Source organism: Staurois parvus, unplaced genomic scaffold (assembly GCF_062004578.1).
Source record: "Staurois parvus isolate SC_StPar_1 unplaced genomic scaffold, SC_StPar_1.0 ptg000790l, whole genome shotgun sequence".
Lineage (NCBI taxonomy): Eukaryota > Metazoa > Chordata > Amphibia > Anura > Ranidae > Staurois > Staurois parvus.
The window spans coordinates 239,796-383,974 of NW_028318586.1; the positions used below are offsets into that span (position 1 = coordinate 239,796).

The following is a 144,179-nucleotide window of genomic DNA, read 5'->3' on the forward strand; positions in this document are numbered from 1 at the left end:
TGTCCTTTATTCCTGATTTGTGTCTATAGTTTGCGGAGTGAGGTTCAATCATTCTGATGGAAATCCTCTCCATTGGAAGGTGTTTTTCATCACATCCAATCTCTCCTGTTTTCTCCTGAGATCTGTGACCAGACCATCTACAAGAAGATGAAGAGTCCCACACCGGAATCAGCCCATTCTTCATATTTGATTCTGCATTTCACCCCATTAGGATTGCTCACAAGGATAGAGTAGCCCAAACACAACTCAATGTGCTATACAGACGAGGAAAACGAGGGCGACCAGCCTAGTACAATACTAAAAATCACAGCTTTATTGTATCCAAGGAAATATATACTCACAGACCACTGCCATAGCCGGATCATCTCCACATCACCAGAGGACCCTCAAATGGCTGACCTGTTTGGAGGAGCGGTCTCCTCTTCCTCAGACTACTCTATGTGTAGAAGCCCATTATGGTGGAACGTGTTCAGGGAGTGAGGTTCGGGAGGAGACTATATGTATGCAGTTACTTCATCATCAACAATAAAATATGAAGAATGAGCTGATTGCAGAGTGTGAGAGGAGAGGAGATGGGCTACAGGTGCTGTCATCTGATTGGTCCGTGGTCATTAGGAGGTGCAGGTTGGAGCAGTGCCATGGATTTGGGTTCTTACTATACAGTCTACACTCTTCATCTGTGATCTAGGAATCCCTCATACAATGTCTTCAGATGGAAACTTTGATATCTACAAATGGAGTATATCTGCAATATTCTCACAAATAAATCCCTCTTCACAATATCATCGTCTTGTATTTATCTTCACATAGATATACATTTCTGTATCACTACAGTGTGAACTAAGCTTTGTAGATGAGGATCTCTCATGTCACCTCCAGGTCCAGCCATGGCCCCAGGCAGACAATAATGTCAATAGTTTGTTATACTGTGTGAGAAAGATGGAAGCCTCGGGACATTGCTGCTGAGTTATGGAGGATTTTATATGCTGATTGCCATCATATGGATTAGATTGGATAACCCAGGTCTGTAACTTCCCCACAAAGGATATATAAAGGGCAAATATGACAAGAGAACAGTCAGAATGCTGACCAAGGCCGGGGTCACACTACCAGACGATTCTCAGGGCTGCAGTTCCTCTGAGTTCCACAAGGTGGGGATCTCACTTCTACCAAGACAGGAAGTATCTATGGAAGACAGACAGGAAGTGATGTCAGGTACAGACAGGAAGTAGAGAGGAGATGTTGGTGGAAGTGGCAGCAGAGGAGGTAATAAGATTTTATTTCCTATTTACACCCAGTAACCCCCGTCATGCCTGTCCTCTTCCTCCATAGTCATGTCCGTCCTCTTCCTCCATAATCATGTCCATCCTCTTCCTCCATAGTCACTGTGACGTCTTTTATCTGCAGCAGATGATGATACACACATATAGTGTGGGAACCCAGATTAACCCCTTCAGGGGCAGAACATTCCCCCACTTCCGGGAGCCGGAACATTTTTTTTACTATGGGGGGGACTCCTCCGCTCTCAGAATACACAGATCAGCACTGAAGCTATTGGCTGCAGCCGCTGGGGGAGTGGCTTTTATCCGGCAGTGGCCACACATGGATGGAAATGTGAGCGATCCCTGCTGAACCAGCTGAATTTCCATGGATCTATGGTCACCTTCAGTGACTTCCTCCCCTCCCCCTCATCTCCTTCATGATGGAAGTCATGCTGAGATCATCTCCCATTGGCTGAGCAATATTCTCATTTGTCTCTCAGCTCCTTCTTGCTATTCCTCGTCCTGCCTGTTGTTTCCTTGGATTGATTTTCTGTGTAGTGACCCCGGCTTGGTCTCTTGGATGCGCTCGTCTGTTGCTTGCCCTGACCTTTCTCCTGATTCCTGGATCTCCTCCTCATCTCTCCTCCATATCCTCTTACACAGCTTTTCTCCACACCTGCAGTGACCCTGGGGGGAGGAAACTTGGCACCAGCACGCCGCCAAATCCATCCCCACCATTAGGGGCTCTGGAGACAATTGTCTGCTATTTACACTCCGTTCCTCCGCACGTCACCTGATCACATGACAGCTTACTTCCACAGATTCCGGACAGATTTCTGGATGGTAAAGGTCAAAGGTCACTCTTCAGTTTAGGAGAGGTAGGACGCACCCAGGAACTAGGATTTGGTTTGTATGGAAGCCGCATATAGAGGACCCCTCAAATCTCCCCATCCAAATGTCCCTCCATCCAGAGTCTATATGTCCTATGACATCACACTGACCTCACAGCTCCTCCCCCCAATGTTCCTCCATCCAGAGTCAGAGAATCCTATGACATCACACTGACCTCACAGCTCCTCCTCCCAATGTCCCTCCATCCAGAGTCTATATGTCCTATGACATCACACTGACCTCACAGCTCCTCCTCCCAATGTCCCTCCAACCGGAGTCAGAGAATCCTATGACATCACACTGACCTCACAGCTCCTCCTCCCAATGTCCCTCCATCTTTTTCCCTGATGCTCTTAGGATGTGGGGCCCGTTGGTATCCTCACATGTAAAGTGGGACTGTTGGTCCTGCGTTGTATGTAATGACATCAGAATGCTGCAACAAGCCTATACCCTGCGTAGTGTGGGGGTCCTGTGGGGGGGAATTATACCTCAGCCTGAAGTGGGGCTTTAATAAAATGGAGACCTGAATGGAGAGGTGAGGAGGATTCTGGGAATATCATTTGATGTGACTATTTGTGTTCAGATGTAGAGTTTTCCTCCTGTGAAGTCTGGAGATCATATGACATCACATTGCCTCCACCTCCCTCCCTGATAGAAGAGAGAAAGAAGAAGAAGATTCTAGAAGTCACCAGAGAAATCACTGAGCTGCTGACAGGAGAGGTGAGCGGTGCCGGGAATTCTGGGACATTCTCCAGTAACAGACAAGGGATGTGTCTGGATGGTGACTGTATCATTGTGTGTGTCAGGTTCCTATAAGGTGTCAGGGTGTCACTGTCTATTTCTCCATGGAGGAGTGGGAGTATTTAGAAGGACACAAGGATCTCTACAAGGACGTCATGATGGACAATCAGCCGCCCCTCACATCACCGGGTAAGAGGAGACTTTATTGTAAAGGAGAGAGCAGTACGGAGGATCCACCTAGATCCCCCATCATCTGATAAACACATAGAAACAATGGATTCAGTCAGTGTGTGTGTTTCCTACAGATGGATCCAGTCATGGGAACCCACCAGAGAGATGTCCCCGTCCTCTGTATTCCCGGGATTCCACACAGGAAGGTCACACCATCCCTCACCATCATCAGGTAGATGATGACAATTATTGGTAGTTGTGATTTATACACAGCATGTTTGTTACAATGAATGTTTTATTATATCTTTCAGAGTGGAATCCTCGGGGATGAGAATATTGATGTTAAAGAAGAGTATAAAGAGGAGGATGAGGAGTATGGAGTGATGGAGGAGTTTTCAGAAGGACACAAGGATATGATGGAGCCACCTAATACCAGGAACCCACCAGAGAGATGTCCCCGTCCTCTGTATTCCCGGGATTCCACACAGGAAGGTCACACCATCCCTCACCATTGCAAGGTTGGTGGGATGGAGCATCTAGAACATGGACTTGTAGAGACAATGTGTGGATTGTTCTATGTGAGCTTTTTTTTACAGATGATATTTTCTGTCATTTCCTTGATTTAGAGTGGAGATCCAATCAATATAGAATTTGAGGTGAAAGCAGAAGAAGAAGAGGCGTATGTGAGGGATGATCAGCAGTCTATGGAGGAGGATGGAATAACGGGGACATTTATAGAGGAGGACACTCCTACAGAGATCAGCACAGGTGGGTCATGAACACTAAATCCATTCCTCCACCCATACTGCTCACTGATTGGTCCAGAGTAGGGCGGGGACTGGGTGATATCAGCCTGTAATCCCCTGGTCACTTTCCTGAGCTGTGTTCCCCGTCCTGTATTCCTGGATTTCTCTCGGATAATCTTCCTTCTCTGTGCTGCAGACACAATTTATGTATCTAGACTGGATTTATGGAGGTTCTGGGGTTCAGCTGGCAGAAAAATGTTCATTTTCACCATAGACGTTACTAGACCTAGGCACCTGGGGTGTGTGCTTTTGATCTTCTTCCCCATACCCGGGTCTAGTAAGATCTCTGACAGAACAATTCTCCCAGGGTTCCTTGCTCTGTGGTCTGCTGGCTGTGCCGGGTGGAGGGATATGTCTGTAGTGTCTCAGACCCAAGTCACTGAGTGCAGTCTCAGGAGATGGGAGGCAGCGGTGTGGGATCTCTGCAACTTGTCTACAGTAAATGTTTAAACTTCCACTGATTACTGAATACCAATATTATGAGCCCTGACCCTTACACTGTATAATTTATATTGTACATTACATACTCCTGACCTCTGCACTATATACTCTATGTTGTACATTACATACTGCTGGCTTCTGCTATCTTCTTCCAACTACTATATATAAACATAGGAAAACATTGGGAAAATAGTGATGAGTGATAGAGGGGGTGGGGACCCTCGTCCTATAATCCCCTCATCACTGTCCCTCCTATAAAAGACAGTTCTGGTTGTTTCCTCACTCTCTGACTAAGGTCCATGAATAAAGAAATGACCTGGTAGGAGATCAGAGGAGACATTTCCTAGTTCCCTTGAGGGTGGAATTGTAAGCTCCTCAGAGACCAAGCTGCCTGATGTGGGCGGAGTCCTGGTTTGGGGGAACCAATCAGCTCCTGTCTAGTAATCCTCTTTGTCTTTGCATTTTAGTCCATGGCCGGGAGATGAGGAAAACCTCCGAGGATTGTCTCACTTTGTCTCCAGACTGGAAAGTAGAAGATGAGGACATCACACAGTATAGTCCAGGAGAAAACCCGGCTCCCTCCAATGTCCATCCGGCACCACCCAGTGTAGATGGACCATCGGATTCCTCGTATCCTGAGGAACCTCAGACTGTGCGGGACCGGGCCGGCCTTCCAACAGGGAAGAGCTTCTCCTGTACTGAGTGCGGGAAGAGTTTCTGTTTTAAATTCAAACTTACTTTGCATAAAAGATCTCACACGGGGGAGAAGCCGTATTCCTGTCCTGAGTGCGGGAAATGTTTTGTAGAAATGTCTGATCTTGTCATACATCAGAGATCTCACACGGGGGAGAAGCCATATTCCTGTCCTGAGTGTTGGAAATCTTTTTCAGTGAAGTCTAATCTTTATAAACATCAGAGATTGCACACGGGGGAGAAGCCGTTTTCCTGTCCTGAGTGTGGGAAATGTTTTTCACAGAAGTCCTATCTTTACACACATCAGAGATCTCACACGGGGGAGAAGCCATATTCCTGTCCTGAGTGCAGGAAATGTTTTTCAGACAATTCCCATCTTTACAGACATCAGAGGCTGCACACGGGGGAGAAGCCGCATTTCTGTCCTGAGTGTGGGAAATCTTTTTCAGTGAAGTCACATCTTTATACACATCAAATTTCTCACACGGGGGAGAAGGCATATTCTTGTCCTGAGTGCGGGAAATGTTTTTCAGGGAAGTCCCATCTTGACACACATCAGAGACTGCACACGGGGGAGAAGCCTTATTCCTGTTCTGAATGCGGGAAATGTTTTTCTGATAAGTCCAATCTTTACAAACATCAGAGATTGCACATGGGGGAGAAGCCGTATATCTGCCCTGAGTGCTGGAAATGTTTTTCAGTGAAGTCCAATCTTAAGAGACATCAGAGATCTCACGCAAGGGAGAAGCCACTTTCCTTTCCTGAGTGAGGGAAATGTTCCTCACTGAAGTCCTGTCTTCCTGTACATCAGGGGTCCCACACAACCCTGGAGGTGTATTAGTACCTTGAGTGCGGGAAATGTCTTCTAGATAAATGTTGCTGGACATCCCAGCTCTCATGTGGGGAAAAAGCACACCCTGATATACACCTCAGATATACTCCATGGCTGATCTTCATCATGGAAGAAACAGTTCATAAGGAGATCAGAGGTCCCCAAAGACATGGATGAAGTGTGGGACCGGGTTGGCCATTGATGGCAGGAGAAGAATAAAAATGGAGTCCTGACCTGTGATTGGCTGAGTACATTTTGTGGTGGGAGATTTCACAAACAATTAAAGGTCTATTTTTAAACAAATTATTGGACAAATATGAGTAGCATGTGTCCAGCTGTGACGAATATCGGTTGTATTGTATTCATCCAGTGATGACATTACGTATCATAGGAATTCGCTCATCTAGAAACTGAAAGCAGTTATTTTTTTTAAATCATTATAAACAATTTGACCAACTCAGTAAACAGTCTAATAGCATTTGTGATTTACCCCCATTCCCAGAGATGGAAGATACACGGCCATCACCGGGGGAATTGCTGGGAAAATCTGTTATGAAGAGACCCCTAAATGTCAGGAGACTTTGATTTAAGGAGTGGAAGTACACTATATTGCCCCAAGTATTGGACCCGCCCTCCCAATCATGTGATTCAGGTGTTCCAATCCCCTCCATGGACACAGGTGTATACAATCAATCCCCTAGGCATCCAGACTGCTTCTACAAACATTGGTGAAAGAATGGGTCGCTCTCAGGAGCTCAGTGACTCCAAGCGTGGTCCCGTGATAGGTGGTCACCTGTGCAATAAGTCCATCCGTGACATTTCCTGGCTACTAAATATTCCACGCTCAACTGTTAGTGGGATTATAACAAAGTGGAAGCCACTGGGAACAACAGCCACTCAGCCGCCAAGTGGTAGGCCACGTCACATGACAGGGCGGGGTCAGCGCATGCTGAAGCGCACAGTGCGCAGAAGTCGCCAACTGTCTGCAGAGTCAATAGCTAAAGACCTCCAAACTTGGTGTGTCCTTCAGATGAGCACAACAACAGTTGGGTTACCATGGCTGAGCAGCTGCATCCAAGCCTTCCATCACCAAGTGCAATGCAAAGCATCAGATGCTGAACTCTAGAGCAGAGGAGACGTGTTCTCTGGAGTGACCAATCACGCTTCTCTGTCTGGCAATCCGATGGACATGTCTGAGTTTGGCGGTTGCCAGGAGAACGGTACTTTCCTGACTGCATTGTGCCAAGTGTAAAGTTTGGTGGAGGGGGGATTATGGTGTAGGGTTGTTTTTCAGGGGTTGGCTTGGCCCCCTAGTTCCAGTGAAGGGAACTCTTAAGGCGTCAGCATACCAAGACATTTTGGATAATTTTATGCTCCCAACTTTGTGGGAAGAGTTTGGGAATGGCCCCTTCCTGTTCCAACATGACTGCGCACCAGTGCACAAAGCAAGGTCCATAAAGACATGGAGGAGCAAGTTTGGGGTGGAGGAACTTGACTGGCCTGCACAGAGTCCTGACCTCAACCCCATAGAACACCTTTGGGATGAATTAGAGCGGAGACTGCGAGCCAGGCCTCCTCCCCCGACATCAGTGCCTGACCTGACAAATATGCTTCTGGAAGAATGGTCCAACCTTCCCATAGACACCCTCCTAAACCTTGTGGACGGCCTTCCCAGAAGAGTTGAAGCTGTTATAGCTGCAAAGGGTGGGGCCAACTCAATATTGAACCCTACGGACTAAGACTGGGAGGCCATTAAAGTTCATGTGTGTGGAAAGGGCGGGGCCAACTCAATATTGAACCCTACAGACTAAGACTGGGGGGCCATTAAAGGTCATGTGTGTGGAAAGGGTGGGGCCAACTCAATATTGAACCCTACGGAATAAGACTGGGAGGCCATTAAAGTTCATGTGTGTGGAAAGGGTGGGGCCAACTCAATATTGAACCCTACGGACTAAGACTGGGAGGCCATTAAAGTTCATGTGTGTGGAAAGGGTGGGGCCAACTCAATATTGAACCCTACGGACTAAGACTGGGAGGCCATTAAAGTTCATGTGTGTGGAAAGGCTGGCAGACCAATACTTTTGGCAATATAGTGTATGTAGCAGCTGAATGATTAGACCTCCTAGCAATGTCATTCCTAGGCTGCAGCTAGGGGGAGCTCTCCTGTTTAGAGCAGGGTTGGGTCATTCATTCTCTCAAGAGGCCACAAGAGAATCTGGGACGGTTGTGGAGGACAAACTGAATTCTGCTGAATAGTCATTTTGGACCCGGGAAGGACTGCAAGTATGTAAACATATATAAAACAAACACCTGGCACTGGGAATAATAGGCACCATTGCTCATGAGATTGGTCTCATTCAGTTGGGCTTTTTTGGGGGTGGTAAAAATGGGCAGCTGAGCCAGTTTTTCTGCCCTCGAACAGTAAAATAACAGCCGGATGAAGCTATTAACAGGCTGTGGCTGTAGCATTATTAACTTGGGGTGCAGAGTCTGACAAGCAGCACCACTTGTCAAGCTCCACTGAGCCACCACTACGTACAATACACATAATTACAATGTGGTAGTGTGTCGTAGGGTGAAATCAGGTGGTGGGGGGCAGTATAACACGTCCTCATTCCCTGTCAGATGTCCTCTGAAAAGCCCTGTGATAGGAAGGAGAGAGCCTGAGATACAGGGGGGACTTCTTGGGATCCTGGCCTGGAGTGAAGGACAGGTGAACATCTCCCGGGGTTTGAAGAGTGGAGGCGCTAACACAAGAAGGACTTGGCTGGGTAGTGGTGGGAGAGCGTTGGGATGTCTCCTAGGCAATGTTCTCCCACCAGAACTGAGCCTCTCCTCTGTAACCATCAGCTCCTCCGGCTCTCTCCTTCCAGTTCTTGCAGCTCTCCATACGGACATGTAGATATGAAGTCACAAATCCTAAAGTGCGAGTGTGCAACTCCATGTCCAATATTGACCTCTCCATCTTCTCCAAAGCATGTGCTGAAAGTCCCCGGGTGTAAAGAAAACACGGCACTCCGGCCCCAGCAGTGTGAAAACTCCACCTTTTATGTCCTCACCAGACAGCCAAGATACAAAACCATCTAGAATCACTGATGCCGCGTCTCTGTTTAAACTCCTCAGTGTTCCTCAATATTCCAGCCCCAGGACGCAATGGTCTCCTAAACATCTAGAATCGCTGATGCCGCGTCTCCGTTTACACTCCTCAATGTTCCTCAATATTCCAGCCCCAGGACACAATGGTCTCCCAAACATCTAGAATCGCTGATGCTGCATCTCCGTTTACACTCCTCTGTGTTCCTCAATATCACAGCCCCAGGACATAATGGTCTCCTAAACATCTAGAATGGCTGATGCTGCATCTCCATTTACACTCCTCAGTGTTCCTCAATATTCCAGCCCCAGGACGCAATGGTCTCCTAAACATCTAGAATGGATGATGCGTCTACGTTTACACTCCTCAGTGTTCCTCGATATTCCAGCCCCAGGACGCGATGGTCTCCTAAACATCTAGAATGGCTGATGCCGCGTCTCCGTTTACACTCCTCAGTGTTCCTCAATATTCCAGCCCCAGGACACAATGGTCTCCTAAACAACAAACCAACAAAACAGCTCAGAGATGATATATATTGTGCAGTATGTTATTAATAAAACCTCCAATATACAATATAGCCACATGGTAAAACAAACAGTCTGGACTTACTAAGATGGCCACAGATCTGAGTCCTGGAAATGGTGGTGTGTCTTTACCACATAAGGCCATACCAATGCATTTCATGTGCACACGTCTTCAGGGGATACGTCAATGGCCGATGTCAATAATAGAGAGAAAACATCAGCGCCATTTAGTGGAAGGTCAAATAGCTGACTAAATAAATACCTATGGATGCCATTTTACTTTGGATAGCCAACATAAAGGCAAACCAGCCTTTATGTTGTGAAACAGGTGCCGAACAATTGGGCCTTGGGTATTGGTGGTGCCCTAAATCAAAAGAAATTGTTGGAAGCTAGCAAAATCAGGATTCAGAAATTGGATAGGCAGCGTAGGCAGTCTTCAAGGGATCCCAGATCCCTAACAAATGTAATCAATTACATCAGCATCAGAGGCAAGATAGATTCATGTTGATAAATGTCAGCTGGTCAATGGAGTCTGTGGACAGACGCACTCTTTTATCCCTCACAACCTCCATCAGCACTGAATGTCCTTTCGGAAAGCACGCTGGATGCAGGACAGGCCAGTAGCTTGATGGCATATTGAGAAAGTTCTGGCCAATGATCCATCAAGACCCAGTAACCCAGTGAATGCTCAGTTGGAAAGGTCTCCAAGTCTGTTCTTGCCCCTAGATAATCCTGCACCATATGATGCAGACGCTGGCAGTGTGCTGCGGCTGGGGGAACAGGACTGACCATTTCTTTTCCCTCACTGGCACCCCCTCTCTCTAGGCTCACGTCACTCCTTTCCTCATCCTGGGAACCAACATCACAGCATTCAGATTGCTGCACAGCCTCCAGCAGCATGGGACTGACACTATGATCAAGTCATTCTGGTGACTCCTCCATGCATGATGGTGGGGCTACGGAAGGAGCAGCTGTGGTGGACAAGGAGCCGGAGGAATAGGCTGCTCTGGCTGCTGCAAGGAAGGAAAAATAGTATGAGTATGGGTGATAGAAGATGAGGAGGATGAGGATGGCTGAGTTATCCCCTCTACCACCTCTTCTGCATGTTGTGGCTCAATAACACGGCCAGCACCAGAAAAAAGGACAAGTGTGGCCTGCCTGCACCATGTCCACCACCACCACTTTTCACTGTGGCTGCTTACCCTCTTAGCTGTCTGTGAGCATCTGCCTCACCTTTTGTCTCATGATGGGGATTTTTATCACTCTATTATTATTATTATTAATAATTTATTTTATTTTTTTATAGAAAATAGGGGCAACATTGTTTTGGCCATAGCAGTAAAAAAATAAAAGTAAATAAAAAAGTGAACCACTGCTGATGCAGAAGGAGAAACATCTGTGATGTAGAAGGGGAGAACAGCAATTCTGCCCTAAATGGTTTTAGTGCCAAAAAAAATTTAATAAAAAAAAAACATTAAAAAAAAATGGAAACTACTGTTGACACAGAAAGAGGAACACCTGCAACACAAAAGGGAACAGGGATACAGCAACAGAACCTGATGCTGACAAAAAAAAATACACATAGAATAAAAAAATATGGGAACAGCATTAATGCAGAAATGTAAAAACACCACAAACTGCTCACCTACCTAACTCCACCAACACACTACACAAGACTTCTGTGTAAGCGGCCTTATATAGTGAGGGGTGTGGACTTAGCCCCTGAGTCACCAAGACTTTGGCCGATCATGGATCTTCCTGTGAACTCAGCTGTGATCGACCAAAGCATTGCACCGGACCTGTGGTCAGGTGCACTGCTCTTGCCAATCACAAAGCACTAATTGCATTGTGGGGTGCGTGGGTGAACTTCCCGCTGAACACCCTTACCGTTCTAGTGTTCAGCGAACGCTCGGACAGCCAATGTTCAAGTCAAACTTACGTTCAACTTGAACACGTAGTCCATCCCTACTCTCTCCTGCTAGAGCGGGACTCCAGAGGAGGCCACTGACCACACTGGACTCCAGAGGAGGCCACTGACCGCACTGATGGAACTCCTATGGCCTATCAACACAGCAGCAGTAGAAAAGGTGGTACAAGCTGGCATAGAGCAACTTAGGAAGGAGATGGGAGAACAGGCAAACCGGATCTCAGAAACAGAGACCCGCATAGAGACGCTGGAGGAGGATCTCCAGCATGTCACAGCAGCTGATCAGATGTCCCAGGTGGAGGACCTAGAAAACCGGTCCCAGAGGAACAATTTACAGATCATTGGCCTCCCAGAATATAAAAGCAAGCTCACTACTGGACCTCTGTGCTGTCCGCATACCCGAGGCTTTAGGCTTACGTAACAATTGTGTGGTGGAACGAGCTCATAGACTGGGCTCTTCATCTGAATCCCGCAAAATTCCTCGTCACATCAAATACCTGAATTATGTGGACAAATCACTCATCCAGCATTTCAGGAAACAACTAAACTGTGGGGTCTTGTGAGCTACTATGGAAACAAAAATAAAATGGTGTTGCGCTAATATCAATAGTGCTAAGGACACAATAACTGGAAGAGTGGGGAGACAGAAAAAAATAACCCCAAAACAAAGGTGAGAAGTATAAAGGCCTGAATCCAGACCAAATTAGGTGCAATATGAACTGTGACAAAGACAACATGAGGAATAATCAGCAAGTGAACATAAATAATACATACAAATGTAAAGGCCTGAACCCGGACCAAACTAAGTGCACTATAGATTGTGATGAAATACAACATGAACAATAGTCACCAAGTGAACATAAATAATGTGTTAAGCATAATAGGACTAACACGTCCTAAATAAATGCACAAAAACCACTCCGTTCATCCATCCCAGGGAAAGAGGGATTGTCCCATCCATTTACCACTTAGCCCCAATAAATGGACACAAGTCTTTTATGACCTCATTTAATGGTTTGGTCATACACACCAGGTGAGAGCACAACCGGTCAAGGTGTACAAACATTTTTATATGATTGGTGAACTACACAGCTAATAATTTTGTATCTTAGCTCTGGAAGAAGTGTCAAAGTCAAGGATTTAATAAGGACATGTTTGTAGCAATAATATAATTGCAGAGATATTGTTATGCACATTTGTGAAGCTGGACTGCTATTTATATAGTTATACTTTTTACAATTGGTAGTGGAGCGCAAAACTATTTCTGATTTCATTTCAGGAAACAACGCTCCGTACAACTCAATGGTTACGAGCTCCTCATTTTAGCGGACTATTCCATGGAAGTTTCCAGTAAATGTTGCGAGTTTCAGAACGTATGCTTCACTCTAATCCAAAAGGGGATAAGATTCACCCTGGCTTCCTCAGCGTCTGCAGACCCCTGACAGTGACCAACCAGTCTTTAAAACACCAATGAAAGTAGAAGATTTTCTTCAGTTATTGCCTAAATCCTAAATCCATGTGAGGAGTCTCAACCACGTTCTCTGGTCTCCATCTCCTAGGTCCAGGGAGCAGAGCAGCAAAGACCCTCCTAAGAGGCCCCGTTGTTCTAACAACTTTGCTCCATCAAGAGCTCACTGATTTGATTCATGGGTCTCCCCAAAGGATCATCATCTCCATTTGTGGATAAGTATTTGGACTTTACTTACCACGCCACTTCTTTTGACTCCTTCACTCTTTTCTGGTTTGCCTGGTGCAATATGGGGTGACAAGTACCCATAAGATCTCAATGGGGAAAACTCTCCTGCTGGATCTCTATACTGATATGGACGGTGTAACGTGTTAGGAATGTAAGGATGTCCCATCATTTGATGGAAATGAAAATGATCAACCTACAGAGGACTGAATTCAAAGACACCCCAAAAATCAAAGTGAAAAAATGATGCAGCAGGCTACACCTTTTTACTGAAATGTCATTGCAGCAACTCAAAATGGTCATCAGTAGTTTGTATGGTCCCCACATGCTTGTATACATGCCTGACAATGTTGGGGCAAGCTCTTAATGAGACTATAGATGGTGTCCTGGGGGATTTCCTTCCAGATCTGGAGGCATCACTGAGCTCCTGGACAGTCTGAGGTGCAACCTGGCGGCATCAGATGGACCAAAACATTATGTCCCAGAGGGGTTCTATTGGATTTAGGTCAAGCTATCACGGGGGCCATTCAATGGTATCAATTCCTTCATCCTCCAGGAACTGCCTGCATACTCTCCCCACATGAGGCTGGGATTGTTGTACACCAGAAGGAATCCAGGACCCACTGCACCAGTGTAGGGTTTGACAATGGGTCCAAGGATTTCATCCCGATGTCTAATAGCAGTCAGGGTGCCATTGTCTAACCTATAGAGGTCTGTACATCTCTCCATGGATATGCCTCCCCAGACCATCACTGACCCACCACCAAAACGGTCATGCTGAACGATGTTACAGGCAGCATAACATTCTCCATGGCTTCTCCAGACCCTTTCATGTCTGTCATGTGTGCTCATGGTGAGCCTGCTCACCATTAGAATTCATCTCTGAGTGTAACGATGATATGGGACGTATGGCTACCGTGGTCTTGCAGATCTCGAATAAGGATCTCCAACTCACCAATGTCTATGCCCCCAACTCCCCTGGCAGACCCTTCTGTAATGCTGCAGCTTATTGGATATTGCATAATCCCAGTATACATCAGATAGATGGAGGAGACTAACACAGTAGTAAATGATAGAGAGGACAGGTCAACACAAGGCCCACACATTGCAAAGGTGTCTACTGACTCTTCTCATTAGCACAGGTGATTTCTGCCATGGGATTATTAGACCCCTGGTGATTGGCGCACCCCACAGACAGGGAGTTTACTTTCTATTCATATTCTCACAATACATTTGCCAGGCTAGACTATCTTGAAGCGCTTCCCTTTTCCCTCATGTCCATCATACAGCCATACACGACTTGATTATATCAGACCATAGCCCCACCTCTATTTCTTTGGCAGACCCTCGAACCACAGGCCCCTCCAAATATCTGGAGATTTCCTTCCTATCTGACATGTAAGGTGGACTTCATACACGCTGGTAGCGATGCTTGGCTAGAGTACACCACCACTAATGAATCCCATCAATGTGACCCACACTAGTTCTGGGAAGCTGCCAAGCCTTTTATTAGGGGAAGGATGTTTCCTCATATAAAACATTGACAAAGCAGAATACCTCTGAGCACAGAAAGCATTGGCATGAAGCCAAACACCTCTTTGATCTTTGGGTAGAGAATTACAAACATATAAATTGTTCCTCTGCTGATTCACAATTGTGTAAATATGGTGATAAGGTGGGTAAGCAAAGGGTCTTTCCAACCAACTCCTGTATCCTCCCTAAAGGATACTTCTGCTACCCTTGTCTCCTCCTCAGAAGAAACCAATAAAATACTGGAAGATATTTGTGCCGCTCTATATCTAGATCCAAGACCTTGAGGTGACCACAAAATCCCTAGACTCACTTCATTTACTCACTATTGGCCCCTCCCACCTGCAATCTGTAAATGTCCCTATTTATTAAAGGAAGAGTCTGAGGTGATTAAAGGCTTACCTAGTGGGAAATCACCTGGTCCTGATGGCTACACACCAGCATTTTATATGATGGACTCTCTTCATCCCTCAGCTACTGACAGTATATAACGAGGTTTGGGAGGGGGGCCCACACATTCTTATGGGTCACCAAGACTATGAAATTGATTTACAATAAGGGCAAGTACCCAACTGAATCGGGGTCTTACCGAACTATATCCATCCTAAATGTGGACACTAAAATACTCTCTGAAATAGTCACATCCCTCTTGGCTGCAATATTACCCTCCCTTATCCATACTGCCCAGGTTGGCTTTATTAACCCCTTCACGCTGGCGCCTCCTGGCCCTTTAGGAGTTTCAGAAGCCGGGAGACAGGGCGGGGTTTAGGGGTTATGTGACCACCATGATGATCGCGCCATGGCGGTCACATGATCGGGAAAGGTCCCGATTGAAAGAGGAGACTGGGACCTTTCCGTGAGTACCGGACATGTGTGCTGGGACTGGGCAAAGCGTGCGCTCTCGGCACATATGTCCTTTTTTAATAGAATGCAAATGTACAGCCGCTCAGCATTTAGGCCCAGATGCCGGAAGGCCACACATTTGCGTTTGGACGGCGTGAAGAGGTTAATGGTAGATCAGTGGCTTCCAACATTCAGAAAGTTATTGCAGTGCTGGAACAAGGCAAGGTACACCCGTCTGAGGATCGAGCTATTATTACATTGGATGCTGGAAAAGTCTTGGATAATGTCAGCTATCATTGGCTTGCTCTGGTTCTTCTGATGGCTTTTCAGCAGTATGGATTCTGCACCTTCACCCAGGGTGGTAGCTGCAGGTCTCATATCAGGTGAAATATTGCTGCACGAAGGGTACTCACCAGGATTTCCCCATTTCACCTCTTCTTTTCAACCTTGCCCTGGAACCTTTCTCCCGTTACCTTTCCTCCAGAGCCCCAATACATGGGATTCAGACAGGTCAAGAAGAACTCTGTGTAGTCCTATTTGCTGATGATATTCTTATTTTTTATGGCGGATCCTGTGGCAGATATTCACATTCTCTATCAGGTCTTCACAAGCTGCCTACAGTGCTCTGGCCTTCCAATCAATTCTGCTAAGAGTGGAATACTTTCCTTATCTCAAACCAACACCCTTCCCTGGGCCCAGCAGTCTCTCTTCCAGGTAGCAAATGTTCAGATCACATTTTTAGGCATTACGATAGGGAAGGAGCCATCCTCGGTCTATCATTACTACCCTCCACTGATATCTAAAATAGGAAATGAGATGGAAACATGGATGTACCTTCTCCTATCGCTTTTTGGGGGATGCCACCTGTTCAAAACAATTCTGTTACTGCTTAAACAGGGGGAGCAAAAAAAAAAAAAAAAGGATGGAGCAAACTTTCCCAATATTCCATTGTATCACCTTGCCTGTTTATTGTGTATAGGGACAGATTGGATACTTCAGGCTTCCTCATACACCAATTATGATTTGGAGTTGGCAGTGGTGCAACCATATGACTTAGCTGCTCTCCTGCATTGCAAAATACAATTGTTCCCCACAAGTATTCAACACAACCTTCTGATACGGGATCTGATTCTTACATGGAGGGACATACAGAGCAAACTGGGCCTGTCACCCCATGTCTCCCAATATTTGCCCATAAGAGGCAATAAAAAGTTTTCGGAAGCTGTTCAATATGAGGCTTTCAACATTTGGAGTTCTAAGGGGCTCTCCTGCGTTGCCTCCATGTATGACGCATATTTGAACCATCAAGAACTTTGAAATCTTTCCCAACCCTTGCATCAACTTATGCCCTGCCAAGCCATCCCTCTCTCTACTACCTACACCTCTCAGGTTGTATAAACTGGTGCTGCCCAGCCAAGCAACAATGTTTTCAAACTTCCATATCGGATCGCTTCTACAGGAATGGAAATACTCCATATCTGACATCTATCGACCTTTACACTCTCTCTTTACTAAACTGCTACATCCCACATCTGTGAAATCTTGGAGGAAGGTCATACCGGGAGAGAACCTGGTGGGCAACATACTGGAAGGATAGAACAAAGTGCAAAGGCTTGTGGTGAATGAATCCTGGAGAGTCTCAATGTAAGCTCTTCCTTAGGGCCTTCTTCCTATTTCTATCCACCAAGAACTCTCCACAAATTCACTATATAGTGAGCACCCGCCCTCTCTCTTCCACCGATTTCAGGAATGGCCCCGCATCTCAACCTTTTGGGAACAAGTGTTAGCCTACATCTCAGGAGTTTGTGGCTGCTCACTCCCCATGGACCCAGTTCTTCTACAACTCTCCATTCAGCTCAGAAAACCCACATCCACAAATCCTGCAGGAGCTTGCAGTGGATATTATTATGTTTCCTGGTGGCCCACAGGGCTATTCCTAAGAAATGGACTATCGTCTTGTCCCCACCATCACAGACACTGAAAAAGATCTACGTCTTCTGATTTACAGAGAGAAGTTAGACATGGAGCTCAACAACCAAGCCTCAGTCAAACATTTCCATAATAGATGGGACACTTTTATTGCAGCAACACTTACATCCTTGGAGCAATCCTCTATGTTGTCTTCTTTTACTTCTATGGATGGGTTTGTCAAGGTGGTTACATTGTAGAGATCAGACAGCCGTGTATGGAACACGCATTGAGGACACGCATACATAACAGGTGTTACTTGCTCCCCATCTGGCCGTGTATATCTTGGTTTTCTGGTTCATGACGTTGTCATTCTTTTGCTCTCCTGATGTGTCTGTGCGCACTCATGGCCGAACCTTACTTCCTTGGCTTTATCATGACATCTAGGAACATTATGACATTCTGCTCCTCTCACTTATTGGAGTTGGGAACAAAGTCTCAGGAGAGAGTCCATCCATGTTTTCTGATCAGGTATCACACCCGGTCACACCTCCAGGTCAGTTCCTGCCAGAAGATTCCTTCCTCTTTCTTTACTGGAGAGATTATAATTATTTCATTGGTTACTGTGATTTATCTTTTATTCAGAAGTCATGGCAAGAAGTATGAGGTGCTCGTCTCCTCTTTCACCCCAGACATATTGCTTCTTTGTATATCTCTTTAGAAAACTCAATATGGAATGTTTGAAAAAAAATGTACTCAGCCAATGAAAGGTCAGGACTCCATTTTTATTCTTCTCCTATCAACCCGATCCCACACTTCATCCATGTCTTTGGGGGCCTCTCATCTCCTTATCAACTGTTTCTTCCATGATGAAGATCAGCCATGGAGTATATCTGAGGTGTATATCAGGGTGTGCTTCTTCCCCACATGAGAGCTGGGATGTCCAGCAACATTCATCTAGAAGACATTTCCCGCACTCAAGGCACTAATACACCTCCAGGGTTGTGTGTGACCCCTGATGTACAGGAAGACAGGACTTCAGTGAGGAACATTTCCCTCAATCAGGAAAGGAAAGTGACTTCAGCCCTGTTTGACATCTCTGATGTTTATATAGATGGGGCTTCTGTGAAAAACATTACCTTCACTCAGGACAGGAAAGTAGCTTCTCCCCCGTGTGAGTTCTCTGATGTCTGTAAAGATCGGACTTCTGCAAAAAACATTTCCCGCACTCAGAACAAGAATATGGCTTTTCTCCTGTATGAAATCTCTGATGTGTGTTAAGGCCGGATCTCCCTGAAAAACATTTCCCGCACTCAGGACAGGAATACGGCTTCTGTCCAGTGTGCAATCTCTGATGTGTGTAAAGATGGGACATCTGAGAAAAACATTTCCCGCACTCAGAACAGGAATAAGGCTTCTCCCCCGTGTGAGATCTCTGATGTATGTAAAGATGGGGCTTCTGTGAAAAACATTTCCCACACTGAGGGCAGGAATGTGGCTTGTCCCCAGTGTGCAATTTCTTATGTCTGTAAAGATTAGACTTATCTGAAAAACATTTCCCACACTCAGTACAGGAGAAGCTCTTCCCTGTTGGAAGGCCGGCCCGGTCCCGCACAGTCTGAGGTTCCTCAGGATACGAGGAATCCGATGGTCCATCTACACTGGGTGGTGCCGGATGGACATTGGAGGGAGCCGGGTTTTCTCCTGGACTATACTGTGTGATGTCCTCATCTTCTACTTTCCAGTCTGGAGACAAAGTGAGACAATCCTCGGAGGTTTTCCTCATCTCCCGGCCATGGACTAAAATACAAAGATAAAGAGGATTACTAGACAGGAGCTGATTGGTTTCCCCAAACCAGGACTCCGCCCACATCAGGCAGCTTGGTCTCTGAGGAGCTTACAATTCCACCCTCAAGGGAACTAGGAAATGGCTCCTCTGATCTCCTACCAGGTCATTTCTTTATTCATGGACCTTAGTCAGAGAGTGAGGAAACAACCAGAACTGTCTTTTATAGGAGGGACAGTGATGAGGGGATTATAGGACGAGGGTCCCCAACCCCTCTATCACTCATCGCCATCTTCCCAACACAAGAAGTACTGCACTTCCTTATTTACTCCATGATTTAGTCATGAAGAACAGCGGGGCTGAGCCCCACCAGAGGTCAGAGAGTGAGGATGGGGGGAGAACAACCAAGATGAAGACTGGACTGATTCTGAAGACCACCATCATTGGGGTATTGACTCCTCCCTCATTATCACTTTCTGTTTAAGGGTCCAAAGGGTCCACATGAAGACACGTTTCTCAAACACTAATACACAAATGTAAAGGCTTAATAACACCTAGGTTCAGGGGGGATAGGTAGGAACAGACAGGAGGCAAAACCCGATGCTGGATCAATGTGAAGGAAAGCATGACAAGTATGGGTGGAGGAATGGATTTAGTGTTCATGACCCACCTGTGCTGATCTCTGTAGGAGTGTCCTCCTCTATAAATGTCCCCGTTATTCCATCCTCCTCCATAGACTGCTGATCATCCCTCACATACGCCTCTTCTTCTTCTTTAACCTCAACTTTGATGTCTATCAGATCTTCACTCTGAACCAAGAAAATGAGAGAAAATATCATCTGTAAATATAAGGTCACATAAAAGAACTCCACACATTGTCTCCATGAATCCATGTTCTAGATGCTCCATCCCACCAACCTTGTAATAGTGAGGGATGGTGTGACCTTCCTGTGTGGAATCCCGGGAATACAGAGGACGGGGACATCTCTCTGGTGGGTTCCTGGTATTAGGTGGCTCCATCATATCCTTGTGTCCTTCTGAAAACTCCTCCATCACTCCATACTCCTCATCCTCCTCTTTATACTCTTCTTTAACATCAATATTATCATCCCCGAGGATTCCACTCTGAAAGATATAATAAAACATTCATTGTAACAAACATGCTGTGTATAAATCACAACTACCAATAATTGTCATCATCTACCTGATGATGGTGAGGGATGGTGTGACCTTCCTGTGTGGAATCCCAGGAATACAGAGGACGGGGACATCTCTCTGGTGGGTTCCTGTAGCTGGATGACTCCACCATGGTGTCCTGGTACAGATCTTTGTGTTCTCTTAGAAGCTCTGACTCCTCAATCCCCCCATCCTCATCCTCCTCCTCTTTTATCTCTTCTTTATCCTCAACTTTAGGATCTCTCAGGTTTCCACTCTGAATATATAATAAAAATGCCATCAATGGTAACAATGCAGATAATGTACAGATCCTAATGATACTATCAGTGATTGTTCCTCATCTACCTGATGATGGTGAGGGATGGTGTGACCTTCCTGTGTGGAATCCCGGGAATACAGAGGACGGGGACATCTCTCTGGTGGGTTCCCATGACTGGATCCATCTGTAGGAAACACACACACTGACTGAATCCATTGTTTCTATGTGTTTATCAGATGATGGGGGATCTAGGTGGATCCTCCGTACTGCTCTCTCCTTTACAATAAAGTCTCCTCTTACCCGGTGATGTGAGGGGCGGCTGATTGTCCATCATGACGTCCTTGTAGAGATCCTTGTGTCCTTCTAAATACTCCCACTCCTCCATGGAGAAATAGACAGTGACACCCTGACACCTTATAGGAACCTGACACACACAATGATACAGTCACCATCCAGACACATCCCTTGTCTGTTACTGGAGAATGTCCCAGAATTCCCGGCACCGCTCACCTCTCCTGTCAGCAGCTCAGTGATCTCTCTGGTGACTTCTAGAATCTTCTTCTTCTTTCTCTCTTCTATCAGGGAGGGAGGTGGAGGCAATGTGATGTCATATGATCTCCAGACTTCACAGGAGGAAAACTCTACATCTGAACACAAATAGTCACATCAAATGATATTCCCAGAATCCTCCTCACCTCTCCATTCAGGTCTCCATTTTATTAAAGCCCCACTTCAGGCTGAGGTATAATTCCCCCCCACAGGACCCCCACACTACGCAGGGTATAGGCTTGTTGCAGCATTCTGATGTCATCACATACAACGCAGGACCAACAGTCCCACTTTACATGTGAGGATACCAAGGGACCCCACATCCTAAGAGCATCAGAAAAAAGCCAGATGGAGGGACATTAGGAGGAGGAGCTGTGAGGTCAGTGTGATGTCATAGGATTCTCTGACTCTGGATGGAGGGACATCGGGAGGAGGAGCTGTGAGGTCAGTGTGATGTCATAGGATTCTCTGACTCTGGATGGAGGGATATTGGGAGGAGGAGCTGTGAGGTCAGTGTGATGTCATAGGATTCTCTGACTCTGGATGGAGGGACATTGGGAGGAGGAGCTGTGAGGTCAGTGTGATGTCATAGGACATATAGACTCTGGATGGAGGGACATTTGGATGGGGAGATTTGAGGGGTCCTCTATATGAGGCTCCCATACAAACCAAATCCTTGTTCCTGGGTGCGTCCTACCTCTCCTAAACTGAAGAGTGACCTTTGACCTTTACCATCCAGAAATCTGTCCGGAATCTGTGGAAGTAAGCTGTCATGTGATCAGGTGACGTGCGGAGGAACGGAGTGTAAATAGCAGACAATTGTCTCCAGAGCCCCTAATGGTGGGGATGGATTTGGCGGCGTGCTGGTGCCAAGTTTCCTCCCCCCAGGGTCACTGCAGGTGTGGAGAAAAGCTGTGTAAGAGGATATGGAGGAGAGATGAGGAGGAGATCCTGGAATCAGGAGAAAGGTCAGGGCAAGCAACAGACGAGCGCATCCAAGAGACCAAGCCGGGGTCACTACACAGAAAATCAATCCAAGGAAACAACAGGCAGGACGAGGAATAGCAAGAAGGAGCTGAGAGACAAATGAGAATATTGCTCAGCCAATGGGAGATGATCTCAGCATGACTTCCATCATGAAGGAGATGAGGGGGAGGGGAGGAAGTCACTGAAGGTGACCATAGATCCATGGAAATTCAGCTGGTTCAGCAGGGATCGCTCACATTTCCATCCATGTGTGGCCACTGCCGGATAAAAGCCCTTCCCCCAGCAGCTGCAGCCAATAGCTTCAGTGCTGATCTGTGTATTCTAAGAGCGGAGGAGTCCCCCCATTGTCAGAATACAAGAGTGCAGCGGGGAGGATTCCCCCATCCACCTCCAATGTGTGGATGGGGGAATCGCTTCTATTTCCTTCCATGACCTTTTTGTCTCCCAGTCCCTTAACCTACTAGCAATTACAGAAACCTGGCTCCAAGCAGCAGATTCTGCTTCCCCCGCAGCACTTCCCTATGGAGGCCTCCTCTGGACCCACTCACCCAGACCCAGTGGTCGGAAAGGTGGTGGGGTTGGTTTGCTTCTGTCCCCACTGAGCACCTTTCAAGTCCCCCCTAACCCTCCCTCTCTATCCTTCTCTTCTTCCCAGACTCACTGCATCCGGCTGTTTTCTCCCATTTTTCTGAGGATTGCAGTGATCTATCGGCCTCCTGGACCCGTGTCCCGCTTTCTTGATGATTTCTCCGCCTGGCTACCCTACTTTCTCTCCTCTGAGCTACCCGCTATCATTCTCTGAGATTTTACCATCCCCATTAATGTCAACAACCCGGCTGCATCCCAACTCTTCAACATAACCTCATCTTTTGCATTAGCACAATGTATACCGTCCTCCACTCACTCTGATGGGAATACATTACACCTTGTTTTCTCCCATCTTTGCACTCCCTACAACCTCACAAACACCCCCTTTCCTCTCTCTGATCACAATCTCATCACCTTCACAGTCTCCTCGTCTTCAAACACCTATCCCTCCAAGCAGCAAACAATTACCTGCAGAAACCTTCACAACTTGAACCCGGCTCCTTTCCACTCTGCAACTGACCAACTCTATGACAGAATCTCTCCCCTGTCCTGCCCTGACCTGACCACTGCTGTCTACAACAGTTCACTATCATCTACACTGGACTCACTTGGTCCTCTAACAACACGAAGCATCAGGCCCCGACCATTACATCCGTGGCAGACTGACCACACCAGAAATCTTAAACGACATAGTCGTGCGCTGGAGCGATTGTGGCGTAAAACCAAATCTCAACAAGCATTCACCAGATATAAATCTGTTTTCTTTACATACAATTCCTCCCTCCATGCTGCCAAACAAGACGACTTTGTCACTCTCATCAATAGCTTGTCATCCAGTCCTCGTCGTCTCTTCTCTACTTTTAACTCTCTACTTTCTCCACCTCCACCCAGCACCTCACTTACTGCTCATAAGATTGCAAATAATTTCAAAAACAAGATTGATGCAATTCGTAGGGGCATCTCCACTGCACAGACATCCATCCCACTTAGCATACCTTATACTAAACCTCCCTCAACACTTTCCTCTTCTGACCTCGCTACTACCGAAGAGGTCACTAAGGTTTTCTCAGAAGCCCATCTCACTACCTGCCCCCTGGATCCTGTCCCCTCACAACTACTACGGTCACCCTCTTCTTCCATCCTATGCTCCCTCACTCACATCTTCAATCTTTCCCTCTCTATTGGTGCCTTCCCCTCCCCTCTAAAGCATGCGCACATCACTCCCATACTTAACAAGCCCTCCCTGGACCCCACCAACCTGAATTAGTTAAGACCCATCTCCCTGCTGCCATTTACCTCTAAACTCCTAGAACGCTTAGTCTACAATTGCCTGAGCTCCCACCTCACTGACAACAACAACCTTCTTGACACCTCCTCCCTTGGTTACTTGATAACCTCCCATGGCTTTAAGTACCATCTCTATGCTGATGACACACAAATCTATCTTTCTACTCCTCACCTCACCCCTTCAGTCTCCTCCTCACCTCACCCCTTCAGTCTCCTCTCCCTTTACTAACCTACTAAGTGACATATCGGCATGGATGTCACTCCACTTCCTCAAACTCAATCTTTCCAAAATGGAGTTCATACTATTCCCTCCAGCCCGTGCCCCCTCCCCTGACTTCTCCATCAAGATCAATAATACAACCATCAGTCCCTCCCCTCATGCCAGGGTACTAGGTGTAATCCTAGGCTCCCATCTGTCCTTTCAGCCCCAAATCAAATCACTGTCCAAATCTTGTAGACTTCACCTCCACAACACCTCCAAGATACGCCCGTTCCTAACCTCAGAAACTACTAAGCAACTTATTCCCTCCCATGTTATCTCTCACCTTGACTATTGTAACTCCCTCCTCATTGTCCAACCTCATCGCAGGCTATCCCCTCTTCAGTCTATCATGAATGCTGCTGCCAGACTCATCCACCTTACTAACCGTCCTGTATCAGCCACCCCTCTCTGCCAATCCCTCCACTGGCCTCCATTCAGTGTCCTCCACCCCTCTCTGCCAATCCCTCCACTGGCCTCCACTCAGTGTCCTCCACCCCTCTCTGCCAATCTCTCCACTGCCTCCACTCAGTGTCCTCCACCCCTCTCTGCCAATCCCTCCACTGGTCTCCACTCAGTGTCCTCCACCCCTCTCTGCCAATCCCTCCACTGGCCTCCACTCAGTGTCCTCCACCCCTCTCTGCCAATCTCTCCACTGCCTCCACTCAGTGTCCTCCACCCCTCTCTGCCAATCCCTCCACTGGTCTCCACTCAGTGTCCTCCACCCCTCTCTGCCAATCCCTCCACTGGTCTCCACTCAGTGTCCTCCACCCCTCTCTGCCAATCCCTCCACTGGCCTCCATCCCTCTCTGCCAATCCCTCCACTGGTCTCCACTCAGTGTCCTCCACCCCTCTCTGCCAATCCCTCCACTGGCCTCCATTCAGTGTCCTCCACCCCTCTCTGCCAATCCCTCCACTGGCCTCCACTCAGTGTCCTCCATCCTGCTCTGCCAATCCCTCCACTGGCCTCCATTCAGTGTCCTCCACCCCTCTCTGCCAATCCCTCCACTGGCCCCCACTCAGTGTCCTCCACCCCTCTCTGCCAATCCCTCCACTGGCCTCCATTCAGTGTTCTCCATCCCTCTCTACCAATCCCTCCACTGGCTTCCCATTGCCCAACGGATAAAATTCAAAACACGAACAATAATGTATAAAGCCATTTATAACTCCGCCCCAAATTACATCACTGATCTCGTCTCTAAATATCACCCAATCCGTACTCTTTGCTCCTCACAAGACCTCTAGCTCCCTTGTCTCCTCCTCCCATGCTCATCTCCAGAGCTTCTCCCATCCTCTGGAACTCTCTACCCCAATTTATCACCTACTCTGCTCACTTTTAGGTGATCTCTGAAAACCGATCTCTTCAGGGAAGCCTATCCTGCCCTCAGCTAATAATGAAATCTTCTACTCTTCCAACCAGTCCATCCCCCACAGTTACTACCTTTTGTACCACCAGCCCCTCCCTCTTAGATTGTAAGCTCCCAGGATCAGGGCCCTCCTATCCCTCTTGTATTGAACTGTATTGTTGCTGTATTGTCTCCCATTATATTGTAAAGCGCTGAGCAAACTGTTGGCGCCATAAATCCTGTATAATAATAATAATATTTTTTTCTCTCATCCCGCTGGCTGAACGATAAAACTGAACCATGTAGGCCAGCTTTGGGAGCAAGATATATTATCATCAACTCCTCCCCCTGAAGGGGTTTATCTGGGTTCCCACACTATATATGTGTGTATCATCATCTGCTGGATATAGAAGATGTCACAGTGACTATGGAGGAAGAGGATAGACATGACTATGGAGGAAGAGGACAGGCATGACTATGAAGGAAGAGGACGGACACGACGGGGGGGGGGGGTTACTGGGTGTAAATAGGAATAACATCTTATTACCTCCTCTGCTGCTACTTCCACCGATGTCTCTGTTTCTTTGTGCCACATGGAACTTTGTCTTTATTCCAGGTCACTTCCTGTCTGTACCTGACATCACTTCCTGTCTGTACCTGACCACTTCCTGTCTGTACCTGACATCACTTCCTATCTGTCTTCCATAGAGACTTCCTGACTGGGTAGAAATGAGATCACCACCTTGTGGAGCTCAGAGGAACTGCAGCCCCGAGAAGCGTCTGGTAGTGTAGATCTCATTTGTTGCCACAAGTTTTTGAAAATTTAAGAAAAAAACAAAATATGTTTTCTTTTCTTTTTTTATATTTCAAAACCTTGTGATAAAAAATTAGATCTGCAAAATACTCACCATGCCTCTTTTTAAATTCCTTAGGGTGTCTACTTTCCAAAAAGGGGTCATTTGGGGGGGTTGGTGCTATCCTGGCATTTCAGGGCCTCGAAACTGTGATAGGTAGTGAGGAAGTGAAATGAGGAAGTTACGCACCTTCAGGCTTTCAAAGTGGTCATTGGATTTCAGGCTCCTGTATGTGGCTAGGCTCCCAAAAAGTCTCACACATGTGGCAGAAGCAGAATGTATTTTGGGGTGTAATTCCACATATACCCATGGCTTGTGCGAGAAATAAATCATTTAAACTTTGTGTAAAAAATGTTTCTGTCATTTTCCAGAAACTTGTGGCAATAAAATAAATCTTCCATGGACTCAATATGCCTCTCAGCAGATAGCTTAGGGTGTCTACTTTCCGAAAAGGGGTAATTTGGGTGTGTTTGTACTATTCTGGCATTTTAGCACCTTAAGAAATGTGATGAGTGGTCAGAAAGTAAAAGCTGTAAATTCCATGATCTCTCCCATAGTTTGTAGACGTATAACTATCACACAAAGCAATCAATATACACTTATTGGGATTTTTTTAACCAAAAACATGGAGCAGAATACATTTTGGCCTAAATTTATGAAGCAATTTTAGTTTTTTTAGATATTTTTTATGACAGAAACAAGAAAATATTGTTTTTTTCCAAAAAACATTTTTTCTCAAACTTTTTTTGTTTATAGCGCCAAAAATAAAAAGCGCACAGGTGATCAGCAAAAGAAAGCTCTATTTGTGTGAAAAAAGGACATAAATTTCATTTATGTACCATGTTGCATAACCGCGCAATTGTCTGTTAAACTAGCGCAGCGCTGTATAGCAAAAAAATGGTGTAAATTGCAGTATCTCTCCCATAGTTTGTAGACACTATAACTATCACACAAAGCAATCAATATACACTTACTGGGATTTTCTCACCAAAAACATGGAGCAGAATACATGTTGGCATTTTTTTTTTTGTTTACAAATGGTTTTATTTTGCAAAAGTAGACTGTAAAACAGTACATTTTCAAATGATACTTACAGCAAAAACAAGGCACTTTTGAAAAATACAATACAGAAAAGTATATTAACATAAGAAAGAGAAGAAATAGAAAAGAATAGATTGCAAGTACATGAAATATGTAGATGATAAAGTAAGTTGAATGATACATCTGTCAACAGTATATGCCAGTCAACCTTCACTTGGAATGCTGTTAATCATGCAATAAATGTCTACAATCTCTCCATGACACCCATTTTTTATCAAATAGGTGCATCCCATCCAGTAAGGTATAATGAATACGTTCCATGAGCATCACAGCATCAACACTGTGTAAAACAGAGGCCAAGGGTACGGCATTGGACCTCCAATGTAAGGCATTAGCCCATAAAGTGGCAATACAAATAGTATGTATCAGTCTCATAGTGGCATCAGAGACCCCCAGGATATGAGCCCCCAATAAACAGGTCTGTATAGACAATCGTACCGGGATACCCGCCAGTGAGGTAGCCACCTCAGATATCTTACGCCAAATCAAAGATATGGTCGGGCAATCCCAGAATATATGAACCAAAGTACCTGTGAGACCACAGCCCCAAAACATAAAGGGGACACCTGAGGGAACAATACATGTAGTCTTGATGGGGTGTAATACCATCTAGTTAAAACCTTGAGGGCTGTTTCATGGACAGAAAGAGATCTAGAACACTTACATATGTTATCCACCATGGAATCCCAATCCTCATCCGAAAAAGTGATACCACCGTCCTCCTCCCATCTTTGTCTATACAAAGGGGGTGTATGAGAAAAACAGATCAAAGATTGGCGATAAAGATCAGAAATAAGACCCCTACCTCTAGGAGAGTTACAGCTGACACGTTCAAAAAATGAAATCGGAGAAGAGGGTATAAGGCCAAAATGTGAATTAAAAAATGTCTAATCTGTCGGTAACGATGGTACTCACTAGAGATGAGCGAATTATTCAAAAATTCGATTCGGCTGATTCGCCGAATTCGCGGAATAAATTCGATTCGAGGCGAATATATTCGCTGCGAATTTAACTTAAATAAAGGGTGTTTCTAGGCTTCAGAGAGCCTTTATATTAGTGCAGAACACTGTACCTTTAATTTAAATGCCCTTGGAGTCTGCTGGGGAAGAGAAATAATACTGACAGTCAGTATGACATGCAGATGAGTGCCGTCGATCTTAGAATCACCGCACACTTCACTCATTTGGGCAGTCACGGGGCCAAAACCAGAGTGTGGAGCCACAGTGTGGCGGTGGAGGCAGCAGCAATGGGAGGCCATACAGCACCCTATGACAAAATGGAACCCACCAGCAGTGTGAGGAGACCTGAAAGTGGCACATGGCAGAGTGTGGCGATGGAGACAGCAGCAATGGGAGGCCGTACAGGGACCCATGACACACTCTGGACCTGGCAGCAGCATGAGGAGGCGGTACAGGGGTCCATGGCAGATTAGGGGCCTGGCAGCAGCATGAGGAGGCGGTACAGGGGCCCATGACAGATTACGGGCCTGGCAGCAGCATGAGGAGTCGGTACGGGGGCCCATGACAGATTACGGGCCTGGCAGCAGCAGTGGGCGGGCGGTGGATGCAGCAGTATTCGGAAGCCATACACAGGCCTAGGTTAAAAAGCGGAAGCCGTCAGTAGCGTGAGCAGACGACAGAGACACATGGCGCAGGGTGGCGGTGGAGGCAGCAGTATTCGGAAGCCATACACAGGCCTAGGTTAAAAAGCGGAAGCCGTCAGCAGCGTGAGCAGACGACAGAGACACATGGCGCAGGGTGGCGGTGGATGCAGCAGTATTCGGAAGCCAAACACAGGCCTCGGTTAAAAAGCGGAAGCCGTCAGCAGCGTGAGCAGACGACAGAGGCACAAGGCGCAGGGTGGCGGTGGAGGCAGCAGCAATGGAAGGCCATACAGCACCCTATCACAAAATGGAACCCACCAACAGTGTAAGGAGACCTGAAAGTGGCACATGGCGCAGGGTGGCGGTGGAGGCAGCAGTATTCGGAAGACATACACAGGACTAGGTTAAAAAGCGGAAGCCGTCAGCAGCGTGAGTAGACGACAGAGGCACATGGCGCAGGGTGGCGGTGGAGGCAGCAGTATTCGGAAGCCAAACACAGGCCTCGGTTAAAAAGCGGAAGCCGTCAGCAGCGTGAGCAGACGACAGGCACATGGCGCAGGGTGGCGGTGGAGGCAGCAGCAATGGGAGGCCATACAGCACCCTATGACAAAATGGAACCCACCAGCAGTGTGAGGAGACCTGAAAGTGGCACATGGCAGAGTGTGGCGATGGAGACAGCAGCAATGGGAGGCCGTACAGGGACCCATGACACACTCTGGACCTGGCAGCAGCATGAGGAGGCGGTACAGGGGCCCATGACAGATTACGGGCCTGGCAGCAGCATGAGGAGTCGGTACGGGGGCCCATGGCAGATTACGGGCCTGGCAGCAGCATGAGGAGGCGGTACAGGGGCCCATGGCAGAGTGGCGGAGCGTAAGCAGCTAAAATTGAAGGCCATACACAGGCCTAGGTTTAAAAGTCCCTCACAGTTAATTCCAATAACGAACTCTACTCCTCCGTGCAATCTACTTACGAGACCCTGGGCAGGTCTGGGTCCAATTTGTGGTAGAGACTGGTTTTGTTCAGCCATGCTTGAGCGAGTAATAACAGGTCTGTGCTGCCCTTTGGTGTCTGGCTTAATGCGCACAACACTGAACGTCCCAGCGTTTGTCAACGATTTGCCGTTAAGTGATGCAAACCCGCAGAACCACGTTCATGAGGAGCCGCTACAGGGGGCCATGAATCAGTATGGACCTGGCAGCAGCGTGAGCAGACGACAGAGGCACATGGCGCAGGGTGGCGGTGTAGGCAGCATTATTCTGAAGCCATACACAGGCCTAGGTTAAAAAGCGGAAGCCGTCAGCACCGTGAGCAGACGACAGAGACACATGGCGCAGGGTGGCGGTGGATGCAGCAGTATTCGGAAGCCAAACACAGGCCTCGGTTAAAAAGTGGAAGCCGTCAGCAGCGTGAGCAGACGACAGAGGCACATGGCGCAGGGTGGCGGTGGAGGCAGCAGCAATGGAAGGCCATACAGCACCCTATCACAAAATGGAACCCACCAACAGTGTAAGGAGACCTGAAAGTGGCACATGGCAGAGTCTGGCGATGAAGTCAGCAGCAATGGGAGGCCGTACAGGGACCCATGACACACTCTGGACCTGGCAGCAGCAAGAGGAGGTGGTACAGGGGCCCATGGCAGAGTGGCGAAGCGTAAGCAGCTTAAATTGAAGGCCATACAGAGGCCTATGTTAAAAATAATAACATGTTTGGGGCATGATTCATGGCGGATTTAGTCACTTGTGTCAGGAACTGGTGGTTTGAAATCCAGACTAATCCACGCCTGATTCATTTTCACAAACATGAGTCTCTCCACACTTTGGGTGGACAGTCGTGTCCTCCGCGGAGTTACAATACCTCCTGCCGCACTAAACACGCGCTCCGATGCCGCGCTACTGGCCGGGCATGACAGCCTTTCAAGGGCAAATTCAGCTAGTTGGGGCCAAAGGTCAAGTTTCGTTGCCCAGTAGTCAAGGGGATTGTCTACCTCGGTTGGCAGGGTGCTGTCCAAGTAGGCCCGAGCCTGTTGTTTGAGGTCCTGCTCCAGGTCCACCTGATGCTGCTGCTGCTGCGGCTGGTTAGTAGTTTTCTCACTGCGCTGGTGAAGAAAGCTACTCATCATCGACTGCAGACTGAGGCAGCCGCTGCTGGTGGAGCTGCCACTGCTCCTACCACCCCACCCCTCCCCTGCTGCCATGGCAGCGGAACGCGAGCGCACAGGGCCCACAGTGTCTGAGGATGGACGTTGGCGCACAAAGGCAGAGACCAACTGACTACATAGGTGGTTTTTATAGTACTTTATTTTGGCCTCCCTCTCAGCAGGTGTGAAAAAGGCCACCATTTTTGAACGGTAGCGAGGGTCCAACAAGGTGGACAGCCAAAAGTCATCCCTCTGTCTGATGGTTATTATTCGGCTGTCGCTACGCAAGCAACCGAGCATGCTATGGGCCATTTGTGCCAAGGAATGCGAGGGACTCCCTGCCTCCATCTCCACAGCATACTGCCACGGTGCGTCTGGGTCCTCTGTCTCCTCCTCCTCCTCCTCCACCAGATGCTCCTGCTCCTCCACTCCTGTCCGCTGAGTGGAAAAACCACCCATTTCACTCAATAATTCCTGAGCACCAATGTCCTCCTCTACCTCCTCCTCTTCTTCCTGTCCTGCCCCCACAGGGGTCATGTGGCGTTGAGATCTGTGCGCCACGTCTACCGCACCCTGACCAGCCATTGTTAACAGCATTTGTTCCAGGACGTGCAACAGAGGAATGACGTCGTTCATCCCATAGTCCTGCCGACTCACGAATAGCGTGGCCTCCTCAAAGGGCCTGAGCAAGCGGCAGGTGTCACGCATGAGCTGCCAATGGCTGACATCGAAGTTACACAGGGGAGTACCTTTATCCGCTTGTAACATCAGGAAATCGGTGATGGCCTTTCGCTGTTCGTAAAGGCGGTCTAACATGTGTAGGGTTGAATTCCACCTTGTTGCAACGTCGCAGATCAGGCGATGCTGTGGAATTCCGTTCTGCCGCTGCAGCTCAAGGAAGGTGTGCTTTGCGGTGTAGGAATGGCTGAAATGCATGCAAAGTTTACGTGACATTTTAAGGATGTCTTGCAGTGGGATGGTGGATTTTAGGAACCGCTTGACAACCAGATTGAACACGTGAGCCATGCATGGCGCATGGCACAACCTTCCTTGACGCAGAGCAGACACCATGTTCTTTCCGTTGTCGGTCAACATGGTTCCGATTTTCAGTTTGCGCGGAGACAGCCATCTGTCAATTTCTCTGTTCATTACACTCAGAAGTTCCTCCCCTGTGTGACTACGTTCGCCAAGGCATACCAGGTGCAGCACAGCGTGACACCGTTGCGCCCTGCACATGTGATATGCCGGTCGGGTAATGGGATTTGGCACGGGGGTGGCGGCTGAGGACACGGCGGAAGAAGAGGTGGTAGAGGCGGACATCTTTGCTGGACCAAGGACGTGCAAACGTGAAGGCAAAAGCGGCGTGACCTGTCCAAGTTGTTGGTGCGGCCGTGCCGGCACCACGTTCACCCAGTGAGCCGTAAATGACATGTACCATCCCTGACCGTAGTTACAGCTCCACACGTCGGCGCTGCCGTGCACTTTGGCAGAGACCGACATGCTCAAAGACTGGCCCACCATCTCTTCTACATGTGAATGCAGGGCTGGCACTGCCTTTTTGGCGAAGAAATGCCGGCTTGGCACTCTCCACCGCGGCTCGGCACAAGCCATCATTTCTCGGAAAGGTGCTGAGTCCACCACTTGGAAAGGGAGGGACTGCAGCACCAGCAACTTGGACAGGAGGACGTTCAGCTTCTGCACCGTCGGGTGCGTGCTCGCAAACTGTTGTCTCTTGGAAACGGATTCCAAGAAAGACTGCTGACGGAATCCGTGAAGAGGAGTAGCAGGAGAAGGAGCATCTGAACGAGCGGAAGATGCCAACGAGCGACAACTCCCCTCAGCAGAGGTGTTGGAGCCTTGACTGGCTGATAGAGGGCGATTGACGTCGGGTGACGGAGCAAGTAACGGAGCGGGTGATGGAGCGGGGGCTGGGGCAGGCAGAACCGCCGTATCTTTATTACGGTTTTCCCAGGCCACCGAATGGCGACGCTGCATATGCTGACGCAACGCTGTAGTCCCAACATGGGCCCCCTGGCCACGCTTGACTTTCTGGCCACATAGTCGACATACGGCTACGTTTACTTCCTCGGGCGGCTTGACAAAAAATTGCCACACCGCCGAGTAGGAAACTTTGCCCCCGCTACTCCTCACTGGCTGACTGCTACTTCCTCCGTGCACACCGGCACCACTACTGGCCGTGGTGGTAGGCTGCAGTGGAGCTGGTGCTGTACTCCGTGGCCGTTTGCCTCCACTGACACTGCTGCGACCCTGCTGCCTCCTGGGCAACCCACCGACTGTTTTGCTCGCTGCCAAGCTGGCACCCTCTTCTCCTGATGATGCGGAAGCAATAGCCTGATGACGACGAGGCTGCCAAGTGTGATCAGCCTCATCATCATCAATTAGGGTCTCCGCCTCACTACTAGCCCCCTCAGCTGCGTGTGGGTCAGGAGACAGACCTGTCTCTAGACCGGCTACCGAGCCACTCTCCTCGCCAGTACTTCTTCGCCTGGCTGCTGAAGAGGCGGATGTCTCCCCCCGTTCCTGACCGCCCTCTGTTAGCTCTTCCTCACTGTACAGTGGGGCTGAGCCCACAGCATGAGATACTTCGCTTGGTGAGGGAACACCAAAGGACAGGGGCAGGTAGAGGACACGTGATTTCAGTGGGCTTGCTCCCGGGCCATGCCAACTAACGGTTGTGTCTGACGTACCCACCGACCGTTGGCTGTAGGTGTCAGAGGTGACCTGGGAAGAGGAAGACGACCGAGCCAACCAATCGATGACGGCAGGGTTGTCGGTGGAGACACGACCGCTGGATGACACCGGGAGCACTGGCCTCTGGCTGCGACTAGTGCTGCCTCGACCCCTTCCTCTGCTGCCACGTCTGCTCGCTCCTGAAACATTGCCTCCTCTGCCACTCCTCTGCGTGTTGTCTGACATACTCTTTAATTCAATAGTGTTTGTGAAGCAGAAAGTAACGATTCTGTGTCCCTGAGTAACAATTCTGTGTCCCCGAGTAACGATTCTGTGTCCCCGAGTAACGATTCTGTGTCCCTGAGTAACAATTCTGTGTCCCTCAGTAACGATTCTGTGTCCCTGAGTAACAATTCTGTGTCCCTGAGTAACGATTCTGTGTCCCTCAGTAACGATTCTGTGTCCCTCAGTAACGATTCTGTGTCCCTGAGTAACGATTCTGTGTCCCCGAGTAACGATTCTGTGTCCCTGAGTAACGATTCTGTGTACCCGAGTAACGATTCTGTGTCCCCGAGTAACGATTCTGTGTCCCTGAGTAACGATTCTGTGTCCCCGAGTAACAATTATGTGTCCCTGAGTAACGATTCTGTGTCCCTGAGTAATGATTCTCTGTCCCTGAGTAACAATTCTGTGTCCCTGAGTAACGATTCTCTGTCCCTGAGTAACAATTCTGTGTCCCTGAGTAACAATTCTGTGTCTGTCCCTGAGTAACGATTCTGTGTCCCTGAGTAACAATTCTGTGTCCCTGAGTAACAATTCTGTGTCCCTGAGTAGCGATTCTGTGTCCCTGAGTAACGATTCTGTGTCCCTGAGTAACGATTCTGCGTCCCTCAGTAACAATTCTGTGTCCCTCATTAACAATTCTGTGTCCCTGAGTAACAATTCTGTGTCCCTGAGTAACAATTCTGTGTCCCTCAGTAACGATTCTGTGTCCCTGAGTAACAATTCTGTGTCCCTGAGTAACTATTCTGTGTCCCTGAGTAACGATTCTGTGTCCCTGATTAACGATTCTGTGTCCCTGAGTAACGATTCTGTGTCCCTGAGTAACAATTCTGTGTCCCTGAGTAACGATTCTGTGTCCCTGAGTAACGATTCTGTGTCCCTGAGTAACGATTCTGTGTCCCTGAGTAACAATTCTGTGTCCCTGAGTAACGATTCTGTGTCCCTGAGTAACGATTCTGTGTCCCTGAGTAACAATTCTGTGTCTGTCCCTGAGTAACGATTCTGTGTCCCTGAGTAACGATTCTGTGTCCCTGAGTAACAATTCTGTGTCCCTCAGTAACGATTCTGTGTCCCTCAGTAACGATTCTGTGTCCCTGAGTAACAATTCTGTGTCCCTGAGTAACGATTCTGTGTCCCTGAATAATGATTCTGTGTCCCTGAGTAACGATTCTGTGTCCCTGAGTAACGATTCTGTGTCCCTGAGTAACGATTCTGTGTCCCTGAGTAACAATTCTGTGTCCCTGAGTAACGATTCTGTGTCCCTGAGTAACAATTCTGTGTCCTTGAGTAACAATTCTGTGTCTGTCCCTGAGTAACGATTCTGTGTCCCTGAGTAACGATTCTGTGTCCCTGAGTAACGATTCTGTGGCTCTAAAGTCTCTGTGGCCCTAACTCTGTCCCTAATACAGACAGGTCTGTCTCTCTTGAATGACCGGAGGCTAATGAAGAATTCTAAGATGGCCGCGATTTATAGCTCCACCATTTCACAGTGCTGGCTGGCTGGCTGCTGATTGGCTAATGCGATCACATGTCATGAATGAATGCATTATGGGTCTGCGCGCCTTCCCAGAGATCCCCGCTCCGTCGCCACACATGTCGCCGCCATTTTTGGGAAAATTCGATTCGTGCATCCGAAGTTTGCTAATTTTCGGATTCGGCGCAAATCGAATTTTTCCTAATCTTCGAAACGAATTCCACTTCGCCATGTTCGATTCGCTCATCTCTAGTACTCACGAAGAGGAACATCAAAAACACGCAGCATATCAAAAGTAATAGAAGATCCTCCTCTTTGAAAATCAGATAATCTAATAAAAGAGCAATCATACCACCAACGAAACGCTTGAGGGGAAGAAAAAGCTGCAACAAAAGCAGGATCACCAAAAAACGAAACACCTGGGGGAATAGAAGAGACCAGATTCAATTTAAATTTGTATTTGGACCAAAGTGTCAGTGAGTGGGTCACTATGGAGTTATGAAAAGTAAATGATCGAGGGGAGATTTTAGACCACAATATACCCGGTAAGTAAAATGGGCGTATAGATTGAGATTCAAACTTGATCCAAGGGATCTGAGAGTTAATAGTAGCCCATTGTGATAGTTGTGCAAAACGAGCTGAGAGATAATATAGCCAAAAATTGGGAAGACCCAGACCTCCCGTCCGTTGTGAGTGGTACAAAACAGACGAAGTAAAACGTGGACACTTATTACCCCAGATACAATTATTCATAGTCCGCTGAAAGTGATCCAAAAACATTTTCGAGACCGGAACTGGAAGTGCTGTAAAAAGATAAAGTAGTTTAGGCAAAATATTCATTTTAACCGCCGTGACTCTACCCAGGAAGGAGATATGGTAACCATGCAAAATCTTCAATAGAGTAGAGAGACGTGATACACATGGTGGATAATTAGCAGCAAACATATCTGAGTATCTAGGAGTGAGATTAATACCCAAATAGGAAATCCGATCCGTGACCCAACGAAATAGAAAAGAGCTACGGAGAGAGGCACTCAGGGAATCAGGAACATTAACAGGCATAATCACCGATTTAGTAAAATTGACAGTGAGACCTGACGCTATAGCAAAATCATTCAATACGGCACATAGATTAGGCAATGAATTTAACGGATTGGTAAGGAAAAGCATAACATCATCAGCATACATGCTTATTTTGAATTGTGAAACTAATAAAGGGTAGCCAGAAATATGGGTAGCCAAAGGTTCCAACACCAGCGCAAATAAAAGGGGTGAAAAAGGACAACCCTGATGGGTGCCTCTACCCAATGTAAAAAAATCAGAATTACAGCCAGGAAGCCTAATTCTCCTTTTAGGGGAGTCGTATAGGGCGTGTATACCAGCCAAAAACCCGTCATTGAAGCCCATCTTCTGTAGCAAGGAAAATAAATAGGGCCAAAGCACACTGTCAAAGGCCTTGTTTATGTCTAGACTCATCAGCAGAACCTCTTTAGAATGCAAATTGGCATCTTGAATAACATTTAGGGTGAGGCGTAATGAATCTGTCTGGAATAAAACCCGATTGGTCCGGAGAGACCAAAGAGGAGATAATAGGGGCCAACCTGTCTGCCAAAATACGGCTAAATATTTTCACATCGTTATTCATTACTGAGATTGGTCTATAGTTTTGTGGTAAATGGTGGTCTTTCTGTGGTTTGGGTATTAAAGACATATTAGCCAACAGCATCTCCTCCGGGAACTTACCCCCCTGCAAGACATCATTAAATAATGTTATCAAATAGGGAGCCAACGTAGAGGCAAAATGTTTATAATAACTAGCGGAGAATCCATCAGGACCCGGTGCAGTAAAACTTTTTAGCGCGCTAATCGCACATGTTATTTCCTCCAAAGTACAGGGGGCATTAAGAGAGGCAAGCTGAGAAGGTGTGAGAGCAGGGAGGGGTATAGAATCCAGCCATGAGTCAGATGGTGGAACAGAATTTGACTGGAGGAGCTAGTAGGTTAGAATAACATTTTTCAAAAACACCCAAAACTTCTTGAGGTAGAGATGAAATAGCGCCCGAGTTAGTGCGTAACTTATAAATATGTGAGGGGCGCAGAGAGTAATTCAATTTCCTTGCAAACATAATGGATGCTGAGTTGCTATGCAGCAAGAACGAGGCCTTCGACCAGCGGAGAGCTTTTTCAGTCTTTTGAGAAAGCAGAGTATTCAATTCTAAACGCTTTTGAGATAGTAACCGTTTATTAAGAAGAGATGGATTAGCAATATGTGTTTCTAATTCTCAGGTAAGTTGCAGAATTTGCTGCCATCGATTTCTATTTCTGGATGATGCCATAGAGATAAGGTGGCCGCGTAGGACCGCCTTATGGGCTACCCATAGTGTGGCTGGAGATATATCAGGAGTAGAATTAGATTGAAAATATTCTTGAATAGATGTGACCACCTCTTGGCGAGAGTTAATATCAGTGAGCATAGAGTCATTAAGTCTCCAAGAGAAGGGGGTAGGTGCCAATCCTATAAATGTGATAGATAAGGCCATTATATTGTGATCTGACCAGGGACTCAAGTGGATACAAGCTTTCCTAGAATTAGCTAGTAAAATGGGGGTGCAGTAGATATAATATAATCTAGCATAAGAGTCATGTGGGTGAGAATAAAATGAGTAATCCCTGGCTCCCACATTATGTGCCCTCCAGGTATCAACCAACTGGAGGGCATCCAGTTTTTTAGTGAGGGATTTTGGGAAAGTTTGGGAAGATTGCGAGGGAGAGCTATGGTCCAAAAGCGGATTTGCTACCAGGTTAAAATCACCACCACCAATAGATGGGGGGACAAGAACCTATCAAGAATGCTAAAAAATTGAGAAAAAAAGGAAGCTTGTGCCGAATTAGGCGCATAGATATTAGCAATCGTAAGTTCATGACCCGAAAGAGTGCCTTTAAGAATGATAAACCTACTGTCTGGATCACGGTACACATGTTGAACCTCAAAAGGGAATGAATTATGCTACAAAAATGGCTACACCTCTGCTTTTAGAGGAATGTAAAGTGTAATATCCCTGCCTATAGGATTTATGAAAATATGTCGGGTGTTTTGCGGCTGCAAAGTGGGTCTCCTGTAGTAAAATAATTTTAGCCCCTAATCGCTTATATTGAAGAAAGACTGTTTTGCGCTTGTTTGGTGAATTGAAACCCTGGACATTATGCGAAATACATTGAATAACCATGGCAACACGGAAATAATAGCTATCGGCATAAAAGTACATATTGACAGGACATCTCTAAAAACTATTTGGCTAGACATTAGAATCAGCAGATCCACAACAAAGCAATAATCTGCAGTGACAATTTAAGGAACATCCAGACCCCGGTGTGGGCGCCAGGACATCCACAAATCAGCACAAAACCAATATCATGTACTAAGGCTTTATAAAGAAGAAAGATAGAAAGCAATAGAGATGAGGTTTTAAGAACTTCTACAATTAAAAGGCTAGCTAGAAAACATGGATCAGGTGGGCCTTTTGCCATACCTGAAAAAACAGAAAAATCAAACATCAAAGGGCCAATCAGGCCCAAACCCTGACGCTGTAAAGCATGGAAACTAGAGCCGCCACCACACAATCGGGAGGTGACATCTCCGGCCATGCCAGGCGGCAGGGGGGGTCACGTGTCCAAGAGTCTTAAGATCATGAACATACGGGCGGTGTAATATAGGTCCAAAGACCTTAGTTAAACTTTACACATCCAGATATAAGTACCAAAAACGCAAACATAATATGCAGGATATAGAGACATCTCAATAGTGACCAAGAAAAACATCCAAAGGATGTATGTGACACAAACGAGCAAAATCCATCAATAACGGTTCATCCTGGTTCTTGTCTGACTCTCCTCCGTTCTCTTCTTGGAGATGGAGTGTGCCATATTGGAGATACCCGAGGAGTGGAAGGAGGACGTCGACGAGAAGGAGGATCAACCAAGCCCAATTCGGCCAAAATATCCTGGCCCTCAGGGAGAAAGGTAGCTGTGTATGTGCTTCCATTGTGGGGGACTATCAACTTAAAGGGGAAGCCCCATTTATAGCGGATCCGAGCTGAAAAAAGGGTGGACATAATTTCCTTCATTTTTCTGCGTCTCTCCAACGTAGCCGGAGAGACATCTGGGAATATTTGCAAAGCGGAGCTTTCAAAAATGATTGTTGGGATATTGCGGGCAGCCCTGAGTTTTCTTTAATCAGGAAATCCTTCATACAAAGGACAATGTCGCGAGGTGGTTTATCATTAGGAGGCTTTGGGCGCAGGGCTCTGTGAATGCGGTCACAAGCAAAGGACCCGGTGTCATGGTCCGGAAGGAGTGATTGGAATAGCTTGGTCATGGCTTTTGAAAGGTCACTCACAGACTCCGGGACTCCTCTGACTCGCAAATTATTCCTGCGGTTACGATTATCAAGATCCTCAACCTGTGCCTGCAATTGTGCAAAGGCTGTCTGTAAATGATCGTGATCCCTGGAAAGCTCACCATGAGCCAGACTGAGTTCATCATGTTTGGTTTCCAAGCGGTCGGTTCTGGAGCCCAATGCCGCTATTTCCTGGGATAGAACATTCGTGCTCTTGTGGAGTTCTGATTGGAATTTAGCAGCTAGCTTAGTGTACATAGTTTCCAGGCAAGATTCCAAGTCCCCCTTTGTAGGTTGCTGTGCACATTCAGTGTCCTGAGTTAATGTATGAACTACGGTATTCTGCGTGGGACCGGATGGAGATGCTCGTTCTGTATTATCTTGAGACATGTTGCTTATCTCATGCGTTTTAAGTAGGTATGTCGTAAGGGACTTTTGAGCTTGTCCCTTCTTTTTCTTGGTGGATGGCATATAGGAAGTCCCTTGGGGGTGATCAATTGAAAATTAGATGGCCAAGGAAGATACCCCAGGAGACCTATAACGCCCTAAGCAGGTACGATGATAGTCACATGGATGCGGTCAGGCACATCAGCAGGATCGTTATATTGTAAAAATTATTATTAACTAGTTGCCAACCGCAGATAGCCGAATGACGGCTGCACTGCGGCCGGCCAGTTCTGGGTGGACGTCATATGACATCCCCCCAGAACGCGCTCTCCTGCGCGCCCCAGGGGGCGCGCACCCGGCGATCTCCGTGATCGCTGTGTCCTACGGACACAGCTGATCACGAGATGTGGTAAAAGGCCAATCATACCGGCCTTTTACCACGTGATCAGCGGTGTCCAATGACACGCTGATCACAGGGAAATGCAAGTGCCGGTTCTCGGCTGCACTTTCCTCACGCTGTCAGATCGTGAGGAAAGTACTGCCGAGAACCGGCAGTTGTCAGAGCGAGGATCGGCACCGATCATCAGGGCACTGATGATCAGTGCCCTGATGATCGGTGCCCAGCAGTGCCACCCACAAGTTCCGCCCACCTGTGCCCAGCAGTGCGCCCACTAGCTCCGCCCACCTGTGCCCAGCAGATCACCCACCTGTGCCAGCAGTGCACCCACCTGTGCCACTCTGCAGTGTCACACACCTGTGCCCAGAAGTGCCACCTACCTGTGCCCAGCAGTGCCACCCACCTGTGCCCACCAGTGCCACCCACCTGTGCCCAACAGTGTCACTCACCTGTGCCCACCCACCAGTGCTGCCCACCAGTGCCACCCACCAGTGCCCAGCGGTTGTGCCAGTCAGTGCCGCCAGTCAGTGCCCAGCAGTGATGCCAGTCAGTGCCATCTATCAGTACCCATCATCAGTGTCACCTATCAGTGCCGCCTATCAGTGCTGCATATTAGTGCCGCCTATCCGTGACACCTCATTAGTGCTGCCTATCAGTGCCGCCTATCCGTGCCACCTCATAAGTACTGCCTATCAGTGCCCTTTAGTGCTGCCTATCAGTGCCCATCAGTGCCGCCTATCAGTGCCCATCAGTGCTGCCTCATCAACGCACATCAGTGAAGGAGAAAAATTACCTGTTTGAAAAATTTTATAATAGAAACAAAGAAACTTTTTTTTTTTTTTCAAATTTTTTGCACTTTTTTAATTTATAGCGCAAAAAGTAAAGCACCCAGTGGCGATTAAATACCACCAAAAGAAAGCTTTATTTGTGAGAAAAAAATGATCAAAATTTCATATGGGTACAATGTTGCATGACCGCGCAATTGTCAATCAAAGTGCGGCAGCGCTGAAAGCTGAAAATTGGCCTGGTAAATAAGGGGGTATAAGTGCCTGGTAGGCAAGTGGTTAAGCCGCAGAAATGCAGAGTGGACATAGGCTGCAACAGGCCCCCCAACGAGACCAAGGATCCAAGAGCTGGCTCCAATTCCCACCACAGGAGGCCTTTGGGCCCAGCAGGGGTCACATTCACAGGGGGAGGAGCACGTGGACCAGATAGTGGGAGCCACGGACCACCAAACGTTGGAGGGGGATCAGAAAACCAGCACCCGCCCCCACTATACTACTTGTACTCACTGCGATCCCGATGGGACAGGATCAGGGCTGGATGGAGCAGGTCACACTAGGCCGCAGGCCTCCACCGCCTCAGAGGAGGGAAATAAGGTCCGCCGCCCCCCCCCCAGATATAGGGAATGGTCCAGGTGCCTCCGATGCCCCGGATGGGTCCACCTCCACCCAGATGGCCGCGGATTCTGTGCTGGGGCTCCGCAGTCGCACCAGGCCTCGGACCTCCACGGTTGTGGAGAGGGGTAATTCAGTCTGGATCCCCTCTCCCAAATGCAGAGGATAGTGAGGGAGCCCCCCTGTGACTCGGATGGGTCCGCGGTCGCCAGATGGCAGCGGAGATGAGGCCAAGGCTCCGCAGCCGCACTAGGCCGTGGATGTCCGCGATCACGGAGATGGGCAATACAGCCCGGATCCCCTCCTCCAGATGCAGGGGACTGTGCAGCAGCCTCCGGCACCCCGTACGATGCCCCCGCTGCCCGGATGACAGCGGATTACAATCCTGGGCGCCGGAGCTCTGGATTAGGTGGCCGCTCCGGTCGCCATTTTGGACATGCCCCGAAAAACCACTTTCTTGTCATCAGTGATGGAAATGTTCCTCACTGAAGTCCTGTCTTCCTGTACATCATGGATCCCACACAACCCTGGAGGTGTATTAGTGCCTTGAGTGCGGGAAATGTCTTCTAGATGAATGTTGCTGGACATCCCAGCTCTCATGGGAAGAAGCACACCCTGATATACACCTCAGATATACTCCATGGCTGATCTTCATCATGGAAGAAACAGTTCATAAGGAGATCAGAGGTCCCCAAAGACATGGATGAAGTGTGGGATCGGGTTGGCCATTGATGGCAGGAGAAGAATAAAAATGGAGTCCTTCCCTGTGATTGGCTGAGTACATTTTGTGGTGGGAGATTTCACAAACACTTGGAGGTCTTTTTAAAAATAAATATTTCTACCTCCTGTATACCGGACACTTCCCCCCCCTTCCTGCCCAGGCCGACTGGTAACTATCAGCGCTCTCACACTTTGAATGACAATTACACAGTCATGCAACATTGTACCCAAATTATATTTTTGTAATTTTTTTACACAAATAGATATTTATTTTGGTGGTATTAAACACCACTTGTTACCATTTTTCTTGTTTCTTGTTTTTACAAATAAATCGTCTTTCCTTCTAAATGTAGACAAAGGTGTATTCTGCGCCATTTCTTGGGTACAATAACCCCAATCAGTGTCTATGATTCAGTGTGTAGGAGAGTTATAGAGTCTACAAACTATGGGATAGATGTCTGAAAATCCATCATGTCTGATGACAGCAGATCTCATTTCTGAGGACCAAAAACACCAGAACGGTACAAATTGTCAGAACTTTATCTGTGAGGAAATAATCCGTCTACAATTCATGGAAACAGGCGGGATCTGGAATGAAGGAGATTCCCTACTAATTCTCACAAAGTAACCGACATCCCAGTTCTGTATTTGTGATAATTGGAAGACAAAATAAAAAGCAATAATGTGCAAAAATATATATTTATTAATAATATAAATCAGTACAAAATGGGGATGAAATCTAATAGGTGATGATAAATAATAAACAATACAAGATAACAGTACAATGATCTAATCCACAATAATGGGGAGAAATACAAGCCAGCAATTACTGCCAAATATTAATGAATTACATCCAACTGTCTGGAAATGTCGTGTAAGAAATCAGTAACTCAGCAACATGTGACAACAGATATACAAATCCCCCCCGTGATCTCTCTACAGCCAGATATTCAACGCTCAACGTGTACCTTGGCATGACTTGATCTGGAATCCCATACACAGGCCAATCCAATCCGCTTACAATCTGAGATGAAGATGTAATGTTACATGAAGTAGTCTACCTTGTCATATATATACTGTATACATCCGGATAAACCATTGACTAGAAGCCAGAATCAGCCTACCGGGCACTTCTACCCCCTTCCTGCCCAGGCCAATTTCTAGCTTTCAGCGCTGTCACACTTTGACAATTGAGCGGTCATGCAACACTGTACCCATATGACATTTTTTATCATTTTTTCTGATAGATAGAGCTTTATTTTGGTGGTATTTAATCACCTCGGGGTTTTTTATTTTTTCTTAAACAAACCAAAAACTACTGAACATTTTGAAAAAAAAATTTTTTTTCTTAGTTTTTGTTATAAAATTTTGTAAGTAAGTGATTTTTCTCCTTCACTGATGTGTGCTAATGAGGCTGCACTGATGGGCACTGATGAGGAGGCACAGGTAGGTGGCACTGATGGGCACTGAAAGGCAGCACTCATATATAGCACTGATAGGCAGCACTGACTGGCACTGATAGGTGGCACTGATGCACACTGATAGGCAGCACTGACTGGCATTGATAGGCGGCACTGATTGGATTGATAGGTGGCACTGACTGGCACTGATTGGTGACACTGAAAGGCAGCTCAAATGGGCACTGATATGTGGCATTGATGTGCACTGGTAGGCAAATATGTGGCACTGATGGGCACTGGAATGTGGCACTGTTCAGCACTGACAGCTGGCACTGATGGACACTGGCAGGTGGTACTTCTGGGGCCACACTGATCATCAGGGGACACTGATCATCAGTGCCCAGATGATCAGTGTACATGTCCCCTCTGTAGAATGACGATTACTGGCTCTCCTCTGTCAGCGTGACAGCTCGTGAGGAGAGAAATGCCGATAACCGGCATTTCCCTGTTTACATGTGATCATCTGTGATTGAACACAGCTGATCACATGACCAAGCCGACATCTTCAGCTCTTTCCAAGGGACACAGCGCACTGCCGATCGCCGTGCTGCACGCTCCCAGAGCCACACATGCGTGGTGAGAATGGGAGGACATCATATGATGTCCTCCCAGAATGAGAGAACCACTTTGCGCCCATCATTGGACTATATGGCGGGCGGGAGGTGGATAAAATAAATCTTCCCCAGAAGAGTGAAACGAAAATAATTTATACTGCAGGTAAAATGACTTCACATTGTAGCAATTGTGCACACCGAGATGGACACGGTCATCCATCTTGTTAAGAATCTTCCAAGCTGTATCATCTCTACTCCCAAATCAGCTTTCCTCATCCCCCCTCCCTCTCTGTTGAGTGACATGTGGTCTGTTTGATGCAGATCACAGGCAGCAAACTCCATGGGAGGGCGTCAGGGCTATAAATCCCACAACTGAGCTGGGGCCTAGATGTTTGTTAACTTTGCAATCTCGGCTCGTAAAGCCATAAACCAAGTCCTTCACTGAGTTCAAAAGACATTCCAAGGAGTCGTAAAAATAGACTTACATTTAAAAACTCACTTTTCATATAAGTTTATATCTTCAAATAGAACATAATTACCTAAACATGGAGCCCATATTCGGACAGCTTAATTTAAGACCATTCTGGTATATTACACCCCCTAGCTGGCATATACAGGAGAGCTGAAAATTACATCTTCTTAACCATTCCAGTGGATATTTCATATTTCATATCTATCCGTTCAGCCAAAGATTCTGCGTAATAATCTACTCGTGGATATGTATCCAGAATAAGTTATAAACCATAATATAATTTTTGCAGGCTTTGGTCATAGCCTAAGGTCTCCACCTACAACTCCCTCCCCAAATGAGGCGATTGGTTTACTGCTCCAGTCAGACACCCTGTGGAGTTGCTAGAAAAAGCTAAGCTAGGCTGAGTTGAGGTGGGTGAGCGTTGAAGATTCTCCCTTTAACATTGGAACCAACTTTGGGAAAAACGCCCTTTTGCTCAGAAAACTTGAAGCTGCTTAACCCAAGGCTTTTGGCAAGTACTTTATCCCTCTAAACTCCTTTCCGTTTTCTCTTTGCTGTGTTATTGTTCTCTGTATATTTTTATATATATTGGTTACATCTTTTTCTGTAAATATTTTTATTGCACCCTTTTGACCTTTTAGTAATAAATCTTACTTTCTGAAAGTGTTGAACTGTTTCTAAAGCTCTTTAATGCAAACTATGTATTCCTGCCTCTGAAGAGCGCTACTGTGTGTGTTTAACCCTCTGTATAACCTGCCTGCGGTGACAGTGGTGTACAGACAATTATTCAACCATCCTAGTGTTATTGCTGATATTGCCGAGTTTTCTCTTTCTCTGTACAAAAAGGAGGTGGTGGCAGTGTGAAGGGTTAATTGTGTAATTAACCTGACCCAGTAACAATCGCTCAGGCTTCCGGTACATCGATTGTGGTCCAGTGAGCTGGAAAATCATTGTGCAGGGTGCAGCTGTGCATGACATTGTTACGCACATGACAGCGCGGTTTTAGATTGGCTAGTCCTTTGGTCATGAGTTTGGTGAGAAGGTCAGGGGTCTGACGCCGCGCCCGTCACATATTGGATGGCAGCGTATGTGGGATAGTTGCATTAAGAGCTTCGGTGAAGTGTTAGGAATTAGCTCTGCACTGAAGGATTGTAACCTTTGTGGAAACAGTCCTTAGAGACAAGCGGTGCATATGTTTCATATACAGTTGTGTTCAAAATAATAGCAGTGTGTTGAAAAAAGTGAATAAAGCTGAAAATCCTTCTAATAGCTTTTATTTCCATCCACACAAATGCATTGGGAACACGACACATTCTATTCCAAATCACAACATGAAGAAAAATACAGCAAATTTGTGTTGTTCCTCTAAAAAATTTAAAGAAAAGTGAATATTAGACGGTTCAAAAAAATCGCAGTGTTTGTATTCTTCTTTACAAACTCAAACATTCACTATATAAACTGAGAAATGTTTGAAGATTTTGCTTTCCTTTGAATGACTTCATGAATATTTGGTTGTAGTCGCACTGTTTCTGAGAACTGCTGTACATCTGTGTTGCATGGAGTCCCCCAACTTCTGGCCCCTGTGATCAGGTATTCCAGCCCAGGATGATTGGACCACATTCCACAGTTCTTCTCTATTTCTTGGTTTGGCCTCAGAAACTGCATTTTTGATGTCACCCCACAAGTTTTCTATTGGATGAAGATCCGGGGATTGGGCTGGCCACTCCATAACGTCCATCTTGTTGGTCTGGAACCAAGATGTTGCACGTTTACTGGTGTGTTTGGGGTCGTTGTCTTGTTGGAACACCCATTTCAAGGGCATTTCCTCTTCAGCATAAGGCAGCATGACCTCTTCAAGTATTCTGATGGATTCAAACTGATCCATGATCCCTGGTATGCGATAAATAGGCCCAACACCGTAGTATGAGAAACATCCCCATATCATGATGCTTGCACCACCATGCTTCACGGTCTTCACAGTGTACTGTGGCTTGAATTCAGTGTTTGGGGGTCGTCTGACAAACTGTCTCCGCCCACTAGACCCAAAAAGAACAATCTTACTTTCATCAGTCCATAAAATGTTGCCCCATTTCTCTTTAGGCCAGTCAATGTGCTCTTTGGCAGATTGTAACCTCTTCAGCACACGTCTTTTTCCCAACAGTGGGACTTTGCGGGGACTTCTTGCAGATAGCTTGGCTTCACATAGGCGTCTTCTAATTGTAACAGTCCTCACAGGGAACGTCACACCTTCTTTCATCTTCCTGGAGCTGATTGTTGGCTGAGTCCGCACCATTTTGGCTATTCTTCTATCCATTCCAATGGTAGTTTTTCGCTTTCTTCCGCGTCTTTCAGGTTTTGGTTGCCATTTTAAAGCATTTGCGATCATTTTAGCTGAGCAGCCGATCATTTTCTGCATTTCTTTATATGTTTTCCCCTCCAATCAACTTTTTAATCAAGGTACGCTGTTCTTCTGAACAATGTCTGGAACGACCCATTTTCCTCAGAATTTCAGAGAGAAATGCACTGTAACCAGCATGTACAACATTTGCTGCCTTCCTTCCTTAAATAAGGGCAATAATTGCCACCTGTTTTTCAAAGAATGAATGACCTCACTAATAGAACTCCACACTGCCATTATTTTGAACACAACTGTATATAGAGAGAAAGACATATAGCAACAGCTCCTTCCTTTTTCTGCTTCCTATTCTATCTTTGCTTGCAATTATGCCTGGTGACGCAGAATACAAGAAAATGAGCAAAAGTAATTTGAGTGCTGAATGTGCCTCATGAGGAATGGACATCGGTTGCAAAACTCGTAAAGATTTGATTTGGCACCTACAGGAGCATGATAGCCGAGCAGACCAGAACTCGAGGGAACCTGACCATGATGGGGTTCCCGCCTCCTCAGATCCCAGGGGCTCAGAGATGGCCTCACAGGATGGGCATACAGAGACTGACACTGGAGTATCATCAAATGTTATCTTCACACCACCACCTGAGTGGGCCAGCACCAGAGAGCCTGTAACCAGTAGAGATTCTCCTCAGATGCAGGAAGCCCTGAAAAGCATCATGGAGACAGTTCCTGGGGCATACCTAAAGTTCCTTGACTGCCAGGCAGAGAGGAAGGCCTTGGTATATGACATACTCCTGACCACTGCACTCTATACACAGGGCTGTATAGGACATACTCCTGACCACTGCACTCTATACACAGGGCTGTATAGGACATACTCCTGACCACTGCACTCTATACACAGGGCTGTATAGGACATATTCCTGACCACTGCACTCTATACACAGGGCTGTATATGATATACTCCTGACCACTGCACTCTATACACAGGGCTGTATATGACATACTCCTGACCACTGCACTCTATACACAGGGCTGTATATGACATACTCCTGACCACTGCACTCTATACACAGGGCTGTATATGATATACTCCTGACCACTGCACTCTATACACAGGGCTGTATATGATATACTCCTGACCACTGCACTCTGTACACAGGGCTGTATATGACATGCTCCTGACCACTGCACTCTATACACAGGGCTGTATATGACATGTTCCTGACCACTACACTCTATACACAGGGCTGTATAGGACATACTCCTGACCACTGCACTCCATACACAGGGCTGTATAGGACATATTCCTGACCACTGCACTCTATACACAGGGCTGTATAGGACATACTCCTGACCACTGCACTCTATACACAGGGCTGTATATGACATACTCCTGACCACTGCACTCTGTACACAGGGCTGTATATGACATGCTCCTGACCACTGCACTCTATACACAGGGCTGTATATGACATGTTCCTGACCACTACACTCTATACACAGGGCTGTATAGGACATACTCCTGACCACTGCACTCCATACACAGGGCTGTATAGGACATATTCCTGACCACTGCACTCTATACACAGGGCTGTATAGGACATACTCCTGACCACTGCACTCTATACACAGGGCTGTATATGACATACTCCTGACCACTGCACTCTATACACAGGGCTGTATATGATATACTCCTAACCCCTGCACTCTATACACAGGGCTGTATAGGACATACTCCTGACCACTGCACTCTATACACAGGGCTGTATATGACATACTCCTGACCACTGCACTCTATACACAGGGCTGTATAGGACATATTCCTGACCACTGCACTCTATACACAGGGCTGTATAGGACATATTCCTGACCACTGCACTCTATACACAGGGCTGTATATGATATACTCCTGACCACTGCACTCTATACACAGGGCTGTATATGACATATTCCTGACCACTGCACTCTATACACAGGGCTGTATAGGACACACTCCTGACCACTGCACTCTATACACAGGGCTGTATAGGACATACTCCTGACCACTGCACTCTATGCTGATGACCTGGGAAGGCTCTCAATGTGTCATCTATGAACAATTTATGATGAAGACGTTTGTCACTCACAACACAATTTTGTTTTTTCATTCAATAAACTTTTTATTGTAATTATGTTTTTAACAAGATTGTAATCATAGAATCAGGAAATAACAAAGGAAGAAATCTGATTGGTCAAGAAGATCCCTTGTGTGGAATGTGGGGGCGGAGTCATTATTATTGGTGTACAATACAATACACAACGTGTTCCATTATTATAACAAAGTATTGTAGAAAAGATCCCAACATAGAAAATGGGGGAAAGGAGGAAATAAAGGCGGATATGAAGGGGAATCTGTGTACGGGGAACACCTTAACAATCACCACCATTTTATTCTCCAGGGCCTCTGATGTCACAGAATAGATGTTTGGGGGTTTATCTCATCTTCAGGACCAAAATCTGCATTTTCCCATGTGTGCAAAATCATGCAGAAACAGCTCTGGCAGTGAGAGGGTTAATGTGGGCTAGATGGGATCACTCTGCTGGGGTGACATTAGAGCTCCCCCTAGCTGCAGCCTGGTAATAACATTGCTGGGAGGTCTATTCATTTCTCTGCTCCATACTTCCCGTCTTTATAGAAACGTCTCCTGACATTTGGGGGTCTATTCATAGAATGTTTGTATAGCAATTCCCTCAGTGAGAGTTCATGTCCATTCCTCCTGTGTGAATGGGGGAACCAATGTTATTAGGATCACATCTGAGCTGCTGGAATGTCTTCCATTCATGGAAAATACATTGAAAACTTCTTCTCCTGATATCAATGGCCAACCCGGTCCCACACTTCATCCATGTCTTTGGGGGCCTCTGATCTCCTTGAACTGTTTCTTTCATGATGAAGATCAGCCATGGAGTATATCTGAGGTGTATATCAGGGTGTGCTTCTTCCCCACATGAGAGCTGGGATGTCCAGCAAAATTCATCTAGAAGACATTTCCCACACTTAAAGCACTAATACACCTCCAGGGTTGTGTGGGACCCCTGATGTACAGGAAGACAGGACTTCAGTGAGGAACATTTCCCTCACTCAGGACAGCAGAGTGGCTTCTCATCCATGTGAGACCTCTGATGTCTGTAAAGATTGGAGTTCTGTGAAAAACATTTCCCACACTCAGAACAGGAATATGGCTTCTCCCCTGTGTGACATCTCTTATGTTTGTAAAGATATCTGTTCTGTGAAAAACATTTTCCGCACTCAGAACAGGAATATGGCTTCTCCCCCGTGTGAGATCTCTGATGTGTGTGAAGACGGGACTTCATTGAAAAACATTTCCCACACTCAGGACAAGAATAAAGCTTCTCCCCCTTGTGAGATCTCTCATGTTTATGAAGAAGGGACTGCCGCACAAAACATTTCCCACACTCAGGACAGGAATATGGCTTCTCAACTGTGTGTGATCTCTGATGTGTGTGAAGATTGGATATCTGCGAAAAACATTTCCTGCACTCAGGACAGGAATACGGCTTCTCCCCCGTGTGAGATCTCTGATGATTATGAAGTTTGTACTTCTCTAAAAAACATTTCCCACACTCAGAACAGAAAAATAACTTCTCCCCCGTGTGAGATCTCTGATGTCTGCAAAGACTGGACTTCACTGAAAAACATTTCCCGCACTCAGGACAAGAATACGGCTTCTCCCCCGTGTGAGATCTTTCATGCACATTAAGCACTGATTTATGCCAGAAACCCTTCCCACACTCAGAACAGGAATGTGGCTTCTCCCCCGTGTGAGATCTTTGATGCGTGTAAAGATTGGACTTTACTGAAAAACATTTCCCGCACTCAGGACAGGAATACGGCTTCTCCCCTGTGTGAGATCTTTCATGCACATTAAACTCTGATTTAAGCCAAAAACCCTTCCCACACTCAGGACAGGAATACGGCTTCTCCCCCGTGTGGGATCTTTGATGTGTGTAAAGATTGTACTTCACTGAAAAACATTTCCCACACACAGGACAGGAATACGGCTTCTCCCCCGTGTGAGATCTCTGATGACTATGAAGTTTGGACTTCACTGAAAAACATTTCCCGCACTCAGGACAGGAATACGGCTTCTCCCCCCTGTGAGATCTTTCATGCACATTAAGCTCTGATTTATGCCGGAAACCCTTCCCACACTCAGAACAGAAAAATAGCTTCTCCCCCGTGTGAGATCTCTGATGTGTGTAAAGATTGAACTTCAGTGAAAAGCATTTCCCGCACTCAGGGCAGGAATATGGCTTCTCCCCTGTGTGAGATCTCTGATGTGTGTAAAGATTGGACTTCAGTGAAAAACATTTCCCGCATTCAGGGCAGGAATACGGCTTCTCTCCTGTGTGAGATCTTTTATGCCTATTAAGACCAGATTTATAAAGGAACCCCTTCCCACACTCAGTACAGGAGAAGCTCTTCCCTGTTGGAAGGCCGGCCCGGTCCCTCACAGTCTGAGGTTCCTCAGGATACGAGGAATCTGATGGTCCATCTACACTGGGTGGTGCCGGATGGACATTGGAGGGAGCCGGGTTTTCTCCTGGACTATACTGTGTGATGTCCTCATCTTCTACTTTCCAGTCTGGAGACAAAGTGAGACAATCCTCGGAGGTTTTCCTCATCTCCCGGCCATGGACTAAAATACAAAGACAAAGAGGATTACTAGACAGGAGCTGATTGGTTCCCCCAAACCAGGACTCCGCCCACATCAGGCAGCTTGGTCTCTGAGGAGCTTACAATTCCACCCTCAAGGGAACTAGGAAATGGCTCCTCTGATCTCCTACCAGGTCATTTCTTTATTCATGGACCTTAGTCAGAGAGTGAGGAAACAACCAGAACTGTCTTTTATAGGAGGGACAGTGATGAGGGGATTATAGGACGAGGGTCCCCACCCCCTCTATCACTCATCGCCATCTTCCCAACACAAGAAGTACTGCACTTCCTTATTTAGTCCATGATTTAGTCATGAAGAACAGCGGGGCTGAGCCCCACCAGAGGTCAGAGAGTGAGGATGGGGGGAGAACAACCAAGATGAAGACTGGACTGATCCTGAAGACCACCATCATTGGGGTATTGACTCCTCCCTCATTATCACTTTCTGTTTAAGGGTCCAAAGTTGGAGGATGTTATCACATTATTATCACCATGTAAAAGTCTGTGCTCCAATCACATCATCCGATATAAAATGTCCAGCTGGGAGGAAATGGGTGTAACCAAAGAGAATCCATATTATGTGTATATAGAGCAGTGGGGGGAGGGGGGAGAGCAGAAGTCAGGACTATGGAATGTACAACATAGAGTATATAGTGCAGGGGTCAGGAGTATGTAATGTACAACATAGAGTATATAGTGCAGGGGTCAGGAGTATGTAATGTACAACATAGCGTATATAGTGCAGGGGTCAGGAGTATGTAATGTACAACATAGAGTATATAGTGCAGGGGTCAGGAGTATGTAATGTACAACATAGAGTATATAGTGCAGGGGTCAGGAGTATGAAATGTACAACATAGAGTATATAGTGCAGGGGTCAGGAGTATGGAATGTACAACAGAATATATAGTGCAGGGGTCAGGAGTATGTAATGAACAACAGAATATATAGTGAAGGGGTCAGGAGTATGTAACGAACAACAGAATATATAGTGCAGGGGTCAGGAGTATGTAATGTACAACATAGAGTATATAGTGCAGGGGTCAGGAGTATGGAATGTACAACATAGAGTATATAGTGCAGGGGTCAGGAGTATGTAATGTACAACACAGAGTATATAGTGCAGGGGTCAGGAGTATGTATTGTTCAACAGAGTATATAGTACAGGAGTCAGGATTATATAATGTACAATAGAATATATAGTGCAGGGATCAGGAGTATGTCATGTACAACATAGACTATATAGTGCAGGGGTCAGGAGTATGTCATGTACAACATAGAGTATATAGTGCAGGGGTCAGGAGTATGTAATGTACAACATAGAGTATACAGTGCAGGGGTCAGGAGTATGTAATGTGCAACATAGAGTATATAGTGCAAGGGTCAGGAGTATGTAATGTAGAACATAGAGTTTATAGTGCAGGGGTCAGGAGTATGTAATGTACAACATAGAGTATATAGTGCAGGGGTCAGGAGTATGTAATGTAGAACATAGAGTTTATAGTGCAGGGGTCAGGAGTATGTAATGTACAACATAGAGTATATAGTGCAGGGGTCAGGAGTATGTAATGTAGAACATAGAGTATATAGTGCAGGGGTCAGGAGTATGTAATGTACAACATAGAGTATATAGTGCAGGGGTCAGGAGTATGTCATGTACAACATAGAGTATATAAAAAAGTAAAAAAATGAGCGCTGGATATAATCTGAAAGGAGCTGCTAGAATGAAAGGTAAAAACCTCTAAAACCTTCTAAAACATATAAAATAAACATGCAGCACTAAAAAATGTGACAAAAACATAGAACATATAAATCATTGGTGACTGAGTCAAACTATGTTATTGATAGAATGTAAATGGCCGTCTGTGATTGTCTCAGTCTATAGCAGTAATAAAACATATAGTAAATAAATGAAGGCACTGAGGCGTTTGGCACAATAGAGTTGTGGGAAACATCCCAAGTTGGCGTTTCAAGGTGCAAAGAGTGAAGAAATATTCAGTTAAGGTATATTCAGTGGATATCCATGATGGTGTATTAGAATATATGGCTGTAGATTGTACTCACCAGAGAGCGCAAATCAATGGGCATTTGAGATAATTAGGACCAACTCCGGGTCATCCGCATCAGGTTACTGGAACACCGGGACATCTGCATCAGGTTACTGGAACGCCGGGACATCTGCATCAGGTTACTGGAACGCCGGGACATCTGCATCAGGTTACTGGAACACCGGGACATCTGCATCAAGTTACTGGAACTCCGGGACATCTGCATAACCTGATGCAGATGTCCCGGTGTTCCAGTAACCTGATGCAGATGTCCCGGTGTTCCAGTAACCTGATGCAGATGTCCCGGTGTTCCAGTAACCTGATGCAGATGTCCCGGTGTTCCAGTAACCTGATGCAGATGTCCCGGTGTTCCAGTAACCTGATGCAGATGACCAGGAGTTGTCCTAATGATCTCAAATGCCCATTGATTTGCGCTCTCTGGTGAGTGCAATCTACAGCCATATATTCTAATACCACCATCATGGATCCCCACTGAATACACCTTCACTGAATATTTCTTCACTCTTTGCACCTTGAAACGCCAACTTGGGATGTTTCCCACAACTCTATTGTGCCAAACGCCTCAGTGCCTTCATTTATTTACTATATGTTTTATTACTGCTATAGACTGAGACAATCACAGAAGGCCATTTACATTCTATCAATAACATAGTTTGACTCAGTCACCAATGATTTATATGTTCTATGTTTTTGTCACATTTTTTAGTGCTGCATGTTTATTTTATATGTTTTAGAGGTTTCCATGTCTTAAAATGGCCACTGCCGGCATTTTGCCCTTTTGTCAGCTGGTATTTAAGGTCTATGAGCACACACGTCCGTATCCCTATTGAAAAAGTCCGGATGTGACGAAACGCGTCCGGAGCACGTGACGTAGTGATGCACTGACGTTTCCGGAAGTGCTTCAGTGGCCATTTTGGTTTCTGGTACACGCGGTTGTTCCTATCCCTAAGGACTTCCATTTACCACCAATGGAGGTGGCTCTGAGACTCCTTTTCTATGTAGACGCCAATTGTATTGGAGATAATGCCGATTGTGGATGCCGGTTGTTTTTCTCCCATTATGGATGCAGATTTCAGCCTTTTTATATGTAAGTTGCTACAATAAAATTGTGTTTTATTTGATCCTAATACTGACCCTTGGTCTGTCTATGAGGTCTGTGGAAAGTATCCAGAGAAGCATATGCCATTTTGATGCAGCTCCATCCCACTTATGGGTTCAATGCTGGTTATATTTACCTTCGGGTAATCATGCATTGTTACTGCGGTCAGTGGGTGTATTCTAGTTTTATTGTCACGATTGCTGTGGCACTTGAGTTACCTTGTATGTGGCAGGAGAGGCACATTTATGTTATCCTGAGATAATACACTATGTTTAGGTTTTGTTTATTGGAGGTCTATGAGGAATATCTGGAATTCATCACCGACCCTTTCTGGAATCTAAGCTATTTGGATCTGATCACCATGTATAATACATAAGGGGGGGATATGATCTCCATGTATAATACATAAGGGGGGATATGATCTCATTTGTATAATACATAAGGGGGATATGATCTCCATGTATAATACATAAGGGGGGGATATGATCTCCATGTATAATACATAAGGGGGGGATATGATCACCATGTATAATACATAAGGGGGATATGATCTCCATGTATAATACATAAGGGGGATATGATCTCCATGTATAATACATAAGGGGGATATGATTTCCATATATAATACATAAGGGGGGGATATGATCTCCATGTATAATACATAAGGGGGGATATGATCTCCATGTATAATACATAAGGGGGATATGATCTCCATGTATAATACATAATGGGGGATATGATCTCCATGTATAATACATAAGGGGGGGATATGATCTCCATGTATAATACATAAGGGGGGGATATGATCTCCATGTATAATACATAAGGGGGGGATATGATCTCCATGTATAATACATAAGGGGGGATATGATCTCCATGTATAATACATAAGGGGGATATGATCTCCATGTATAATACATAAGGGGGGATATGATCTCCATGTATAATACATAGGGGGGGATATGATCTCCATGTATAATACATAAGGGGGATATGATCTCCATGTATAATACATAAGGGGGGGGGGGGATATGATCTCCATGTATAATACATAAGGGGGGGATATGATCACCATGTATAATACATAAGGAGGGATATGATCTCCATGTATAATACATAGGGGGGGGATATGATCTCCATGTATAATACATAAGGGGGATATGATCTCCATGTATAATACATAAGGGGGGATAGGACCTCCATGTATAATACATAAGGGGGGATATGATCTCCATGTATAATACATAAGGGGGGATATGATCTCCATGTATAATACATAAGGGGGATATGATCTCCATGTATAATACATAAGGGGGATATGATCTCCATGTATAATACATAAGGGGGGATATGATCTCCATATATAATACATAAGGGGGGGATATGATCTCCATGTATAATACATAAGGGGGGATATGATCTCCATGTATAATACATAAGGGGGGATATGATCTCCATGTATAATACATAAGGGGGGGATATGATCTCCATGTATAATACATAAGGGGGGGATATGATCTCCATGTATAATACATAAGGGGGGATATGATCTCCATGTATAATACATAAGGGGGGATATGATCTCCATGTATAATACATAAGGGGGGGATATGATCTCCATGTATAATACATAAGGGGGGATATGATCTCCATGTATAATACATAAGGGGGGGATATGATCTCCATGTATAATACATAAGGGGGGATATGATCACCATGTATAATACATAAGGGGGGATGTGATCACCATGTATAATACATAAGGAGGGATATGATCTCCATATATAATACATAAGGGGGATATGATCTCCATGTATAATACATAAGGGGGGGATATGATCTCCATGTATAATACATAAGGGGGGATGTGATCACCATGTATAATACATAAGGAGGGATATGATCTCCATGTATAATACATAAGGGGGGATATGATCTCCATGTATAATACATAAGGGGGATATGATCTCCATGTATAATACATAAGGGGGGATATGATCTCCATGTATAATACATAAGGGGGATATGATCTCCATGTATAATACATAAGGGGGGGATATGATCTCCATGTATAATACATAAGGGGGGATATGATCTCCATCTATAATACATAAGGGGGGGATATGATCTCCATGTATAATACATAAGGGGGGATATGATCTCCATGTATAATACATAAGGGGGGATATGATCTCCATGTATAATACATAAGGGGGATATGATCTCCATGTATAATACATAAGAGGGATATGATCTCCATGTATAATACATAAGGGGGTTGATATGATCTCCATGTATAATACATAAGGGGGTTGATATGATCTCCATGTATAATACATAAGGGGGGATATGATCTCCATGTATAATACATAAGGGGGGGGGATATGATCTCCATGTATAATACATAAGGGGGGGATATGATCTCCATGTATAATACATAAGGGGGGATATGATCTCCATGTATAATACATAAGGGGGGATATGATCTCCATGTATAATACATAAGGGGGATATGATCTCCATGTATAATACATAAGGGGGGGATATGATCTCCATGTATATTACATAAGGGAGGATATGATCTCCATGTATAATACATAAGAGGGATATGATCTCCATGTATAATACATAAGGGGGGATATGATCTCCATGTATAATACATAAGGGGGGATATGATCTCCATGTATAATACATAAGGGGGGGATATGATCTCCATGTATAATACATAAGGGGGGATATGATCTCCATGTATAATACATAAGGGGGTTGATATGATCTCCATGTATAATACATAAGGGGGGATATGATCTCCATGTATAATACATAAGGGGGGATATGATCTCCATGTATAATACATAAGGGGGGGGATATGATCTCCACGTATAATACATAAGGGGGGGATATGATCTCCATGTATAATACATAAGGGGGGATATGATCTCCATGTATAATACATAAGGGGGATATGATCTCCATGTATAATACATAAGGGGGGATATGATCTCCATGTATAATACATAAGGGGGGGGATATGATCTCCATGTATAATACATAAGGGGGGGATATGATCTCCATGTATAATACATAAGGGGGGATATGATCTCCATGTATAATACATAAGGGGGGATATGATCTCCATGTATAATACATAAGGGGGATATGATCTCCATGTATAATACATAAGGGGGATATGATCTCCATGTATAATACATAAGGGGGGGATATGATCTCCATGTATAATACATAAGGGGGGATATGATCACCATGTATAATACATAAGGGGGGATATGATCTCCATGTATAATACATAAGGGGGATATGATCTCCATGTATAATACATAAGGGGGATATGATCTCCATGTATAATACATAAGGGGGGATATGATCTCCATGTATAATACATAAGGGGGGATATGATCTCCATGTATAATACATAAGGGGGATATGATCTCCATGTATAATACATAAGGGGGATATGATCTCCATGTATAATACATAAGGGGGATATGATCTCCATGTATAATACATAAGGGGGGATATGATCTCCATGTATAATACATAAGGGGAGGGATATGATCTCCATGTATAATACATAAGGGGGGATATGATCTCCATGTATAATACATAAGGGGGAGGATATGATCTCCATGTATAGTACATAAGGGGGGATATGATCTCCATGTATAATACATAAGGGGGATATGATCACCATGTATAATACATAAGGGGGTGATATGATCTCCATGTATGATACATAAGGGGGGATATGATCTCCACGTATAATACATAAGGGGGGATATGATCTCCACGTATAATACATAAGGGGGATATGATCTCCACGTATAATACATAAGGGGGATATGATCTCCACGTATAATACATAAGGGGGGATATGATCACCATGTACAATACATAAGGGGGGATATGATCTCCATGTATAATACATAAGGGGGGATATGATCACCATGTATAATACATAAGGGGGATATGATCTCCATGTATAATACATAAGGGGGGATATGATCACCATGTACAATACATAAGGGGGGATATGATCTCCATGTATAATACATAAGGGGGGATATGATCTCCATGTATAATACATAAGGGGGGATATGATCTCCATGTATAATACATAAGGGGGGGATATGATCTCCACGTATAATACATAAGGGGGGATATGATCTCCATTTATAATACATAAGGGGGATATGATCTCCATGTATAATACATAAGGGGGATATGATCACCACGTATAATACATAAGGGGGGATATGATCTCCATGTATAATACATAAGGGGGGATATGATCTCCATGTATAATACATAAGGGGGGATATGATCTCCATGTATAATACATAAGGGGGGATATGATCTCCATGTATAATACATAAGGGGGGGATATGATCTCCATGTATAATACATAAGGGGGGGATATGATCTCCATGTATATTACATAAGGGGGGGGATATGATCTCCATGTATATTACATAAGGGGGGGATATGATCTCCATGTATAATACATAAGGGGGATATGATCTCCATGTATAATACATAAGGGGGATATGATCTCCATGTACAATACATAAGGGGGGATATGATCTCCATGTATAATACATAAGGGGGATATGATCTCCATGTATAATACATAAGGGGGGATATGATCACCATGTATAATACATAAGGGGGATATGATCTCCATGTATAATACATAAGGGGGGATATGTGTCAAGGTCCTACCTTTTCCCAGAGGTTATGTTACTCCATGTGCTGGCATCCATCTTGGATTTCTGCTGAGCATGGTGGGAATCCTTTATGCCTTCAGGTCTCTGAGGACCATCCCCCAGAGGGGTGTGGCTGATGACATATAAGCCTGTGGTCCGCACATGCTCTTTGCACTTGTGTCTTGGTGTTGCTTTTACTCTGTTCTGACTCTCGTGACTCTCCTGGAATCTGACTCGGCTTGTGACTTGACTATTCTTTGTATTCTCCTTTGATCTGACCCTCTGTTGCTGAACCCGGCTCGTGACCTGTGATTCTCATCTGCTGTCCTGTACCGTTTTGTCCCGTTGTTGTTGTCGACCCGGCCTGCCTGACTACTCTATTGTCTTTTCCACCAGCTACACGCCATTGGCGGCGGCCATTACCGCAACTGAGGTGTCTCGGGGGCCGCGACCTGGTTCCTGGCTGTGTCAAGTCCATCCCCACCATCAGGGGCCCTGGTGAAGGGCATATATACTATAGGTAGTTATTAAGAGGTTGTTAATTAAATTATCGTGTCACCCAATGTTTGGTTTCCATTCAGTAGCCAAAAAAGGCATTCAAAAAAGGGGGGTTTGTGAAAAGAGATTCACAGAAAAGCGGCTACATTATGAACAGACCGTGACACTCAGAAAATTTTCCAAAAATTATGCTTTATTACACAAATATAAATATGACATATGGGCATTCGCCCTGGTTTACCATCACCTCAGTATGAGACAATAACACACAGACCTAAAACCATATAAAATGACATCAAGACCGGTCTAAATGTATGTGCAACAGAAAAAGTGACTGCAAGAGTCTAATATCTCTGTAGTACAAACACATAGGTAAACACTTCCCTAAAGAGGTGTATCCAAAAATTATACCATAGGTATACCATAATATTAAATAATGAATTTACACCAATATCATAATGGTGAATCCCGAACAGGGAATCCAAAAATTATACTATGGATATACGTATATCACATGTATGAAATGCGGTAAGCACAATAAGCGTGAAGAGGGGAACAGTAAGCCTCAGGCCTGTTTGGAAAAAGACATAAATGTCAAATATATGATGCAATACATTCCTGTGCCGGCACACGTGGTTGGGGCCCGTTCATCTGTAATGTGAACAGCTGTATCATAAAGCTCTTGAATGGAAATAAGCCCCATTTATTCCCAGGATGGGAGAAAAGGTGCAGATTGCAGCACTCTGCTTGAAATGGTGTCTTCACCACTGTATGTGGACTACACACCACCCTTTGTAGGAAAAGCAAGACATATCCCAAGGAATCTTCTGCCTGTTGAACTATATGCGGTATGTCCTGTATCCTACACAAAGCACCATAATGTCCCCATCCTGTAGTGAAACAAATAATGTGGGAAGTCACTGACAGAGCTTGCACTCAATAAGATATGTAGGTCATATTGATCACAGAGGACCATATATCTAATGTCCTGTAACAATCCACTCACCACCTGTGCCGTGGATAAAGGGAATGAAAGAGATGTCCTTCATGGATATTGCCAAACACGGCCACAGAGGCCCAGGAACCACCGCTGACATCCGCCGATATACCGCGGGTTCCAGCCCCCTCTCAGCGCCTGTGCTGCTCACGCTTGCCTCATGGCATGTGAAGATGGCTTCCTCCTTATGGGTCAGCGTGCGTTCCACCTAGTGCGCATGACCGGAAGTGACGTATCTGACGTATGACGTCAACGCGTTTCGCCGATGGGCGTATCTCACTCAGCTTCGTCAGGACCAATGGGACAACTGCATTTCAATATCCTATTTATAGTGGGTAAAGACCCACCCATTTATGCAAAAGAGGTGACCTGCAGTTGTTCCTAATGGAAGAAAACAAGGGGGGGGGCTAAATACTTAGCACAGCTACTGGTCTTAATTAAAATTAAAAAGGCAGGCGGCTGGAGTCCACAGAGATGGGGGAGGCTTAATATTTTTACCAAAACATATATTAATCAAAGGTCATAAATTACATATACCAGTCTGTTGGGGCTTTTGTCACACTTTAACCTGGAGATGGCGATATAAATCAGAGAATCATCAATTCCATCCACTGAATCGGGTTTTTAGGGAGACAATATCAATTATCAAAAGATACCAACAAATACCACAAGATGGCAATATAATCTGAAAATTCACATGAGGGTCATTATAACAAAAAAACCCCAGTTTTTTACATCCATCCTATGGTATGGTTATTGTTCAGAGACGAAAGGTATTAAGGGACATATAACCAGACAGTGAGTCCTTTTGCATTATTTAGAGCTATATAAAAAACTCATATCGTAATGTCATCCATATTTACGTTAATATTCCCAATATACACAGGTTTATCGCAATTCCAGCCATTAAGAGAAACTGAGAAATGCCATCAACTAACCGCCACATGGCAGTAAATCAGAGAATCAACAGTTCCATCTACTGAATCGGGTTTTTTGGGGGAGATAATATCAATTATCAGAAAATACCAACAGATACCACAAGATGGCAATATAATCTGAAAATTCACATGAGGGTCATAATAACAGAAATACCCTAATTTTTTAACATCCATCCTATGGTATGGTCATTGTTCAGAGACAGAAGGTATTAAGGGACATTTAACCAGATAGTAAGTCCTTTTGCATTGTTTAGAGCTATATAAAAAGCTCATATCGTAAGATCATCCATATTTTCATTAATATTCCCAGCACCGGTACATAGTCCCATAAACCTATTTTTCCAAAAACACTTGGAGATCACATTCCACATTTAACCCCTTAGGGTACAGTGTATCAAGTTTATATATCCAATGTTTCTCCTTTTTAAGCAGTTCTCTATCAAAATCACCTCTCCTCTGTGGGAAGTGCAGTGCATAGAAACCTTTTACTTTAGTGCCGTCCAGTTTACCTCCATGATATTTAGCGTAATGTTGGGCAAGGTTACTATCAGGATCATTTGATCTAATATCTCTAAAGTGTTCACCAATTCTTACTTTAAGTTGTCTTTTAGTCTTACCTACATACATCTTTTTACAGGGACAGGTTAAGATATATAATACCCTTACTGTGGAACAGTTTATAAGACTCTGAATCTTATAGTGAGTGTTATTTCCTGAATCATAAAAGGAATCCGTGCGATCCACATATTTGCAGATTTGACATTTTCCACATTTAAACATCCCCTTGGTACGTGATTTTAACCATGTTGCTTGTTTTAATGGTTGATAGTCTGAATGAATAAGGAGGTCACCAAGATTTGGTGCTCTTCTTGCTACCATCTGGGGACGTTCACCTACAATCTTACTCAACCTGGGGCATTGAGTAAGAATCTTCCAGTGTTTTTCCAATATTAATTTAACATCTTGCCATTGAGCTCCAAATTGGGTAATCATTCTCACAGGCTGATCACTCAATCTAGCCTTCACTTCCTTTTTGGTAGATAATAAATCCTCACGATCAGTTTGATATGCCCGTCTCCGAGCATTTCTAATTTGGGAGTGGGAATACCCCCTTTCTCTAAATCTTCTATAGAGATCCTGAGCTTCCATTTTAAAATCATTGATGTTTGAGCAGTTTCTCCGACATCTCAAAAACTGTCCCACTGGAATCCCTGAGATCAGTGAACGTGGATGGTAGCTTCTTGCCTCTAATAGGGTATTGGCAGCAGTAGGTTTCCTATATGTCTTAGTGAGGAGTTTTCCATTTTCAAGTCTAATCTCCAGATCCAGAAAAGAAATACATCTTTCGTCACATATATATGTAAGTCCAATATTGAAGGAGTTCTGATTTAACTCTCCCAAAAATGATTTCAATTCCTCAGATGTTCCTTGCCACACAAGGAACACATCATCTATATATCTTAACCAGATCTGGACATTAGCAAGAAATCTTGATGATTTAAAGACAACCTGTTCCTCCCAAAACCCCAAATGGAGACATGCGTAGGCCGGAGCCCACGGTGCTCCCATACTAGTACCTCTAGTTTGTTGATAGAAGGTATTATTAAATTGAAAAAAGTTATGTTTTAAAGCAAACTCCAATAACTCACTAATAAATTCATTCTGTCCTCCCAAAGTAGGATATGTTTTTTCAAGAAAATAGGAAACTGATCTCACGCCACATTCATGTGGGATAGAGGTGTAAAGTGATTCCACATCTATTCCCACTAGAATGGAGTTATCCTTAATGGTCATATTTTCAATCTTAGCCAACACATCCTTAGTGTCCCTCACATAGGAGGGGAGATTCGGAACCATATCCTTAAGAAACAAATCTATATATTTCCCTGTTTTATCTAGGGGACCATTAATGGCTGAAACAATAGGTCTACCTGGGGGGTTTTCTTGGTTTTTATGTTTTTATGGTGTATTGCAGAGCGCTCAGCGGGTATTAATCCTCTGTTCCCTGGTATATTGCAGAGCGCTCAGCGGGTAATAATCCTCTGTTCCCTGGTGTATTGCAGAGCGCTCAGCGGGTAATAATCCTCTATTCCCTGTTGTATTGCAAAGAGCTCAGCAGGTAATAATCTTCTATTCCCTGGTGTATTGCAGAGAGCTCAGCGGGTAATAATCCTCTATTCCCTGGTGTATTGCATAGCGCTCAGCAGGTAATAATCCTCTATTCCCTGGTTTATTGCAGAGAGCTCAGCAGGTAATAATCTTCTATTCCCTGTTGTATTGCAGAGAGCTCAGCAGGTAATAATCTTCTATTCCCTGGTGTATTGCAGAGCGCTCAGCAGGTAATAATCTTCTATTCCCTGGTGTATTGCAGAGAGCTCAGCGGGTAATAATCCTCTGTTCCCTGGTATATTGCAGAGCGCTCAGCGGGTAATAATCCTCTGTTCCCTGGTGTATTGCAGAGCGCTCAGCGGGTAATAATCCTCTATTCCTGGTGTATTGCAGAGCGCTCAGCGGGTAATAATCCTCTGTTCCCTGGTATATTGCAGAGCGCTCAGCGGGTAATAATCCTCTTTTCCCTGGGGTATTGCATAGCGCTCAGCGGGTAATAATCCTCTGTTCCCTGGTGTATTGCAGAGCGCTCAGTGGGTAATAATCCTCTATTCCCTGTTGTATTGCAGAGCGCTCAGCGGGTAATAATCCTCTATTCCCTGGTGTATTGCAGAGCGCTCAGTGGGTAATAATCCTCTGTTCCCTGGTGTATTGCAGAGTGCTCAGTGGGTAATAATCCTCTATTCCCTGGTGTATTGCAGAGCGCTCAGCAGGTAATAATCCTCTATTCCCTGGTGTATTGCAGAGCGCTCAGCGTGTAATAATCCTCTATTCCCTGGTGTATTGCAGAGCGCTCAGCGGGTAATAATCCTCTATTCCCTGGTGTATTGCAAAGCGCTCAGCGTGTAATAATCCTCTATTCCCTGGTGTATTGCAGAGCGCTCAGCGGGTAATAATCCTCTATTCCCTGGTGTATTGCAGAGCGCTCAGCAGGTAATAATCCTCTATTCCCTGGTGTATTGCAGAGCGCTCAGCAGGTAATAATCCTCTATTCCCTGGTGTATTGCAGAGTGCTCAGCGGGTAATAATCCTCTATTCCCTGGTGTATTGCAGAGCGCTCAGCGGGTAATAATCCTCTATTCCCTGGTGTATTGCAGAGTGGCTGCGGGGGTCTCACCTCAGCGTAGACCTCCCAGCAGCTGGCAGCGGACAGAACAACCAGGGGAGCCCTGCATCAGCTTTCTTAAGGTTTTGTAGGATGCTCCCGGTTGTCCTGGTAACATTGAGGGGCGTGCCTCGTTGCCCGGGCAACGAGGCACGCCCCCTTGACACGGGCCACACTCTCAAGAGTGTGGCCATTGTCTCCAGAGGGTGCAAGTGTGGGAAACCTTATGCCTCCCTGCAGCCGCTGGGGGGGCGTCAAGCCGGCGCCCCTGTCCTGGAACCTCCCGGAAGGAGGTCACCCCTCTCTTGGCCGTATGACCAGGAGAAGCGTTAATCTCGACGCAGGGGGTCATCTTCCTCCCACCCAGCTGCGCGAGGTGGGGGGAAGATGACCGCAGCAGGGTGTGAGAAGTAACACTTCTCATCCTGTGTGGCCGGGCTTCAAAGGGCCGTGACAGGATGAGAAGGGGGGTATAGTGACACAGGACATGGGCACTAGGAGGGGGGGTGGGGGGAAGCTTCTGCAGGCACACCGTGACAACTCCTCCCCCCTCCATTTCACAAGTGCCGGCAAGGGGGACCCGACCTGGTCCCCTTGAAGGCACTTGTGGGCCCTAAATTATCTATTGTGGGTCTTGCTGGCAGGACATCCCGTCTATACTGAATGGTGAAGTTGTAGGGCTGAAGGGCGAGGCTCCATCTTAGGAGGCGCCCATTGTCCCCGGATACTCTATTTAACCATGTGAGGGGGTTGTGATCGGTGACTATGGTGGACTCCCGGCTGTACAAGTAGGGTTGCAATTTTTTTAGGGCCCAGACTATGGCCAGGCACTCTTTTTCTACGGTGGTGTAAGCGACTTCCCTGTCTAGCAGTTTGCAGCTGAGGAAGGCGACGGGGTGTTCCTCCCCAGCCTCATTTATTTGGCTGAGAACAGCCCCTAGGCCGTAGATGGAGGCGTCGGTCTGCACCAGGAAGCGTCTGCTGGGGTCAGGGGCAGCCAGGACTGGGTTGCTTGCCAGGGCAAGGTCCAGTTCACCATTCTAGGGCTGTTCTTCCGGGTCAGGTTGGTCAGGGGTTGGGCCACGGAGCTGAAATTAGGTACAAATTTATGATAGTAACTGGCGGTACCGAGAAATACCATCACTTGTTTCTTAGTCTGGGGAGTTGGCCAGTCATGGATGGCTTGGACCTTGGCAGGCTTGGGTTTCAGTTTCCCCCGTACTCTGTGTCCGAGGTGCTGTACCTCAGTCATTTCTAGCTGGCATTTGTCCAGCCTCACCGTCAGCCCGGCCCCTCATATATGCTATCCAGGATGGTCCCCACATGTAACAGGTGCTCCTCCCACGTGTTACTGAAGATGGCCATCTCATCTACGTAGGCGGACGCAAACTCTTACCATCCCTCTAGTAGCTGGTCCAAGACCCGTTGAAAGGTGGTGAGGGCGTTTTTCATGCCAAAGGGCATGACGAGGAATTCGTACAGGCCGAACGGGGTAATGAAGGCGGAGCGCTCAGTGCTCTCCCTGGTGAGGGCGATCTTCCAGTAGCCCTTACTGAGATCTAGGGAGCTGACACACTGAGCCCCAGCGAGACGGTCTAGCAGGTCATCTATGTGGGGCATGGGATAGGCGTCACTGATGGTGTAGTCGTTCAGTCTCCTGTAGTCAACGCAAAAGCGGGTGCTCCTGTCCTTTTTTGGCACCAGCACCACCGGGAGGCCCAGGGACTGCGGGAGGGCCGGATGATGCCCAGCTGGAGCATCTTCGAGAGCTCCGCCCAGATGGCCATCTTCACAGATTCGGGGACTTGGTAGGGGGCCTGCTGGATGGGTTTTTGACCGTGGGTCTCCACATGGTGGAGGGCTAATTCAGTGCGGCCCGGGGCGGCCAAGAAGGTGACAGCCCATTCCACTAGCACGGCCCGCATTTGAGTCATTTGGCAGGGGCTCAGCCAAGCCTCATTGGAAATTTGGTGGGTGATGGCTTCGGTGGTTTGTAGGAGGTTGGGCAGGGCCCCCTCTTTGGCCTCCCCCATGGAGGTGGGGCAAATGGCTAGCACGGGCAGGGTCCTATCATGATACTCTTTCAGCATGTTGATGTGGACCGTGCGCTGCTGGCGGTCCTGGGCATCGAGGCTAATGACATAGCTGGTCTCCTCTATTTTACGAAGGACCTTGTAGGGTCCTTCCCAGGTGTTCTGGAGCTTATTCTGGGGGTGGGGGACTATCTTAAGGACCTGTTGGCCCTCGGCGAACTCACGTCCGCGCACCCTGTAGTCGTACCACTCTTTCTAGTGAGTCTGGGCACGGCGGCCAGGCGGGTCAGTCGTTCCTGCAACTTGAGTACGTAGGGGATGACCGGGGTACTCGTGTCCTCTATTTTTGCTTCCCAATGTTCCTGGAGTAGGGACAGGGGACCTCGGACCTTCCGCCCGTATAGGAGTTGAAAGGAGGAAAACCCCGTTGACTCCTGCGGTACCTCCCGGTGTGCAAACAGCAGATGAGGGAGGAGCCTCTTCCAGTCCACCTCCCCATCAACAAAGGACCTCAGCATGCCCTTCAGGGTCCCATTAAAGCGCTCACAGAGGCCATTGGTCTGGGGATTATTGGGAGTGGTCCTGATTGCCCGTACCCCGCACGTGCACCATAGGGATTGGACTACCGTCGGACATAAACTGGGTACCCTGGTCAGTCAAGATCTCACTGGGGAAGCCTACCTGGGCAAAAACAGTGACCAGGGCCTCCACCACCTTAGGGGCAGAGATGTTGGACAGGGTGACTGCCTCTTGGCAGCAGGTTGTATAATACACTACCGTGAGGATGTATTTTTTCCCCAACTTACTGGGGCGGGCCAGGGGTCCTATGATGTTTATGGCTACTCTCTGAAAGGGCTCCTCAATGATGGGCAGGGGAAGGAGCGGGGTTCTGGGGTGGTCCCCAGGGTGTCCCTTCCTTTGGCAGGTGTCACAGGTCCGGCAGAAGTGAGCAACTGACTGCGAGATGCTCGGCCAATAAAAGGCTTGGGTTAGTCGCTTCTCTGTCCTCCTCTTCCCTAGGTGGCCAGCTAACGGAATGTCATGGGCGATCTGGAGCAGCAGGAAACTAAACAGTCTGGGCATGACCAGTTGTTTGGGGGCAGCATGAGGATGGCCCGGGTAGCTTGGGCCCTCCCAGTGGTACAGCAGCCCCTGCTCCCACCAAAGCTGGTCCCCTTTTCTAACTGTCCCGCATCTGCCTGGGCCCTAAACCGGGCCAAGTTGGGTCTGCATCTAGCTCCTTCTTAAAAGTCTCCAGGTGCCAGGCCAGGGTGGTGTCTAGGTCAAGTGTGGGGGAACTCACCAGGTCCATAAAGGGGGGTCCCGTGGTAGTCTCGTCTTTGGGAAGACCTCGACCTGCTTGGCTCCTGGTCACAGCCCCAACATACTGGCACTGCAGCTCCCCTAGATCGTTTCCGAGCAGGAACATATGCCGGCAATGTTGCTCTCCGAATCCATAATTAAGGCGTAAGGACACCCTGGGAAAATGCTGTCTGGCTCCTCCCACCAGTTCGATGGAGAATCCAGGGCTGGGTTGTATGGCTTCCGGCCTTATCATGCAGGGGTTTGCTATGGTAAGGAAGGCCCCCATATCCCTGAAGCCGGTGGCGGGATACCCATACTCGGCCTGCAGGTGGCACTGCCTCTGCGCAGGGTAGGATGCTCCTGGGGGATGACGGCTTCTGGAGTGGTCATCCATTCACTGGGGCGTGGGGGCAGGGGCTCTTCTGCTGGGTTCAGTTCCAGGTAGTTGATGGGGCGGTTGAAGCAACGGCCTCTGGGGTTTGGGCAGTTGGCCTGGATGTGCCCCAGTTGGTTGCATCCATAGCATCGATGATCCAGGGGCGGTCCCATGAGTGGAGGCCGATAGGGAGGCCCCGCGGGGTTTGCTGCAGTGGGCAGGGGGGCCACCCTGGCAGGTGGGGTGGCAGGATTGAGGGGTGGCCGGACAGGCGGCGAGGCCTTCGGCGGCTCAGTGGCTTGTTTCTTCCAATGGGGCTTGATGGCGAGGACCTTGTCGACCAGGGCAATGGTCTTCACGAGGGTGGCAGGGGCTCTTTCTCTCACCTATCCTTGCACCTCTGCAGGACATTGGGTATAAAATTGTTTTTTCAGGAAGGCCTGGATAATTTCCTCTGCGGTGCGGGCATGTTCCCCCTCCAGCCACTGCCGGCAGGACTGTGACATTTTATGAGCGTACATCTTGTAGGATGGCTCGGCATGGCAGGGAAGGTCTTGGAAATGGGCTCGGTGGGTCTCTGGGGTCACCGCATAGTGCTCCAGCACGGTCTGTTTGACCCGTGCATAATCTCTGTTCTCTTGGGAATCCAGCGGCTGCACCCCCTTATAGCAGGCCCACGAGGTGCCGTAGCCAATCTGTTTGCGGCACCTCCATGAGTTGACACAAATATTCAAAGTCTTGGAAGAACCCCTTCACATCCCCGGTGCCTTCATTAAAAGGCTTGAAATCTTTTCAAGTGACCCGGGGAGGAGGAGACCCCACGGTTCTGGGGCTGGGAGGGAAACTCAGATCTCAGTGGCTCCCTTGGCTCTCTCTCTCGTGGCCCCTCCGGATAGCCTCCCTCTTGTCATCTACCGTGGCCTTTGCTTCCAGGATGGTCATTTCCTCCTCCAACCGAGCAATCCAGGGACTTTTGGGTCCTTGTGTGTGGGGGAGGCCGGGGAGGGTCGGTTCTCCTCCCTTGCTTGAGTGTCTTGGGGGTCAGCCTCCTCAATGGGCGTGATCAGGTCTTCCTTGGATAAGCAAAAAGAGATGTCATACACTCAACATATTGATAGCAGTTATTAGAAGGCATTCATAGAACATCGCATTATAAAGTCGGCATGAGTAAGTCATGGAGAAAGTAGTACATGTGAGTGATGGGCAGATAGATTATGTAGGTGAGGGGATAATAGACGCCAATACAGAGTGTGTGATCGTAGAGGAAGATGAAGATGACGTTTGCCAGTAAATACTGTTAGGTGATTTAGATGTCACAGATGACATCTGCGATCCACCAACAACCTACCAGAAGAGAGTGATAAAAGAAGTGTCTGTGGACTTGGGATCTGGGATTAGATAAGAAGGTAAGAGAAGGGGAAAACAAGAGGAAAATAGAGGAGAAAGGAGGTATTACCCGGGGACCTGGTTAGGTTAGATTAGAGAGAGAGAGATGAGGAGGAAGGTGGAGGAGAAAGGAGGTATTACCCGGGGACCTAGTTAGGTTAGATTAGAGAGAGAGAGATGAGGAGGAAGGTGGAGGAGAAAGGAGGTATTACCCGGGGACCTAGTTAGGTTAGATTAGAGAGAGAGAGATGAGGAGGAAGGTGGAGGAGAGAGGAGAGGGAAGCCAGTGTTTACGGGTTCCACCGTGAGTAATGTCGTGGAAATGTCATGTTGCAGTTGCTTAAGGTAGATCTATGTTGTAAATATGGTGTCTGGTGGGTATATGATCCTTAGTTAAGAGGTTAGACATAAGGTCATGGCATTGATGAAAATGGAGGTAGAAATGAGATGCATGGGAGAAAAGGGTGAGGACAAAGGAGAAACAAGATTGCATTATAACAGCTCGTCAGTCAAAATCAATATCAATTAAGTTAGTAGACAGTGACTCCAATATTGCCGGGACCGATGGAGTTTTCATTGGATGGTTTATTAAGTGGGGATTCTAGAGATAAAATGCCTGTTCCTGTGCGGATAGGGATCCCATGATGTAGGATTCCCATTTACGGAAATAAGAGGACTCCTTTGAGGAGGTCAGAGAGGTGATTAGGTTGAGTCTGTTGAGGCGTAGGAGAGAGTGAAGCTCCTGCTTGACGTCCGTCAAGGTTGGAGGGCAGTTGGAGACCCATTTCCGAAGAATGGCCCCTCTTGCTATTAGAAGTGTTGTGGATATCCACGGCTTGTTTCTGAAAGATGACATTTGAGAAGAGAAGAGGCCAATGGCTGGCTGTTCCAAATGGCATAAGGTGAGTGGTAATGGGTTCATGGATGGTAGTGATTATGGTTATGAAGTTGACCACTTGTTTCCAAAATGTGGAAATAGCCGAGCATAGCCAGAATCTGTGTTGCAATGATGGGTTTTGACTGCCACAGAGAGGGCAAGTAGATAGAGCCGGATCAGTTTTTGAGTAGAGACAGGGCATATAGGCACGGTGTATAATCTTGAGTTGTTGTTCCTGCCAGAATTCATTGTGGTTGAAGGCACATGTGGAGTTGTAACCTGACAGTAGATGGTCAGCTGTGAATGCATTTTTGAAATCTTTGACCCAGGATTTCACAGCGTTGAATGTCTCAAAAGGTTTGGCATACAGTAGATTTACAGGTCTGTATATGTTCGATATTTTATATTTTTAAGAGGTCGCCAAGGTCTCGATGAATGTAGATTGAAATCTTGTAGACCTTGTAGGCCCCACAGAGTTGACAAAGTTTCTTACTTGAAGCATGTAAAAAAGTGGTGTGTTGGTAGACCGTAGGTGTGTAGGACAGTATTAATAGGTTTTGGGGAACCCGTAGTGGTGTCATATAAGTGCTGTACCAAAGTAAGGTCTTGAATCTTCCAAGTATCATAAGCTTCATATATTTGAGGGGGAATAAAGGAAGGGTTATGATGGATAGGAAGGATACGAGAAAGCCACAGAGATACCCCCAGTTTACACCTGACTTCCCTCCATGTAATAAGGGTGTCACGAATGAGTAGATTATGTTTTAGATGAGGTGGGAGAGAATTAACATTGGAATGTAGTAAGGCCGATAGATCGTAGGGATGCGCTAGTGCAGATTCAATGTGGTGGTTGGAATAATTAAAGAATGGGTGAGCCAGTCCAGGCATATACGGAGTATACATGAGAGATTATAGGCTCGGACATTTAGGAGACTGGATCCTCCCTCGCTTCGTGGCAAAAATAATTTGGCAAGTGCTATACGGGGATGTTTACCTTTCCATAAACAATTTGTGATTGCTCGATATAGCCTTGTTATGTGGCTGTGTCTAAGTAGGAGAGGTATGGTCTGGAGTGGGTAGAGAAGTTTCGGGAAACTCACCATCTTAAAGGGGTGTGATCTGCCCAGTAGTGAGAGTGGTAGATCTTTCCACATTTCCAATTCCCCAATATTAGTGACCGTGGGCGCATAATTTAGCTCATAAAGAGATGAAGCTAGTTTCCCTATCTTGATGCCTAGATAAGTGATATACTTGGCAATTTTACAGCTCGAATTCTGCTTCCACACCGGGAGGTGAGAGTGAAATAATGGAAGCACTTCACTTTTAGAGAAGTTTATACGGAGCCCTGAACAAAGGCGAAAGGATGAAAAAATCTGTTGAATGTATGGGAGATCGAGAGATGGGCATGAGGTAAAGATTAGTATGTCGTCTGTAAACAAGGCAAGCCTCAACTCCTGTTGTCCTATTGTGATACCATGAAGGTCAGAGTGAAATAATAGGAAGCGTGCTAGTGGTTCCAGGGCCAAGTTAAAAAGTAGAGGGGATAGGTGACATCCCTGTCTGGTGCCCTTATGAAGTTTGATGGGGTCCTGCTGCTATGACCTGGGCTGTAGGGGATGAATACATGGCTTGGATCAGATGCAGAAAAGGGCCCTCGAATCCAAACTTCCATAGTGCTAGGAAGAGCCATTCAAAGTTGACGTTGTCAAATGCCTTTTCGGCGTCTAGTGAGATGATTGCTGCGTCTAGATTTGTGTCATTAGAAGCTTGACTCAGGGCTGATGTCACCTTGTGAATATTTGAAGTCACAGAACGGCCCTGTATAAACCCAGCTTGTGATGGATGGATAAGGGAAGGTAGGATAACTGCTAGGCGAGAGGCGATAATCTTTGACAGGAGTTTTGCGTCGAGATTCAGAAGGGATATTGGCCGATATGATCCAGGTTCTGTCGTGTCTTTGTCTTTTTTGGCAATCAATTTAATGTGGGCTTGAAAGCCTGAGAGAAGGTAACCCCTCCCTCCTAAATGGCTTGGCATACCAATTGTAGGGTAGGAGAAAGGGTTTCAGCCATGAGTTTGTAGAATTCGGCTGTATAGCCATCTGGCCCCGGGGCTTTACCAATCGTAAGTGATTTAATGGCTAAGGATATATCTGCCTGAGTGATGGGAGCGTTCAAGGCTTGTAGTGCGGTTGGGTCTAACTGTGGCAGTGGAATAAGATGGAGGAAGGAAGTGGCCTTAGCCGTGTCTATAGGGTCCGAGCCATATAGAGTTTCGTAGTAATTGAGAATGGAGATAATGTCTGTAGGGTCGCTTTTTAGTGTTCCCTGCGTATCCCTCAAAGATGTAAAGAGGGTAGGTGTAAATGGTTTTCTGCATAACCGGGCTAGCAGCTTGCCCAGCTTGTTGCTGAATTTATGAAATAGGTCACTGTGGGATTGGTGTGTGGCTTCCTGAGCTGCTGCCCATGTGTCAAAGTATTTTTTGGCCTCTGACCATGCTTTCCTGTTTTCATGGGAGTTGAGACTTGCCAAGTCTTTTTGCGCCTGTCTTAGGCGGGGGCTGGCGTCTTTGAAATTTCAGAGGAGGTTTTTCTTGTAAGTGGAAGTAAACCCAATGATTGTACCTCGTAGTACCGCTTTGCCTGTCTCCTAAAAAAGATCAGGGTTAGTTTGGTGCTCTGCATTTGTGCTGCAGAACTCACTCCAGGCAGTATTTAGTACCCATAATAGATGCTGATTGTTTGCCAGGAAAGAAGGGAAACGCCATGTATGCGAGTGTTGGTTGTTCTGTGGGTGTTGTATAAATATGGAGATCGGGGAATGGTCGGAAATCACTGTTGTGTATTTCGGAGTCTTTGATGTTTTGTAATAGGATGTGGTTAACGAAGAAGTAATCTTTCCTGGACAGGTTATGGTGGACGGGGGAAAAGAAGGTAAATTCTCTTCCTTCTGGATGAGTTAGACGCCATACATCTGTGAGTTGCAGTGCTTCTGTGAAGTTGTTCAGTAGTGTGTGTGTGTTGGCGAGGGGGAGGGGAGGAAGGAATGGCCAATTTGGGTTAGAGGGTTTTGATTTATCTTCTTGCACGTTCATAAATTGGTTGAAATCCCCTCCCAACACCAATGGAAGATGTAAAAAATGTGATAAATTTGAGGACAGATCTTGGACGAATGGCTTAGGTGAGGAGTTTGGGGCATATATGTTAACCAATACCAGTGGGGAAGAGTCTATTTGCTGTGTGCAGCAACATAACGTCCTTCCTCATCTGTAGCTATGTTTATGTCAGGGGTGAGGCGTATATGTATGAGGATGATTACTCCTGCTTTGCCACCGGGCGAGGATGATCCTAGCACCTGTCCCAACCACAACTTTTACATTCGTGTGAAATTGGTTTGTTTTAAGTGAGTTTCTTGAAGAAACTCAAAATCTGTTTTCATACGTTTAAGATGATGGACGGCCATGCGTTTATGGGGTGATCTCAATCCCTTAACGTTCCATGATACTACTCGAGTCATGGGTGTGCGAATATGAAGGTGCTCAGACAAGAATTAGAATCTTCCCTATGGGGCAGCGGTTCTGCAACCTCATCACTATGGTCCCTATTTTCTCATTGCCTTATAATAGAGTAGGGCGTAGTGGGGTCTCCGGCTAAATGTGAAATAGAGAGAAGGAAGGAAGGAAAAGGAGAGAATGGGGGGAACAGATAACAGGGGGACCCAACAGGGGTCTATTGTAAAAGTAACAATAAACTGCATAGGCATCGTGAATTTCACCGTATTCCGTATGTTGTCTCCTATCTTTGGCCTGCATTACCGGAAATGAAAGGGTGTAAATCCTGTACCAGGGGGTTGTGTAATTAGGTACAGAGAGAGGAGGGCCCCCGTTAGTGGCACGGGTCACCATTGCTAGATGGGTCAGCTCACCCTATTATTAACAGCAGCGCAGCAGCCAAGGATCATATTAAGGCATTACAGTCATCAATTTAAAGCAAGGTAAGAACAAGAACGTGAGAACATGAGAGTCATCAGAACATCTCAACTGATGAAGTACTATATGCAACATAGAAATACTTCAATATAAGTAATTAACAACTCACAAAAGGTAGTCGAATGAGGTGGGTGTCGACCATCAGGATGGTTTCTGCTTTGCCGAGGTATAATTGACACGTTGGCACTTTGGTGGCTTCTCTGGTCTCGTGGGCCGGGGTCTCATGGGGAATGTTGTGGCTGTGGAGGGTCCATGACGTCAGATTGTTTTGAAAGTACTGTAGGGCCTCCTCTGGGTGCATGAATGATTTGGGTCCCCCTGCGGGCGCACTGAAGCGGAGTGTGGCAGGGTATGCTAGAGTGAATTTCACCCCTTTTTGAAATAGTGTGGTGCAGATTTGTTGGAATGCGTTTCTTTTGCGGGATACTTCTTGCGAGTAGTCAGTGAACAGCAGTAACTTATGCCCATCTAGCTGTAAGGACCGAGAACATTGAAACGCATTGAGTATAGCTGCCCGCTCCGCGTAGTTGAGATATTTGACAATTATTGGGCGCTGCGTACGTCTGTCATTTGAGGTGCGCCTAAGCGATGTGCCCTTTCGACCTGGCAGGGTGCCGTTATGCCCAATATCACAGGAATGAGTTTAGAGCAGATATGGGATAAGAGACCCGAATTGTAGGATTCTGGGAGGCCTACGATGTGCAAATTGTTCCTGCGGGAGCGGTTTTCTAGGTCATCCAGTATATTCTGTTGCTCACGTTTGGATTGTGTAACACTCGCCTGCATGGCTTGAACTTCATCCTCTAAGTCGGACTGTCGATGTTCAGCTTCTGTTTTGTGTTTGGCGTTGTCCCCCAGGTCACTTCTAAGCTGTTCTATGCCCTGTGTCACTGCTCTGTCTATTGCCTGAGTAATGGTGGGTAGCAGCAGAGAAGCCACAGCCTGTGCAATCTTTTCATATTGGTCTGTGGGACTACTAATATCAGCATGTCCTGTTGATGGAGTGTGGGGCGGCTGTGCCTCTCTACTACCTGTTCCGGGGTCTGGCTCTGTGTCCATGTTATCCATCCTAGCAGTGGAGCTGCTGCCATTGTGGAAGTATTTATTTGTAGGTTTAATGCTGCTGCCAGCAGTGTGATCGGTGGCCATCTTGGATGCTGCAGGGGGAGACCTGTCCATCAGGGCTCGAGGAGCGGGATCGGGACCGGGTGTCGCCGGTCTCATGTAACGATCCATGATGGATCAGGTAGGGTGTGTTCCAGGGGCACTCCCATGCCTTTTATCTCTGTCCTCTGGTGCAGGAGTCAGTATTTTTAAGCTTGTCAGACCGGAGCCGCAGGAAGCCATCCCTACCTCATGCGGCGCCAGAACCGGAAGTCATCAGCATTCTTAAGGCTTTGCAGTATGCTCCTGGTTGTCCTGGCAACGTCAGGCAGCATGCCTCATTGCCTGGGCAACGAGGCATGCCCCCTTGACACAGGCCACACTCTCAAGAGTGTGGCCTTTGTCTCCAGTGGGTGCAGGCGAGGGAAACCACGTGCTCGCACCTGCCGCGGGGGGCATGCGGCGTCAAGCCGGAGGCATTGTCCTGGGACCTCCCGGTGGGAGATCACCCCTCTACAGGCCATATGGCTAGGGGAGGTGTGAATCTCGCCACAGGGGGTCATCGTCCTCCTGCCTGGCTGCGCCAGTTGGGGGTAAGATAACCAAGGCAGGGTGTGAGAAGAAACACTTCTCATCCTGTGTGGCCCGGCTTCAAAAAGCCGTGACAGGATGAGAAGGGGGGGTGTAGTGACATAAAACACAGGCACTAGGAAGGGGGGTGGGGGGAAGCTTCTGCAGACACACCCCTGCACTATATACTCTATGTTGTACATTACATACTCCTGACCCCTGCACTATATACTCTATGTTGTACATTACATACTCCTGACCCCTGCACTATATACTCTATGTTGTACATTACATCCTCCTGACCCCTGCACTATATACTCCATGTTGTACATTACATACTCCTGACCCCTGCACTATATACTCTATGTTGTACATTACATACTCCTGACCCCTGCACTATATACTCTGTTGTACATTACATCCTCCTGACCCCTGCACTATATACTCTATGTTGTACATTCCATACTCCTGACCCATGCACTATATACTCTGTTGTACATTACATACTCCTGACCCCTGCACTATATATTCTATGTTGTACATTACATAGTCCTGACTACTGCACTATATACTCTATGTTGTACATTACATACTCCTGACCCCTGCACTATATACTCTGTTATACATTACATACTCTATGTTGTACATTACGTCCTCCTGACCCCTGCACTATATACTCTGTGCTGTACATTGCATACTCCTGACCCCTGCACTATATACTCTATGTTGTACATTACATACTCCTGACCCATGCACTATATACTCTGTTGTACATTACATACTCCTGACCCCTGCACTATATACTCTATGTTGTACATTACATACTCCTGACCCCTGCACTATATACTCTATGTTGTACATTACATACTCCTGTCCCCTGCACTATATACTCTGTGTTGTAAATTACATACTCCTGACCCCTGCACTATATACTCTATGTTGTACATTACATACTCCTGACCCCTGCACTATATACTCTATGTTGTACATTACATCCTCCTGACCCCTGCACTATATACTCCATGTTGTACATTACATACTCCTGACCCCTACACTATATACTCCATGTTGTACATTACATACTCCTGACCCATGCACTATATACTCTGTTGTACATTACATACTTCTGACCCCTGCACTATATATTCTATGTTGTACATTACATAGTCCTGACTACTGCACTATATACTCTATGTTGTACATTACATACTCCTGACCCTGCACTATATACTCTATGTTGTACATTACATACTCCTGACCCCTGCACTATATACTATGTTGTACATTACATACTCCTGACCCCTGCACTATATACTCTATGTTGTACATTACATACTCCTGACCCCTGCACTATATACTCTATGTTGTACATTCCATACTCCTGACTTCTGCTCTCCCCCTCCCCCCACTGCTATATATACACATAATGTGGATTCTCTTTTGTTACACCCATTTCCTCCCAGCTGGACATTTTATATCGGATGATGTGATTGGAGCACAGACTTTTACATGGTGATAATAATGTGATAACATCCTCCAACTTTGGACCCTTAAACAGAAAGTGATAATGAGGGAGGAGTCAATACCCCAATGATGGTGGTCTTCAGGATCAGTCCAGTCTTCATCTTGGTTGTTCTCCCCCATCCTCACTCTCTGACCTCTGGTGGGGCTCAGCCCCGCTGTTCTTCATGACTAAATCATGGACTAAATAAGGAAGTGCAGTACTTCTTGTGTTGGGAAGATGGCGATGAGTGATAGAGGGGGTGGGGCCCCTCGTCCTATAATCCCCTCATCACTGTCCCTCCTATAAAAGACAGTTCTGGTTGTTTCCTCACTCTCTGACTAAGGTCAATGAATAAAGAAATGACCTGGTAGGAGATCAGAGGAGCCATTTCCTAGTTCCCTTGAGGGTGGAATTGTAAGCTCCTCAGAGACCAAGCTGCCTGGTATGGGCGGAGTCCTGGGTTGGGGGAACCAATCAGCTCCTGTCTAGTAATCCTCTTTGTCTTTGTATTTTAGTCCATGGCCGGGAGATGAGGAAAACCTCAGAGGATTGTCTCACTTTGTCTCCAGACTGGAAAGTAGAAGATGAGGACATCACACAGTATAGTCCAGGAGAAAACCCGGCTCCCTCCAATGTCCATCCGGCACCACCCAGTGTAGATGGACCATCGGATTCCTCGTTTCTTGAGGAACCTCAGACCGTGCGGGACCGGGCCGGCCTTCCAACAGGGAAGAGCCTCTCCTGTACTGAGTGGCGGAAGAGCTTCTGTTCTAAATTCCGTCTTAATCAGCATAAAAGATCTCATACGGGGGAGAAGCCGTATTCCTGTCCTGAGTGCGGGAAATGTTTTTCACAGAAGTCCAATCTTTGCACACATCAGAGATCTCACACAGGGGAAAAGCTGTATTCCTGTTCTGAGTGTGGGAAAGGGTTTTCAGACAAATCGAGTCTTCATACACATCAGAGATCTCACACAGGGGAGAAGCCATATTCCTGTCCAGAGTGTGGGAAATGTTTTTCACAGAAGTCCAATCTATACACACATCAGAGATGTCACACGGGGGAGAAGCCGTATTCGTGTCCTGAGTGCGAGAAATGTTTTTTAGTGAAGTCCCATCTTTCCACACATCAGAGATCTCACACGGGGGAGAAGCCGTATTTGTGTCCTGAGTGCAGGAAATGTTTTTCAGACAAGTCTAGTCTTCACACACATCAGAGATCTCACACAGGGGAGAAGCCGTATTCCTGTCCTGAGTGTGGGAAATGTTTTTCACATAAGTACCATCTTTCCACACATCAGAGATCGCACACAAAGGAGAAGCCGTATTTATGTCCCGAGTGCGGGAAATGTTTTTCACAGAAGTCCAGTCTTTACACACATCAGAGAACTCACACGGGGGAGAAGCCTTATTCCTGTTCCGAGTGCAGGAAATGTTTTTCAGAGAAGTCCAGTCTTTACACACATCAGAGAACTCACACAGGGGAGAAGCCTTTTTCCTGTCCTGAGTGCGGGAAATGTTTTGCACATATGTCAAATCTTTCCAGTCATCAGAGATCTCACGCGGGGGAGAAGCCATATTCCTGTCCTGAGTGCAGAAAATGTTATTCACAGAAGTCCCATCTTTCCAGACATCAGAGATCTCATGCAGGGGAGAAGCCACTTTCCTGTCCTGAGTGAGGGAAATGTTCCTCACTGAAGTCCTGTCTTCCTGTACATCAGGGGTCCCACACAGCCCTGGCGGTGTATTAGTGCCTTGAGTGCGGGAAATGTCTTCTAGATGAATGTTGCTGGACATCCCAGCTCTCATGTGGGGAAGAAGCACACCCTGATATACACCTCAGATATACTCCATGGCTGATCTTCATCATGGAAGAAACAGTTCATAAGGAGATCAGAGGCCCCCAAAGACATGGATGAAGTGTGGGACCGGGTTGGTCATTGATGTCAGGAGAAGAATAAAAATGGAGTTCTGACCTGTGATTGGCTGAGTACATTTTGTGGTGGGAGATTTCACAAACACTTGGAGGTCTATGGAGAACAATGTTGACCGGATGTGACCGGCATTCTCCAGCTGGGAGGAGTTTTGGCCGTATTTTATTTCTTATGATCATTGGCTCCATCTAGTGGCCATAATATCATATTGGGCTAGTTTTACTGATGGAGATATTTCAGAAAAATCACCTCATTGTGGCCACTAGATGGAGCCGGCGATCATAGGAAATCACTGTGTTACTTAACATAGGGCCGGATGTTGTCACAGCTGGAGGAATGATTGTCTGATTGGTCCAATGAATGTTCTATAAATAGAGCCCTTGGTTTCCTTCATCAGACATGCCCCATACTAATCCCTGAGGTCATACTCCCGCACCCTGAGGTCACACTCCCGCACCCTGAGGTCACACTCCCGCACTCTGAGTCCTGGACACACTGAAGGAGATCAGGGAAAGTGGATGGAGTCCTTGTAAAACAACACATTCAGTTAAACAGAGAAATGAAAGCAAAACATTTGTGTGTGTGTGTGTATGTATGTATATATATATATATATATATATAATGATTTCCTTCTTTTCTTATAAGTGATCACCTGACCTCTGTTCTCAGCTGCATAGAGAACTGGGGAGGAGAAACAGCAGCTCACTTGTCTTCTGTTCACTGGTCTTCCCAGTGAATGGCTGTGCAGGGAGGGGGGATATCAGGACAAGTCTGATGATTGGAGGAGAGCAGACTGAGCTCCCAGCACAGCTAGAGCACTGACCACACTGAGCTCTCATGCCTAGTGTGGTCAGTTTTAATAGGAAATCAGAGGGACTGGCAGGATCACCTGGGATCTCACACAAAGGAAGCAATACAGAGAGAAGAGGAGACGTCTTCATACCAGGACATGGGACAGCTGACACAGATCAGGAATAGGACATGTTGGAGGAACATATTCTTTGAAGGAGAAGTTCAGGCAAAGCTCTTCTGTCTGTACTTCTGTGGATCAGAGGAATGCAGTTCATTCTGAACTCCTGTGACCCATTTTCAGGTGAAGCCCGCTGTCAGCTGACGTCACTCAGCCGGTCCAGGCTGGGGAAAAATCCTGACATCAGAGTCTGGACAGCCGCACCCTCCCCCTCCACAGCCCAGTGAGTGGGGGGGGGCAGGGCAGAGAGCGGTGACTGACAGTCATCACTCTCTGCTCAGAACGGCTGTGAGAACTCATGGTCAGCAATGGATAGACTCTTTGGCCTTTCTGCTGCTTTCACCTGGTGGTCTGTCCTGCAAATAGTTTTCTCTGTTCCCCATCACACAAGTTCTCTGGCACATGTAGCGGTTGGCCATTATCTGCTAACCATTTGGCTGTCCCAAGGGAGCTTAGAATTCTCAGTGGACTCTGTGGGCAAGGCCAACGTTCCCCAATATGGGAACACACAATATTGCAGCTTGTTTTCTAAGTGTCGGCTAGCTTTTGTCTTTTTGGGGTGCTGATTTTGGCCAAGATTTTCCTGCATGGAACACTCGCCTCCCCAGAGACTGACACTGCTGTTCTAATATGTTCCCTGTGCTACTTCATTGACACACACTATACAAGAAGTGTGTAATATCCAGGACACCAGGCGTGACACCAGGACACAACTTACACACAGTAAGCCTGCCAAGGAATGCTAGAGACACAGAAAAGTTGGGAGAATAAGAAGAAGGCCTTCTGTTGTTTGGACTATCATTATGCTGGACTAACTGGACCCAGACTAAGTTTGCTTTACACCCCGTGTAACATCTTGCCCCGAGATTGGTTGGGGAGCATAGGATCTTTAGCTGCCTGATTCTAGACGTGTGTGCCTATGGAATTTATGTGCCCAGTGGACACTTGTTCCTCACTTCATTCCCTCCCCACCTCCTGTTGTCAAAACACTGACATGTGAATGAGCAACAAGTTGGATCCAAGTGGTATGTGTGGAGCAGACAGACAATTTGCCCATTAGGGCCCCTTCTTTTCTGGGGGACATTGCATGTAACTGGTCTCATCCATAACTGATAGTCCATCCAAGAGCAGCTTTCAAGTCATGTGACTTCTGTGTAATGCCAATCCCAACTAGAGATGAGGTGATGGGAGACATCTTGACAGAGTTGGCCCACAGGATCCCCCACACATTGTCTACTTGGCTGCACCCCCCTTTTGGCAGTCTGCACAACTCCACTCCACCAAGCTATGTAGAAGTCCCTGGATGGAATGAAGAGCTACTCCAAACGTGAACAATGTAATGTGAATGGAGTGTTCTGTGTAAACTGTTGCAGCATTTCACAAGAGGAAGCAAACCAAGATTGGGAGTAGCTGCAGACAGCAAGCAGACAACTTCAATCTTTATGTATCCCAGCTTAGGATGGAAGGAGCTGGTTTACCTCTCGGAAACATGCAATCCTATCTGCTACAGTCCTAAAGCTGGACTTGCCAGAAAACACTTTGTTTGGACATTACCAGAAATTCCAGGTAAGCAAGATTGTCCAGTGCAGCTGGAGCTAGCAGAGTCCTGCAATGCTTTAGGGACATGCAGATCAGCTCCAACTGCAATGAAGAAGATGGCCGACCTGCAAAGGCTGAAGAAGGCCACAACAAAGGGCACTGTCCAAGAGAAATAGAACATTTATTTACAAATTTGTAAAAATCTAAAAACATCTTAAAACCAAAAGAAAAAACTAAAAATGTTGCTTAATATAGGCTACAAGTCCAGGCTGGTCCTCGGCTGGGTCCACCTCCAGGGCTTGCTCCAGGGTCTGGATGTGTCGGCACACCCAGCACATGAGGCCATGAATGTCTGGATCGGGGAACACTGTAGAAAAAGCCAAACAAAATGTATTAGCTGCAATAAAAACCAACAACAGCATGCAATACTTGTCTACCTTTGCCCATTATCCTGAAAGCACTCTATGCTGTTGTCACCTCATAACTGGAACACAGAACTTACATTTCTTGCCTGGGAAGATTTCATGGCCCAGGGAGTGAGCTTGGAATCCTTAGGCCTAGATTAAAGTGTTTGCTCACTGACTACAAATATATCTGTGGGCAACGGTGAAAAGGGTAATCTCATCAGTAAAGACAGCAGATGACTTTGTCACACCTATCTCCTCCACAGAGTTCCCAAAGACATCTATCCTAGCTTTCTATTAGCTGCAGGGAGGGGGAGGGGGGCCCTACACACATTATACACAGCCAGAGCACAGAGCTGAGCAAACTCTGTGAGCCTATTGGAGGCTAGTGGCCCAACTCCCTCCACACAGGTCCAGAGATTCCTATAGATCTGGCAGTGTGATTAACCAGGTGTGTCCTTGAAGGGAGGCGGTCCATCTCCCAGGAAGCTGGATGTGTCAGCTGCATCTATTAGAGTGATTCTTTAAGATGGCGGAGAGACCAGAGTGGAACAAACACTTGTTACTTGGGAAGCAGGTTTTTGCTCACTGGAGTGTCAGGTTAGTGCTTGACTATTGTGTCATATTCTTGGTTTATTGTCCTTTCTTAATTAGAAAAACACTTTAATGTATTCCTATGTAGACCAACTCAGCTGTCAGGTCTAAGTGTGAAGATTAAGCCCCTATCTGCCTGATGTGTTGTTTAGTGTGAATGTTTTATTTCTTTGGGGGGGCATCCGAAACTCAGGATGAGGCCAACCAATGGAGACAAGTCAGGGGGAGGGGAAGCCTTCTACATACATTACATGTGCATATGTATAAACAGTTTAGAAACTGACCTTCAGGGACGCTGGCCTCTGCATCCAGAGGGGGCTGGAGTTCCCCCATAGCACCCCGGGCATTCTGAGGTACAAATACGTGAAGAGTAAAAAAAGACAGTAAAGATGCGAGCCCTGACATTCAAGAAACACATGGATGTTAAACAGTCACATAGTACAGGCCCCGGTAGTAAGTCCTAGCCCTAACCAACATAGCAAAGTCCTCTTTCAGTTTGGGCTACTAAACTAGATGACCAGAACCAGAAGGGCTTAAGGCCAATTTCATATTGCCACTTGTTGGCACCCACACTGCAGCAAGCTGCTCATATCCTGCAATGCTGACATAGTCTCTGGCTGTCCATTGATGATCATCATGTGAAGTGAAAAAATGCTGCACTACATGAAACAATGGCACAATCCTTATATAACCAAAAAACAAAGTGAAAATATATATATATATATATATATATTAGAATACAAAATAGTAGAAAAACTATTAATATTGAAATAAAAAAAATAAAATAATTTATATAAACAAAAATCACACAAAAAATAAAAAATATTTTTAAGCATGAATCAAACAAGTCATTAAAAAAATCAAGTTCAATCAATAAAGTGTTCATTCAGTGAACCTTCCTTTGGATAACAAAAAATATGTGCATCTGTCATCAATTCCCGTGCACAGACATCCTCCACCATATATCTGCTCACCATCCTCCACCATATATCTGCTCACCATCCTCCACCATGTATCTTCCCACCATCCTCCACCATATATCTGCTCACCATCCTCCACCATGTATCTGCTCACCGTCCTCCACCATGTATCTGCACACCATCCTCCGCCATGTATCTGCTCACCATCCTCCACCATGTATCTGCTCACCATCCTCCACCATGTATCTGCTCACCATCCTCCGCCATATATCTGCTCACCATCCTCCACCGTGTATCTGCTCACCGTCCTCCACCGTGTATCTGCTCACCGTCCTCCGCCGTGTATCTGCTCACCGTCCTCCACCGTGTATCTGCTCACCGTCCTCCACCGTGTATCTGCTCACCATCCTCCGCCGTGTATCTGCTCACCATCCTCCGCCGTGTATCTGCTCACCATCCTCCACCGTGTATCTGCTCACCATCCTCCACCGTGTATCTGCTCACCATCCTCCACCGTGTATCTGCTCACCATCCTCCACCGTGTATCTGCTCACCATCCTCCACCATGTATCTGCTCACCGTCCTCCGCCATGTATCTGCTGACCGTCCTCCGCCATGTATCTGCTCACCATCCTCCGCCATGTATCTGCTCACCATCCTCCACCATGTATCTGCTGACCGTCCTCCGCCATGTATCTGCTGACCGTCCTCCGCCATGTATCTGCTCACCATCCTCCGCCATGTATCTGCTCACCATCCTCCACCATGTATCTGCTCACCATCCTCCACCATGTATCTGCTCACCATCCTCCGCCATGTATCTGCTCACCATCCTCCGCCATGTATCTGCTCACCATCCTCCGCCATGTATCTGCTCACCATCCTCCACCATGTATCTGCTCACCGTCCTCCGCCATGTATCTGCTCACCGTCCTCCGCCATGTATCTGCTCAACGTCCTCCGCCATGTATCTGCTCACCGTCCTCCGCCATGTATCTGCTCACCGTCCTCCACCATATATCTGCTCACCATCCTCCACCATGTATCTGCTCACCTCACGCAGTGTGATTATACAATGTTACGGTCAAACTGCACTTTTGGTCCCATATGGACTCAGAAGATCAGCTTACTGAATGAAGACTCCAAAATAATCTCCCTCCTGATAAGCGTCTTTGTATCAGCCGTATTCCTCATTAATAAGAACTCCACATGGTGCTTTATCCTTTTATACTTTTATTCATCAATTACACATAAGAAATGCCCTCACGTTCCGGAGGTGTATTTTGCACCATGTATGATGAACATCCAGTGATGTACTGATCAGACACAAGGTGGCAGTATCATCTCAGCAGCAGAGTCCTGCACATGCTCAGAACAGACACCATCCATCATGTGATGCAAGGCAAAGCACGGGGCCCCTTAGTGAATGCTATTGCCTGCTGTAATGTCCTTCCAAGAGCCGTTTGTAGACTACAACTGCTGTCCCGATGAATGGCAACGTTTTGACGTCATCCACACATTCCTCCCGGATGTATGGTGTCTGTTCTGAGCATGTGCAGGACTCTGCTGCTGAGATGATACTGCCACCTTGTGTCTGATCAGTACATCACTGGATCTTCATCATACCTGGTGCAATATACACCTCCGGAACGTGAGGGCATTTCTTATGTGTAATTGATGAATAAAAGTATAAAAGGATAAAGCACCATGTGGAGTTCTTATTAATGAGGAATACGGCTGATACAAAGACGCTTATCAGGAGGGAGATTACTTTGGAGTCTTCATTCAGCAAGCTGATCTTCTGAGTCCGTATGAGAAAAAAAAGTGCAGCTACACCGTAACATTGTACAATGTGCGGTCACACTGCGTGAGGTGAGCAGATACATGGTGGAGGATGGTGAGCAGATACATGGTGGAGGATGGTGAGCAGATACATGGTGGAGGATGGTGAGCAGATATACGGTGGAGGATGGTGAGCAGATATATGGCGGAGGATGGTGAGCAGATACATGGCGGAGGATGGTGAGCAGATACCTGGTGGAGGATGGTGAGCAGATACATGGTGGAGGATGGTGAGCGGATACCTGGTGGAGGATGGTGAGCGGATACATGGTGGAGGATGGTGAGCGGATACATAGTGGAGGATGGTGAGCGGATACATGGTGGAGGACGGTGAGCGGATACATGGTGGAGGACGGTGAGCGGATACATGGTGGAGGACGGTGAGCGGATACGTGGTGGAGGATGGTGAGCGGATACGTGGTGGAGGACGGTGAGCGGATACGTGGTGGAGGATGGTGAGCGGATATGTGGTGGAGGACGGTGAGCAGATACGTGGTGGAGGACGGTGAGCAGATACGTGGTGGAGGACGGTGAGCAGATACGTGGTGGAGGACGGTGAGCAGATACGTGGTGGAGGACGGTGAGCAGATACCTGGCGGAGGATGGTGAGCGGATACATGGTGGAGGATGGTGAGCAGATACATGGTGGAGGATGGTGAGCAGATATATGGTGGAGGATTTCTCTGCACGGGAATTGATGACAGATGCACATATTTTTCATTATCCAAAGGAGGGCTCACTGAATGAACACTATTGATTGAACTTGATTTTTTTAATGACTTTTGTTTGATTCATACTTAAAAAATATTCTTTATTTTTTGTGTGTTTTTTGTTTTTATATATATATATATATATATATATATATAAAATTTTCAATATTAATATTTTTTAACTATTTTATCTTCTAATATATATTTTTTTATTTTTTCACTTTGTATTTTGGTTATATAAGGATTGTGCCATTGTTTCATGTAGCGCAGCATTTTTTCACTTCACATTATGATTGTATAATTTCCCCGCACTGAGACATGGGTTGTGTGCACTAGCGGCTACAGTATTTAATTCTCATCTTTTGTTTTCATTTCACCATAGTTAGCGCTAGAGTTACTCAATTTATTTTAGATACCACTGCTCATGAGATTGGTCTCTTTCAGTTGGGTTTTGGGGGTGGTAAAAATGGACAGCTGAGCCACAGTGTTTCTGCCCTCGAACTCTAAAATAACAGCCAGATAGGGCTATTAACAGGCCGTGTCTGCAGCATTATTAGCTCGGGGTGCAGAGTCTGACAAGCAGCACCTCTTATCAAGCTCCCCCACTGGGCTCAATGGGGCCACATCACCACTACGTACAATGTGCACAATTACAATGTGGTAGTGAGTCATTGTAGGGTGAAATCAGGTGGTGGGGGGCGGTAATAACATGTCCTCATTCTGTCAGATGTCCTCTGAAAAGCCCTGTGACTGGAAGGAGAGAGCCTGAGATGGGTACAGGGGGGATTTCTGGGGGTCCTGGCCTGGAGTGAAGGACAGGTGAACATATCCCGGGTTTGCAGAGTGGAGGCGCTAACACAGGAAGGACGTGGCTGGGTAGCAGAGTGGAGGCGCTAACACAAGAAGGACTCGGCTGGGTAGCAGAGTGGAGGCGCTAACACAGGAAGGACTCGGCTGGTAGCAGAGTGGAGGCGCTAACACAGGAAGGACTCGGCTGGGTAGCAGAGTGGAGGCGCTAACACAAGAAGGACTCGGCTGGGTAGCAGAGTGGAGGCGCTAACACAGGAAGGACTCGGCTGGGTAGCAGAGTGGAGGCGCTAACACAGGAAGGTCTTGGCTGGGTAGCAGAGTGGAGGCGCTAACACAGGAAGGACTCGGCTGGGTAGCAGAGTGGAGGCGCTAACACAGGAAGGTCTTGGCTGGGTAGCAGAGTGGAGGCGCTAACACAGGAAGGACTCGGCTGGGTAGCAGAGTGGAGGCGCTAACACAGGAAGGACTCGGCTGGGTAGCAGAGTGGAGGCGCTAACACAGGAAGGACTCGGCCGGGTAGCAGAGTGGAGGCGCTAACACAGGAAGGACTTGGCCGGGTAGCAGAGTGGAGGCGCTAACACAGGAAGGACTCGGCTGGGTAGCAGAGTGGAGGCGCTAACACAGGAAGGACTCGGCTGGGTAGCAGAGTGGAGGCGCTAACACAGGAAGGACTCGGCTGGGTAGCAGAGTGGAGGCGCTAACACAGGAAGGACTTGGCTGGGTAGCAGAGTGGAGGCGCTAACACAGGAAGGACTCGGCTGGGTAGCAGAGTGGAGGCGCTAACACAGGAAGGACTCGGCTGGGTAGCAGAGTGGAGGCTCTAACACAGGAAGGACTTGGCTGGGTAGCAGAGTGGAGGCGCTAACACAGGAAGGACTTGGCTGGGTAAACATATACAGTAAATTGTTCCTCTGCTGATTCCCAATTGTGTAAATATGGTGATAAGGTGGGTAAGCAAAGGGTCTCTCCAACCAACTCATGTAGCCTCCCTAAAGGATACTTCTGCTGCCCTTGTCTCCTCCCCAGAAGAAACCAATAAAATACTGGAAGATATTTGTGCCACTCTATATCTAGATCCAAGACCTTGAAGTGACCACAAGTCTTAGACTCACTTCATTTACTCACTATTGGCCCCTCCCACCTGCAATCTGTAAATGCCCCTATTTCATTAAAGGAAGAGTCTGAGGTGATTAAAGGCTTACCTAGTGGGAAATCACCTGGTCCTGATGGCTACACACCAGCATTGTATAAGATGATGGACTCTCTTCATCCCTCAGCTACTGACAGTATATAATGAGGTTTGGGAGGGGGGCCCATACCTTCCAATGGGTCACCAAGACTATGAAATTGATTTCTAATAAGGGCAAGGACCCACTTGAACCGGAGGCATACCGACTCATATTCCTCCTAAATGTAGACACTAAAATACTCTCTGAAATAGTAGCATCCCTCTTGGCTGCAATATTACCCTCCCTTATCCATACTGCCCAGGCTGGCTTTATTAATGGTAGACCAGTGGCTTCCAACATTCAGAAAGTTATTGCAGAGCTGGAACAAGGCAAGGTACACCCGTCTGAGGATCGAGCTATTATTACATTGGATGCTGGAAAAGTCTTGGATAATGTCAGCTATCATTGGCTTGCTCTGGTTCTTCTGATGGCTTTTCAGCAGTATGGATTCTGCACCTTCACCCAGGGTGGTAGCTGCAGGCCTCATATCAGGTGAAATATTGCTGCATGAAGGGTACTCACCAGGGTTGCCCCCCCTTCACCTCTTCTTTTCAACCTTGCCCTGGAACCTTTCTTCCGTTACCTTTCCTCCAGAGCCCCAATACATGGGATTCAGACAGGTCAAGAAGAACTCTGTGTAGTCCTATTTGCCGATGATATTCTTATATTTTATGGCGGATCCTGTGGCAGATATTCACATTCTCCATCAGGTCTTCACAAGCTGCCTACAGTGCTCTGGCCTTCCAATCAATGCTACTAAGAGTGGAATACTTTCCTTATGTCGAACCAACACCCCTCCCTGGGCCCAGCAGTCTCTCTTCACGTAGCAAATGTTCAGATCACATATTCAGGCATTACGATAGGGAAGGAGCCATCCTCGGTCTATCATTACTACCCTTCACTGATATCTAAAATAGGAAATGAGATGGAAACATGGATGTACCTTCTCCTATCACTTTTTGGGGGATGCCACCTGTTCAAAATGGAGAGCTTTGCTCGCCTATTGTACCCTCTTCAAACAATTTGGTTCCTGCTTAAACAGGGGGAGCAAAAAAAGAGGGTGGAGCGAACTTTCCCAATATTTGATTGTATCACCTTGCCTGTTTATTGTGTATAGGGACAGACTGGATACTTCAGGCTTCCTCATACAACAATTATGATTTGGAGTTGGCAGTGGTGCAACCATATGACTTAGCTGCTCTCCTGCATTGCAATACAATTGTTCCCCACAAGTATTCAACACAACCTTCTGATACGGGATCTGATTCTTACATGGAGGGACATACAGAGCAAACTGGGCCTGTCACCCCATGTCTCCCAATATTTGCCCATACAAAGTATTACAATGTTTCCAGAAGCCATTCAATATGCGGCTTTCAACATTTGGAGTTCTAAGGGGCTCTCCTGCGTTGCCTCCCTGTATGACGCATATTTGAACTATCAGGAACTTTGAAATCTTTCCCAACCCTTGCATCAACTTATGCCCTGCCAAGCCATCCCTCTCTCTACTACCTACACCTCTCAGGTTGTATAAACTGGTGCTGCCCAGCCAAGCAACAATGTTTTCAAACTTCCATATCGGATCGCTTCCTACAGGAATGGAAATACTCCATATCTGACATCTATCGACCTTTACACTCTCTCTTTACTAAACCTCTACATCCCACATCTGTGAAATCTTGGAGCAAGGTCATACCGGGGGAGAACCTGGTGGGCAACATACTGGAAGGATAGAACAAAGTGCAAAGGCTTGTGGTGAATGGATCCTGGAGAGTCTCAATGTAATCTCTTCCATGGGGCCATCATCCCATTTCTATCCACCAAGAACTCTCCACAAATCCACTATGTAGTGAGCACCGCCCTCTCTCTTCCACCGATTTCAGGAATGGCCCCGCATCTCAACCTTTTGGGAACAAGTGTTAGCCTACATCTCAGGAGTTTGTGGCTGCTCACTCCCCATGGACCCAGTTCTACAACTCTCCATTCAGCTGAGAAAACCCACATCCACAAATCCCACGGGAGCTTGCAGTGGATATTATTATGTTTACTGGTGGCCCACAGGGCTATTCCTAAGAAATGGACTATCGCCTTGTCCCCCACCATCACAGACACTAAAAAAGATCTACGTCTTCTGATTTACAGAGAGAAGGTAGACATGGAGCTCAACAACCAAGCCTCAGTCAAACATTTCCATAATAGATGGGACACTTTTATTGCAGCAACACTTACATCCTTGGAGCAATCCTCTATGTTGTCTTCTTTTACTTCTATGGATGGGTTGGTGAAGGTGGTTACATTGTAGAGATCAGACAGCCGTGTATGGAACACGCATTGAGGACACGCATACATAACAGGTGTTACTTGCTCCCCATCTGGCCGTGTATACCTTGGTTTTCTGGTTCATGACGTTGTCATTCTTTTGCTCTCCTGATGTGTCTGTGCGCACTCATGGCCGAACCTTACTTCCTTGGCTTTATCATGACATCGAGGAACATTATGACATTCTGCTCCTCTCACTTATTGGAGTTGGGAACAAAGTCTCAGGAGAGTCCATCCATGTTTTCTGATCAGGTATCACACCCGGTCACACCTCCAGGTCAGTTCCTGCCAGAAGATTCCTTCCTCTTTCTTTATTGGAGAGATTCTAATTATTTCATTGGTTACTGTGATTTATCTTTTATTCAGAAGTCATGGCAAGAAGTATGAGGTGCTCGTCTCCTCTATCACCCCAGACATATTGCTTCTTTGTATATCTCTTTAGAAAACGCAATATAGAATGTTTAAAAAATATGTACTCAGCCAATGACAGGTAATGACTCCATTTTTATTCTTCTCCTGCTATCAATAGCCAATCCGGTCCCACACTTCATCCATGTCTTTGGGGACCTCTCATCTCCTTATGAACTGTTTCTTCCATGATGAAGATCAGCCATGGAGTATATCTGAGGTGTATATCAGGGTGTGCTTCTTCCCCACATGAGAGCTGGGATGTCCAGCAACATTCATCTAGAAGACATTTCCCGCACTCAAGGCACTAATACACCTCCAGGGTTGTGTGGGACCCCTGATGTACAGGAAGACAGGACTTCAGTGAGGAACATTTCCCTCAATCAGGATAGGAACATGGCTTCTCCCCTGTGTGAATTCGCTGATGTCTGTAAAGATCAGACTTCTGCAAAAAACATTTCCCGCACTCAGAACAGGAATATGGCTTTTCCCCTGTATGAAATCTCTGATGTGTGTTAAGGCCGGACCTCCCTGAAAAACATTTCCCGAACTCAGGACAGGAATACGGCTTCTGCCCCGTGTGCAATCTCTGATGTATGTAAAGATGGGAAATCTGTGAAAAACATTTCTCGCACTCAGAACAGGAATATGGCTTTTCCCCTGTGTGAGATCTCTGATGTATGTAAAGATGGGACTTCTCTGAAAAACATTTCCCGCACTCAGGACAAGAATGTGGCTTGTCCCCAGTATGCAATTTCTTATGTCTGTAAAGATTAGACTTATCTGAAAAACATTTCCCGCACTCAGAACAGTAATATGGCTTCTCCCCTGTGTGAGATCTCTGATGTAATTGAAAGTTGGACTTTTGCGAAAAACATTTCCCGCACTCAGGACAGGGATATGGCTTCTCCCCCGTGTGAGACCTTTTATGCAAATTAAGATGGGATTTAAAACTGAAACCCTTCCCGCACTCAGGACAGGGGAAGCTCTTCCCTGTTGGATGGCTGGTCTTGTCCCGCACAGTCTGAGGGTCCTCAGGATACGAGGAATCCGATGGTCCATCTACACTGGGTGGTGCCGGATGGACATTGGAGGGAGCCGGGTTTTCTCCTGGACTATACTGTGTGATGTCCTCATCTTCTACTTTCCAGTCTGGAGACAAAGTGAGACAATCCTCGGAGGTTTTCCTCATCTCCCGGCCATGGACTAAAATACAAAGACAAAGAGGATTACTAGACAGGAGCTGATTGGTTCCCTCAAACTAGGATTCCGCCCACATCAGGCATCTTGGTCTCTGAGGAGCTTACAATTCCACCCTCATGGTAACTGGGAAATGGGTGTAACAAAAGAGAATCCATATTATGTGTATATATAGCAGTGGGGGGAGGGAGGAGAGCAGAAGTCAGGACTATGGAATGTACAAGGTCCCACACCGCTGCCTCCCATCTCCTGAGACTGCACTCAGTGACTTGGGTCTGAGACTATACAGACATATCCCTCCACCCGGCACAGCCAGCAGACCACAGATCTTGCTAGATCCGGCCATTGGTAAGAACCCCAAGACACATGCCCCAAGTGCCAAGGTAGAGCAACACCTAAGAAGAAGATGAACACTTTGCTGGCAGCTGAACCCCAGAATCGATATAAATCCATCTAGATACATAAATAGTGTCTTACGTGATGATATTGCAGTGGTTACTCTACTCTGGACCAATCAGTGAGCAGTATTGTCATGATCAGAGGAGAAGACCTAGATTGTAAGCTCCCAGGATCAGGGCCCTCCTATCCCTCTTGTATTGATCTGCATTGTTGCTGTATTGTCTCCCATTATATTGTACAGCGCTGAGCAAACTGTTGGCGCCATAAATCCTGTATAATAATAATAATAATACCTGGGACTGTAACCTCAGGATCTATAGTGGACCAGTGGAAACAACTAAACAGGTGTAGCTGGGTACCGGTCCTCACATATACAGGAGCAGTGTGACCGCACACAAGAGTCGCAGGATCTAAGGGGCCATCCGGTCTTCACCAGAGCCACTGGAGGGGTGGATGTTGTGCTGCATGGCAGCCCCCAGGTTGTGGCTCTCTAACACACCCGTGCAGGCAAAGTGCAACCAAATAGCATGCTGGAAGGACACGCGGTACACACAGGATACTAGGAACCAAGGTCACCTACTGCAGCAACCTAGGAAGGGGCTCCGGGGGAGAGGATGCAGGGAACACGTGTAAAGTGCAGGAGAGGGAGGGATGCTGAGCAATGGTGCAGACAGAGAGACTCAGCAAGATGGAAAGGGCTGCAGGCAAACAACAGGAAACAATGCTGAGAAGGACACACACAGCAACAGGAAATGAGGGGATCCACGGACAGAAACCAAAGGGAATATAACTGCACAGCCAGAGGGAAAACACTGAGAACAAAGACAGGATCCAACAGCACACAGAATATGGGAATACTAAAGCGGCAGTGACCACCATAGAAACCAGAGGGGTCCGGCTTCCACATGAAGACACGTTGCTGGAATACTAACACACAGGTACAAAGACTTGATAATGCCTAGGTTCAGGGGGGATAGGCAGGAACCCGAGCAACACGGACAGGAGGCAAAACACGGTGCTGGATCAATGTGAAGGGAAGCATGACAAGTATGGGTGGAGGAATGGATTTAGTGTTCATGACCCACCTGTGCTGATCTCTGTAGGAGTGTCCTCCTCTATAAATGTCCCCGTTATTCCATCCTCCTCCATAGACTGCTGATCATCCCTCACATACGCCTCTTCTTCTTCTGCTTTCACCTCAACTTTTATATCAATCAGATCTTCACCCTAAACCAAAAGAATGATAGAAGAGGTCATCTGTAAAATATAAGCTCACATAAAAAATCTATATAGTGTCCCACGTCCATGCTCTCCACCCCACCAACCTTGTAATGGTGAGGGATGGTGTGACCTTCCTGTGTGGAATCCTGGGAATACAGAGGACGGGGACATCTCTCTGGTGGGTTCCTGTAGTTGGATGACTCCACCATGGTGTCCTGGTACAGATCTTTGTGTTCTTTTAGAAGCTCTGACTCCTCCATCCCCCCATCCTCATCCTCCTCCTCTTTTATCTCTTCTTTAACCTCAACTTTAGGATCTCTCAGGTTTCCACTCTGAATATATAATAAAAATGACATCAATGGTAACAATGCAGATAATGTACAGATCCTAATGATACTATCAGTGATTGTTCCTCATCTACCTGATGATGGTGAGGGATGGTGTGACCTTCCTGTGTGGAATCCCGGGAATACAGAGGACGGGGACATCTCTCTGGTGGGTTCCCATGACTGGATCCATCTGTAGGAAACACACACACTGACTGAATCCATTGTTTCTATGTGTTTATCAGATGATGGGGGATCTAGGTGGACCCTACACATGGGCTGTTCGTTTGTTATTCAGAGATTCGGATGTATCCAAAATTACGAACTACAACAATAATGAATTTCAACTAATCTGAAACAAATTTTAAAGGAAAAATAAAATGAATTTGTTTAATCTGAATGAAACCAATGATCCCAATGAATATGATAATAGCTGGTTGTGAAGGATCGGGCGGTCACCAGCCACACATCTGTGACAACTATGACTCATCTGCTATCAGCGTGGGGGGGTCACCCCAATCCCAACCAGGCCCTTCGGGTCTAATATGGAGTTTAAAAGGAAGTCCACACCAAAGCTTAAAAAAAAATTATGGTGTGAAGTCCCCCCAAACCAGACCCTTATCCGAGCATGCAAGAAGGAAAAGGAGGCCCCCAGATCCCGCCCCCCATGTGAATGAGTATGGGGTACACAGTGGTCCTACTCATTTACCAAAGTGTCATAAATAAAACCACAAACACAGTTTTTGACAAATGTTCACTGAAGTAAATGCAGCGTCAATCACCATGAACGCCACCCGCCATGCTGAAAAAACAAAAAAAAAGAAGGTGCGCATGTGACACTTCCCTTACAGGTGACTGACAGCTCCAGTGCCCATTAATGACAAAAAAATAAAGGAGCGAGGTCACAGTGGGTGATTCTGCCCCTTTGTCTATAAACCACTGCTAGGCATCCAACAACTGACAAGTCTGGTTCCCAGTGATGACGGGAAATACACAAAGGGGCGGGGTCACTCACTGTCACCAAAGACCCACCGCTTTGTTTATTTACTGTTGGGTGAAGCGGAGTTGTCATTTGCTGAGAGGCAAGTGTCGTGTACGCACCTCTTTTTTTTGCTTGTTTGTTCAGGTCGGCAGCCGGCATTCATTGTGATTGATCCTGAATTTACTTCTGTTAAATAAACGACTTGTCAAAAACTGTGTTTGTGTATTTATTTAATTTTGACACTTTTTTAGGTGAATGAGTAGGGGTACTATGTACAGCTGCTCATTCACATAGGGAGCCGGAATCTGGGGGCCCCCTTTTTATCCGGGGCTTCAAGATTTTGATAAGCCCCCCAGAATACAATCCCTCACAACCACCGAGCCAGGGATGCAGGGAAAGGCTTTTCAACATCAACATGGGGAAAAGGAGCTTCCGGGAGGAACCCCTGCCCTAAATCTCATTCATATTCAGGGCATGTGGCCTCATATAATTCAGGGGATCGCTCACTCATTCCCTCCTAGAAAATAGCTTGCTGGACTACAAGTTCCAATAAGGGTCTGGTATGGATTTTAGGGGTTCCCATACCATTTTTTTATTTTAGAGTGGGGTTCCCCTCAAAATCTATACCAGATGGATTTTATTTTTAATGCCAGCATTGATTTTTTATACTCATGGAGAATGTCTCTGATAGCAGATGAGTCATGGTTGTTAAGGACCTGTTGGCCGCAAACTTCCTAGCAACCAGTTAGTTTTCACAAGGAATTTGTATCAATTCAATTTGAATACTTCGAAAACATTTTTAATCGATTTGAAAATGAATAAACAAAACAAATTTTGATTCAAATGCAACAAAAATAATTTAATAACTTAACAAATTGATCTTGAAACAAATTATTTTTTAAACTCTGCTCATGTCTAGTGTACCCTCCGTACTGCTCTCTCCTTTACAATAAAGTCTCCTCTTACCCGGTGATGTGAGGGGCGGCTGATTGTCCATCATGACGTCCTTGTAGAGATCCTTGTGTCCTTCTAAATACTCCCACTCCTCCATGGAGAAATAGACAGTGACACCCTGACACCTTATAGGAACCTGACACACACAATGATACAGTCACCATCCAGACACATCCCTTGTCTGTTACTGGAGAATGTCCCAGAATTCCCGGCACCGCTCACCTCTCCTGTCAGCAGCTCAGTGATCTCTCTGGTGACTTCTAGAATCTTCTTCTTCTTTCTCTCTTCTATCAGGGAGGGAGGTGGAGGCAATGTGATGTCATATGATCTCCAGACTTCACAGGAGGAAAACTCTACATCTGAACACAAAGAGTCACATCAAATGATATTCCCAGAATCCTCCTCACCTCTTCATTCAGGTCTCCATTTTATTAAAGCCCCACTTCAGGCTGAGGTATAATTCCCCCCCACAGGACCCCCACACTATGCAGGGTATAGGCTTGTTGCAGCATTCTGATGTCATTACATACAACGCAGGACCAACAGTCCCACTTTACATGTGAGGATACCAAGGGGCCCCACATCCTAAGAGCATCAGAAAAAAGCAAGATGGAGGGACATTGGGAGGAGGAGCTGTGAGGTCAGTGTGATGTCATAGGATTCTCTGACTCTGGATGGAGGGACATTGGTAGGAGGAGCTGTGAGGTCAGTGTGATGTCATAGGATTCTCTGACTCTGGATGGAAGGACATTGGGAGGAGGAGCTGTGAGGTCAGTGTGATGTCATAGGATTCTCTGACTCTGGATGGAGGGACATTGGGAGGAGGAGCTGTGAGGTCAGTGTGATGTCATAGGATTCTCTGACTCTGGATGGAGGGACATTGGGAAGGGGAGCTGTGAGGTTAGTGTGATGTCATAGGATTCTCTGACTCTGGATGGAGGGACATTGGGGGGAGGAGTTGTGAGATCAGTGTGATGTCATAGGACATATAGACTCTGGATGGAGGGACATTGGGAGGAGGAGCTGTGAGGTCAGTGTGATGTCATAGGATTCTCTGACTCTGGATGGAGGGACATTGGAGGAGGGGCTGTGAGGTCAGTGTGATGTCATAGGATTCTCTGACTCTGGATGGAGGGACATTGGAGGAGGGGCTGTGAGGTCAGTGTGATATCATAAGATTCTCTGACTCTGGTTGGAAGGACATTGGGAGGAGGAGCTGTGAGGTCAGTGTGATGTCATAGGATTCTCTGACTCTGGATGGAGGGACATTGGGGGAAGGAGCTGTGAGGTGTGATGTCATAGGACATAGAGACTCTGGATGGAGGGACATTGGGAGGAGGAGCTGTGAGGTCGGTGTGATGTCATAGGACATATAGACTCTGGATGGAGAGACATTTGGATGGGGAGATTTGAGGGGTCCTCTATATGAGGCTCCTGTATAAACCAAATCCTTGTTCCTGGGTGCGTCCTACCTCTCCTAAACTGAAGAGTGACCTTTGACCTTTACCATCCAGAAATCTGTCCGGAATCTGTGGAAGTAAGCTGTCATGTGATCAGGTGACGTGCGGAGGAACGGAGTGTAAATAGCAGACAATTGTCTCCAGAGCCCCTAATGGTGGGGATGGATTTGGCGGCGTGCTGGTGCCAAGTTTCCTCCCCCCAGGGTCACTGCAGGTGTGGAGAAAAGCTGTGTAAGAGGATATGGAGGAGAGATGAGGAGGAGATCCAGGAATGAGGAGAAAGGTCAGGGCAAGCAACAGACGAGCGCATCCAAGAGACCAAGCCGGGGTCACTACACAGAAAATCAATCCAAGGAAACAACAGGCAGGACGAGGAATAGCAAGAAGGAGCTGAGAGACAAATGAGAATATTGCTCAGCCAATGGGAGATGATCTCAGCATGACTTCCATCATGAAGGAGATGAGGGGGAGGGGAGGAAGTCACTGAAGGTGACCATAGATCCATGGAAATTCAGCTGGTTCAGCAGGGATCGCTCACATTTCCATCCATGTGTGGCCACTGCCGGATAAAAGCCACTCCCCCAGCGGCTGCAGCCAATAGCTTCAGTACTGATCTGTGTATTCTGAGAGCGGAGGAGTCCCCCCATTGTCAGAATACAAGAGTGCAGCGGGGAGGATTCCCCCATCCACCTCCAATGTGTGGATGGAGGAATCACTTCAGTTTTCATGGTCATCCCGCTGGCTGAACGATAAAACTGAACCATGTAGGCCAGCTTTGGGAGCAAATATATTATCATCAACTCCTCCCCCTGAAGGGGTTCATCTACGTATTACCTCCTCTGCCAGATCCAGGAATATCTCCTCTCTTCTTCCTCTTTCATGGAATGTCCTGTCTGTACCTGACATCACTTCCTGTCTGCACCTGACATCACTTCCCTTCTGTACCTGACATCACTTCCTGTCTTCCATAGAGACTTCCTGTCTGGGTAGAAGTGAGATCCCCACCTTGTGGAGCTCAGAGGAACTGCAGCCCCAAGAAGCGTCTGGTAGTGTGACCCCGGCCTTGTGCTGGGTGTGTATGGACTGTAGATCCTTATAGAGGGGTCACCTCCACTCCCACCAAGGGGGACAGAAATATATGACTGCTCGGGGGAGGGGTTTTGGCTCCTTTGATTTTGCAGTAACATTGATTGCAGATTTAGTCCTGTAGAACATCTGGTATATGGATACAAAGCCCCCCAGCCGGGAGTAAAGGGTGGAAATGGCTGGTGACCCCCAGATTTGGGCAATGATGTCATCACTATAAATGGATAAAACCCGCGCTATGTGTAACAACTCCAAACCTACAAAAACCTTCTAGCGGACTGCTGCTGTAACAAAGGGAAGGATTCCCTGTCATCTAGAAGAGCATTATGTGTCACAGCGCTGTCCTATTGTGTGTGCACAGAAATCATCACAAATACACTACAAATATGTGGAGACATTCAGAGATAAAGAGCTCGGGGCTCCAAATCCTATTCTCTGCACATCCACTGCTTCCACTTTACACCCACTTCATTGGTCTTATGGGGTTTATCAATAAATGAAGGAAACTAGTTTGCAGGAGCCTGAACATGGCGCCAAGCGGCAGATCAATGTGAGATCTCCCAGCACCAGGCGTCTCCAATGTCCCATTACAGCACAGGAGGAAATCCCCTAGGAGCAGCTGCCGTGACCTTCCTGGGAGCAGGAGTGGTCCCCTGTGGAGGAGAGCGAGGAGTGCGGACCCTTCCAGGTTGAGCTGGCCGGCCAGCGATGGAGAGTGAGAGCGCGGCTGAGGCTGAAGGAAGAGGAGAGCAGAGATCCAACATGGATGCCGAGCGGTCACATTACTCGCTGCAAAGGAGTCCTGGGAGCTGGGAGAAGCTGGCCGGTGTGAAGGAGTGCAGGAAGTGGTGGACCTCTCTCCCCTCTCTTTACCACCCCCCTCCTGGATACCATCAGGCTGGAGCTGTTGGGTCCCCTGTAGGGGCACCAAGGGAGCCCCCCCCGGAAGCTGTACCAACAACCAGGGAAGCAGACATCTCACTCATTCAGGAGAAGACCCATCTGAAGACTGAATCATCTGGTGTGGAGGAAGAAGAGATCAGGATGGTGACTGAGATGAAATGAAAAAGGAAAATTTACATGAAATAACTTATTATAATTGATTGGAACTGTGAAGTAAATCTGAGGGGGGGAGGCACCCAGGGGACAGAACCCCGGGGATCCTAAAAAAGAAGAAGGGGAAGGAGGATAAACTAAAATCAATAGGACCCAAAAGGGGACTGGATACTAACAGAGGTCTATAGGAGGGGAGAGAAAGGAGAAAAGGGAAAAAAATGTCAACAGTATGAAAAATAAAGGGATAAAAGGAGGAGGGCCAAAGGCCTCCCAGACAAGCTCAATTCAAAATATATACCCCAACAAGAGAAACAGACCCCCGAGAGACAGCAAGGAAGAAGTGGAAGAACAGAGATGGAAGCACTGGAGAATGCTCTAGATTGTCCTGGACATGACCAACGTTAGTCAGGATATAGAGGAAGGAGATATAGGAAAAACAGAGGATTTGGAGAACATAGAAAATAAAAAAAGAACTCTCAATTACCCACTAAAACAGAAATTGCAGAAATGTTTAAAGGGTTAGAAAAGTCAATAAAACAGGAGATGGAGAAACAGCACAAAGATTTGGGGCAGGTATTGAAGAGGGTAGAAGAGACGGAGGAAGAATTGGATAAACATGCCCAAGCCATAATAAATTTATAGAGACAGATGACGGAAATGAGAAAAGAACAGAGAAATCTGCTATATAAACTGCAAAATCAGGAGAACAGGGATAGAAGATGCAATTTAAGGATTCCAGGTTTCCCCGAGACTTCCCAAGGAGAAAATGTAATGGAAACAACAGGGAAAATGCTTGTAATAGTAATGGACAGACCTGCAACAGAGCCACTTAAAACTGATAAAGTATATAGAATTGGAAGATTATGGCAAGAAGGTAGCAGAGAACATTTGAGAGATGTGATTGTACAATAACATTATTACCGGGATTAAGAGGAGCTTTGGAAGGAGATAAAAGGAAGGGCAGCAATAGAATATGGAGATATACATTTGCAGATCTTTGCTGACCTAGCAGTGGAAACTTTTATAAGAAGCAGAATATTGAAACCATTACTTGAACAAATGAGAAAGCAGAACGTTAGATATAGCTGGGGATTCCCAGAGTGTTTAATCGGTTGGAGAAACGGTCCCAACTTTGATAAGAGATCATTGATCTGTTATCATAAAATGAGATCCGATGATCAGGGTTTACGTGTTAAATCTTCTCTTTCCCTTCTTGTCGGCAGTAGCTGGAGTTCAGTGTTTTGTGGCTGCAGTTACCAGAGAAGTAAAAACGGTGAATTTTGGGAAGATGGCCTATGATGATCTTATGGGTGAAGAACGTGTTGCTTTGGAACAGTTTATGAACTGTCATGACATTGTGATCATGCCTACTGACAAGGGGGGAAACCTGGTCATCATGGATCAACAAAGATATGTGTTGATGTGTCAACAGATCATAAAACATAAGGAAAGGTACACTAAGATAACAACCATCAACCTGGAGAATGGTCAGAAGGTCCTCTCTGGTGTGACTGAGGACGCTTCTGAGAAGGGTAACATTGATAAAAGGACCACAACCTTCTTTAAGGTATTACATCCAGATACCATTTTAATAGACTTCCAAAAGTCCATAAATCAGTGGTTGACCCCTTCCTGGAAGAACTATTATCTCAGGGAGGGGGTCCCTCACAAGAAAGTCAATGAGTATATTGATGAATTGCTACAACCTTTTGTGGTGGCTTTACCCTCCTATGTGAGAGACACTTTGCACCTCCTAAAGTTGTAAATGATGTGTCAGTACCTGATGATGTCATCTTACATTAGATGTAGAGGCATTATATCCTGTGATGGAAGCGTAGGCAGGACAGAACACACACGGAGGATGATAAACACACAAAGTTTTATTGAAAGACACTCAAGGTAATAAGGTAGCATCCGGGTATCCAAAAAAGGGGAGAAGAAGGGGAGGAGTCAGAACAGCAATAATCCGGCCCACGATAGGGTGATTTGGGTAGCGAGGGCCCGAGCAATCAGTTGGGCAGTCCAGGTAGCTATGATAATCCAGGCATGCAATAGGACAGTCTGAGCAAGTAATAATCCAAGTGCTCAATGGGGTAGTCCAGGCAGGTAGAATGTGGGCATTCAATGGGGCAGTCCAGACAAGGGCAATAGGGAGATTCAATGAGGCAGTCCAGGCAGGGAGAATAGGGCATTCAATGGGGCAGTCCAGGCAGGGAAAAAATGGGCATTCAATGGGGCAGTCCAGACAAAAGCAATATGGAGATTCAATGGGGCAGTCCAGGCAAGGAAAATATCAGCATTCAATGGGGCAGTCCAGACAGGGCAATATAGAGATTCAATGGGGCAGTCCAGGCGGGGGAAATATGAACACTCACGGTTTTAGGCAGGGGTAACTCCTCAGGTACACAGCGGCAGCAGGCAGGGGTGCCTTCATAGAGACACAGTGGTCAGCAGGCAGGGGTAACTTCTCAGGCATAGCGGTCAGCAGGCAGGGGTAACTTCTCAGGCACAGAGGTCAGCAGGCAGGGGTAACTTCCTGGGCACACAGCGATCAGCAAAGCAGGCAGGAGTAACTCCCCAGAGACACAGCGGTCAGCAGGCAGGGGTAACTCCTCAGGCACACAGTGGCAGCAGGCAGGGGTAACTCCTCAGGCACACAGTGGCAGCAGGCAGGGGTAACTCCTCAGGCACTCAGCAGCAGCAGACAGGGGTAACTCCTCAGGCACTCAGCAGCAGCAGACAGGGGTAACTCCTCAGGCACACAGCAGCAGCAGACAGGGGTAACTCCTCAGGCACACAGTGGCAGCAGACAGGGGTAACTCCTCAGGCACTCAGCAGCAGCAGACAGGGTAACTCCTCAGGCACACAGTGGCAGCAGGCAGGGGTAACTCCTCAGGCACACAGTGGCAGCAGGCAGGGGTAACTCCTCAGGCACTCAGCAGCAGCAGACATGGTAACTCCTCAGGCACTCAGCAGCAGCAGACAGGGGTAACTCCTCAGGCACACAGCAGCAGCAGGCAGGGGTAACTCCTCAGGCACTCAGCAGCAGCAGACAGGGGTAACTCCTCAGGCACTCAGCAGCAGCAGACAGGGGTAACTCCTCAGGCACACAGCAGCAGCAGGCAGGGGTAACTCCTCAGGCACTCAGCAGCAGCAGACAGGGGTAACTCCTCAGGCACACAGCAGCAGCAGGCAGGGGTAACTCCTCAGGCACACAGCGGCAGCAGACAGGGGTAACTCCTCAGGCACACAGCAGCAGCAGGCAGGGGTAACTCCTCAGGCACACAGTGGCAGCAGGCAGGGGTAACTCCTCAGGCACACAGTGGCAGCAGGCAGGGGTAACTCCTCAGGCACTCAGCAGCAGCAGGCAGGGGTAACTCCTCAGGCACTCAGCAGCAGCAGGCAGGGGTAACTCCTCAGGCACTCAGCAGCAGCAGGCAGGGGTAACTCCCCAGGCACACAGCAGCAGCAGACAGGGTAACTCCCCAGGCACACAGCAGCAGCAGACAGGGTAACTCCTCAGGCACACAGCAGCAGCAGACAGGGGTAACTCCTCAGGCACTCAGCAGCAGCAGGCAGGGGTAACTTCTAGGCACACAGTGACAGCATGCAGGGGTAACCCCCAGGGACACAACGATCAGCAGAGCACGCAGTGGGGTTTGGGCTGTGTGGTCTGGCCTTGGCTCAGACCTCACACAGCTGTTCTCTCTCTGAGCAGGGGACCAACAACCACCTGGGTCCTGCTCCTGTTCTCTTATCCCAGAGCAGGACACTTCCTGGTTGCCCCAGCAAAGGCCAGCCCTATGCCGGGTTGCCGGGGCAACGAGGCGAGCTACCCTCACTCCGGCCATGCCCAGGGAGCACGGCCTTTGTCTCTGGTGGGCGCAGAGCACGGGAAGCCTCGGGTCCACGCTGCACCCACCAGGACAAGGAGGGGGGCGAGCTACCCTCACTCCGGCCATGCCCAGGGAGCACGGCCTTTGTCTCTGGTGGGCGCAGAGCACGGGAAGCCTCGGGTCCACGCTGCACCCACCAGGACAAGGAGGGGGGCATGCAGAGACAATCTGGTGGCCTGCACGTGAAGAATCCACATGCAGGCACAGCGGGGTGTCAGACTCCTCTGTGGCATCACCAGGGAGAGGTGCTAACCACACCACAGGGGGCGGTTCTTGACATCCTGCACAGCCTTTGATGTAGGCTTGTGCCAGACCTTGGAACCTGTAAGGGGAAGGGAGGGGGAGGATGAAAGGGAGTGAGGGGAAAGCCATGACAGGAGGGGGGAGGAAGATGAGGGAGAGCAAGGGGGGACCATGACATATTCCTCTATCCCTCATAAGAAGGATTTAAATGTTATAGAAAATCACTCAACAGCAGACCTAGAATCATGTTTGCACATAGACATTTTGTTCTCGGGTTACTCAAGTTTTTGTTGGAAAATAATCCATTCCTGTTGGATATAAATGTTATTGCCAAGCACAAGGCACTACAATGGGGAATAATATGTGCACCGGCCTACGCTAATCTTTATGTTGAAGAATGGGAGAAGTCAGTGCTTGGGGATGAGGCCTTGTCAGGGTACCTGAGCAACATTGCAGGTTGGTTCAGGTACATCGATGACGTCCTCATTCTCTGGCATGGTGAACCTCAGGAAGATGAGAGGTTTGTAGATTTATTGGGATAAAATGAGTTCAATTTGAAATCCACATATACCTACCATGCTAGGACCATTACACTTTTGGATTTGACTATCCAGAATATGGAGAATGGTACCTCTGTATTTGTGTTGATATTGGGTGGCTTTGGGGTGTTTTGTATGTTTAATGTAAAGTACACTCTTTGGGCACTAGTGTCTGGTGTTTATTGGCTCCCATGTTCCAGTTTGTTTGTCCTTTTGGGATACCAACCAAACCAGTCACATGTCAGTCTTTTCCCATCTGATCCTATGATGGTGCTCTCTATACCTCTCCATGATGGATACACTTTGGTTCTTACCTGGATCAAAGGTCCTTTGATCTGAAGCTCCATGACAGTGAATGGACTTTTATATATTTTTATGGTCATCTGCTTTATGGGCTCCTAGTAATCTGGGTGCTATCCAAGCCATGCATAGATGGTATCAGTGGTCCCTGTAGAAATCCATATATATGGACATTTGTGCATTATTAATTACAGACTAAATCCACCTGGAGACCTGGGGACACAGGTTCTATATGTAGTCTCAGGGGTCCCTGTGGAAGTCCATGTGTGGACATTTCTACCTATGATAAATGACAGGCTAAACCCACCTGGAGACCCGGGGACACTGTACAGGTTCTATATGTAGTCTCGGGGGCCCCTGTGGAAGTCCATGTGTGGACATTTCTACCTATGATAAATGACAGGCTAAACCCACCTGGAGACTTTCTCCACACCTGGAGTGTGCTGAGTTCTTGGAGAACGTCTACACAGTGTTTCCAGATTGGCTTTATCACCCCAACGAGCTCGCTCCAGTTCATGGATGTCATCATTATGTTTGGAGGATCTCACCAGTCAGGAGCCTTTCCTGTCATCCTACATGTTCCCTTCTGAGGATTGTTCTATCCTTCCAAACAAATGTATGAAATCATGGATGAGTCCTCCTTCTATGTGATCTAGAAGATCTTCAATCACAATGTCTTTATGGATGAAGTGGATGGCCCAGTTTATATATTATTTATTGCTTTACAGCTTTATTCCCTCCAGGATTCATTCTTTATTTATAGAACCATTCAAGGAAGTGTTCTTACTTTGAGAGATCTCCACCACCATTCCTCTGTGACCATTACATCCTTGTCATTTATGTCTAACATATTCATTATCAGTGGATTGATATACAGTATATTTTTATACTTTAGGATGTAGTTTTGCATTTTCTTCAACAAAAAGATACATTTCGGAGGGATCTGTTTCACCTTTACCTTTTTTTCTAACTTGTATTCCGTGTCTTTAAGACTTTTATTTATGTAATAAAATATCTTTATTAAACAGTTGGCTGCAAATGATCTAGATTTATTTTTTCTTCTGTTCTTCTGATCTTCTGTGGTAGACCTGTAAGGTATATATTATACAGGAATTGTTATTATGAGACATTTTGGGGGGCTGCAGTTCTACTGAACTCCACAAGGTGGTGATCTCACTTAAACCCAGACAGGAAGTCTATATGGAATACAGACAGGAAATGATGTCAGGTACAGACAGGAAGTGATGTCAGGTACAGACAGGAAGTGATCTGCAATAAAGACAGGAAGTTACATGTTGCAGAAATAAGAGGAGACGTTGGTGGAAGTGGCAGCAGAGGCGGTAATAAGATGTTATTTCATATTTACACCCAGTAATCCCCTCCCATTATGTCTGTCCTCTTCCTCCATAGTCACGTCCGTCCTGTTCCTCCATAGTCACGTCCATCTTCTTCCTCCATAGTCACGTCCGTCCTCTTCCTCCATAGTCACGTCCGTCCTCTTCCTCCATAGTCATGTCCGTCCTCTTCCTCCATAGTCACGTCCGTCCTCTTCCTCCATAGTCACTGTGACATCTTTTATCTCCAGCAGATGATGATACACACATATATAGTGTGGGAACCCAGATGAACCCCTTCAGGGGCAGAACATTCCCCCACTTCCGGGGCTGGAACATTCTCCTCATTGTGGAGATAAATTCTAGTAATATGGTCCTCTAAACAAACAGCACTGACAATAAATAGACAAGACAAGGACCATCCTGACCATACATGGCCTACAAAGGGCAATGATGACACTACACAGGCAGCCAATGGGCAATCATTACACTATGCAGCCAACACAATGATGGAGTGCCGGGGTCAGGAGTATGGAGCATAGAGCCCCTTACATTGCTGCTCAGGAGGAAGAATACATTCCAAATGAATGAAGAGTAATCACCACTGAAGTGCTATGTTCCCTCTTTTGTACATTGTGGAAGGTCTGGTTTGAATATGTCCAAATAAAGGTGATTTTATCAGATGTGCGGCCGGACTGATTTTTCTTCTCTACCAGGAAGAAAACATTCCCCAGCCTGCCATGAAGAATATATTCCATCATTGGTGTTAGAGGAAAAAAATGAGGGGTGTGAGGGATGAAGGGGAGTTGAGGGGCCTCCAAGGGGGTACTGAGGATGAGAGACTTTGGGACACCTGAGGGTGTAGAGTAGATGATGAAATTTGGGTGGATGGAGTTGGTAGGTAGCATGTCTCTGAGGGAAGAGAAGGTTGTTGGGCTCAGGGGGACTCTGAGGTAGGGAGGGGGGCTCTTGGTCTCTGATTGTCCTCCCACCTGCACTTACTTTCCAGACCTCCTTACAAAACTCCTAGCAGGAAAGGAAAGAAACCTTCACCTTCTTATCTCACTGGTCAAATAACATTTTCCAAGATACCAAGTGGAATGAAGAAGGGAAGACTTTCACCCCTTGGTGGGAACTCGTTCTTAGAGGAGGTCTGTTGGTGAATTATCAACTAAAAGGTAGTCAGGGGTCAGTGCTGAACATCTTCAGGAGACACTCCAATACCTCCCATGACACAGGCTCTGGCAGTGCCCGGTGCTGGAATTCAGAGCCCCAGGAACCCACCACCACTCTGTACAATGTCCTGTGTACTACAGTATACTTGGCAATAAAAAAAAACAAGATCCTCCCCCCTGCCATCCTCCTACCTACGCTGCGCTGTCATTGGAGGGAAGAGAACAGACTCCTCCCCCACAGCTCTCTACTCCACCAGCACCATCTTCCTGCTATCCCATCCAATCCCTTCTCTTACTGCAGAGAGTGACAGTGACATCACTCCTGTCAGTCAGCAGGCTGCCAGAGATTGGAGCCTTGCAGCCGGAGTTCTGCCAATTGTCCTGATTATCCAGCAACTTCAGCCAATAGTCAGCAAGTTCCCCTTCCTGGACATCATGATGAGCCGACATTGACCTCACAGCACTGCCTCAGAGCAAACAAGTCATAGGAAGGATCAGATTTATCATTCCTTGTCTGCAGATCTAAAACTCATCAAAACCAGTTCAGAGACCAAACAAACCCAACAGATTAAAGGGGATTTCTGATCCTGCAGGTCAAGAGGGTCCCGGGACCTCCAAAATGTAGCAAATACTAAACAGTCCCAAATAAGCATCTTCCCATGGGGGGAGTAGTTCTTAAATGTCCAGCAACCCTCCTATTCCCCCCTCACATCCACATCCTATTATTGTGTGACCAATACCATCCAAATCATTCTTACTTTCATTTCCCAAAGTTATCCGTCTACAAGGAGACCTGTATAGATCACATGATGGCACCAATGAGGATGGAGGAGGACCGGAGTCACATGACTGAGAAGATACTAAACCTCACCCTGGAGATCATCTACCTGCTGACCGGAGAGGTGAGGAGGATTCTGGGAGGTCACATGACATCACTCTTATCTCTATTAATAAAACACAGACCTGACCGGAGAGGTGAGGAGGATTCTGGGATTCTAACATGATATTTCTATTGGTTCCTCAATACAGAGATTTCCTCTTCTGAAGTCAGGTGATCATATGACCATCACAGTGCCTCCATGTGACTCCCTAAACCCTGAGAGACACAACATGCAGAAGATTCTAGAAGTCACCAGAGAGATCACTGAGCTGCTGACAGGAGAGGTGAGCGGTGCCGGGAATTCTGGGACATTCTCCAGTAACAGACAAGGGATGTGTCTGGATGGTGACTGTATCATTGTGTGTGTCAGGTTCCTATAAGGTGTCAGGGTGTCACTGTCTATTTCTCCATGGAGGAGTGGGAGTATTTAGAAGGACACATCACCCCCCACCCTTCCCATCACCGATAAGAAGACACTTTAGAGGGACGGAGCTTCTAGAACATGGACTTGTGGACACAATGTGTGGATTTTTTATGTGATGCCACAATATTGAAGCTCATGTTTTACAGATGATATTTTCTCTCATTCTCTTGGTTTAGAGTGAAGATCTGATGTATATAAAAGTTGAGGTAAAAGCAGAAGAAGAGGCGTATGTGAGGGATGATCAGCAGTCTATGGAGGAGGATGGAATAACGGGGACATTTATAGAGGACACTCCTACAGAGATCAGCACAGGTGGGTCATGAACACTAAATCCATTCCTCCACCCATACTGCTCACTGATTGGTCCAGAGTAGGGCGGGGACTGGGTGATATCAGCCTGTAATCCCCTGGTCACTTTCCTGAGCTGTGTTCCCCGTCCTGTATTCCTGGATTTCTCTCGGATAATCTTCCTTCTCTGTGCTGCAGACACAATTTATGTATCTAGACTGGATTTATGGAGGTTCTGGGGTTCAGCTGGCAGAAATATGTTAATTTTCACCATAGATGTCTGTGGACATAGACATGTCCAAGATCTCTGACAGAACATTTCTCCCAGGGTTCCTTGCTCTGTGGTCTGCTGGCTGTGCCGGGTGGAGGGATATGTCTGTATAGTATCAGACCCAAGTCACTGAGTGCAGTCTCAGGAGATGGGAGGCAGCGGTGTGGTTATAAACTTTCCATATACCCAGTGAAGCGACTGGCCTCAGGTGATACACAGAGATGAAACAAATCCTCCTACATACGTTGTACCTTTTTATCTTCAGCACTCTCTTCTCTACATCTGTTCAAAGTCCAGAATTTATACAGCTTGTCTGAAAGTCAGAAAAAAAGGAGCAGAGAGCTGGTCACATTCTGCAGAGCTCAGTAAAGTGAGCTCTGAGAGATGATTGGAGGGAAGGGACACACCCCCTTCACACAGGAACATAGCTGAGGCTGTCAATCACAGGCTGTGAGCTGGAGTTCCTCCCTTATCATACTTTTTCTCTTGGTGTCAGGAAGACTTGTCAGAAGTGACTCATGCTGATTGTATAGGAAGGAGACAGCAGACAGAAATGACTCTTATTGCTCTGGACTGAGACAAGTACAGACTATAGAGGGATATTCTTTGTTCATATTCCATGTCTGAGGGTTACAACCACTGTAAGTGATCTCTATTTCCTAAACACCAATTTGATGTGATCCTTACACTATTTATTAGTGTGGCCCCCTTGTCCTGAATAGAGGTACTATGTGGGTTTAGTTTGTGGCTGGGCTGTACTTGGCTCAGGCTGATTGTATAGTTCTTCACTTGGTTTCTCCCTAAGTTTAGGTTGTCTTGTGATGTCTCACTGTGGCCAGTAGATGTCACTGCTATCACTGGACATAGGATGAGATTTCACCAACCAACTAAAGGGATATTAAACCACAAATGTCCCATATTGCAGCTTACCAATCATTGGGTGTGGCGGCTGCATTCCTTTTCTTTAGCTTTTTTCCCTCTGTTTTCACCTGGTGATCTGGCCAGTAACACACCTTCTGTATTAGAGCGCCCCCACTGTGGAGACAGCAGCATGGTCAGTCTGGGGGGAGGGGAGTGTTAGATGTATTAGCAGATATAAAAACAGTAACTAATTGAAGCCAAGCTCCAGCTCACACTTCATAATCAGTTACATCAAACAGGTTTTTTTCCTTTTGGGATAAAAGTTTCACATGAATGAATAAAAGCTGCTCATTGTAAGCCCCCTGTCAGTGGTAAGTGGTCTGCCTCATGGTAAGTGGTCTGCCTCATCCCTGGAACTGATACATTCTGCTGTAGAGTTTTTATAAAACAGATTTACTGGCTAGATCACCAGATGAATATAGAAGAAAACTAATGCAGACATCACATCTCAGAATCGGTAAGCTGCAATACAATAAATGTTTTCATTGTGTTTAATATGGATTAAGTTAATGTTTATATTTTCTTCAGCCAATCCAGTAGGAGGTTTATGCCCCTGGAGCATGCTGGGGCAGGAAATAAATATTTGGGCCAGGCCATGTGCCCTTCCCCTGGGCTGAGGTCTAGGGAGGTGCTGCTGGACGGAGCTCTGCTGTTAGGCCCAATAGCCTGTTTTGGGACCTAATGTGTGAAGTGGTCCTGAGGCTGTCCTGTCTGGTCTGGAGGAAGCTGTGCCAAGGAGGAGACCCAGGGGAGGCCCCTTGCTGGAGGGAGTCATGAAGAAGGCTGGTCTCTCAGAAGGACCCGGTGACTCTCTTGGAGGACGCACTGACATTTGGGAATGTGTTTACAGAGTCATTCGGTCGGCTTAAAGGTTCTGACACTGTGAGGCTGGACATTGATCTGCAGAGTCTGTCGGTGATCTGTCATGGTATCTGGGTCCCCTAACCCTCACCTCCCCAACCCTTCTAAATAAAACTTTAAAAAGACAAAAGTGACTGGTGCCCAATATCCTTTCTCAGTTCCCGTATTTTACCCATGGACTTGGCCCTGGGGTGAGCACCCCTGACCTCTGGAGGTGCCATCCTGCCTTTGGGGTGTCAGAGGGGTTCTACATTCATATTGCACATTACATAGTACTGACCTCTATACTATACATATTTGTTGTATGTTAGAGTCCTGACCCCTGCACTATATACTCTATGTTGTACATTACATACTCCTGACCCCTGCACTATATACTCTATGTTGTACATTACATACTCCTGACCCCTGCACTATATACTCTATGTTGTACATTACATACTCCTGACCCCCGCACTATATACTCTATGTTGTACATTACATACTCCTGACCCCTGCACTATATACTCTATGTTGTACATTACATCCTCTTGACCCCTGCACTATATACTCTATGTTGTACATTACATACTCCTGACCCCTGCACTATATACTCTATGTTGTACATTACATACTCCTGACCCCTGCACTATATACTCTATGTTGTACATTACATACTCCTGACCCCTGCACTATATACTCTATGTTGTACATTACATACTCCTGACCCCTGCACTATATACTCTATGTTGTACATTACATACTCCTGACCCCTGCACTATCTATGTTGTACATTACATACTCCTGACCCCTGCACTATATACTCTGTTGTACATTACATCCTCCTGACCACTGCACTATATACTGTATGTTGTACATTACATACATCTGACCCCTGCACTATATACTCTATGTTGTACATTACATACTCCTGACCCCTGCACTATATACTGTATGTTGTACATTACATCCTCCTGACCCCTGCACTATATACTCTGTTGTACATTACATCCTCCTGACCACTGCACTATATACTCTGATGTACATTACATCCTCCTGACCCCTGCACTATATACTATATGTTGTACATGACATACTCCTGACCCCTGCACTATGTACTCTATGTTGTACATTTCATCCTCCTGACCCCTGCACTATGTACTCTATGTTGTACATTACATCCTCCTGACCCCTGCATTATATACTCTGTTGTACATTACATACTCCTGACCACTGCACTATATACTCTTTTGTACATTACATCCTCCTGACCCCTGCACTATGTACTCTATGTTGTACATGACATACTCCTGACTCCTGCACTATGTACTCTATGTTGTACATTACATACTCCTGACCCCTGCACTATATACTCTATGTTGTACATTACATACTCCTGATCCCTGCACTATATACTCTGTGGTATACATTACATACTCCTGACTCCTGATAGAGGGGGTGGGGACCCTCGTCCTATAATCCCCTCATCACTGTCCCTCCTATAAAAGACAGTTCTGGTTGTTTCCTCACTCTCTGACTAAGGTCCATGAATAAAGAAATGACCTGGTAGGAGATCAGAGGAGCCATTTCCTAGTTCCCTTGAGGGTGGAATTGTAAGCTCCTCAGAGACCAAGCTGCCTGATGTGGGCGGAGTCCTGGTTTGGGGGAACCAATCAGCTCCAGTCTAGTAATCCTCTTTGTCTTTGTATTTTAGTCCATGGCCGGGAGATGAGGAAAACCTCCGAGGATTGTCTCACTTTGTCTCCAGACTGGAAAGTAGAAGATGAGGACATCACACAGTATAGTCCAGGAGAAAACCCGGCTCCCTCCAATGTCCATCCGGCACCACTCAGTGTAGATGGACCATCGGATTCCTCGTATCCTGAGGAACCTCAGACTGTGCGGGACCGGGCCGGCCTTCCAACAGGGAAAAGCTTCTCCTGTACTGAGTGTGGGAAATGTTTCCATTCAAAATTCCTTGTTAATAGGCATAAAATGTCTCACACAGAGGAAAAGCCGTATTCCTGTCCTGAGTGCGGGAAATGTTTCCGTTTTAAATTCCATCTTAATGTGCATAAAAGATCTCACACAGGGGAGAAGCTGATTTCCTGTCCTGAGTGCGGGAAATGTTTTTCATGTAAGTCTCATCTTTCCATACATCAGAGGTCTCACACGGGGGAGAAGCCGTATTCCTGTCCTGAGTGCGGGAAATGTTTTTCACAGAAGTCCCATCTTTGCACACATCAGAGATTGCACATGGGGGAGAAGCCGTATTCCTGTCCTGAGTGCGGGAAATGTTTTTCAGAGAAGTCATATCTTTGCAAACATCAAAGATGTCACACGGGGGAGAAGCCATTTTCCTGTCCTGAGTGCGGGAAATGTTTTTCACAGAAGTCCAGTCTTTACACACATCAGAGATGTCACACGGGGGAGAAACCTTATTCTTGTTCTGAGTGCGGGAAATGTTTTTCACGGAAGTTCAATCTTTACACACATCAGAGATCTCACACAGGTGAGAAGCCGTATTCCTGTTCTGAGTGCGGGAAATGTTTTTCACAAAAGTCTGATCTTTACAGACATCAGAGATCTCATACAGAGAGAAGCCACTTTCCTGTCCTGAGTGAGGGAAATGTTCCTCACTGAAGTCCTGTCTTCCTGTACATCAGGGGTCCCACACAACCCTGGAGGTGTATTAGTGCCTTGAGTGCGGGAAATGTCTTCTAGATGAACATTGCTGGACATCCCAGCTCTCATGTGGGGAAGAAGCACACCCTGATATACACCTCAGATATTCTCCATGGCTGATCTTCATCATGGAAGAAACAGTTGATAAGGAGATGAGAGGCCCCCAAAGACATGGATGAAGTGCAGTAAATGTCGGGGTGCAGAGTGGTCAGTAGATCCTGGAAATGAAGGACACAACTTCAGCCCTTCTTGGGTGTCGGAGTTGCGTTTCCTGATAATGATATAGCGGGTTACAGAGCTAGAAGCCGGGAGAGCCCAGATCTCGTTATCGGGGAACTTTACACAGACAACAAGAACTTCTGAAGTTGATGTCCTTCATTTCAAGGCTCTACAGAACAGTGGTGACCCCGAAGCGTCTCTCTGTCTTCAGTCCATCCTTCTCCCATCCCCCAACAGGAGGGAAGGAGAACTCCGCCCCAAACTAGGGGGAAACTTTCCTCTCATTATTTCCCTTTGCTTCTGTGTGGGTTTGGGTGGTTGGAGGAGTGCGGCACGAGAGGGAACACAGCTTGTTGTTCTATGTCTACATATGGGGTCTGGGTAGAGGGGATCCACCGGAAAATATTTCTACTCTTTGATTTTCTGCAAATCGTTTCTGTTTTCACTTTGAAGGGCGATATTATGTGTGGTTTGTAAAAGGGATTGGCCCAATAGATACCGCCCCACTTAGAGAATAGATGAACTAATATGACCAGCATTCATTCAGCCATGTCACATGTTGGGATCTTTTCTACAATACTTTGTTATAATAATGGAACACGTTGTGTATTGTATTGTACACCAATAATAATGACTCCGCCCCCACATTCCAGACAAGGGATCTTCCTGACCAATCAGATTCCTTCCTTTGTTATTTCCTGATTCTATGATTACAATCTTGTTAGAAGTAAAACTATAATAAAGAATTTATTGAGTGAAAAGAATTGTGTGTGTCGGGGCCACGATGGGGATCTTTGGGGCCCAAATATTTCTCACAGGAGACACTTTACAAGCCTTTACAGGTCATCCAGTTTCTGGTTCACCATGAATAATGGCCCAGAGTGCAGGGGTCAGGAGACTACTTCATACAGCCCTGCAAACAACGTGCAGTGCTCAGGAGTTACATCCCAGAGTACAGAGTGTAGTGGTCAGGAGTATGTGATTTACATCCCAGAGTACAGAGTGTAGTGGTCAGGAGTATGTGATTTCCATCCCAGAGTACAGAGTGTAGTGGTCAGGAGTATGTGATTTACATCCCAGAGTACAGAGTGTAGTGGTCAGGAGTATGTGATTTCCATCCCAGAGTACAGAGTGTAGTGGTCAGGAGTATGTGATTTCCATCCCAGAGTACAGAGTGTAGTGGTCAGGAGTATGTGATTTACATCCCAGAGTACAGAGTGTAGTGGTCATGAGTTTGTGATTTACATCACAGAGTGCAGTGGTCAGGAGTATGTGAGTTACATCCCAGAGTACAGAGTGCAGTGGTCAGGAGTATGTGATTTCCATTCCAGAGTACAGAGTGTAGTGGTCAGGAGTATGTGATTTACATCCCAGAGTACAGAGTGTAGTGGTCAGGAGTATGTGATTTACATCCCAGAGTACAGAGTGTAGTGGTCAGGAGTATGTGATTTACACCCCAGAGTACAGAGTGTAGTGGTCAGTAGTATGTGATTTACATCCCAGAGTACAGAGGGTAGGGGTCAGGAGTATGTGATTTACATCCCAGAGTGTAGTGGTCAGGGGTATGTGATTTCCATCCCAGAGTACAGAGTGTAGTGGTCAGGAGTATGTGATTTCCCTCCCAGAGTACAGAGTGTAGTGGTCAGGTGTATGTGAGTTACATCCCAGAGTACAGAATGTAGTGGTCAGGAGTATGTGATTTCCATCCCAGAGTACAGAGTGCAGTGGTCAGGAGTATGTGATTTACATCCCAGAGTACAGAGTGTAGTGGTCAGGAGTATGTGATTTACATCCCAGAGTGTAGTGGTCAGGGGTATGTGATTTCCATCCCAGAGTACAGAGTGTAGTGGTCAGGAGTATGTGATTTACATCCCAGAGTACAGAGTGTAGTGGTCAGGAGTATGTGATTTACATCCCAGAGTACAGAGTGCAGTGGTCAGGAGTATGTGATTTCCATCCCAGAGTACAGAGTGTAGTGGTCAGGATTATGTGATTTACATCCCAGAGTGTAGTGGTCAGGAGTATGTGATATACAGTCCTCATACAGAGTGAAGTAGTTAGATATTAGTATGTCATGTACAGCGCACAGTGGGTAAGATCATGTCTTATACAGCCCAGCATTTAGAAGTGGTCATCGGTCAGGAACATGTCATACAAGGCTCAGCAAAAGGAGTGCAGTGGTTTGGCACATGTCATGTACAGCCCATCATACAGAGTGCAGTGGTCAGGTTTATATTTTAGGCCTCTGTACAGAGCGCAGTGGCCATGAATATATCACATACAGCCCCGTCTATACCTGACATCACTTCCTGTCTGGGTAGAAGGAAGGTCATCACCTGGTGGAGCTCAGAGGAACTGCAGCTCCAAGAAATGTCTCATAGTTTGAACCTTGTTGTTTCCAAATGTTCTCCAATGATCCTTTCCATGTCTGGCAGGTTCCAGGACACATCAGAGTGGCAGTGAGGTGATGACTCCGGAACACTCTCTGGGTTCCATCACCAGGCACTGCAATTATACCTGACTGCTGGGAGCCACCATCTCCTTTCCTACAGTGAAAGTATAATTGTGACATCAGCAGAGAGATAGTGGGAGGATGGGATCAGGTAAATACCACCACTGACCACCAATGATGGCTGGGGGTACACTTTATTCTCACTGACACCAACAATGGGGCTTATTTTATCTCACTGACACCAACAATGGGGCTTATTTATCTCACTGACACCAACAATGGGGCTTATTTATCTCACTGATACCAACAATGGGGCTTATTTTATCTCACTGACACCAACAATGGGGATTATTTTATCTCACTGACACCAATGATGGATGTCAAGGAAATCAGGCCCACGGTGACTGGGTAACTGCAGATCCATGATTGGTGGAGAAGGAATGAGGGTGGGGCTTTCTCTGAATTCTCATCTGCTGACAATTGATGGACTGATCTGAATTCTGTGTGAAATATATCTGGTTGTTAATGATTGGCTGGAAATCAGGCGGTCACACCCCTAACCGATGACTCCTCAGCTGTCGGCAGGTTTCCCCACTGACAGCTGAATGTCCACAAAAGAATTGTCAGCAATTACAAATTGTGGAAACCCCTCAGAATGTCTCTGAGAAGAAATGATATTTTATCTTCTCTCCAACTCAGACTATATTTGTCTTAGACGTAAGAGGCCCAAAATCCCGAGTCCCTGTCAGGTCTGAGCTCCAGCCGGATACAATCACCTTCTCCACTCACATAGTTTGCTTTTGTAAATGAAGTGAGTACAGAATTGAGGAAAGCGAGGACACCCGGCAACAATGGGATTCTGTCCTATCTCCTGCACCCGGAGCAAATGAACAACATGTACCAGCCTTCCCAGCCCCATCAATGTACACTGTGGAGGCATCTTGTATGTAGACTCTGGATTCAACAAAACCAGCAGCCTGGCCATTCAGGAACGTACCATTGTTCAGCTCTGGGGGGGGAACAAACATCTCTCATGGAAAGGAGCTCTGGGGAGTCAACAGACCAATCTTTCCTCTATACATATGTTTCCATCTCTCCACATCACTCCATTCTTTTTCTGGACAAAACCATTATAAATATCAGCGACAGATTTACAAATCTAGGATTTTACAATGAGAACACAATGTCACAAGGGATCTATAAAAGATTTTATCCGGACACAAGATCCCATTGTAAGAAAGGAATTCTGAATATGAACAGCGACTGTTATGTGGGATCCCATTATATTCAGGGCGGGGAAATGTATCTTTTATATTTTACTGAAACCTTAGATAATAAATTACATTTATGTCCCAGAAATTAACTTTACTGTATTTGTAACTGAAATTGTACCTTTCATAAATCATTGCACTAATATTGTGTAAAATAATAAAAATCATAAAACATCAGAACTACTAACAATTATCCTCTAGTGTGTCTGCTGTTGTGAAGAAATATATATAATATTTGGGGGTTTTAAGTAATTTTAAGGTATAAATGGTCTTTAAAACATGTAAACAAAAAAAATATAAATGTCTCCAGGACTCCATGGACCCCTTCATTCCACACAGTCTCCAGGAACCGGGAAACCACAGAGAAACCAAGTGTCCTCCGACTTCCTCTCCAGGCTGGGATGTCCCCCTGGTTGGGTGCCCCCTACAGTAGAAGAAGCAGACTGCACCTGCCTACATCTTCTTTATGCTTTGTCTGATCAGGATGGCGGTCATTTCTCCCTGAACACGGAGCGCCCTAAACACGAGGTAAACGTGGTGCAGCATTGAGCCCCGTCCAGCTGTAGTGTAGACTTTGACAGGCTGCAGGCAGCGGGGCTGGACGCTGTACCTGTGCCTACCAGGTGTATTATAATGCCAGCATTGCACCCACAGGGGCTGGACCCCCCATGTACAAGGGGCCTAAGAGATACCATCAGCTGGTGTCCCATTCTACCAGACCCCTATAACTGGAAGAGGACATGTTTGGGGGGATGTGTTGTAGAAGAACCCAGACCACGGTATTGTGTGATGAAATTATAATTCAACTTTATTAAATGTGACACTTTAACAACAGAAGAAAAGAGATAAATTGTTGATTTATTTATACCATTTATATAATCTATTCTAAAAAACTGATTAACATATGACACACCCCTCATTAACACAAGCCACGCCCACTTATGTATCCCTCTAAACATCCAAATCCCTGTAAATTCCCAGAAGACACTTTCATCTTTTATCCACAACAAGCTGATTGGGTACAAGAGAACCCCGAGCCCCTCCTACTCATTCCCACACAAGTCCATGTCACCATCTACAAGGTGAGAGGACCTGAAGGAGAACAAGACCATGACCACCAGGACCATCGCCTGACTGAAGCCATGCTCACATTTCTTTCTAATGCTGCTTCTATGGTCTCCTCAGATATAGATTTGGCAGATGGACATTAGTGGAACCCTTTCACTCCGGCCAACGTAAGGTTTCCATCAGCAGCAGCACGGCCTTATAGCTACAGCACCCGGGGGTTGTCTACATTTGTTAGGCCAACTGTCAGCTTTCTGGTGGAAGTGATTCAGCCGCACTGAAAGTCCTCCCCCACCAGGTATACCGGGCTCAGCTGTCCCTCCTGCAAGCCCAAGACAGGCATGGTGGGTGTCAGCGGTGAGAGCAGGAGGAGATCATCAAACATTTGATCTCTGATCTCCCCTTCAGTGAATGGATGTGGGAGGTGGGAGATTATGTCATTTCTGGGTTCAGCGCTGTCATTCTCCAGTCACTATAGTTTGGGAAGGAGCTGATTAGGCATGATCTGTGCTTGACCATCTTTCTTGGGGTACAGAGGTGACATTGGGGGTCTAATAATGTTCTGATGTCTCTTTACAAAAGGACCTGTAACCAGAAATATGTATCACCTGTAAACTTGTACACAAAGGGCATTTACTCTGTCAAAGATCTGCTGAACAACACTTACATAAGAACGTTTCAGGATCCCAGCCTCACTTATTTTCTGGACCAGAAAGACTTCTACAAATTCCTCAGAATTAGACATATGCTACCTCACCTGCACTGGTGTGAGAACACTCAGCCCATGGGCCTCATAACACTCTTCAACAGCTCTACACCTTCCAGCTACCATCTCTCTACCTTCTACCACCTACTCCAAAAACAAACTCATACAACCAAACTCCCAACGATGGGATTCTGGAAATCAGAACTTTAATTCTCTATCTTTTATAAAAAACAATATTTTCTCATTTCTGTTATAAAAAATATCCAATAAACTCAAATTTTGTCATAAATTTAGGCCAACATGTTTTTTGCTATATGCCTTTGGTAAAAAAAAAATCTCAATAACTGCATATTGATTGCTTTGTGTGAAAGTTATATCATCTACAAACTATGGTATAGATAATGGAATTTACAGCTTTTACTTTCTGACTGCCATCACATTTCTTGAGGTGCTAAAATACCAGGATAGTACAAACACCCCCAAATGACCCCTTTTTGGAAAGTCGACACCCTAAGCTATCTGCTGAGAGGCATGTTGAGTCCATGAAAGATTTATTTTTTTTTTCACAAGTTTTTTTTTGTACACAAAATTTTCACTTAAATGACATATTGCTCACACAAGCCATGGGTATATGTGGAATTACACCCCAAAATACATTCTGCTACATCTACCAGGTATGGGGGTACCACATGTGAGAGACTTTTTGGGAGCCTAGCTACATACAGGGGTATGAAATCCAATGACCACTTTGAAAGGTGCATAATTTCCTCATTTCACTTCCTCACTACCTTTCACAGTTTCGGATGCCCTGAAATACCAGGATAGCACCAACCCCCCCTACCCAAATCACAGGTCTGATATACAGGTTTGACCCCATATCTGGCCAGCTTATTGGGGAGAAATAGTTTGAATGCAAGGTGGCCTAAAAAATTAATGAGGGACTCATCAACGCAGATTTTTTTGGTGGAGAGTATAGACATCTGCAGATTTTTGGTTAAGGTGATTTACAAGGGGATGAATTTTGTGGAGCCGCTCAAATTCAGGGTCACCCCGAGGATGACAGATTGTATTGTCATTGAAATGCATAAACACATTATACTCTCATATCTACGCCTGGCCATGGCAGCAGAGAACACGGCATATGATGAATCGGGTCTGTGGACCAATACAACCGCAATTAATTTTCCTTAGTAATGCCCATGTTGAGGGTTAGGCCCAAAAAAACCTTAAATTCAGAAACTATAATAGGTTTCCATGCAAACAGTCTGGCAAGGTTTGAATTCGGGTTGGTGGTGATAAACTGTTGTGCATATAAAATGCTTTGATCCGCAATCAATTCATACAGATCTTCCGTGAAAAACAGCTCCAAAAAATCAAGGGGAGGAGTTAAATTTGCTGTTTCCACCTGAATTCTGGGTTGGGCAGTGAATAGGGGAAGTACAGGTGCTGCAGAATTTGTGGGCTGCCAATCGGCAAGCATACCCGGAAGGATACTAGGGGCTCTACGGGCCTGTGTGTGAAGTTTTGGTGGCTTCAGGACACTACTTGTACTCACCACTGCACCAGCTTGTACTGCACTTATGGGACTCACCATGTCACCAAGTCATACTGCAGTGCTGGTATGTGAAAGACCAGGATGTACTAGGCTGCTGGTGATCGCCATTCATGCGGCATTCTGCTGCATATGAGAGTCTTCATGCGATTGTAACACCTCAGCAGCCTGGGAATGGGGTCGGGTACTCCTGACCTTAGCAGGGACCTCATCTCCATCGTCTGAGCGATCTGTCAGGGTGCCACTGTTGTCTACAGGTTCATATTCTGTGGCTGATTGTGTCAGTGAGTCTTCCCCTTCACTCTCATCTGATATGCTCAGAATCCTGTAGGCCTCTTCACTGGAGTACCTTTCGCTGGACACTAAATTTATAGGTACCTAGTGCGATTCTTAGGAAAAAGAGTGCCTGGCTGTCAGGGACTGCTTGAACCGCTCAAAAAATTTACTTGCAAGTGCTAGCAGAGATCAGGCCTGATTCTGTGAACACTGCGATTTTGTGTGCAATGTATCCTGTGACAGTGACCTACTGACACTGCACTTGCTGGGGGAGAAGGGGGGGTAAGCGTAAGGGCTAAACGCAGGTGCTGGCAGGTTGCCGGGGCTGATCCCGCTAATGCTGCATTTTTGGGGACACTATACTAATGTGAACGCTGGCATATTTCTGATCTGATCAAAGATATTGATCCGCTCAGACACTATACTAGCAATGGAGGTTTATTGTGTATGAGTGTGTTCCTGGCAATCAAGGGGTTAAATGTGATGACTGATGTACTGACGGGCAATCTGACGCTATCTGGGAGGGATGCTAACTGACACTAATGCTATCTGAAGTCGCTGGTGACACTAATACAGTAATCAGCAAAAAATCTGTACACTGTACTAATGACACTGGTGACTGGGCAGTAAAGGGGTTAACTGGGGGGTGATCAAGGGGTTAAATGTGTCCTAAATGTGATTTTACTGTGTGTGTAGTGCTTTTACTCACATTGTTAGAAGCTTTCCTTAACCTAATATCTAATATCTTCTTAGTAACAGTACTAACATATGTATGGATGAGTTGGATCTTAATAGAATAATTGAGTTATTATATTTATATTTGTTCTAGATTGGGAAAAGTAAGTAATTAGACTTCATAGTCTGTGAATATACATATGAACATATATCTTGGGTTTTCTCTACATGCAAGCGACATCTGGTAGCAATTGGTCTAGCCATCCTCCCCCATTTATGTAGGAGATTATGTTTCACTAACTAGAGAATTGTACAAATCTATTTCATATATGTTAGGTTTATAGGATTTATACTGTAATATTTCATGATTACGATATTTATATATGAGATAACTCTTAAGATTACTTTTAGGAGAATATATATGTATGTATGTATGTGTTATACATCTAATGTATTCTAATTGATGGAATGTCAGTGAAGTTTTGTCTAGACCTTCTTAGGTTACACTCAGACTTTAGAAGTAGACTGGAGGTTTGTTATATATACACATCTGTTTCCAATTATCTTGGTGGGACTACAAGGAACACAAGAGAAGATCAGCCCATTTTTAGGAGATGGTGGGGGCTGGATTGCTCTTTTAAGAGCAGAACAAAGACTTTTTAAGGACACACTTTTCTAGAAGCCTTGATGCGACACACACACACAAACATATACATATATACAATCTTATTATCAAGAACTTAACTATATTTTTTGGACATTATTTAAACATTCTGTATTCCAATATTTTATGCAACATTATTATTAAATCATCTTTTTGAGTTTATACAAGAAGTGGAAGGACTTTCTATCTGAACATTTCTCATCAATACAAGTTAATAAAATATCGTGACAATACGATATTTTACACACATGAATCTGTTTTCTTCTCTCTCTGGGACAGAATGCGCTCAGAGAGAGAAGATGTCATCATTTCTGGTATCTGTATAATGGAAACACATCTACAGGAAGATCTATGATAGGGCAGGGATCGATCACCAGATCCAGGCCACACATCACTGGCCTGAACATGATGATTGATCAGTCAGGAACTGAATAACAGCAATGGCAGGTCGGTGTGTGCACATGTGCCCCCCTGGCAACTGCAGGAGCGTGAATCACATACATATATATACATATACACATGATTTTGTGCAGCGAGTCCGCCCTGTGGCAGTATTTCTTTATAGGGAGGACTTAAAGCGGTTAAGGAAAGCTCGGCGCTGTATTTCTATTTATTGACATTTTTGCACATTTATACGAGTATGTTTGGGTGTGGGCAGCGTTGTTTTAGTTGAATTCACTGATAAGTTGGTTTATTGATTATTGATCACCTTTTTTAGCTGCTTGTGGGAATATTTTGTATTATTTGTGCTCCTCTTCACTAGTGTACCTTTCCAGTTCCTGTGTTTATAAATATGGACACAGAATGATCTCTGATTCTGTACAGGTGATCAGCAGGTCCAAGTGGTCAGCAGGTCCAGGCCAGAAATCATTGGCCTGGACCTGATAATTGACTTGTGCTATACTGAATGACAGCACAGTCAGGGTGGTGGGCTCACACGTGTACATGTACTGTATGTGATGTGGAGAAGCGGGGCTGCCCTGCCGCAGTATAAGTGTGGTGGTCGGTCCTGAACTGGGTAAAGTCAGATTGTTTGCCGATGATCTTTTACTTACTTTGGTCCAACCCAACACCTCCCTGCCAGTCCTATTCTCTGTACTCCATACATTTCCCTTTCCAATGCAGCGCTCATCTCTGTAAAACAGAATTATAGATTCCTTGGCCCACCTCCTACCTGGATTATTTGGGCATTCATCTCCTTCGCTCGTACAACACACTGCATGAGGCCAACTACATCCCCACTTTCAAATACTTGAGAGTCCTACTTCTGTCCTGGACTCATCTTCACCTCTCCTGGATAGGGAGGATCAGTGATGGAAAATTGGCAATTTTACCAAAACTCCTTTACTTATTCTGTACTCTTCCCCATCCCCACCCCCACCAATCCCCATCTCCTCCTATACTCTGAAATCTTTTTTAAAATCAGGTCTTGTGATTCAACTGAGCAGACAAAGGGCCACGAATCCCAAGACATGCTATGTATATACATAAGGAACAAGGAGGTTTGGGTGTTCCAAATGTTACTAAATATTTCTTGGTGCCCAGATTACCCCACTAAACCCCCTTTACACCACAATACATGGCTCCTTATGGGCTGACTTAGAAGCATTGCTCTGTTCCCAAACTTCTCACCATTCACTCCCATGGAGTCCTCCTAAATCCAGACCTACGTCTATCAGCCTCTTGATGGGTCACACACTCTGCACCTGGAACTCTGATAAATATTCCAGCAACTTCATATCACCTCACTTGCCTCTCTGTCCTCTTTTGGGTGATCCTAAAAAGCTTCCCAAACGGTTACAAACATTACTAACCTGCCACCTTCCCAGGAGCCCTTGGTACATCTTATGGCATTTGAACCCCCCAGGCCTCACAAGTTACCAATTTAAATTGGCTATAAATGTTCTACTAGCAGCAAAACAAAGACTTGGAAACAAGAGCTTGGCCCCCTCGTGGAAGTCCATCTTAGCAAAGATGTCGTCTAAGAAAGATGCCTAATAAGAAATTCTTAGAAACCTGGGCCCCGTGTATACATTACACTCACCCCCCCATGTCCCCGGACACCTACACACTGCTATAGGCATTGAGGCCCCAGGTTTCTGGTAAGGGGGTCCCCGATGTCCTCCATCTGTTCTTCATCTTACCACCTTGTTCTATTTCCTTCCCTCTTCCTTTTCTCTCGGCCCCCTGACCTGGGAGGCCTTGGTTACTGGGTATCTTGCCTATCCTCTGTGCAGGACCCGACTCTCACACCCAATCCAAGAGTGTCTCCCAAATTATGGCTAACTCAAGGTTTCCCCTCCCCCTCATTTTATTCTCTTCTCCTTCCCTAATTATCCTCTTGTTGCCATTCTTACAATGTGTATGGTTACTGTAAACCCGATCTTGTAACACGCCGCGCTCATTGATCTTTATATCCATCACTTGTATTCTCTTGTATGATTTACGGATGCACGCTGGAATTGTTTTCATGGGTTGGTTACTTCTGAACATTTGTACGAGTTGCACAATGTATCCTACAAAACTTTAATAATAAAAACTTACTGCAAGTGAAAGTTAGTTGGACAAATGTGAGGAGCATTTGCCCCGCCGAGATACATTGTGGCCATCATTTATTTTACACAATGATTTCCTATGATGGTCAGCTCCATCTAGTGGCCTCAATGCAGTATTTTCCTGAAATCCCTCTGTGATATGGGGGTTTGTTAGCTCCTGTGGTAGATGTTTGTGAGTCCACGTCAGTCAAGACTTGCGGTTTATCGGCACGGCAGCCCACTTTTATTAAGAAGGAAAATGAAAGTCTTTACACCATAAGGTTTCCCACGCAGGGGATTGTCAAGCTTTGTCAATACATCAGATCACTGAAAATGCTAGCTCACCTGGCTACACTTCAGCAGCACCACTGATTTTTACACTGTCCCCCAGACTAGGACTTCTTCAGGATTACTCAGCCTTGGTTACAGCCCCTCACTACACAGGTCCACTCCTGGCCTCTACATAAGGTTCCCCATCCCCCCTCAAGCTTGAACACTCCTCCATTGACTTCTGGACTCCCTCCACCCCCATGGACTCCCTCCAGACCCCTGGACTCACAAGCCACTTCAGGTCCCCCAGACTCTTGGAGCTGTCCTGACTTTCCCAGTCCTTGGGCAAGGAATCCCACCTCACAAGGGATGCAGTCTCCAGCAGGAACCCCCAGCTCTCCTGACAGGGTCCTGTCTCCAAATGGCAGAAGACCTGGCCTATAATGATCCTGCCCACCTATGTACTCACACAGGCTGCAGGCATCTAGCAAAGCCTGGACATGGGACTGAAGGTCTTGTCCCCACCAAGAATCTCTGGAACCTTCAAGCTCCAGGTCCCGACCCGGAACTACCAAATCCATTGACAACCTAGAACACAGTTTTCTCTGCTCACAAAATACATGTTGGAGCTTCTCAAACAGCAGCCAGGAGGACCCTGCGTCATTGTCACAGTGGCAGGACCTCACACTTCCACACCTCCATCAGACCTCCAAGTGTTTGTGAGAGCTTACGCAAGAACATTGACTCCATTTTTATTCTTCTCCTGCCATCAATGGCCGACCCGATCCCACACTTCATCCATGTCTTTGGGGGCCTCTGATCTCTTTATGAACTGTTTCATCCATGATGAAGATCAGCCATGGAGTATATCTGAGGTGTATATCAGGGTGTGCTTCTTCCCCACGTGAGAGCTGGGATGTCCAGCAACATTCATCTAGAAGACATTTCCCGCACTCAAGGCACTAATACACCTCCAAGGTTGTATGGGACCCCTGATGTACAGGAAGACAGGACTTCAGTGAGGAAAAATTCCCTCACTCAGGGCAGGAAAGTGTCTTATTCCTTGTGTGAGATCTCTGATGTCTGGAAAGACATGACTTGTCTGAAAAACATTTCCCACACTCAGGACAGGAATACGGCTTCTCTCCCGTGTGAGATCTCAGATGTGTGGAAAGATGGGACTTATCTGAAAAACATTTCCCGCACTCAGGACAGGAATACGGCTTTTCTCCTGTGTGAGATCTCCGATGTGTGTAAAGAGTGGACTTATCTGAAAAACATTTCCCGCACTCAGGACAGGAAAACGGCTTCTCCCCTGTGTGAGATCTCTGATGTCTGTGAAGGATAGACTTTTCTGAAAAACATTTCCCGCACTCAGGACAGGAAAACGGCTTCTCCCCTGTGTGAGATCTCCGATGACTGGAAAGATGGTATTTCTCTGAAAAACATTTCCCGCACTCAGCACAGGAATATGGCTTCTCCCCTGTGTGAGATCTCTGATGTCTGTGCAGTCTGGACTTCTCTGAAAAACATTTCCCGCACACAGCACAGGAATATGGCTTCTCCCCCGTATGAGATCTCTGATGTTTCTGCAGACTGAACGTCTGTGAAAAAAATTTCCCACACTCAGGACAAAAATATGGCTTCTCCCCTGTGTGAGATCTTTGATGTCGGACAAGTTTTGATTTTTCTACAAAACATTTCCCGCACTCAGTACAAGAATACGGCTTCTCCCCCGTGTGAAATCTTTCATGCACATTAAGTTTGGATTTATAAAGGAAACTCTTCCCGCACTCAGTACAGGAGAAGCTCTTCCCTGTTGGAAGACCGGCCTGGTCCCGCACAGTCTGAGGTTCCTCAGGATACGAGGAATCCGATGGTCCATCTACACTGGGTGGTGCCGGATGGACATTGGAGGGAGCCGGGTTTTCTCCTGGACTATACTGTGTGATGTCCTCATCTTCTACTTTCCAGTCTGGAGACAAAGTGAGACAATCCTCGGAGGTTTTCCTCATCTCCCGGCCATGGACTAAAATACAAAGACAAAGAGGATTACTAGACAGGAGCTGATTGGTTCCCCCAAACCAGGACTCCACCCACATCAGGTAGCTTGGTCTCTGGGGAGCTTACAATTCCACCCTCAAGGGAACTAGGAAATGGCTCCTCTGATCTCCTACCAGGTCATTTCTTTATTCATGGACCTTAGTCAGAGAGTGAGGAAACAACCAGAACTGTCTTTTATAGGAGGGACAGTGATGAGGGGATTATAGGACGAGGGTCCCCACCCCCTCTATCACTCATCGCCATCTTCCCAACACAAGAAGTACTGCACTTCCTTATTTAGTCCATGATTTAGTCATGAAGAACAGCGGGGCTGAGCTCCACCAGAGGTCAGAGAGTGAGGATGGGGGGAGAACAACCAAGATGAAGACTGGACTGATCCTGAAGACCACCATCATTGGGGTATTGACTCCTCCCTCATTATCACTTTCTGTTTAAGGGTCCAAAGTTGGAGGATGTTATCACATTATTATCACCATGTAAAAGTCTGTGCTCCAATCACATCATCCGATATAAAATGTCCAGCTGGGAGGAAATGGGGGGAACAAAAGAAAATCCATATTATGTGTATATATATCAGTGGGGGGAGAGCAGAAGTCAGGAGTATGTAATGTACAACATAGAGTATATGGTGCAGGGGTCAGGAGTATGTAATGTACAACATAGAGTATATGGTGCAGGGGTCAGGAGTATGTAAAGTAGGTAGTGGCGGGGTGGTGGGGTACGTGGTATACTTGGACAGAGGGGTGGCGGGGTACGTGGTATACTTGGACAGAGGGGTGGCGGGGTACGTGGTATACTTGGACAGAGGGGTGGACGTGGACGTGGTATACATGGACAGAGGGGTGGCGGTGGACGTGGTATACATGGACAGAGGGGTGGCGGTGGACGTGGTATACATGGACAGAGGGGTGGCGGTGGACGTGGTATACATGGACAGAGGGGTGGCGGTGGACGTGGTATACATGGACAGAGGGGTGGCGGTGGACGTGGTATACATGGACAGAGGGGTGGCGGTGGACGTGGTATACATGGACAGAGGGGTGGCGGTGGACGTGGTATACATGGACAGAGGGGTGGCGGTGGAGGCGGTATACATGGACAGAGGGGTGGCGGTGGACGTGGTATACATGGACAGAGGGGTGGCGGTGGACGCGGTATACTTGGACAGAGGGGTAGAGGTGGACATGGTATACTTGGACAGAGGGGGGGGGCGGTGGACGTGGTATACTTTGACAGAGGGGTGGCGGTGGACGTGGTATACTTGGACAGAGGGGTGGCGGTGGACGTGGGATATTTGGACAGAGGAGTGGCGGTGGACGCGGTATACTTGGACAGAGGGGTGGCGGTGCACGCGGTATACTTGGACAGAGGGGTGGCGGTGGACGTGGTATACTTGGACAGAGAGGTGGCGGTGGACGTGGTATACTTGGACAGAGGGGTGGCGGTGGACGCGGTATACTTGGACAGAGGGGTGGCGGTGGACGCGGTATACTTGGACAGAGGGGTGGCGGTGGACGCGGTATACTTGGACAGAGGGGTGGCGGTGGACGCGGTATACTTGGACAGAGGGGTGGCGGTGGACGCGGTATACTTGGACAGAGGGGTGGCGGTGGACGCGGTATACTTGGACAGAGGGGTGGCTGTGGACGCGGTATACTTGGACAGAGGGGTGGCGGTGGACGCGGTATACTTGGACAGAGGGGTGGCGGTGGAAGCGGTATACTTGGACAGAGGGGTGGCGGTGGACGCGGTATACTTGGACAGAGGGGTGGCGGTGGACGTGGTATACTTGGACAGAGGGGTGGCGGTGGACGTGGTATACTTGGACAGAGGGGTGGCGGTGGACGTGGTATACTTGGACAGAGGGGTAGAGGTGGACGTGGTATACTTGGACAGAGGGGTGGCGGTGGACGCGGTATACTTGGACAGAGGGGTGGCGGTGGACGCGGTATACTTGGACAGAGGGGTGGCGGTGCACGTGGTATACTTGGACAGAGGGGTGGCGGTGGACGTGGTATACTTGGACAGAGGGGTGGCGGTGGACGTGGTATACTTGGACAGAGGGGTGGCGGTGGACGTGGTATACTTGGACAGAGGGGTGGCGGTGGACGTGGTATACTTGGACAAAGGGGTGGCGGTGGACGTGGTATACTTGGACAGAGGGGTGGTGGTGGACGTGGTATACTTGGACAGAGGGGTGGTGGTGGATGTGGTATACTTGGACAGAGGGGTGGTGGTGGACGTGGTATACTTGGACAGAGGGGTGGTGGTGGACGTGGTATACTTGGACACAGTTCCCCACACACGGCTAATGTGTAAGGTAAAGTCATACTCTGAATGGTCTGGGGGTGTCAGTGGTGTACCCCAGGGTTCAGTGTTATTAGTGGGGTACCCCAAGGCTCAGTGTTATTAGTAGTGTACCCAAAGGTTCAGTGTTATTAGTGGGGTACCCCAAGGTTCAGTGTTATTAGTGGGGTACCCCAAGGTTCAGTGTTATTAGTGGGGTACCCCAAGGCTCAGTGTTATTAGTGGGGTACCCCAAGATTCAGTGTTATTAGTGGGGTACCCCAGGGTTTAGTATTAGTGGGGTACCCCAAGGTTCAGTGTTACTAGTTGGGGACCCCAAGGTTCAGTGTTATTAGTGGGGTACCCCAGGGTTCAGTGTTATTAGTGGGGTTCCCCAAGGTTCAGTGTTATTAGTGGTGTACCCCAAGGTTCAGTGTTATTAGTGGTGTACCCCAAGGATTCAGTGTTATTAGTGGGGTACCCCAAGGTTCAGTGTTATTAGTGGGGTACCCCAAGGTTCAGTGTTATTAGTGGGGTACCCCAAGGTTCAGTGTTATTAGTGGGGTACCCCAAGGTTCAGTGTTATTAGTGGGGTACCCCAAGGTTCAGTGTTATTAGTGGGGTACCCCAAGGTTCAGTGTGATTAGTGGGGTACCCCAGGGATCAGTGTTGGGACCCTTACTTATTAATATATATATAAACAATATGGGGTGTGAGATTATAAATCCCATTCCAGTCTTTGCAGATGACACCAAGCTGTGCCGGGGAATAACGTCCTTACAGGATGTCTCCAACTTACAAGCCGACCTCAATGCTCTGTGTAATTGGGGGACTATGGGGCCAATGAGGACTAATGGTGATAAATGTAAGGTTCTGCACTTGGGTGGGGCTAAGAATATGCATCATACATACTAGGGGGGTACAACTGGGGGGTCAATGGTGGAGACAGATATGGAGAAGTCAATGGTGGAGAAGGATCTGTGGGGCTCAATGGTGGAGAAGGATCTGGGGGGGTCAGTGGTGGATAAGAATATGGGGGGCAATTGTGGAGAAGGATCTGGGGGGGTCAGTGGTGAAGGATCTGGGGGGGATCAATGGTGGAGAAGGATCTGGGGGTTCTAGTAGATCACAAGCTTAAAAATGGCATGGAAAGCAAAACTGCGGGTTCTAAAGTGAGAAAAATCCTCTCTTGTATTAGGAGAGGTATAGACTCCAGAAAGAGAGATATCCCCCCCCTCCCCTCCCCCCCCGGGTACAAATCATTAGTAAGACCTCATCTGGAATATGCAGTTCAGTTTTGGGCTCCAATTCACAAAAAGAACATTGGGGAACTGGAGAAAGTACAGAGAAGGGAAACCAAACTGATACGAGGCATGGAGGAGATCAGCTATGAGGAGAGATTAGAGGAACTGAATGTATTCTCTACTGAGAAGAGGAGATTAAGGGGGGATATGATCTCCATGTATAATACATAAGGGGGGGATGTGATCTCCATGTATAATACATAAGGGGGGGATATGATCTCCATGTATAATACATAAGGGGGGGATATGATCTCCATGTATAATACATAATGGGGGATATGATCACCATGTATAATACATAAGGGGGGATATGATCACCATGTATAATACATAAGGGGGGGATATGATCACCATGTATAATACATAAGGGGGGGATATGATCTCCATGTATAATACATAAGGGGGGGATATGATCTCCATGTATAATACATAAGGGGGGATATGATCTCCATGTATAATACATAAGGGGGGGATATGATCTCCATGTATAATACATAAGGGGGGGATATGATCTCCATGTATAATACATAAGGGGGGGATATGATCTCCATGTATAATACATAAGGGGGATATGATCTCCATGTATAATACATAAGGGGGGATATGATCTCCATGTATAATACATAAGGGGGATATGATCTCCATGTATAATACATAAGGGGGGGTATGATCTCCATGTATAATACATAAGGGGGATATGATCTCCATGTATAATACATAAGGGGGGACATGATCTCCATGTATAATACATAAGGGGGATATGATCTCCATGTATAATACATAAGGGGGTATATGATCTCCATGTATAATACATAAGGGGGGATATGATATCCATGTATAATACATAAGGGGGATATGATCTCCATGTATAATACATAAGGAGGGATATGATCTCCATGTATAATACATAAGGGGGGATATGATCTCCATGTATAATACATAAGGGGGGATATGATCTCCATGTATAATACATAAGGGGGGGATATGATCTCCATGTATAATACATAAGGGGGGACATGATCTCCATGTATAATACATAAGGGGGATATGATCACCATGTATAATACATAAGGGGGATATGATCTCCATGTATAATACATAAGGGGGATATGATCTCCATGTATAATACATAAGGGGGGATATGATCTCCATGTATAATACATAAGGGGGGATATGATCGCCATGTATATTACATAAGGGGGGATATGATCACCATGTATAATACATAAGGGGGGATATGATCACCATGTATAATACATAAGGGGGGATATGATCTCCATGTATAATACATAAGGGGGTATATGATCTCCATGTATAATACATAAGGGGGGATATGATATCCATGTATAATACATAAGGGGGGATTGCTGTAGGAAAGTCCTGGATCCTTTCTTGGATACACAGAATATAACTGGATATAACATTTATAAGGAAAGTTGATCCAGGGAATATCCGATTGCCTCTCGGGGGGGTCAGGAAGGGATTGTTTCCCCTGCAGGAGCAGATTGGATCGTGCTTTGCTGGGATTTTGCCTTCTGGTGGATCAGCTGTGGATGTCGGATTATAACTTTTATTTTTAATGGTACAACTAGATGGAATGTCTTTTTTCAGCCAGACTAACTATGTAACTATGTAGGTCCCACACCGCTGCCTCCCATCTCCTGAGACTGCACTCAGTGACTTGGGTCTGAGACACTACAGACATATCCCTCCACCCGGCACAGCCAGCAGACCACAGAGAAGGTCCCCTGGAGGAGTCAGGCACAAGGCAGGAGACCCCAGTCACATGTCCTGGGTGCCTACATTATGCAATGCTTAGAGTAAAAATCAACATTTTGCTGCCATCTGAACCCCAGAACCTCCATAAATCCAGTCTAGATACATAAATTGTGTCTGCAGCACAGAGAAGGAAGATTATCCGAGAGAAATCCAGGAATACAGGACGGGGAACACAGCTCAGGAAAGTGACCAGGGGATTACAGGCTGATATCACCCAGTCCCCGCCCTACTCTGGACCAATCAGTGAGCAGTATGGGTGGAGGAATGGATTTAGTGTTCATGACCCACCTGTGCTGATCTCTGTAGGAGTGTCCTCCTCTATAAATGTCCCCGTTATTCCATCCTCCTCCATAGACTGCTGATCATCCCTCACATACGCCTCTTCTTCTTCTGCTTTCACCTCAAATTCTATATCGATTGGATCTCCACTCTAAATCAAGGAAATGAGAGAAAATATCATCTGTAAAATATAAGGTCACATAAAAGAACTCCACACATTGTCTCTACAAGTCCATGTTCTAGATGCTCCATCCCACCAACCTTGCAATGGTGAGGGATGGTGTGACCTTCCTGTGTGGCATCCTGGGAATACAGAGGATGGGGACATCTCTCTGGTGGGTTCCTGGTATTAGGTGGCTCCATCATATCCTTGTGTCCTTCTGAAAACTCCTCCATCACTCCATACTCCTCATCCTCCTCTTTATACTCTTCTTTAACATCAATATTATCATCCCCGAGGATTCCACTCTGAAAGATATAATAAAACATTCATTGTAACAAACATGCTGTGTATAAATCACAACTACCAATAATTGTCATCATCTACCTGATGATGGTGAGGGATGGTGTGACCTTCCTGTGTGGAATCCCGGGAATACAGAGGACGGGGACATCTCTCTGGTGGGTTCCCATGACTGGATCCATCTGTAGGAAACACACACACTGACTGAATCCATTGTTTCTATGTGTTTATCAGATGATGGGGGATCTAGGTGGATCCTCCGTACTGCTCTCTCCTTTACAATAAAGTCTCCTCTTACCCGGTGATGTGAGGGGCGGCTGATTGTCCATCATGACGTCCTTGTAGAGGTCCTTGTGTCCTTCTAAATATTGATGTGTATCATCATCTGCTGGAGATAAAAGACGTCACAGTGACTATGGAGGAAGAGGACGGACATGACTATGGAGGAAGAGGACCGACATGACTATGGAGGAAGAGGACCGACATGACTATGGAGGAAGAGGACCGACATGACTATGGAGGAAGAGGACCGACATGACTATGGAGGAAGAGGACCGACATGACTATGGAGGAAGAGGACCGACATGACTATGGAGGAAGAGGACCGACATGACAAGGGGTTACTGGGTGTAAATAGAACATAACATCTTTACCATTTTATGACTAGTCTGTGTCTGGTCTGTGCTTGAGAAACATCCCCCCGTATTCATGTGATCCTTATCAGTTCCTAATTGGGGTGGAGCTTATGGGGGAGATCACTGATGGGGGGGCACAGTCACAGATGGGGTGCTGCTTTTGAGTGAGTGCTGCGTTGATGGAGTGCAAGGAAGCAGTTTAACACAACAGTTGAACTAAAGCAGCAGGAAGATATAAAAAACTACTGCATGCTGGACAGACTGCAAGCAAACACCTCGGGAAACATCTTTTACAAGTCTGAGTCCCACTCCGTGTACCTTTCATATGTCCCCTCTACTCCTCCTTTTCATATTACTTTCCTTTGTTCCCAAAATCTCACTTCTTTACCCCTCTGCTCCACCCCAAAACTTGTACATCTCACCCTCACTGCTACCATCTCCCTACTACTGCTCTCATCACCTCCTGCTGATACTTCACTCTCCTGCTGACCCAAACACCAGGATTGGAAACATGTGCACTTGTGTACATCCCGCTCCCATCTTACTTTCCTCACCCTTCTTCTCCTAACCTCTGGGGATATCTCCCCAAACCCTGGTCCTCCACTATCTCACCCCCACACCAGGCATCCTCCTTCTCCTAACCTCTGGGGATATCTTCCCAAACCCTGGTCCTCCACTATCTCACCCCCACACCAGGCACCCTCCTTCTCCTAACCTCTAGGGATATCTCCCCAAACCCTGGTCCTCCACTATCTCACCCCCACACCAGTTATCCTCCTTCTCCTAACCTCTGGGGAAGTCTCTCCAAACCCTGGTCCTCCACTATCTCACCCCCACACCAGGCACCCTCCTTCTTCTCCTAACCTCTGGGGATATCTCCCCAAACCCTGGTCCTCCACTATCTCACCCCCACACCAGGCATCCTCCTTCTTCTCCTAACCTCTGGGGAAATCTCCCCAAACCCTGGTCCTCCACTATCTCACCCCCACACCAGTCATCCTCCTTCTTCTCCTAACCTCTGGGGATATCTCCCCAAACCCTGGTCCTCCACTATCTCACCCCCACACCAGGCATCCTCTTTCTTCCGGGAATAGTTGCAATCCCCTCAATTTAATATCAGTCCCCGTGCTCCCATAAACCAGTGTCCCTTTTTCATGTGCGAAATGCCCGCTCTGTCTGCAATAAGCTCACCTCTGTCCATGCTCTTTTTGACTCTCACTTCCTTAATCTAATTACAGAAACCTGTCTCCAAGCAGCAGATTCTGCTTCCCCCGCAGCACTTCCCTATGGAGGCCTCCCCTGGACCCACTCACCCAGACCCAGTGGTCAGAAAGGTGGTGGGGTTGGTTTGCTTCTATCCCCACTGAGCACCTTTCAAGTCCTCCCTAACCCTCCCTCTCTATCCTTCTCTTCTTCCCAGACTCACTGCATCCGGCTGTTTTCTCCCATTTCTCTGAGGATTGCAGTGATCTATCGGCCTCCTGGACCCGTGTCCCACTTTCTTGATGATTTCTCCGCCTGGACACCCTACTTTCTCTCCTCTGAACTACCCGCTATCATTCTTGGAGATTTTAACATCCCTATTGACCTCCTGGGCGGTATGATTCTTTCCGATTTTTTGTGCTGAAAGCGGTACCATTTTTTTGCATGGAAATATGTAGTTTTTTATTGTAGGCTGTAATTTTTAGGAATAACTCACTGAAATCTGTCCGAACAAGAGTCTATTAAACATCCCGGATATGATAAAATTTGAAACACGAAATTATAAATTATAATTTAATAAATAATCATAAAAATAATAATATAATAATAATAAATTTAATTCAATAAATATAATCAAACCAAAAACACTGAAATTTGAAATACAGAGGCAAATTCGCACATCGCTGAGCAAAGTCGCAAAATTGTCTGATGACGAATTTCCCCACGAAACATCACTCAATTCTGCAAGTGTGTCAGGGATGCGGGTGTGACCAGAAGTGTGTGGACTGACACAGGGAAACGCAGGCTTCAAGATATGGTATAAATAAGACAATTTATTAAGACTAACAATACAAATATAAACGCAGTGCATCAAACCCCAAGCTAACACAAATACATACAACAAGGTGAAACAAACCCAAACCTAAACTGATATAGATACCCAGGTACATACACATATAGAGCACAACGTAGTCAGGCAGGCCGGGTCGATAACTATTGGGCAGGTAGGTACAGGAGGAGCAGGCGGAGAGAATGGTCAGGGTCACAAGCCAGGGATCAAAACAGGAGAAGTCAGCAGAGATCAGGATCAGGCAGGGTTGGCAACAAGTCAGGCAGATGCAGAAACAGGAACGCAGGTTACAAGATACAGGGGCCCATGGAAAAACACACACCAAGGCACAGACTGCAGGTCTGGCCATCCCTTAAATACATCACCTGCAATCAGCCCCAGGTGATGGCTAATTGCCGAAGTGAACCTCTGGTTGTTGAGAGCACCCGCTGGCCAGCCCTGGTACTGCAGCCCACAAGGCAGGTGAGTCCCACCACCATTGGCAAGTCCATTCCTGACAAAGTGGTTCTGATTTACTATCGCTGTTCTAAAACCGCTTTTGACGTAAAGGGACGCTTTTTGGACGCCATGGACTTTTCTAAGTTTCCAGGCAGAAAGAACAGTCAAAATGCAGGCAGGGCGCCGGACAAAATGTATGTGAAATGCATTGAAATAGCAATGACAGCAAAAATGACATTTTTTAAAAAATTCAAATTTCCCACGTCCCGACGTCACAGGGACCAGAACACAGAAGCCGGATGCCGGCATCGGCCGGAGGAGATGGCCGGGGACGCTGGAGGGGACAGATGGCGGGAGCGAAGGACAAGGTAAGTGCTGCAGGGACCCCCAGAGAACGCCGCATGGTAAGCCTGAGTGTAGCTCGGGGTTACCACTCTTGGTATAGAAATTTTACCCCGAGCTACACTCGGGAACACCGCTAAGGAGGTTAATGTCAACAACCCGGCTACATCCCAACTCTTAAAAATAACCTCATCTTTTGCATTAGTACAATGTATACCGTCCTCCACTCACTCTGATGGGAATACATTAGACCTTGTTTTCTCCCATCTTTGCACTCCCTACAACCTCACAAACACCCCCTTTCCTCTCTCTGATCACAATCTCATCACCTTCACAGTCTCCTCGTCTTCAAACACCTATCCCTCCAAGCAGCCAACAACTTGAACCCGGCTCCTTTCCACTCTGCAACTGACCAACTCTATGACAGAATCTCTCCCCTGCCCTGCCCTGGCCACTGCTGTCTACAACAGTTCACTGTCATCCACACTGGACTCACTTGCTCCTCTAACAACCCAAAGTATCAGGCCCTGACCATTACATCCGTGGCAGACTGACCACACCAGACATCTTAAGTGACATAGTCGTGCGCTGGAGCGATTGTGGCGTAAAACCAAATCCCAGCAAGCATTCACCCGATATAAATTTGCTTTCTTCACATACAATTCCTCCCTCCATGCTGCCAAACAAGACGACTGTCACTCTCATCAATACCTTGTCATCCAGTCCTCGTCATCTCTTCTCTACTTTTAACTCTCTACTTTCTCCACCTCCACCCAGCACCTCACTCACTGCTCATGAGATTGCAAATCATTTCAAACATAAGAATGACGCAATTCATAGAGGCATCACCACTGCACAGACATCCATCCCACTTAGCATACCTTATACTAAACCTCCCTCAATGCTTTCCTCTTCTGACCTCGCTACTACCAAAGAGGTCACTAAGGTTTTCTCAGAAGCCCGTCTCACCACCTGCCCCCTGGATCCTGTCCCCTCACAACTAGGTTAGTCTACAATCGCCTGAGCTCCCACCTCACTGACAACAACCTTCTTCACCCTTTACAGTCTGGCTTTCGCTCACTATACTCCACTGAAATTGCCCTACTAAACCTCACTAATGATCTACTAACTGCTAAAACCAATGGCCACTACTCCGTACTCATCCCAACCAATGGCCACTACTCCGTACTCATCCCAACCAATGGCCACTACTCCGTACTCATCCCAACCAATGGCCACTACTCCGTACTCATCCCAACCAATGGCCACTACTCCGTACTCATCCCAACCAATGGCCACTACTCCATACTCACTCCAACCAATGGCCATTACTCCATACTCATCCCATCCAATGGCCACTACTCCATACTCTTACTACTTGACCTCTCTGCAGCTTTTGATATGGTTGACCATCCCCTCCTTCTCAAAAAACTCCACTCTCTTGGCCTCAGAGACTCTGCTCTCTCCTGGTTCTCCTCCTACCTATCGCAATGCTCCTTCAGCATTACCTATAATGCTGCTTCCTCCTCTTCACACCCTCTTTCTATAGGGGTGCCTCAAGGATCTGTCCTTGGACCCCTTCTCTTCTCCATCTACACCTCCTCCTTTTTGTTCACTTGACAAACTCCCATGGCTTTAAGTAGAATCTCTATGCTGATGACACACAAATGACAGACAACACACAAATCTATCTTTCTACCCCTCACCTCACCCCTTCAGTCTCCTCCTCACCTCACCCCTTCAGTCTCCTCCTCACCTCACCCCTTCAGTCTCCTCCTCACCTCACCCCTTCAGTCTCCTCTCGCTTTACTAACCTACTAAGTGACATATCGGCATGGATGTCACTCCACTTCCTCAAACTCAATCTTTCCAAAACTGAGCTTTTAGTATTCCCTCCAGCCCGTGCCCCCTCCCCTGACTTCTCCATCAAGATCAATACACAATCATCAGTCCCTCCCCTCATGCCAGGGTACTAGGTGTAATCCTAGACTCCCATCTGTCCTTTCACCGCCAAATCCATTCACTGTCCAAATCTTGTAGAGTTCACCTCAGCAACATCTCTAAGATACGCCCGATCCTAACCTCGGAAACCACTAAGCAACTTATTCACGCCCTTGTTATATCTCACCTTGACTATTGTAACTCCCTCCTCATTGGCCGACCTCATCGCAGGCTATCCCCTCTTCAGTCTATTATGAATGCTGCTGCCAGACTCATCCACCTTACTAACCGTTCTGTATCTGCCAATCCCTCCACTGGCCTCCATTCAGTGTCCTACACCCCTCTCTGCCAATCCCTCCACTGGCCTCCACTCAGTGTCCTCCACCCCTCTCTGCCAATCCCTCCACTGGCCTCCACCCCTCTCTGCCAATCCCTCCACTGGCCTCCATTCAGTGTCCTCCACCCCTCTCTGCCAATCCCTCCACTGGCCTCCATTCAGTGTCCTCCACCCCTCTCTGCTAATCCCTCCACTGGCTTCCCATTGTCCAACGGATAAAATTCAAAACACTAACATATAAAGCCATTTATAACTCTGCCCCAAATTACATCACCAATATTGTCTCTACATATCACCAAAACCGTCCTCTCCGCTCCTCAAAAGACCTCCTGCTTTCTAGCTCCCTTGTCTCCTCCTCCCATGCTCATCTCCAGGACTTCAACAGAGCTTCCCCATCCTCTGGAACTCTCTACCCCAATTTATCAGACTATCACCTACTCTGCTCACTTTTAGGTGAGCTCTGAAATCCTCTCTCTTCAGGGAAGCCTATCCTGCCTTAGCTAATACTGGAATCTTTACTCTTCCAACCAGTCCATCCCCCACAGTTACTACCTTTTGTACTACCAGCCCCTCCTTCCTAGATTGTAAGCTTCCAGGATCAGGCCCTCAAATCCCTCATGTATTGAATTGTATTGTTGCTGTATTGTCTCCCATTATAATGTAAAGCGCTGAGCAAACTGTTGGCGCCATAAATCCTGTACAGTATTAATAATTACCTCTACTGCCACGTCCACCAAAGTCTCTGATCTCCTTCAGACAGCATGGAACTTTGTGTCTTTATTCCAAATGACTGCCTGTCTGTTCCTGACATCACTTCCTGTCTGTGCCTGACATCACTTCCTGTCTGTGCCTGACATCACTTCCTGACTGTATTCCATAGAGAAGTCCTGTCTGGCTAGTAGAAATGAGATCACCATCTTGTGGATTTCAGAGGAACTGCAATCCCCAGAAATGTCCCCTAATAACCATTCCTGCATTATATCTACCTTACAGAGATACCAGGGAAGTGCCAAAATAACTAAAAAATGTAAGAAACAATAAACCTAACTCTTATACAACCAACTGTTTAAAAAAGATATTTTACTACAGATAGAAAAGTCTTAAAGACACAGAACACAAAATAAAAACAAATACATAATAAAACAGAGACCTTTAAAATCAGACACTACCCAGAATGTCCAATCCTTCATATCAGAGAGAGACAGACTACCCAGAATGTCCTGTCCTTCATATCAGAGAGAGACAGACTACCCAGAATGTCCCGTCCTCCATATCAGAGACCCAGACAGACTACCCAGAATGCCCCATCGTCCATATCAGACACCGAGACAGACTACCCAGAATGTCCCATCGTCCATATCAGAGACCGAGACAGACTACCCAGAATGTCCCGTCCTTCTTATCAGAGAGAGACAGACTACCCAGAATGTCCCGTCCTTCATATCAGAGAGAGACAGGCTACCCAGAATATCCCGTCCTTCCTATCAGAGAGAGACAGACTACCCAGAATGTCCCGTCCTTCATATCAGAGAGAGACAGACTAGCCAGAATGTCCCATCCTTCATATCAGAGAGAGACAGGCTACCCAGAATATCCCGTCCTTCCTATCAGAGAGAGACAGACTACCCAGAATGTCCCGTCTTTCATATCAGAGAGAGACAGGCTACCCAGAATGTCCCGTCCTTCATATCAGAGACAGAGAGACAGACTACCCAGAATGTCCCATCCTTCATATCAGAGAATGAGACAGACTACCCAGAATGTTACGTCCTTCATATCAGAGACCGAGACAGACTACCCAGAATGTCCTGTCCTTCATATCAGAGACCGAGACAGACTACCCAGAATGTCCTGTCCTTCATATCAGAGAACGAGACAGACTACCCAGAATGTCCCATCCTTCATATCAGAAACCGAGACAGACTACCCAGAATGTCCTGTCCTTCATATCAGAGAGAGAGAGACAGACTACCCAGAATGTTCCGTCCTTCATATCAGAGAGAGACACACTACCCAGAATGTCCCATCCTTCATTTCAGAAAGACATAGAAAGACTACCCAGAATGTCCCGTCCTCCATATCAGAGAGAGACAGACTACCCAGAATGTCCCGTCCTCCATATCAGAGAGAGACAGACTACCCAGAATGTCCCGTCCTTCATATCAGAGAGAGACAGCCTACCCAGAATGCCCCATCCTTCATATCAGAGAGAGACAAACTACCCAGAATGCCTCATCCTTCATATCAGAGAGAGACACAGACTACCCAGAATGTCCCATCCTTCATATAAGAGAGAGACCGACTACCCAGAATGTCCCATCCTTCATATCAGAGAGACAGACTACCCAGAATGTCCCGTCCTTCATATCAGAGAGAGACAGACTACCCAGAATGTCCCATCCTTCATATCAGAGAGAGACAGACTACCCAGAATGTCCCATCCTTCATATCACAGACTGAGACAGACTACCCAGAATGTCTTGTCCTTCATATGAAATAGAGACAGACTACCCAGAATGTCTTGTCCTTCTTATGAAATAGAGACAGACTACCCAGAATGTCCCATCCTTCAAATCAAAGAGAAACTGACTACCCAGAGTGTCCCGTCCTTCATATCAGAGAGAGACAGACTACCCAGAATGTCCCGTCCTTATCAGAGAGAGACAGACTACCCAGAATCTCCCATCTTTCGTATCAGAGAGAGAGACAGACTACCCAGAATGTCCCATCCTTCATATTAGAAGACCGAGACAGACTACCCAGAATGTCCCATCTTTCATATCAGAGGGAGAGACAGACGACTCAGAATGTCCCGTCCTTCATATCAGAGAGAGAGACAGACTACCCAGAATGTCCCATCCTTCATATCAGACAGCCATCCAGCTCTTGAAGGCTGGTAGGAAAGAACCCTTAGGGTACCTAAGGGCTTGACTAGAAGAGGAAAAAGTGACAGGACACCTCCACAGGGCTAAGCAGAGAGAAGAAATATGGCACAACCCATATGGTGCACAAAACACCAGCAGGTCATAAGGATGCACAGGGACCCATGTGCCTAAGCACCCATCGGTGCCTCTAAGCAAAACTGCGTACATCTAATCATGGAGCATGGTCCAACAAAGCATCCTCAGCTGAGGAGAG

General features: G+C 46.5%; 3 protein-coding genes and 1 long non-coding RNA gene across 4 annotated transcripts; 3 read left to right on the forward strand and 1 right to left on the reverse strand.

Moving 5' to 3' along the window:
- The first annotated feature begins 2,705 nt into the window (after positions 1–2,705).
- On the forward strand, positions 2,706–3,296 carry LOC149444305 (uncharacterized). The gene is made up of 3 exons (XR_016306533.1): positions 2,706–2,873; positions 2,960–3,083; positions 3,200–3,296. It is a non-coding gene; the product is annotated as an uncharacterized LOC149444305 (long non-coding RNA).
- A 59-nt stretch (positions 3,297–3,355) lies between these two features.
- LOC149444306 (uncharacterized) lies at positions 3,356–14,133 on the forward strand. The gene is made up of 3 exons (XM_089654699.1): positions 3,356–3,583; positions 3,692–3,833; positions 13,949–14,133. Exons 1-3 carry the CDS (start codon positions 3,356–3,358, stop codon positions 14,131–14,133), a joined length of 555 nt encoding a protein of 184 aa, XP_089510825.1.
- A 3,368-nt stretch (positions 14,134–17,501) lies between these two features.
- Positions 17,502–94,148, reverse strand: LOC149444307 (uncharacterized). The gene is made up of 3 exons (XM_089654700.1): positions 93,353–94,148; positions 51,028–52,364; positions 17,502–18,866 (listed from the first exon to the last, which is right to left on the reverse strand). The coding sequence occupies exons 1-3, from the start codon at positions 94,146–94,148 to the stop codon at positions 18,498–18,500; spliced, it is 2,502 nt and encodes an 833-aa protein (XP_089510826.1). The 3' UTR covers positions 17,502–18,497.
- Positions 94,149–110,160: 16,012 nt separating this feature from the next.
- On the forward strand, positions 110,161–116,212 carry LOC149444308 (uncharacterized). The gene is made up of 3 exons (XM_089654693.1): positions 110,161–110,291; positions 110,608–110,743; positions 114,466–116,212. The coding sequence occupies exons 1-3, from the start codon at positions 110,187–110,189 to the stop codon at positions 115,392–115,394; spliced, it is 1,170 nt and encodes a 389-aa protein (XP_089510819.1). The 5' UTR covers positions 110,161–110,186; the 3' UTR covers positions 115,395–116,212.
- Positions 116,213–144,179: the final 27,967 nt, after the last annotated feature.

Bases quoted from the DNA above. Each gene is read 5' to 3' on its own strand.
- LOC149444306 (XM_089654699.1), top strand. From the start codon at position 3,356: ATGTTTTATTATATCTTTCAGAGTGGAATCCTCGGGGATGAGAATATT. The intron at 3,584-3,691 runs GTTGGTGGGATG...TCCTTGATTTAG, and splicing joins CCATCCCTCACCATTGCAAG to AGTGGAGATCCAATCAATAT. The intron at 3,834-13,948 runs GTGGGTCATGAA...GCTCACCATTAG, and splicing joins TCCTACAGAGATCAGCACAG to AATTCATCTCTGAGTGTAAC.
- LOC149444308 (XM_089654693.1), top strand. From the start codon at position 110,187: ATGACCATCACAGTGCCTCCATGTGACTCCCTAAACCCTGAGAGACAC. The intron at 110,292-110,607 runs GTGAGCGGTGCC...CTCTTGGTTTAG, and splicing joins CTGAGCTGCTGACAGGAGAG to AGTGAAGATCTGATGTATAT. The intron at 110,744-114,465 runs GTGGGTCATGAA...TTTGTATTTTAG, and splicing joins TCCTACAGAGATCAGCACAG to TCCATGGCCGGGAGATGAGG.
- LOC149444307 (XM_089654700.1), bottom strand. From the start codon at position 94,148: ATGAGGAAAACCTCCGAGGATTGTCTCACTTTGTCTCCAGACTGGAAA. The intron at 52,365-93,352 runs GTTCCTATCCTG...GCCTTCCAACAG, and splicing joins TCACACAGGGGAGAAGCCAT to GGAAGAGCTTCTCCTGTACT. The intron at 18,867-51,027 runs ATGGATGAGAAG...AAGAAATTGCAC, and splicing joins ACAGACATCAGAGGTCTCAC to ACTGGGGACAAGCCACATTC.